This window comes from Medicago truncatula, chromosome 4 (assembly GCF_003473485.1).
Source record: "Medicago truncatula cultivar Jemalong A17 chromosome 4, MtrunA17r5.0-ANR, whole genome shotgun sequence".
In the NCBI taxonomy this organism is placed as follows: domain Eukaryota; kingdom Viridiplantae; phylum Streptophyta; class Magnoliopsida; order Fabales; family Fabaceae; genus Medicago; species Medicago truncatula.
This window is the reverse complement of record NC_053045.1, coordinates 52,468,245-52,605,141: the sequence shown is the minus strand read 5'-3', so window position 1 is coordinate 52,605,141 and position 136,897 is coordinate 52,468,245. Positions and strand designations below refer to the sequence as shown.

Sequence of the window (136,897 nt, the reverse complement as noted above, 5' to 3'; positions counted from 1 at the left end):
CTGAGTCGTCGGTGCACCTGTTCCTTTCGTGTCCCTCTATCCTTCCAGTGTGGTATCAGGTGTCTAGGTGATTTGGTTGGTAGTTTGTGATTCCTTTAGGTCTAGTCCAATAGTTTTTGTCTTACGGGCTTAGGTGGGGGGAAGCGAGTTAGATTAGGTTTGCTCCTGGTTTTGCCTGTTGTTATTTGGATCATCTGGACGTGCTGGAATGACCTTATTTTTTTTTCTGGAAGCGCCCTTCGTGAGGAGCCTATGGCGGATAGAGAGAAGCTCTTAGCTTGTAAGTGGCTCATGGCTAAGGGCCTTGCTAATTCTTGCACTTACGATGAGTGGGAGGTGCAACCCGTCCTGTGTGGGAAGCGGTAGCGGGTTGTGGTGGTTGTTTCCCTGGCGTTGTTGGGGGGTTGGGTGGGGGTTCACAACCTCTGTAACGCCCTCTTTGAATTATTTGTTTTATTTAATTATTTAATTGAGTCTAGAATTTATTAAGAAGAGTTTAAAATATATTTATTTGATTATGTGACTTATTAAGTGGTTTATTATATTATTTAATAGAATAAGATTAGAAAATAGAAATAAGATTGAGTTGAGAGTTTGTTATGAGATTTTAGAGAGTTTTGGGGGAGAAAGAGAAATAAGATAAAATAGAAAAAGGGTTATAAATAGGAGAAACCTAATTTAGAAAAAACATAACGTACGATCAATTTTGGAGAAAAGGGAGAAAAAGCCGAGAGGGGGAAGACCTAGGAGTGCTGCGATTTTCATCTATAAGGTAAGGGTGAGACTAACATTCAATAATCTTGGGTCTATGATTCTGAAAATTGTATTTAACATGTTGTAGGTTTTAGTTTTTGAGAATTTGGGAATTAGGGTTAAAAGTGATTAATTGATGATTTTCTAAAATAATGTTTTTGGTCAAGTTTTATATGGTTTCGAGTCTCTTTTGATGTATATAAATGTTTAGACAAATTTTGGAATCAAATTTAGGCATTGGGAAGTCAAAATTAGGATTTTTGGGTGAAAAATGGGTTCTTCCCGAGAGCTGCACAGTGACAGCATCTTCTGTTTCATGTTCTTGCGTCTTTTTCACATGTTTCCGTTTTGAACTGGGTTTTAGTGTAAAAATGAAAGTTGTAGATAATTTTGTTAGCTTTCCAATGGCTTTGGTTTGGCGTAAAAATGATTTTTGGTTTAGGAGTTATGATGAAAATACTCCAAGGAGGTCTTAGTGAATTTTTATGAATTTCAGCACAACTTTGTCCGAATTTGAAATGAAAACTGGTATTGATTAGTACATAATTGGTCTTAAGTGTAAACACGAAATTTGTAGGTATAAATGTTAGCTTTCTAATGCCGTTGGTTTGACTTCAAAAGGATTTATAGAACTAGAGTTATAGTCAAATTACTGCACGTAGGTCACAGTGAATAATTGAATATGATTGATGAATTAGTATATGAATGTATATGTTGTGAATACGATATTGTCCATGATTGATGAAGTGTTATATGTATATATGATGTTTTAAGATGTTGATTATTATTTGATGTTGTTATACTGTGATATAATTGTATATGCATTACTTGAATTATATGTGAATAATTGAGACGTTGTTGACTTGCATTTGATATTATTATGTCATGCTGTATTTGTATACTGTTGTGTTGCTGTTGTTATTTAACTAAGCTGCATGAGTCGGTCTAAGTTGATTAAGATGATGAAGTTCCAAATTATTGGATTATATAAGAGGTTGTTGATTTAAGATGTTAAGAGGTCGAGTCCATGCATTAGCATTTCATTGTTGGGGGCTTGATGCCCTGGAGCCTTTGCTCAATTAAGTTGAGGGCTTGATGCCCTGGGAGCCTTTTTACGCTCAAATAAAGTTGAGGGCTTGATGCCCTGGAGCCTATTTACGCTCAAAGATTGGTACCACATGCATGATTAGAAGATTAAGTTGCATAGGTCAAGAGGTTAAGTTGTCAAGTTGTCAAGTTATCAAGTTGTCGAGTTGTTAAGTTGTTAAATCATGAAATTGTTTAAAGCTGTGATTCTTTATATGAACTATTAAAGAAGTGAATTATGATATATTATTATCTATGATGAATATTATGATGATTACATGATGTTGTCTATGAGTTGTTAAATATGATTGATGATGCTTATGTTGTTAAATGTAATTGATGAATTATATGCTTAATATTATTGTTTGTGAAATCTCACCCCTTCTGTTTGCCCACCATGGGTAACTAACAGGTAACCAAGAATAAGTTGATGTCGTGTGAGCTTTCCTTCTCGTGTGTCTTAGGTGCTCTGATACGTAACGGGATGGGAACTTTGTTATTGCTTTTCTATTCCTTACGTATTGTTTTTGAAGATTTATGACTATGTTTTTAGATTGGACTTTTATGAGACATTTATGAAGAGGCCTTCGTGCCAAAGACTGTTTTAGTTATTGAAATAAATTCCGCTGCGAAGTATTAAAGATCTTGTATTTGAATTTTAAAGGATAAATATTTATTTATTCAGTTTATGATTTTAAGAAAAGAATGTGACATTCCGTTTATGTTGAAAAACTCGGATTATTTATGCGAAATTTTTATGTTGGGAAAACGGGGTGTTACAATCTCTACCTTTCCGGCATGGCTTCCTGGGTTACTCTTTGTGCTCTGTGTCCTTGTAGGTTTTGGTGTGTGCGGCATTTCCCCTAGGGGGAGCTTCTTCGGTGGTTCTTCTTCTTTGGTGGTTGTTGTTTTTTCTTATTTGTGTTTTTGATGTTTATGGTGATCCCTTGGGGTGTTTCTCTTTCCCCGGGTGTGGGACAAGGTTTATTCCTCAGGTGTTGGTGACTGACGTCTTATGGCGTCCTTTTGGTGTATTTTGTACTATTTCCTTTTTTATCTATATATTTATTTTTCCATTAAAAAAAATGAGATTTAGGGATTTAGGTTTTGTGTTTGTCCCTAATTTTGATTTATGTACTTCCACTTTGTTCCTTATGGCACGTCATACCTCCTTGTCAGCCAAAACAATTGTCACCTCAACTATGTACGACCTCATTTATAACGTTAAGAACTAAAGTGGTTAATACACATTTATGGACTATTTTGTATTTTAACTTGAGTCAGCGACGAACCGACGAGATACAAAATCAAAGACCAAAATGACTTTTTTTTTTGGGGGTCAAAAGTTAAAAAAATCTCTTAAAATCATGATGCAGAAACACATCCACCCACCCCTTATCCACTTCTATAATCAACAGAAACCTACAGCATAAAAAAATTAAAGACCAAATTATTATTTATCTCTTCAATTTATAAAATATGGTAGTACATTGATTAAATTAATAAGCATCCAAGTGATAAATAAATGATAATATTGTGAAAGGTAACTACATCAACAATTCAATATTAGTCCATGCATATCTCGTGGTATATATATAAAGGGCATTATTAGCTACAATACAATCAATGGCTCTTCTAGTTCTAGCATCCATGGTTTGGTGAAGATTTATATTTGTAGGAATTGGCCCAAAAGAGATAATGAACAAAGTTGAATCCACTAAGCACACACATCAACCAATAAAACCTCTCAAGATGATAATCATTCAAGTTTTCACCCAACAGCCATGGTGTTTCTCCAAATGCTCCAGTCACCTTATTGATAACAGACACAAGAACAGTGCTAAGAAAATATCCCATAGCCAATGAAGCCCATGAAAGTGATGTAGCTAAAGACCTCATACTCCAAGGTGCCTCAGTGAAGAAAAACTCCATCATACCAGCCAATGTAAAAAGATCAGCTGAACCTAAAAACAAGTATTGTAAAGCCACCCATAAGAATGTTATAGGAAGAGGTTTTGTTGAATCCAACAAACCATATTTAGTAGCTGTTTTCTTTCTTTTGGTTTCTACTAATGCTGCAACAGCCATAGCTACAATGGATAGAAATAGCCCTGTGCCTATTCTTTGTAGATGTGTTATTCCCATTTCAGTTTTGGTTATTTTTCTAGCAAATGGAACAATGACATGGTTGTAGAGCGGTGCAAGGATCATGATGAAGAAGACTGGGAACACTGGTAGAGATGCTGGAGGGACTCTGAAGGAACCAATCATGGTGTTCATTGTGGATGATTGTTGAACTGAAAATGTTGATAATTGAGCTAAACAACAGTTTAGCATTATGGTTGACATGAATATGGGAAGAATTTTCAATACAATTTTTGCTTCTTCTACTTCTTTTATTGTGCATTTTAATTTTTGGTGAACTGGTTCAATTACTGCTTTGTTGAGGCATTTTAGGCTTTGTGTTAATGGTGTTTGGTGATCTATCATCATCTCTTTTCTAGCATTGGTTTGTTCTCCTTCTCCTATTTCAGCTGTATAGGATGGAGTTGTTGGCATGCTAGTGATAGCATTGGCCGATGAATTCCTTGATTTGTAGTTATTGCAAATTGCTGCCACAAGAACCTGTCATTATCAAATTCAATGCAGCTTGTTTAGCCTCTTTGACTAGTCATCTTATCATATATTCATTGTAATCGGTCAAAATAGTCTCTAATTTTTGCAAATAAACAAATAGATCCCTAAATTTATAAAACATTAGCCAAAATAGTCACTCTAATAAACTTTTTATCGATAGAAATACGACGTGACACATTAATTGAGTATGCGGACTGTACATGTTGATCTCACGTTAATGATATCATACCAAAGACTAATTTACCCATAAAATTTAGACCTGTTGGGTACTAAATTGCCTGTAACTAATCTATTTGTAATTAAAATTAGCGATAAATTTGAACCTAAGATGGCATAAATTTTATAGGCAAATTAGTCTCTAATGTTCTGACATTAATGTGTCACGTTATAACATTTAATGATAGAAGTTCACGAGGGACATTTTTAAATGATATTCTACAATTTTAGAGATGTCCTAGATTTTCCAATTGACAAAACTGAATGACTATTTTGACTAATATTAACAATTGATGACCAAATTTTCTATTTACTCTATATTTTTGGCAGCTGCTAGTTGCTCAAAGCATGGTATGGATTTCATCCATTCAGCCAATCTTGCAGTAGCTCATATGGATTGGATGGTTCACGTTTTAACTTTGTATTTTGGATCCGATTTATAAAAGTCAGAACGTGGGCCATCCAACTTTGATCTTATAGTTTAGATCCTATGACCGCGTCAAATGCTGACTTGATTTCCCTGTTGGATGAAAATCGGATGATTTTGATTTAAGACATAACTTAAAATATAATCCGAACAATCTTCATCCAACGACTGAAATTTTTCATGTATAGAATCCATTCCTTCAAATACCTGCTTCTCTGACAGGAGGGAATCAGGATCCTCTAAAGTGTACCTTGAACATAGGTGTGATGGGGCTTCCAGCTGGAACTTTGGTTCTATACTTGTGTGAACCAAGAAGAAAAACTGGAATGGAGAGCAATATTGAAGCAGTTGATACACCTAAACCCCACTGCCATCCTTTGTTGTCTTCAATCCACACCACAAAAGTAACTGCAAACAATGCACCACATGACAGGCTGAAGACAAAGTAGTTAAAAAATTCAGACCTTTTCTTTCTTCCTTCTGGTGTAGTCTCATCAAATTGTTCAGCTCCATGAGGAGGAAGTGAACCTTTTATTCCCCCTACTCCAAGTGCCACAAGATAGAGGCCTGCAAATAGCATAGCTGCTTTTCCACCTTGAACTGTCTTGCATAAATTGTTGGTGCTCCCCATAACACAGTTTGGTGGTATGTGAGCTTGTATAGTAAGCACTAGTAGACCCTGTTGATCTCACTCTCAACTTAATTATTATCTTGATAACATCATGGAAATGTTATATTTTTTCAGTTGTTCCTTAACATGCTTCAATTATTTGACAATTTCATTAAGCTAATCTCAATTTCAATGCTTTCTTTCTTTGGTTAACTTATTAGTTTTATATGATATGATTGAAGGGTTGTTTTGGATTGACTTGTTCGAGCTTATTTATTAACATATGCATTTGTGAGACTATTTGAATTGAGAGAGTGTATGAAAATGATTATTTGGGAGATTGTATGAAAATAACTTATGACATTTATATAAGTTGACTTTATCTTATCTTATCTTTTGTTATTGAAATAGTTCATATATAAACATTTATATGATAAACAATTATGTTATAAACACTTAAGTTAGTTGGAAAATAGGCTCAATTTCATGAGGTCCATTTTTTCCAAATCCTTTTTTTTTTTTGGGTGATGTTGAAAATTGAAAAAGAGTCCCATCTAGTGGGGATTGTACTATTGACAATACTTTGTGGTTGTCAATCAAAATCTTGATCGTGTGGTTGTCTCACGCATCTTTATTGCTTCATTCTTCTAGAATTTACCCTCTTCAACATATTCCATTGGTATATTTCCTCCTTACTATAGGGTAATTTGTAACTACCTACCTAAAAGCACAACCTACAGGAGTAATATTATTATGTACACCTTCTTTCCACATTCAAGCCTTCCATTGAAAATTATGGTGGTAACAATAATTTTAGCTTATTATTATTATTATTCATTTTTTTTCTTAATTTTTACGTGTCTGATATACAAGCCACTATTTTGTATTCCGATGAATTTGAAAGTCTTGAAGCATTTTCCTGCAAAGCTAATATATTAACTTCAAACACAGGAAAAATATAGAAGCTTAAATAGGATAAAAACTTACCATGAATTCTATTGCAGCACTTATTAAGTAGATGGAATAAGTAGTGAAAAAAGCATCTGCAAGAAATCCACCAAGAATAGCAAGTAGGAAAGCTGTTCCCATGAAGTTGGTGACAATGTTGGCAGAGGTAGAAGGTGAAAAGTGCATAAACTTGGAAAGGTATAAAACAAGGTTGCTTGCATTTGCAAGATATGCTAGGTTCTCCAATACCTCCACAGCTGCAGAAAAATTATAATATGTTATGTGTGTGTGTATATCCTTACAAAACATCCATTATAGAAAGATTTTTTATTTTTTTTAAGTATAGTTTGGACTTGAGGTACATAGTACTATAACATTGTAGGTTAATTAACATTTTGGAAATCAATGAAACATAAAAGAAATTAATGTGATTGTACTAACCCAAAACATAGGAGGCAGCAAGCATTCCACCGTGATGTCCTTTGATGGCTGGTCTGTTCCTCCAATCTACATAGCCTTCCCAAACTTGCACCCTTCCTTCTTCCTAGCAAAAATAAATTAAATTTGGTGTTAAAATTAAATTAATACAATACTAGAAACAAATAGACTAAGAGTGGAATAAATATAGGAAAGGTTCTACCATATCTATTTATTTTTATCTTTAATTTGGGATAGTGGTGGCAGAATAGTTAATTTGATGAAGAGCACTTTCTATTATGTTGGAAGTGATAAAAATAAACTGAATTTATAGATGGGGAAATGGAATTTCTGATAGATGAGGAAAGGTCTAGACTTTTTGAAAGCAACCATTCATTCTCATGAATCTTTTTACCTTTCTTTAATTTAATGGTGATGTTGAATGTTTCTACTGTTACCTCACTCTTAATTTCTTGTTTTTCTTTCATTCCTTCATCATATCATGGAGGTGTGGTGTTGCTGATTGATATTCCCTTGGTAATATGCAGCATATCTCTATAGTAAATTATATAATTAAGAACTCAATTAATTTAATTACCTCTAAAACAAAACTCAATTAATTTAGAAAACATTTTCTGTTTTTACTTTTAGGTACAAAATTAATTTTCTTTTTTGGATTTTCTCATGAGATAATCATGTTCGAGATACAGTTAGATATTAAACGTGAATATTTATTTCAGATGAGTATATTGATTCGTAAAATTGAGGTAAACCGACATTACAAAGAGTTGTATTGTGACTTGGGAGTTACTCTATCAATTTATCTATCTATTAACAAACTCTAAAATGAAAATAGATTAAATAACTAGAATTTCTCGATTCTTCTAAAAAAAAAAATACTTTGGGATAAAATCTTGCTTTTTTATATTGCCATCAACGGCGAAGCTTAGTTTCCAGATCAATTGTTATTCAAGTCCAACACGAAATGAGTACTAACCTCTTGAAAGATTATTCTTGCCGAAATGAAATTTCTGTTGTGAATTCTACATGAAACATAATAATTTTGTAATTAAAATAAGAAGAAGAAAATTCCTCCCAAGTGTTGTTGACTTGTTTTGATGTGTCAAGTGTGAATTAAAGTTTTAAATTATATAGAAGAGTAGATGTTGAGTAACATATAAGAGAACCTATAAATTCAATTTCTTAAAATTTTAGATGAAGACATGGTGTTCAGTCTCACTTGCAAGTTGTATGGTTGCTTTGGATTCAATATGATGAGTCAATACAATGAAACTCCCTTTCATGGTTGTATAAAGGTATCAACTTTGGTCCGACTTGATGGGGGAGTGGGTGAGATTCATGGTTTTGGATCAAGGACAAGGAAAATCTCACAAATAGAAGAGTAGATGTAAAGAAACATATAATTAGAGAACTCATAATGGTATCAACCTTATGAGTGGGGGAGTGGGTGAGATTCATGGTTTTAGGTGAAGATGTGGTGTTCAATCTCACGTGTGTGGATTCTTTCTTTGATGTAATAAACCAACCTTGTGAGTCTCTTTGTCATGACTCAATAATGGTATCAACCTTGGTTTAATTTGTTGGGGAAGCGGGAGAGATTCATGGTGTTGAATCAAGGACGCATGAGTCTCACGCTTGATGGAGAGATTGTTGTGATGTGTTAAGTGTGAGTTAAAGTCTCACATTGAATAAAAAAGTATATGTTCAACAATATACAAGAGGAGTGATAAACCCAATGTTTTAAGGTTTTCTAGAAAGATGTGGTGTATAATCTAACTTTTTTTTATATGTGAGAGAGAGAGAGTGACAACATCTAATTTAATAGCATAAAACGAAAAATATCTACAAATAATGTGACAAAGTGATTGGAAGTTTGGAACACTCATGCCTTCATATTTGAAACGTTGACGACTTACCACCATTAGTTGAGTCGGTGAGTTGATATCTCAATCTAATCCATTTCACCAAGACGAGAAATCAAACGAACGTCGCAGTGAAACAACAAGATAAAAAAAAACATACTAAAAAAAAACTTGATCAATGTGAAAACTACTTATCTAGAATAAAAAAGATAAATAAAATAAAAAGATGTGACTCATTTTCAATGAAAGAATAATAAGAAGAAATTTAGAGAGAAGGTAAAAGTTAGGCTAATCTATCTAAAAAATTTAGAATTGGTTTGTGTGATTGCATTTAAGTTTAATGTAATAATACAACTCGGTGAGACCTTCCCTCATATACTAACAAATGTTCTCATATGTTCTACATATTTCCTGTTTATTTAGTTGCTTATTGTTGACAGGATAATGTTATAACAAATATGGAAATGCTATAGTGATTGTAATTAATCCAATATATAATCTGGAGAAAAAAACAATAGTTGTTGACATCGATTTATAAACTACATATTGGGAAATTAAAGGTGGCGTTAGGTAATTGCATGAAGAAACCATGCAGTCTGTATAGCAAGTTATATGGCATTGCAAGCTGAGACAAATCTTAAAAAGCAAGTGGCCAAATATTATTGACAAAAAGTCATAATTGTATGACGGTGGGAGTGAAGGAATAAATAAAAAGAAGCTTTTCTCAAGTATGGCCTACACCACATCCCACAAAAGCACACATCGGTCTACATAGTGCTTACAAAGTCCACTGTGTCCTTAATTATGCTATATTCTCCACATTTAAATTTTAAACAGTTCACCAACTTTAATATTTTTTTATTTTGTAATAAAATTGTGTCGTACAACTCAGGTTTTGTCAAAATAATAAAACATTTTAGATAATAAAAGATTTTTGTAACATTTTATATCATGGAATGTGGGCTCGGATTCATAATTTTTCTCTTCTTAGCATGTACTGTGTGTGAATTTTATCACTAGATTCTTTGAAAAATAAAAAAAATTATATACAAATATATGTCTTTCATAAAAAAATAATACATTATTTATTTTTATAAAAAATATCTCTAATTAATTTTCTACCTTTTGTTGTCATCAAACAACTAAAATATTGATTAAAGGTACAATTTTATCAGCTGATTTAAGTTAATTAGGATTAAAAGACTTAAATGATTGGTGTTCAAATTTTAATGAAGGAGAAAAGGTACTACCATAATTATTATACTAATATTTTCCTGATAAAAATCGTTGTATTTGAGCCTTCTTGAGGACGAATAGTACAAAATGGGGACCATTTTAAACATACAAACATCAAGTTTTAAATCTAAACTACTGTTTAATATTGGGTACATAAAATTGATGGTGACTAATATTGTAGCTATATTTTGTTTGTCCCATTTAAATTTCCTAAGAGAACTTTCAAGTTGAAAGGGATTGAAGTTCTCATGTATTCTTCTATTGGGTCATTAAACAGTAATGTAGTACCCAGTCATTATATCAATTATGTAATGTATGGTATTCCCTTCTGGTTAGAGTATATGTTTATGGACCACATGTGATGTGAGTCCCTTGATCATAAAAATATGTGGCGTTGGGATTGGAAGAGTAATGTGGATGGATGAATGTTCGATTTATGGGATCTCAAAGTTGGGTGGCTACTATGCCTATAGGATCCAGCATTCCAACTGGCTTATACTACCACTTACCCAACTCCATTTATTGGTGTACTATCTAATAGTAGTTCCTCTATGTTGAGTTTTAAAAAGTTCCATTTAATAAATAAAAAAGGTTACAAATTAGAATGTTCGAAATCGTTGAGGAAATTTTGTTTAAAGGAAAATATATGTTTTACAATAATAATATATTTTATATATAAAAAAAATGATAAATGTTATCCTTATATGAGAGGGGAACGAGACCTTATATCTTTAAATAGATATGTCAACGTGAATCCATGAATACGAATAATGCTCATTCGTTTTTGTTTATAAACAAAATTATATTATTTGTTACGTTTGATTTTTTTTTTACAAGATTTGTTACGTTTGATATAAAAATGTTATTTTTGCTCTATTTATATTTGTGCATATATGCGCAATATGAGCATTTTATTATGCATGAGTATTAACAAATATCAACATAAATCATAAATATTTATGAAAAGATTATTTTTTTTATAAATATTATAGAATTTTTTCCTTTTTTAACAAAAAATTACAATCCATGAAACATATAATTTATTTCTGCTTATCTAAAATAGATAATAGAACATCATCCTCCTTTCACCAGAAAATAAAAAATTAGTACAACATAAACATATGGATCATCGCAAATCACCTATTTCAACTGTTTCGAACTAGGTTAATGCTCATTCCTCTAAAAGACCGGTTAATTCCAGGCCAATATGGACCATTTATGCTGGATCCAAGATTGGCTTTCTCCAATCTGCTCACACAACTGTCCGGTCGAACTAGGGCTAGAACGGTCGAAACCCTAGTTCAGTACTATAAAAGCTAACTCATAGCGTTGGATTGCTCTTGACAACATACCGCTAGATCTAATAGTTTAAGTCCACGTTGGTGTCTTTGTCTGCAATTTTCCGTTTCTATGTGTAGAGATAACAAAGAGAATATTGCGATTTGGGATTCAACATATATTTGCCTATTTGCCTGTAAGAATCGAAGGAAAATGGACCCCTCCGGGTAAATTTCTACATAACAGGATGAAGTGTGATCTCATACAAAAATGGATGGGTCTATTTCTTTCCATCTTAAATAGTGCGAGATTTAAATAGAAGTAAAGGACAAATGTAAAATACTTTTTTTAGGAACAAATGTAAAATGATGCTAATACGTTTTTTATTTCTTTCAACGCGTTATTTTCTATTGTTTAAAATGTATGAGTTTTACCAATGGGTTTTGGAATCCCAGTTCAAATCTCAATTATGACAGATGTTTATATTTAATGTTCGAAAATATCTCAAATATAATCAACTTAGAACCTATGAGAAAAATAAAATTATGAGTCCGATTATATATATGCATGACTCTGTTTAGAAAATGTTGTTAGAGGTTTTACATATAACAATAATTTGGGAAAAGGATACTTCTCCTAATCGGATCCTCATTGAACATTCTAGCAAATGAGTGATAAATTTCACCTTTATCCTCTACGATAAATTTCCCCTTTATCCTCTATGTTGCTTAATATGAAGCACGAAAACCTGACATTTGCACAACATGTCGATACTCGATACTAATTATTTAAAAAATATAGAAGACCGATACGACGACACCGATACATATAATTAAATAATATACGAACATCATCTATAAAATATCTAATTGAAGAACTAAGTACTATATAAATTGAGCAATTAGGTACATTACAAAAAAGTTCTTAGACAAAATGTGACAATTTTTCACCATATACTACACTAAAATCGTTTAAAAATGATTTTGTAGAATTTATTGTTTTCAACCCCTTCATTAACCATCACTACTTCAACACATTTTAAGTTTCATAGAAGTGTCCTCTCAGAAACAAAACAAAAAACTCCATAGAAGTGTAATTACGGTGACTTACCATGCATGATTCTGTCAAACACACACTGTGATAAATGAAAGACAATTCAATTTGTTATTTGTTCTTGAAAACTTCTTTATGAAGCCTTTATATATGCTGTTCTCCATTTCCGTTATTGCAACGACCACATTCGTTTGTTAAAATTATTATGTTTTGTACAAAACTGGTAACGAACTTGACTTTTTGATTGAGGCCCACAATTAAGTACTATATTTTGTCTAGTGCTATAGTTTTTTCATGATTCATCTAGAACCTGGGAAATTGCGACGTACGTGAACTACCCACATGACATAACAAAACAACACTCTCCTTAAAATGAATTTGAATTTATGTACTTTTGATTTATTAATTTTAAGATATATCGAAATATTAGCTTATTAAAATTCATTCATAATAATATTACATGTTTTTGTTTTTGAGTTTCATTACATGTGTCAAAATTAAATATTTACAAGTATTTGTCTTATTGTCTAAATTGTACAGTGTAGAATTAAGATTCAAAAGTTTGTGATATTCGCAAAATATTCGCCACTGGTCACTGAAATAACATCCAAAACGCCAGTGGCGACAAAGCTCATGTGCAGGTATATCAAGAATATGCAATTCAATAATGGCTACCTTTGGCTATATGCATGTGCAACAAAGGGAAGAAGCTATTTCTACATTCTGGATATATCTTTTGTGGTCCAGTCACATTACTTTTACAAGAAATAGATGCTTGGTTTTAGGGGTTATTTTTTTTTTTTAAAATGTTTTAATAACGGATTGATTATTTTGACTCAGATGCTATAATGTATTGATGTATAATTTCGAATACTAATCTACTTATTCACTTTAATGGGGAAATTTTTTGAAAAACTAAAGAAAACCAAATATGCTACATCTAAGCAGCCAAACTTGCACTTCCACACTATAACAAGACCATTAGAAGAGCCTCCCCTAAACAAAGTTATATGCTCTAATAGCAGTAGTATGAGTGAGTACTGAGTAGCCTTTATTGATTATGATGAGCTAAATATATTAGATATATAAAGGTGATGATTCCTATTTTTAATGCCTTGAGATCTTATGTGTAAATATGGTGTTATTGTCTCTTAGTAGTTTCAATCATTTATTTGAGAAGAGTATAGCTATTTGAATTGTAAAAAAAAAAAAAAAAAATTAAAATCACACTTGAAAATCTTTTAAACTAAAGAATGGCTATTCAAAGGCATCATACACTCTTTTTTTTTTTTTTTGTCAGAGTGTTCTTAGGTGTGTATGACTGTTTGACACATAACTATTGTACAATTTTAGTTCGTAGGAATTATAGAAAATTATTAATAGTTATTATAATTTGAGGTATTGATCTCACATTGAGCATTCTACCACCAAATTAGCTAATCCATCAAGGAAAGTTATAGTAGTACATCATATTCCCTCCCCAGTATACGGATATCCTCCAAACATTTGACTTCTCAAAATATCTTTGATTCTAACAAATTTTTTTAAAAAATAATAATAAATTGGTAGTCAAGATTATTTTGAGAAGTTCAGTTTTTTGCGAGAATAGAGGTATAATTGAGAGTGGGTGGGTATGAGTTATATATAATTTTCTCCATTAAATATTGGATGTCAAGGTCGTGAAAGTATATCTCAACTACTATAGGTGACTACGAAGTTCAATTATTAGATTATCCACTTCTCTACATTTAACATGTGTTAGCCATTAGATTATCCACTTCTCTACATTTAACATGTGTTAGTCATCAATTAATTGACGTGTGTGTGTGTGTTGGATGTCAAGTTTTTTTTTCTTTTGGGTCAAGTAGCCTAGTGGGTAGAGCTCACACAATTAAATTGTGGAGTGGCTGGGGTTCGAACCCCGGCCCCTGCATATAAAATGCAATATCCCTACCAACTGAGCTAAGCTCACGGGGATGATGTCAAGTTAATCAATATGAACAATATCTGAATATTTTTTTAAAGGCTATTATTTCGCTCACTTTATGATTTTCTCGTGCATCCTATGGTTATTCTAGAAATGTCCTTATCGTTCGAATTATATAATCTGAACTAAGAAATATGGTTCAGATTATATAATCTAAAATATGCTTATAAATAAGCAACAATCAGAATCTATCACTTTTTAATAGTTGTAAATTTTGCTTTTGAAACAATCAAAAAACAAAGTAAAAAATAACAGAACCTTTCAAATAAAAAATATAAAAATACAACAGGAACAACTAACAATGACCTACAACAAAAGTATGAGGTTAGGAGAGTTATTATGGTTCTTAAACTAATTATCCATGTTACAAACGGTCTCAGTCTTTGTCCTGATACAATTCGGATAATATAATCCAAACATGTTTTTCTTTGTATTGTTGCATTAATAGGGATGTATATGGATTTCGAATTTTATAATCTGAAAACAACAAGGAACGCGCCATCCAAAAATAGGGGGATACTCTTTTCAGATTCTATAATCTAAAATGTCCAGGGACATTTTTAAAAGAAAAAAAAAAGAGCGCGTGCGAAACTTGTAGGGTGGGAAAAGTAATAACATATTTTAAATAAGATGGACCAGCACTAAACAAAGAAATTCCAGAAAAGCCCAAGTTATTCTAACCTCAAGTATGTAACTTGTAGTCAAAATATTTTTTAATGGGGATTGCTACGTACAGCCGCATTAATTGATTCTTACGCCTCCTTCTCAGCTTTCTTACTTTTTAATTTGAAATATATCCCTTTTCTAAAATTATATTTTAGAGGCATCAATGGCGTACAAATTCAGAATGTATTTTAAAAATTGATTTTGGAACTGGTTTTTTAAAAAATTGTGCGCATTCCTGATCTTTCTTACTTATTTTTATAAATAAGTTTTAAAAATACTATAAGGAAATGCAAATAAATACCCTTAGAGCACCTTTAATGTTGATCTTTATTTGTTGGTTCTTTATGGGTATCATTGATCCACATAAGGATCCAACAACCCATTAAAATTTTACTACAATGGTGAAATATGTAAAAAAAAACTCAAAATGGCTCCCACCAAAAATAGAAAATGCATAAACTACTAATGGTGATCCCTACTAAAGTTGAGTTTGGTGGTTTGCTTCATCATCCTTATGAGATTTGGATATTAGGTTTGTCGTGACTCCTCTTCAGCTCCTCTTTTAGCTAAGCAGTTGAATTATCAGAATACGATGTGATCTACTTAAAAGACTCTCTTCTTAACGTTCTTAGTGATCACAAACCTAAAACGTTATGACATTTTTATTTCATAATGCTACATGCTTAAGAAGATCATATTTTGGAAGGTTACTAACCTCTATAGAATATACCTTTTTCACCAAAGCGGAAAAAATAATTCAACTATAGTTCAAATAGATATATTACCCGTTGAGGTGCATTGATTTTGTGTTGGAGTATCAAGTTTTTTTGGGTTACATTGGAGTATCAAGTTTCAATTAAAAGTTTCAAATCAAATTAAAATGTGAATATTGACCTACATAATAAAAAAAAAAATGATGAGATATAAATATCCAAATCATTGAAGTTATATCTACATTTCGTCTGTACTCCCTAACATGCTAACATTATCCACACCCCGGTCTTCACAGGAGTAAAAAAATAGGTATTTATTTTTGGAAGTTGAGATATTCTCTATTTCTTAAAAGAAATATGGTGTTCTATTTACAAGAGGAATTGACACAGAAGATATATCCTCATAAACATAATTCATCATAACTTGTTTATGGAATTATGGGTCTCGCTAACGAACGTTATTATAACGAACGTTAACTTGGAAGTAGCTCTCTATAGCTTCTTAGTTTTCACGTCAATTTCGCCTCGAGACGCAATAAGGAAGGTCCAACTGCGGATCCAAACAAGTGCTTAGACCATCCAACACAACCTTAGATTTTTATGGTTGGTTGACCTAGTCCTGCAAGAAAATAAGAACATGAAGAAAAAAAATCTCATTTTATGATTGTTGTAGTATGACTCAAAAATTGATGGATGGAGAATATTGTTGCTAAAAATATAAAAGATTTGTTTCAAATATATATTGTGCTGAAAATATATTTATGGACAATAAATATATTTTTGTATCGTATGAAGAACGATTTGATGCAAATATATTTTAAAAGGGAATATTATATTTTTGATGCAAATATTCTTTCACTGAAGGAGGAAAAAAAAAACGAATCTTCAGTGTGGTATTTGTTTCAAATTTATGAGTTATACTTTTACTATAAATATAGACCTTGTATTAAAGCAAACTTTGAGATAGAGGGGGCTGAAACAAGGGTTTAGAAAAGCAACAACAAAACTAGGGTTTGTATAGAGTTTGTCTCTTCGGAACAAACACTAGGGTTTGTGGGTTGATTCACCTTGGGAAACACTATTAGGATTGGAGTCTCTTGGTTACGGGAAGAGATTGGGACTTTGGGTAGAATTAGGCGGGAGACTTATTCTTGTAACTCATTGATTTCTCTTTGTAACGAAACTCATCATATAGTGGATTGGAGGGCTGCTCTCTCCCCCAGACTAGGTCAGATTGGACCGAACTGGGTCAACAAATATCTTTGTGTTCTTCTTCTTCTTTTGTTCTTCTCGCCGTTGTTTTCTACTTTTGCCTTGTATTTAATTATTCCATACGCTTTGTTTTGGTTGCTTAATTATCCTTGCTCCACACATCAAGTTGTTATTGGTGTGATTTTTCATCGAATTCGCAACAACGATCTAATATCTGATGGACAACGAGTGTAAGTAATTTATTCTATTCATAGAAATTAATTTCTATGCATTCATAGATGTAATTATTTTTATTTTTTTTGGTACAAATTATTTTTTTAAATAGATCAAATAAAATCATGTCAACTAGTTATTTTTAAAGATATTTTAGAAATTAACCTAAAGAAGTGGTATCATTGTGACATGTACATAATTTGGATAATTTTAATGGGTTGAATTGCCTTTTAACTCAAAGAATCATACATTTCAAAATTCTATATATTAATTCATTTCAAGTCAGCTCATTAGTAAATCAGAATTTTTGCAAATTACAAAATGAAAATCGACTTGACTCAATTGGACTTACATGAACAAACTAAACTCGGGTAAACTTGCAAGAAATTTTAACAAATTGAGTTTTTGATCTCTTTTTCATCTACTATGTGTTCGTGTGATTTCAACTCAGATTTTGATATGGTTCACAAACTTTTCTTTATGATTGAGCTGAAGTGAATTAAGGTATTTGTGATATTATATGAGTCATTGTATGTCGTTTATGTGACAAAAAAAATGTATGTTGTGACTTTTTTTTTAAAGAAAAAAAATAAAAAAATAAAAAAAAATTAAAAAAATAAAAATAAAAATAAAAATATGTATGTTGTGACTTGTGTGTGTATATATTTTTTTTGAAAGAGTGTCTATATTATTTTAAAAATCTTATGAATCTACAAGTGGGATGTACAAATCAATTTCACAAGCAAAGCAAAGCAACTTTGTTTAAAACTTTCTTTTCTTTTATTTTTTTGTCAAGAAACTCTATTTTTTGTTCAAACGTAAATCATGGTTTTTTGTTTTTGTACAATAAATCTTGAATTTAACAGCCTAGAGTTTATGATAGTTTCATAATTTTATACTTAATGATTATATTAGTACATCATCAGATTTACTCAGATCTTGTTACCAAAGAAAAAATTATTTACTCATAGCTACATACAAGTTTGAATTTAAAAATTTAACCTAGTCAAAATTTAGATTGAGTTAGGAAGAAACATAATTTGTCCCCAACAAATTCCTTAAGCATTCCTAAGTCTAACCATCACCAATAATTTGCAAGTTTAATACTCAATTAAGAAACACCGTATAAAATCAATCGATAAATCAACTACTCTATTCGGTCTTCCCCAATATAAGCAAAAAATACTCATTTTGATGGCCTCAAATAAAAATAAATTTCATTTACTTTTACTCTATTTAATAATTTCATATCTTTTTTTGTTAAATAGTATAGTGACTAGAATTCATCTTTTAAGATAAATAAGATGGAGTATGGAGTTCAAACTCTGTCCCTCTGCATATAACAATGCATTGCCCCTATCAACTGAACCATATTCACAAAGACTAATAACTTCATTTGCAAAATAGTCTTTTGTTTAGATGAAACAAGTTTCCATGAAGGGAACTTTTGAAAATATACTTAGTTTTTTATGAGGCCAAAATGATTAGTCTTCCTTTATTAATTTTTTTTTTTTGGTAAATATGTAGTAAATTATTTTAACTTATAATACAAAAAGAGACTCGTAAAATTTATTGGGTTCATTAGGACAAAGTGTGTTTGCATAAAGAAAATGGAGGTTTAGGTCTGAGGAATTAAACAAAAAAATTAGCTCTTTTAGAGAAGTAATGTTGGAGGTTAAGGGTGGAGAATGAATGGATTGGGTGTCAACTTTTTACACATAAATATGGTCTTGTATATGGAAAAGAAGCATAGATTCAATTTGGTAGAATGATATTTTTAGTATTTAGAGAGGTGGTCAGTAAGACATTGTCTAAGAAAATAGGGAGTGACACAAAGACATTGTTTTAGCACGAGTCTTGGTCAGGTGGGGAAGTGGTTAAGAAGCATTCTAGTAGATTGTCTAATTTAGCGCCAGAGAAAAACATATTCGGTGAAGAATATGATGTTAGGTATTGGTGTTGAGTGAGATTGTTGGAGGGGGAGAAGAAATTTGTTTGTGAGGAAGGTTGAGTTGGCGGAAGGGTGTATGATTTTATTTTCTAACCTTTCTTTGTAGGATAATATGGAACATACTTGGATTTGGAACCTTAATTTCGATGGCATGTAATTTGTTAAAGAAGTTGATGAGTCCATACCTAGTTTTGAAGATATAGTCAATTTTTTATTTGGTTCCTTTCAAGATTTTACTATTTACTTGGAGATTACTTGATAACCATCTTCCTACGTGGCTGGTTATAATTTGAATGAAGCAATTAATCATTTGTTAGAAATGGGTGGATGTCTTATCTTTAGTTAGGAATGAGATGTGCAATAACAAATAATTGCTTTTGTCATATGATTTAATTCATAGCTCTGGTTTCTCATGAAAAAAAAAGCGAATGAATGCTTTCATTTCGATTTGGTTGACATGTACTTGGTCAATTTGAAATCAACATAATTATGTTGTGTTTGCTAATAAGAATCGATGAACCTGTACGCTTTTGGACAAAGTAAAACTCTTGATATGGTCATGGATTAAATTAAAAGCTAAACTTTTTCATATAATTTATATCAATGGAACACTCAATCACTCTTATGTCTACAAATGATTTCTCTATATATAAATAAATAAATAAAAAATCAATGTTTTTTCATTTGTTTGAATACACTATTATTTTTCGTGTTATGGTCACTACGATGGTTAATTTTTGACAAAAACAAAACAATATTCATTAATTCAAATTGATAGAGTACATCAAATACAAACATCACAAAAAATATAAAGGCGAATCTGCGAACAAACTCACAGCACCCAAGTTAATAGCATACAACGGTAAAATAGCTACAAATAATATGATAAAATGTAAATCATCGAAATACCTATGTTTTCGAATCAGCAACGTTGACGTCAATCATTGATTGAATTTGTAATGACTGATGTAGATTTTTTAATAGGAACTAAACGAACGCTGCCACAAGACGCAAATCAAACGCCGCACAAGACGACGAACAATACAACGTCACACTTAGACGAGGAAATCACAAAATACACAAAACAAAAAACTTGTTATATGTGAAAATCGGTTATTTAAATTGAAAGAAAAGGGGAAAAAAGATGTAGAGGGTGTGTAACCTTCCTCCCTCAAAAAAATAAAAATAAAAATGTGTAACCTTCCGATCCTAACAAACAACTCATTGTGTTTTGATTGTGTATTTTTTAGATAATAATCTTTTTGGCTTTTTGAAAAGTGGAGAAAGCTGTAATTTCCTTAAAATTTTCGTCATTCACAATAAGAACAAATTTTGAAATCAAAACAATAAACAAATATTATAAATTAAAAAGATGTTATATCATCTGGTCGAAAGCAACGTAACACACATTGCATCTAGACAAGAAAGATGAACAAGATGTAAAATAAAATAACAAATAAATCTCAAACTTTGCTAAATAAGAGGACTCTGCCGACTAGATTAGATTCTCTATAGATTAAAAGGAAAAAGATGTGTGTGACGTCTTCATACACTAATACGACAATTCATGTATGTGGTAAAGAAAGGATATTCACCAACAAAACCATCTTACCTGGTCTACACAACAAAACACTTGAAGTCAACTATCACCGTATGAAATTACTAATCCATCTCTAAATATAAGGTCAATTGTTAAAAAGGGTTAATTAAGTTTTTAGTCACTATAAATATTTACAGTTTTGTTTTTAGTCCCTATGAAATAAAATCACACTTTTTAGTTCCTGTGACATTTTCTTTAAGCATTTTAGGGAGCAAAAATATTGATGGAAATTTTTGATAGGGACTAAAAATGCCGGCGGAAAAATTTTATAGGGACTAAAAGCACTAACGAAAAATTTTGTACGGACTAAAAAGTGTGATTTATTTTTATAGGGACTAAAACCAAAACTGTAGATATGTTTAGTTACCAAAAACTTAATTAACCCTTGTTAAAACTATGAAAATAAAAAATTTAATAGTAATATTAAATTTTATCCTTATTAATATTATTTTTCTAGATTCCTTCAAAATATATATTTATTTTTCAAGATTTGAATAATAAAATAAAGTTAGAGTAAGAGACATTTTGATCTTAAAATAAAGCACATACATTTTAACGAACTAAATTTATTGCTATTCATTAATTTTGTGGAGGGTATTCATGAGAAATTATAAAAATGACTAATTGACTAAATCAATTGATAATCATTAATTTTGTTTTAATTTATTATTTCATAAATGTTTTTTTTTGACAAAATTTCATAAATGTTATAGATCAAACTATTCTACCTCTACAATTTTAAAAGGATAAAGTTTGGTGGACACTAACATACTATGACACCATGAAAGAGAACTAAATAGAGAAAGAGGAAAATGTTTGGCAAACACTCAAACATCTCAATGTTGGATCTATTTATACAAAGTTTTGTTATGACTTCAATTAACCCCCTACAATTGAACGATGTGATTGATCATCGAATTAATCGATCTATTGACCATATATCGAGTTTTCAAAAAACTAAAAAATGGGGGTAATAATACAATATATTAATGGTGTGATAGAAAGACGAATAGAAACAAAATAAAATGTATAAAATTTAGAGATATCCAAATATAAAAATTGATTAAAAATTAAAATAATGATAGAATATGTATCATCTCCTTCCATTTCCCAAATGTTTATCTACCTCTTAAAATCACTATAGTCAACAACTTACATATTTAAAAACCTTTACATAATCACGTGGTCTCATAATCTCATTCTCATCTACCATAGGGGAAGAAAAAAAAATCAGAAACTAAGGTTGGTGAGGAAACCAAGCAAACCATCAAAATTACATAACATAGTAATAATTAACAAAAAGGCATCAAAGCAAGTAAACAATCTTCTAATATAAACCCAACATAGTCCATTTTTCTCATAGAAAAAAAATCAAGAGAGAAAGAAACATAGCCACTAGTTCTGTCTCTGTATCTGTGTCTCTGTCTCTCTTGTTTGATTCTCTTTCTCTTTCTCTCCCCCTTTGAAACTTTGTATTGAGTCTCATCTTGTTGCCTTCTTTTGATCGGAGTAATGGGCATACCCTGCCGTTGTTCCCACACCTCCCAATCCCACATCACTGAAATCATCATCACCAGTTTCTTCCGCCATAAGTCTTAGATCTTTAATCATTCATTCCTAGCTAGCTTGTAGCTATATACCTATTATGGCACGTTAAGATATAAGAAAGAAAAAAGAAGTTTAACTTTAGTTGAATTTAGCTTTGTGATCATAAATTTATATATATATATGGCGGGTGGGAGAGTTTTTTCAAATGGTCCTGCAAATATTTCAAATATAAATATGAATATTTTGCTTCAGAATCAACAACAAACTCCTCGTGGAAACTCTTCTCAACAACCTCTTGATTCTCTTTTCCTTTCTTCTTCTGCTTCTTTCTTTGGTTAGTTATCTTTTTCAATTCAACTTGTTCGCGATCCTTGATATTTTAAAAATTAATATAGTATCTTATAGGCCGGTGTGGTCCTAAAAACATCAAAACTTTGATGTTGCGATACAGATTACAGTCGCGGATCTTTTTTTTTAAATTTTGACTAGTTTCAAGCTTTTAAATAAATGGTGGCATCACGATATTTGATATTACAAAAAATACCTTTACATATGTTGCAGAGATATCAAAAACTTTTATAACATAATTCAGATCGCGGTTGCAGACTTTTATTTAAAAAGTTGACTATTTTATTTATGTAATTTTAATAAAATAGTGGATGATATTTTCTTTTTTTGTTTTGTTTTTGAATAGGTTCAAGATCTATGGTGAGTTTTGAAGATGTTCAAGGAAGGAAAAGGCGCAACAGGTCTTTCTTTGGAGGATTTGATCTTGACGAAAACGGAGAGGATGAGATGGATGAGTACTTTCATCAATCCGAGAAGAAACGGCGTCTCTCAGTGGATCAAGTTCAGTTTCTTGAGAAAAGCTTTGAGGAGGACAACAAACTTGAACCAGAGAGGAAAACCAAGCTAGCTAAAGACCTTGGTTTGCAGCCACGGCAAGTTGCTATTTGGTTTCAAAACCGTCGTGCAAGGTGGAAGACTAAACAGCTTGAGAAGGATTATGATTCTCTTAATGATGGTTATGAGTCTCTTAAGACAGAGTATGACAACCTTCTCAAAGAGAAAGATAGGTTACAATCTGAGGTAAATTAAATAAGTATTTCATATATTAATAAGGTTTTAAATAATGGTTACGATCAAAGACGGACCAGAAGTCTCAATTTTTTAATTTGATATCAAGCGATACATATTATACAATAATAATAAGATCAAATTAAAATGATCTTAAATGCACATTTTTTTTATATTTTGATGAACATATATTAGACATGAAAAAAGTTAAATTAATTTTTTAATTTTGATTTCTCTAACACTTAGTAATGAAATTAGAAACAAATATATATTTTTCTATCTCCAACACTTATAGATGATACAATTTTAATCACGAACGCATTGCAGTCACATAAAACTCTTGGACAACTTTGATAACATGTGATTTTCTTATTTTGTGATGTTTCAATACAGGTGGCAAGCCTAACTGAAAAGGTACTTGAAAGAGAGAAACAAGAGGGAAAATTCAAACAAGGTGAAAGTGAAACAAAGGAATTCTTGAAGGAACCAACAATTAATAAGCCTTTGGTTGATTCAGTTTCTGAGGGTGAAGGATCCAAATTGTCAATTGTTGAGGCTTCTAATAATAATAATAATAATAACAAACTTGAAGATATTAGTTCAGCAAGGAGTGACATATTGGATTGTGAAAGTCCACGCTACACTGATGGAGTGTTAGAGACATGTGATTCTTCCTATGTATTTGAACCTGAATATCAATCGGACCTATCACAAGATGAAGAAGATCACAATTTATTGCCTCCTTACATCTTTACAAAACTTGAAGATGTGAATTACTCCGACCCGCCACATAATTCAACAAGTTATGGATTTCAAGAGGAAGATCATCATCAAGCTCTTTGGCCTTGGTCTTATTAGATATGATATGATATGATGCATTTATCTTTCTTTCTTTGTAATATGCATGTATCTTTTCATTGTGTTTATTAGTATTTACCCTTTTTGTGCAAAGTGAGTGAGTACTGTACTAAGTTGTGTGCGTAATAAAGTTAGAGCAATGGCAAGTTGAAAACATTTCATTTCATACCCGAAATGGGTGTGGCTCTTGTAGGATAGAAATGGCGGCTTTTATACCCCATTTTGTTGCATTGTAAATTAATGAAACTTTTGGATCTAATCCAACATTTAAAAGAATTAATGCTTTCTGGTTGAGAATGTTGCTTTTGATTTAATTTCACAAAAAAGTTCAAAAATAAAATTAAATGGCATTGTTTCTTTACTAAATAAGGGTTAATTAAATAGAGAGAGCGTTGTCTTATCATCCCATGTCTTGTGGATAGTTAATATCAATGTTAATTAAACTCAAGAGAAGAGAAGAGCTTTGTATCAGCAAAAAAAAAAGAGAAGAGCTTTGTTGTTCATCTTTTTCTCTTACCATGTAATAACTTTTTTTTAAGATTACCATGTAATAACCTAAAAGGTCGACTCTCAACATGCCATATGTCGATTTTTCTACATTACTTCATCATTATTATTACAACAAGTTACTATTTTCATCTCAAAAACATTAAACTTCTTCATTAAAAATACAGTCTTCTTCTCTTTCATTTTATAATTGAATCATAGTTTTCGTTAGAAATAAATTACATTCAATTCATCAATGAACAACAGAGGCTTCGTTGATAGGAATTTTTTTTCTCATAATTAATTATCATTTTCATCACAAAAAATTCATCTCCTTCATTCAACCCATAATTTCTTTCTTTATCGTTCCAAAATCAAATTATACTTATCATTAGAGATAAATTAGCTTCAGAGTAACATAAACCTCACCCATATATGTCTTGTCCCCTCGTAACACAAAGGGTTTACACTTTCATTTTACACCATTCCCCGCATATCGTACCAACAGGGTCAAGGGATTCATTCACCATATTGTATTCACGTGAACGCATGAGATTAACCACACGCGTCATCTTGTAACATTTTTTTCTCTATATATCTGTTTTTAGTCAAACAAAAAAGACACTATCATGAGGGCAAGCAACCAAGAAGAATTGAGGGCAACCTTACCAAATGGCCAATCAAAATCTCCACAGTGGAATCTGCACATCATGCATGGGACCCAATCGATGTTGACCTCTCACAACGTGGCTTTTAATGGGGATCATCACATGTGTGTTGTATTCTACACTACACATCAAAATTGAAAGTGATTGTCTATTTGTCTTTGTGTTCATTTACACATCACCATAAAATATATTTTGACTATTTTCATACCCTAGATTTGTTTAAGTAAACTTAACTATCCAGGTGTCTTATTTCTTTGATTCATACAATACTTTACTTGTAACAAATAAATAATAGGTTATACTCACCTACTACTCCGGAGGGAGTACATGATAATGATAATGACGAATTATAATGCAAAATAATTTTGTAATTAATCTTGTATGTACTAAAATTGTTTTATTTTATTATTAATTTGAATTGCAAAATACGCAGTCATTTGTTTTGTTACTAAGCATTTATCTTGTTTAATAAGGATATGTTATATTAGTATGGATATATTTAAGACTCCTTCTACTTTGGAAATATCAGAAAAAAAGTTGTACATCACTTCCATTCATGTGGAAGTGGATTCTTAAGTGGTGGTTCAGCTTGACCACGTAAATGGGTGCACACTAATAGTGTCTAAGTGACTAAGTCTATAATTATTTGTCCTCATTGATACTGTTTACTGTGAAGCTAAATAGAAATGGAAAAGTAGCACCTATTGTCTTGTTCCTTAGTCACTTTTCCATTTCCATTATACACATTGAATTATTCTCCCGGGAGCGAAAAATATAGCAAAGAAAAAGGCATAAGAAGGAAGAGTTTTGCTTGCAGATTCACAACATATACCTAAACAAACCAATAAAATTTTGTAGAGGATGGCTATGGAGGGCTTAGTCTATATTTTGAAATATAATTGATATTTTTAAAAATTAAAATTACAACGTAAATTCGTTTTAGAAAACATTTTAGAGTGTTCGTAAATTAGAAAAGGAAAATATGATCTTACCGTCCTTCCTCTCATAAATCCTTCACTATAACATACTCCAGGACTTTGTTTGTGAGTTTGGAATGTAATGGAGGAGAGGACATTGAGAAAAGGAATGAGCAAATAAACTTGCATTGCTAATTCGTCATTATCATGTACTCCTTCCGAAGTAATGAGAGGGTATTGGGTTCATTTTTCTTCATAATACAAAATCATTATAATTTGGAGAAATTCAAAAATTGTATTCGAGAAGGATTTTGAAATGATTTGTAGAGTTTATATGAATTATTCAAATTTAATCTATTAGTATCATTCTAAAAAAAATACACTTCCAAAAAATATGAAAAGGTTTCTTTTTTTCAATGTATTTCTCATCTCCAAAACCCTCTCCTCCCTCAAAACTCCGAAACAGTACATAAGTTAATGAATGATGCTCAATATTCCATTTTAGCAACGTAACATCACAATTGGCCCCAATATTGTACACGAACCAACCATTTTTGTTCAACAACACCCCATTTACTTTCGTCAATTAATAAGTCAATATTTGCAATTTGTGGCTGATGTAGGTAACCCAATAAATAAAGCCTATTTATGCGTCATGTGTTTCAACTTTTAGGAGACTATACCCCAAATCTTTAGTTGGACTTTGGATATTAATTAGTGGCCTCCCGTGATTCCTTTAGCTTTATCATAATTGAATTACTGTTTGGATTTGCTTTGATTTGTTGGGTTATCACATAAAGATTGGATGAATTAATTTGCCATTGGTTAATCCAAGCATCAAAGGTACTCCATACAAAAATAAAGAAGAGTGTTACCTATTAGATATAGTTAGTGAGGTTATTTGTGTTACAAGTAACAGTGTAGTTAGTTGAGAATGTGTTATAAACATAAATATCATGCCTATACTTTTTTTTTAAGGATGCCTATAGAAAGAAAAAAAAATCATCCCTAATTACTGCTATTGTTACTATTCTTGTTTTCCTTCATAAGTCTAATATTACTATTATATTCATCTGATATTTTTTATTTATATAATTTTTGTTCTTTTAACAATAATAACTAATTTCTAGCATTTATTACTAAAAATAATTATGATTTAAATATGTCTTTAGTCCTTGTACTTCCATCAGATTTTAGCATTGATCCCTACACTTTTTTTTGTTTGGAATTGGTCCTGCACTTTGTAAAAATATTGGTATTGGTCCTTCTATTAACTTTCTGTTAAAAAAAAAACACAAAACTATTGATATTGGTCCCTGCACTTTGTAAAAATATTGATATTGGTGCCACGTGGCGTGAAATGATTGGGTCATGTGGCACTCCGTTAGTTTTGTGTTTTTTTTTTTAAAAGAAAGTTAACAGAGGGACCAATACCAATATTTTTACAAAGTGCAGGGACCAATGCCAAACAAAAAAAGTGCAAGGAACAATGTCAAAATCTGATGAAAGTGCAGGAACCAATGACACATTTAAATCAATAGTTATTTATTCTAAAGATAAAACCCAGGTGCATTTCATTGCATATTTTTCGTATGATTTTTTTACATGAGATTCACTTTTTCTTATAAGAGTCATCTTCTGTGGTTATAAAAAACTTCGAGAAAAGTGTAGATTTAAGAAGCTGTAGGTAGTTACCGGTGTTTATGTGAATAACCACAAAAAAATTATTTAATTAAGGCAATGGACATAAGGTTTATCCTTCTAGGCTTACACTTAGGTGTTTTTTTTATGATTACTAACAAAACTATCCATGATTTTATAAATCTATAATTTTTTCAAAGTTTGTTATTGACACAAAAAGTGTATAAATAACAAAGAATCAAACAGAAAACACATAAAAAAATTCACGTAAATTTTGTTCTTAACTCTAACTATTCATTTGTTTCTCAGTTTTCTCCTTTATTAAATTTCATTTTAAATTATATTTAATTAGGCATAATTGTTGTCAAATTTAATAGATAAATCATCATTTTATAAATAATAGCTAGAATTTTAGATAATTATTTTATTAAATTATTTATTTTAATCAACTTTATATATTTATAAAGAATTTTTTTATTAGGAAATAAATTGGTGTGCCTACATGTGCTCATTATTTTCTTTCGAAACACACACTTTAGATAATTTTTTGAACTTAGATAGGTAGGATTTATTTATATGATATTTTATGTAGATATTACCTCTAAGAAAATGTGGATATTAATAGTTCATTTAATAAATTACATTTTATATCACCACACAAAAAAAAAAATTATGGAAGCTAGTTTATAAGCTTGTTTTAAAAAATAAAATGTGTTTGGTAACAAACTTCTCTCACTAGCTTATAGCTTTTTTGAGATGCTATTTTTACTAGCTTTTGAATTTATAATTTATAGTTTTTCACATTTTCTTCCATTTATAACTTTTAATGTTAATTTTTACTCAAAAGTACTACCCACTCATAAAAAAACAAAACTTCCCACGTTTTTTTGACAAAAAAAGAACTACCCACTTTCTTTCTATTAGATTCACATGAAGATATTTATCATTATTTTTTTCTTTGAACGTATTTACCAATTTAAATAAAAATAAATAATTTTCATTAAAAAAACAAAAAAAAAATGATAATGAAGTCAAACGAAATTTATTAACGATAATCTCAATTAAAATCATATATCACATTTATCATTTTAAAGATGAAAAATACTATGAAATACATTCAAATTATTAAGATAAATATATTGGTTAAAAATGTTTATAAATATAATTTATAATATATTAAACATATGTGTACTTTTATGTCATTTTATATTTATCAATCACTTCAAAATCTAATTTTATCAAACACTTTAATTTAAGACAGCTAGCTTTTCAGCTATCAGTCATCAGATATAAGTTAACTTTTTAACTATCAGATAACTTATAACTTATAGCTTAATTTTACCGAACATACCCTTACTAAGATTTTAAGTTAATAATTATTCATTAAAAAAACTGATTTCTCATCACTCTAATCCTCTCCATTAAATATATTAGACTAGAGGAGTACATAAAAAAAGGTATTCATATATTTCTGACTAATGTTAAGGTTTAATAGTATGTTTGGTTGTACATTTTTCCACCACCATCCCACGTTTGTGAAAACACATAAGCTACTATATCTAGCTTCTGTGATAGAACAAACATCTTGTAAGTTGAAGAAAGTGTTTAACTTTTTTGGTGGTCATGATACTTTCCTCCCATCCTCCTAACCCAAACCCGACATTCTTTAAAAGATATCATGACAACACAAATAAATCTACACGATAATATGTTTACAAAACAAAAGTGTTACACTACAATATGTTTCGGAAAAAAAGTATCAAAACATAAATAAATTGATGCTACAACAAGTTTCTTCCAACACAAAGTGCTTCATTTTCAGGCTGGCGACTTATTCTCGATGAAACAACAAAAAAAGCAAAACCGAAAGTGGAGCTTCACTTGATAATTATTAAAAACAAAACCAATTCCTGATATTATATTTCAAAAGTTCATGTGTTATTGTTCAACTTAATATAAGTCGATTGGAAAAAAGCTTTTGATAGAGAGAAAAGCTGATCGAAACCTATCTCCTAATTGGTTTTGTGTGATCGAAAGTTACGTTGCAATAAATCAAAACTGAAGGGAATGTAGAGCTATTTTCTAAAAAAAAATTCCATCTCTTGTCTTGATTGGGCAGAAACTAAGGCTCCGTTTAGGAATATGTAGAAAAATGAATGAGATGGCTTTGGGAGGAAATAGAGAAAAATATATAACTTTCAACAACGTTTTTGTAAAAAATGAGAAAAAGAATATTGCTTATTAATATATTTTTAATTAAGAGTATTATAAAAAATAAATGGTATGAATTTGAAGAAGATTTCTAACCCCTCCAAAACCTTTTGTATTCCCTCTATTATGGAAAAAAGAAAACTTTCATTCGAGTTGGAGGACTATCATTTCATCCCTTTCAATTTTTTCGTTCATTTTTTCAAAGCTCGCCCTCTCGTCCTAAACTGTAAAATAGAGCCTAAGTGGACTGAAGCAGGAAAATTCCTAACTGTTTTCGTAGAGATCTGAGTGGTGCCTTCGCTAGTCCTCAACTCCTCATAGGCTAGTAAACACATACCACAAACAAGGCATTGTTTCTCAGTTACTACTCATTTGTCAAAAAGTCTATAGTTCTAGAAGTGCTCACAACTTCAAACAAATTGTTCAGAACTATGCATCCAGATCACACAAATTTTGTGTTTTTTGTCTGAGATGTACACAAATTTAGTCATTATATTGCTCCACTTTCTTTCTGCTATTTTGATTCTTTGCTATATGTATAACGTTTTCTCCCATGTTACCGGATGAGGAGGAACCATTGATAAGCAGCGACATCTAGAAGTACTACACGCAAATAATTTCCAGATAAGATACTACATACACACAATGAGTTCATTCCAATACAATGTTGCAATTTGCAAGCAGCAAATGTGAACCGCCAACATAATTCCCACTAGAGCCTCGCTTCTGGAAGAAAACTCTGGGACAATATTTTATATTTGGTTGGGGGATGCTCACTACTTACAGTTGTGACTTTTGAGCTAAGAATGTTCTCCAGGGATCTTCAGTATACCAAATTGGAATTTGGAAGATATGGCAGAAGGATGGTCCCAGAGTCAATCACAGTTGAGAAAAGCAGAGTCAGAATTTGAAATTTTGCTTCATGTATAGAACCACCTCTTGCTGAACAAAAAAAGACAGGTCTACCAATTAGTTAACTTGCAATGAGGAGATCATTTTAGGAGGGAGAGACATGGATGCTATAGATTAAGTAAACTAGTAGCAATGAACCGGGTACTAAAAATTGTTTTCGGAGGAAAACAAAATTATAAGATGACATGTTCATTGTTTTAAAAACCGGACAGTTCCAACGATTGAACCATAAACAAGAACCGTCTACAGTTCAGTTAAACCGGACAGTTTGATGGCTGGTTCAGTTTTTAAAACATTGGACGTGTTTACTGGATCGTTCCTTTATTGATAGTACAAATAGATTAATAGAGATAGATTGCTTACAATCAAGCAAAGTAGAATGCATCCTGCAACCCCGGGATACAAAACATACCAGAAACTCAACTGTTGAAACTTAATAGCATCAATGAAAAGCAATGGCATGCTTACGGCTGTACAATATAGCAAATTTTGTTGGTTTAATATTTGACGGAGCTAGATACTTGTTTCAAATCACAGATAAGTAGTAACATTGAAGCAAAAATACCTGGGGGGTGAACAGAGTCAGTGTAAATCATGTAAGCAATACAAGCAGCAACACTAGCACTCTTGGCTAGCAATCCAGGTCCAAATATTGCAAATGCCAAAACACCAATGGCTGCACAACCTATTTGGGCCATAAACATACTGTACTTCTGCATAATCACACTTAGGTAATTTTAGTACTAAACGAAGAATATAGAGAGAGCTGTGAAACAAAAGCATTTAAGTAGTAGGTGTTTAAGAAACTCAATTTAGACACTGAAGCATTGGTATTTCTAATCGAATGTGTGTCTAGTGTCTGACACTGATACATACGATTAGATTCAATTACTTAATTTTATCAAATCATTGCCAGTGTCGAAGTCAATGCTTAATACCATTGTATTAATGATATTTATCTCATTAAGGAATAAGGCCTAAAAAGAAATAGTAGTACCCGGGCTGAAGGGGCTGAGGGTGAGGCAAACAAGAGAGCAGACACTGCTCCTAATGGTGCAACTGTGATTGAGAGTCCTTTTGGTGTCAATAACTGATCCAGCTTTCCCAATATGGCCATTGCTGCAAATGCCCCTGATGATTTTTATAAACACACATCAAAAACAAAAGGAAGAAACATATAAAGTCATCAGATTTTCATACCAAAAATTATTTACAAGTGCTATTCAACACAAATTAAGAAAATAAAAACATTTTAGACAACAAATGAAAATATTATTTTGTTTAGAAAAAGTGATTTTTTTTTTATAAAATAAGATCTTGTGGAGTCAATTGTCATGTTGTTATAATACTATTTCTTTTAATAGTTGCGAAGTATTTAAATAACTTAGATTAGATATATTACTAAAAAGTTTAATTAGTATATCCATATTCTGGATATAATTTAAAAATTAATTAATATAACAAAGTTACATGATAGTGAGATAAAATTGGAAGTACAGCTCATTTACAGTCGCAATAAAAAAAGTTATTTTATACCATTGTTGCATATGCATAGTATAGTAATTAAATTCATCTTAAAAATAAATAAAAAAAAGGAACCTGCAGAAGGCCAGAGAATGTCACTTAAGGAATGAGTGGAAGATGATTTGGGAGGTTTCAAGTTCTCCCAGATGGAGGGTGAAGCTACGTCGCTTGATGCCTTAATTAACAAATTCCTTCTTCCTTTCAAACCCAAATAATCTAAAACCAATCTCTTATTCTTCTTCTTCGGTGTAAAGCTCTTAAAAGATGGTTGTAATGATAATGATAATGGTACCATAGATTTGGTACTACCACCGCAAAAAATTGCAGAAGACATTTGCAGAATTTGATTATTGATCTCAAAATGAAATCACAAATAGTATACTACACGTGACAATCATAGGACATTAGAAAAACTAGAAAAGACACGACCATTGAGAGAATGTTGAGACAGAAATTAGCCTTTCAAATCGCCCAAAGGTCACCCAGTCGATCACCCACCCACTTTTTCTACTATTTCCTTAACTTAATCGATAATATTTCTTTTATTGAAAGTTTTTTTAAGGACTAAATTGACCGGTAAAAACACACTCCAATACAGAATTATAGTCACTATTTTTTACACAGACCAAAAAAATAAATTATAAGAAAACAAAATAATGGTTTACCTTATACGCACGACTAATACTTTTAGGAGTACCTTCACCTCTTCTCTCTTTGTGGACTAGATCCAATCTCTCTCTCTACTCTCATAATCATCACTTGGGGAACAACTTTTTTTCACCTCATATTTCTAAAACCACACTTTTTTAAAAATAATTTTCCAAACGGTTTATTTTAATGAAAAAAAAAAAAAAAACTTTTTAAAAGCATTGCAAATAAATTTTTGGATGAAAGTATAAATTCAAAAATATATTGGGAGTAGGAAAAGTTCCTCCTCTTGACTTCAAGTCTTTGTTCCATAAAGTTTTTTTTCAAACCCAACATATTCTTTAAAGAATACTATCACAAGAAGAATCTCTTGAAAAACAAAATCAACCTCAAATCCAAGAAGAAAAGAAGACCCTACTTGAACATAGCATCTAATCATCTTCATGATTACATTTCCATAGCAAGAAGCCAAGAATATGGAGAGACCATTCCAAATACAAAAAACCATTGCCATCTCCACGTTGTCCTTTTTTTGGTTTTGTTTTGGACAAGGAGAAAATCTATTTACAAATGGTTGTTACACATTTGGTACAAAACTTTTCTACAAAACCAAGCCACGAAACAGGGGGAAGGAACACATTAGCCATTATCAGTGATCTGAATGGGACTCGTAAAATTCACTTGGACAAGGCGACATGACCTCTTGCTCCAGCAACTGCAATACTTGATTCATCGAAGGTCGATCATCTGCATTTGAATCGGTACATCTTGCCGCTAGCTCTAAAATTACTTCAAGAGTTTCAGCATTTACGTCACTGCACTTTCTGTCTACGACGTCTTCCAATCTGTTTTCTTTCAACAATGTGTTCATCTGCAAAAAATAATAGCCATAACTTAAGTACATTATTTATGAAAATTTTCCCAATGTTACTAAGGATGTGTGTTGAATAAGTTAAAAGCTTACCCAACCAACAACATTTAAACCTCTCTTTACAAAGGAAGGATCTGTAGGCCTTTTCCCGGTTACAAGTTCGAGTAATAGAACTCCAAAGCTATATACATCTGACTTCTCAGTGGCTCTCCCACTTTGTAGATACTCTGGTTGATATATTAATAATAAAGCATTCAGTTGTTTACATGGATATTCAAAATCTACTTCATTGAAGCATGAGTTAAGCATCTATCAGCCAAAAAAACAATGATCTTAATGAATTAATGAATACATACCTGGTGCCAAATAGCCAAATGTACCAGCAACCACAGTGGTAACATGTGCATCTTCATCAACCAAGAGCTTTGCAAGACCAAAATCAGAGATGTGAGGCTCCATATTTTCATTAAGAAGGATGTTGCTAGATTTTATGTCACGATGCACGATTTTTGGGCAGCACTCATGGTGTAAGTATGCCAAACCCCGGGCAGAACCGAGGGTTATCTTTAGCCGATCGTTCCAATTCAAGGGTTGTCGCTCAGTATTTTCTGAGAAAAATATGATTAATTTAAGGGTTAGTCAATCATCTAAGCTGCCTAAGGGCACATAGTTTAGTGCATAAAATGAATCATTATCATACCATGCAAGAGATCATCTAAGCTTCCTAAGGCCACATAATCATAGATAAGGAGCCTTGAAGTAGGAAGCCTGCAGTAACCGCGTAAGTTTACTAAATTTATGTGCTTGATGCTCCCCAAAATCTCAAGTTCCCTTTCAAACACTTGATCAGATCCTTCGCGGCTTCGGTCAATTCGCTTAACAGCAAATGTACCACAATCATTCATCACCATTCGGTAAACAGTACCAAATCCACCTGACCCAACTATATCCTCTTCGTCAAGAGACTCCAGCTTTTCAATGATTTCAGATGACGTGTATGGCATATCGCCATGGAAGGTAATAAGTTTAGCACCTGTTAAAAGATTAGGTTAGCGTTTATCAAGACGAGATTCTTTTTTTTCTTCTGCTTTTAATGGGAGTTTGTTGTAATTGAGACATCGCTCTTACTTGCTGATGGATCAACTTGCTTCTTGACTTCTGTGTATTTCCTAACAGCTCTTTCCTTCTTTGACGACAAACGAACCCAGAGTAATGAAAGGGTTATGATAAGTGCAAGGCCCAAAGTTGCCACTGCCCCAATTAGCACAGCCTTCAAGTAATGTGATTGTGAAGATTTTTTTGGAGGGACTGCATATATTTAAATATCTATAGTTGTCAAGAAAATGTAAACTAAACATGGAGATCAGTTATAAATATAGTAAGTCGTGTAAGATAGTATTTGGAAATCAATCCATGGATTTGACTTGCCTGCAGCTTCATCACTTTCGGCGTGTGGTATCACCACAGGGAAACCGAGTGATGTTCGACATGGCTTTTCAATTTGCCTTCCACAAAGATCTAAATTGCCAATAAACCTATTCATATGCAATGAATTTATGCTTAGCAGGACAAACAGGCAATGGAACCAACTTGTTCCTCAAAATGTGTAGAACAACAAACACAAGATAACAGGAAAAACAACAAGTCCAATGAGTATTCATCTTTTAATCAGAGCAATTACTAGCGGTCTGCGATACAACAACTAACTCTTAACAGCCGAGAAACTTAAGAAAACCACAACTCATGTTACTTTTAAGATCCTTACTTATGAGAATTACAAAACTAGCACTATTATTTGACTCTAGTGGTTTTAAAAAATCGTCTACTATAACTCAATACAAGTTTCTGATACATTTTCTCATCACCCTACTATATAGCACATAAAAGAATAGACTTGTCCATTATTATCAAAAAAAATCTCTGAAAATTTCAATTCCTGTTTGGTCTAATGTCTACAATGCATACAAACCACAATACTTTTTAAGGCAAGAGTGCATACGAGTTCTTTTGGAAGGTGCTCAGGACTCCAATATCAGGTATTTCACCAGAAAAGAAATTGGTTGACAGGTTCCTAAGACAAGTAATGACGACCATAATGTTAATATTTCTTTATTCTTTATAGCATCAACAATGAAGATCAGCATAACTAAAAATTGACTTACAGAACTTGCAAATGTGAGAGACGGCCAATAGAGGAAGGTATAGCTCCTTTTAATGAATTGCTTGATACATCCCTGTATTTAAAGTTTGCATCAAAATCATTAACAAAAATTAAAAACGCCAAAACTTATTCAGCTGAACTGAAACCTAGACAACTATATATAGGTCCATAGATGTTAAGAAAAACTCGAAAACAGTTCATTTCATAACAAAGGAACCGAAATAAAACGAGAAACAGACTTACAGTATATTTAAAAATGAAAGATTTCCAATGCCTGATGGTATGCCTCCTTGAAAATAATTAGCCCTCAAGTACCTTTTCAATAGAGTCAAAGGAATCATTCATTGAGATATTAGGAAAATATAATGGACATTGAAAATTTCTAGCAAGGAAATGAAGAATTTTACTTACAGGGCTCTAAGCTCAGTACAATTGGTAATTTCAGTAGGAATGATTCCATGCAAGCCATTCTGATGAAATGCCCTGAATCATTAAGCCACTGAAAAGAATAAGAATTACAAAAATCCAAAGAAGTAAATGCATCAATGATTTGTGAAACATTTTCTACTTACAATCTCTGAAGTCTACTTAGTTTACCAATGCTGGGAGATATTATCCCTCCAAGCTGCATATATGGTAGATTACTGAACAACACAAGACAAATAAAGTGTCAAATTCAGCTCAAAAGTTGAGAAAATCAAGTAACAGAATGAAGAACGTAACATAGTTGTGGTAACATACATTGAGCGAACTCTTTGTTCATCACCAGGATGACATGAGATTCCAGTCCATGCACAATGAGAAGCATCAAACTCTTGCCAGTTGCTAAGAACATTTTTGGTATCATTCAAAGTACTTTTGATCTCCAACAATGTTTGACCTAACAAAATTCATAAAAATCACCTAAAGTTTAAAACTTTATACAAAATCCTAAAATGGGTTGCAAAGTACTAAATTAAACTATAAATTTATGGCAAAATAAATAAATAATTGGAAAAAAGTTCAACATAGTATGAAAGAGGGTTTGAATAAGAAAAAAGAAAAAGGGGGTTCATAGTACTTACCATCTTGAGTTAGAGCAAGAGAAGAAGAGTTGAAAAGTGTTGTGAAAACCAGTAAGAAAGTACAAGCAACAATGGTGATTTTCATTTTGCAAAGTTTTGAAGTTGAATGGTGGGAATGAAAGTATTTTCACTTGAAGCACTCAGAGAGAGAGAGAGTGTGTGTTGAAGCTTGAAGTGATGATTTTGTTGTACTACTGGTGGGGTAGTTTTGATGAGAGTGTAGACCAAAAAGATGTTGTATGATTTTAAGTTAGAGGTTTGAAGTAAAAATAATAATTAAAATTTGAAGCATGAATATAAAAAGTAAAGTGAATGCTTTGGTTATACTCCAATATTTTATAGTATTTTTGTATGAAAAAAGACAATTTTTTGAAAGTTGATATGAAAAGTGGAGTACAGTGTGAAGAAGCCGTTGTTCAGTAGGGAGAGATTCAAAATAGGAATCATTTTAACACTTGCATGTGAAAGTGTAGAAGATATACGCGCCGGTGTTTATTAGATTGAATGTGTAAAGACCAATAGGAAGAGGTGTTGAAGACACGTTGGATAGTGGGGTTTTACGTGTATAGGTTGGTGAAGCAGAGCGCGTTGTATGGAACATTGCATGTCTCAGAAACGACAGACATTAAAGGAACCATATTTTTGTTTTTATTTTATTTATGCAAAGGAACCGTATATGAAATGAAATGCAAGAAACAAAGAAAAATATTACTCCTAGATCCTATACCTAGTACATATATTTTGATTAAATTCTAAAAATTATGCTAATCATTTTTCATTAAAATCTAAAATGGAATATAAGTTGTTCATGCCATGCACAAGAATTGGTCGAATAGAAATAACAAAGTGTTGTAACGATAATTAGGCGACAACATTTAAACATCGAAAAGGGAAAGTTCATCGAAAATGAAGGTCAAAAATTTGAACATAGTGATACGCTTTTAACTATCAGAAAGATAAAAACTTTACTTTGTCAAGAAATTGTGGTATGAACGATTCTTCAACATTAACCAAATACAAGATAATCAAATTAATCCAATACATATGTTTAGGGTTCATTGAATAGATGTCTAACCAGCGACGAACAAGAGAGCATATATAACAAAAGCAATCACAATCCAATAAAAAAAAAGTGTCCAACACTTTTGTACACATCATAACTACTTATGCACAAATAAAATTTGTGTGAAGAACCCCACGTCTTAACAAATTGTCCTTTGTTGGGAGCCGATTAATTACATAACAGATGTCGAGCAAAAAGAGATACTTTTAGAGGTACGACCTTGTTCCAGATAATGTTGTGCACCTCTAAGTTATTAGACTGCTTCCCACTTGTAAGCATCTTGTATACACCATTCCCAAAGTTACCTTTGCCGAATCAATAAAATGATATATAACAGCTCACAACACTCCTTCACCAGCTCTTCCTCCCACACAAACAACCGCCTTCGCCACTTTCAAGCATCACACCCAACACCCCATCCAAACATACTCATCTCAGCAACACATTCCTAAATTCAGATAAATCAAACTAACGTCAAAAACTATCACATAAAAGACCTTCTTCCAACCACAAATTAGTCCAAAAATAAGTTTTAGCTCCCACAACCCGCACCAAATTTTCGGCAAACCTAAAGGAAACTTCTACGGTTCACTTGTAAGGGTATTGATATTCTTGCTTTCCAAATTAAATCAAATATATTAAAGATCATTTTATGAAGAAAAAAAAAGGTTATTCGACTTTTATATTAATGAGTCAAAACATGTATTCTTTGCCTGATTGAAAATACATTTGTAGATAACCTTAATTATAAATGAATCTTTTGAAAAAAAAAAAATGCAAGAAGGTATACATTTAAAAAATTATAAAAGTTAAAAAATAATTACTATTATTTTCCTCCGTTACCTTTATTATGACAAAAATGAGTATAAGAGAGTGATATGTTTTCTCCCCTCAAAAAAAAAAAAAATAAGGGTGATATGTTATCCCTAAAGAAAGAGTGATATATTAGATCGTAACATTAGGGATAAAAGTTAAACAAAATACAAAATGTCAAAGCTTCCATTACTCATGTAATGTCGATTCACTCTCTTTATGCCAACAAATTTGAAAGCACGTGAAATCCATCTTCATCCCACACTCTCTTTGCATGATTCTAATGCACATACCAACGTAAATCAAATGTCCACTATTAATCCTCCTTAGGTTAGAAATGCTACCTAGCTACAATAATTCTAACCACTTTGAAAAAATCAACCACACGTACATGACATATTGTCAACAAAAACAAACCACGTACATGACACATTAGTGGAAAAAATGAAAATTAAATTGAAGAAGAAAAAAAAAATTGTATGCATGTGTACAATATAGATCAAAATGCAATTTATTTAATAATATTTAGAAAAAAAAGTAAAGCAGAATTAAGAAACAATAATGGAGGAGAATGTTGTGAACACAAATTCTTCTCCTTCTACACTCGACCTAGAACATGAGGCGATACCATCTAATGAAGCTTCATCCAGAGAAGCAGGAGGATGGAGATCTGTTAAATATATCATCGGTATATATGTTTTCTACATTAATTAATTATAATCATTAATGTTGTTACAAACACACAAGATTTCTTAACATTGTTTGGTTTTTATTAAATTTTGTTTTTATCAAGGTAATGAGTCATTTGAGAAATTGGCATCGATGAGTTTGATATCAAATCTAACAGTGTATCTTCTGACAAATTACAACATGAGTGGGATATTTGTGGTTAATGTGGTGCAAATTTGGAATGGATCGTCAAACATTGCATCATTAGTTGGTGCTTTCATTTCTGATACTTATCTTGGGAGGTTCCGGACCCTCCTATATGGTTGTATTGCATCACTTCTGGTAATTTAAGAAATTATTTTATATCTAACTCTTTATTTTCATTTTCTTCTTCACAATTTACCATGCACATACATATTTATTCATCTTCATTTTTTCATTCTAGAATTCCCACATGTACCTATCATTATGTCTTGAAACAGAAATAAAGGAAAGTGCTATATTTTATTAAGTGGTTCATACATATTTCCTACAAAAATGATTAAGTGTGCTAATTTATATGATGGTTAAAGGAGTAAAGTGAGTTGAGACACAATAAATAAGAGTATATTGATTCACTTGATTTTCTATTTAACATGTAAGAATGCACATATATAATATAAACATAACCAAGCTTGGTTTTTACATGACAGGGTATAATGACCATAACACTAACAGCTGGTTTACATCAATTAAGACCCATTACCTGTGATGATAATGATAGGCCTAATTGTCAACATCCAAAAGATTGGCAACTAGGAGTTCTATTTACAGGTCTTGGACTATTATCCATTGGTGCTGGTGGAATTAGGCCTTGTAACATTGCATTTGGTGCTGACCAATTTGACACCAACACAGCAAAGGGAAGGGGACAATTAGAGAGCTTCTTTAATTGGTGGTATTTCACTTTCACCATTGCACTTGTTATAGTGCTCACTGGTGTTGTCTATATTCAAACTAATGTAAGCTGGACTTTAGGATTTGCAATTCCGACGGTTTGTCTTGCTTTCTCAATAATCATCTTTCTATTTGGTCGCGGCACTTACATTTACAAAAAACCTCAAGGGAGCGTTTTTACAGACATGGCAAAGGTGATCGTTGCAGCATGTCGAAAACGCAAACTTCAGCTTTCAAATAGAACTTTATATGATCATGTTTCTACATTGTCAGAATCAGAAAACATTAGGCTTGTTCAAACAGACAGGTTCAAGTTTCTTGATAAGGCGGCTATAATAGCTGAACCAAGTGAATTGAACAACCAAGGAATTGCTAAGAATGGTTGGAGACTTTGTAGTTTGCAACAAGTGGAACACTTGAAATGCTTGTTTGGAATTCTACCAGTATGGGTGACAGGAATTTGTTGTTTCATTGTAATGGATCAGCAGAGCACATTTGGTGTGCTTCAAGTTATACAGACTGATAGGTCTATTGGATCTCACTTCAAGGTTCCACCAGGATGGATGAACTTGATATCAATGACATCACTTTCATTTTGGATATGCATTTATGAGTGTATCTACCTTCCTATAATGAGGATAATCAATAAAAGGGCTACAAGAAGAATGAGCATGGGATGCAGAATCAGAATTGGGATATTATTATCTATCCTATGCATGTTGGTAGCTGCAGTTGTTGAGAAAAAGCGTCGTGACTCGGCTTTGAAACACAATTCGTTTATTTCGCCTGTGAGCTTTGGTTTGCTCTTGCCGCAGTTTGCGCTGTCCGGTTTAAATGAAGCCTTTGCTGCTGTTGCTATAATGGAATTCTTTACCCTTCAAGTGCCGGAGTCTATGAGGACTGTTTCTGGTGCCATCTTCTTTTTGAGCCTGTCCATTGCAAACTACACTGGTTCCTTAATTGTCAACATTGTTCATAAAGCAACATCACATAAAGGGAAAACACCTTGGTTAGGTGGTCAAGATTTAAATCATACTAGGCTTGATTACTATTATTATTTAATTGCTTCCATTGGAGTTTTGAATTTTATCTATTTCAACTTCTTTGCTTGCCATTATTTGATAAGTGGCAAGGAAATTGAGAAAGCTGAGGTGCAACCAATTGCTAGTGTGAAGGGAGAATCAGATGAACAAGATGATGAGGAAAAGGTTTTGGATAGAGTAGGCACTAGATGAAAGGCAACTTGATCATACTCTCATGCTGCTAAAGTTTAAATTTCATAAACTCTAGTTCTCTTTTAGTTATTGTTAGATCTTTTTCCTTAGAGAAGCACCATGTAGTTTAGTTTTGGTCTAGTTGTATATGATTTGCATCTGAATCCTTTCTATCTGGATTAGCTTAGAGATTAGATTTAAATTTGGTTACATTTGGCCTTCATTATTATAATTTGGTCGATCTGTTAAATTCATTTTCTTTCAAGAATACAAACTCAAATTTTAGTTTTTCCTATACATTAGCCCCCACTTTTCACAATACATGTACATTGTGTCAATGATCCAATTTTCTGCATGTACATTGTGTTGTCAACAACTTTCTCTGTTTCATCTTTCACCAATTTGATATTGGTTTCCATTGATGTCTCTGTAACATTACACTTCATCATATTGAACATTTTTAGCACCTCATAACATAATTTCTTTCATGTGCAATGGTTTCCCTTTCGGTTTTCACAAGTTTCCTTCCAAGAAAGTGTGACAATTCTTCTATATTAGTATTTCAAACTCAGACTTCATCAATCTCTTAAAATATTCAATCTCATTTTTTACGCTGCCAGTTATTATTAAGTCATCCATACATATGCACACTATAATTAAGGATGTTTATGATTTCTTTAAATTCCACGTACATTAAACTTAAGTGCACCAGGCCATAAAGAGCATTAGAAAGGAATATATCCTACAACTTTGTTTTTCTCTGAAAAGGCACATGATTGTAACAAAGTGCACCAAAAGTATTCAAATGATTCATTGATAGCTTTCTCCCAGATCATGTCTCTTTCGGAACCACTCCTATAATCTCTGTGTAGAACATTTGTTGAGAATGTACATTGGTGCACACACAATTTCTCCCCTAAATGAATGTAGCAACACTTTCTTTTTCACATGCTTGCTGATCTATGAGGTTCTCTCCATTATGAGCCATGGAGTTTATGGTACCTCGCAACTTTACAAAGAAATCACCCCTTTATCTGAAGCAATTCATATTATTTCCTCAAACCTTGTAGCCTTACTTTCTTCACCTTATCACTGTACGACTATGACAATTCTCCAAGATATCTCAATCTTGTTTTAAAATTGCAGCAATTGAAATTTTATCAAAGGTTGCATCATATACACACTTTGATGCATAAAAAACAGACCTAATTTCGAATCTTTCTTCTTGTTGTTTTTTTTACTTGAATCACTTATTTTCACTTTTAATAACTAATCAATTAACATAACAGAAAATTTGAATCACACTTTTAACATTTTTTTTTGGAGGATTTTAACAATTATTATAGAGTTAAATTTATATCTAAATAAAAAATATTTTCAATTTCTATTAACATGATATTTCCGGCCCAATAATGAAAGGAGTAAAGTAGTGAAACTTGGCAACTTGAAATTTGATTATTGAACCAATTGGATTTAAGTTTAATGGAAGAAGTCGGACTCTCCAATATGATTAATGTTTGAATTTCAATTGGGATAAATACATATATTTAATAGGGTTTAATATTTTGTTTTGTCCATGTAAATATTTCAACTTTGTTTTAGTTTCACAATTCTTTTTTAGATTTTTAGTTTCAAATTTTTTTCTGTCACCGCTTTTGGTTCTTGTCATAAGTCAACTCATTAGTATTATTCAAAATTTTAAATATTTTTGATAGTCATGTTTAATACATTAAAGAATTCTCTTTTGTAAAAAAAAAATAAAAAATTTAAACAAGAGAAGAATCAAATATGATTTTTTTTTTTTTATGTTTTTTACCGTTTAAAAATTTATATTTAATTTATTTTTGTTAAAAAAAATTAAAGATTATTATATTGTATTAAATATTAATGCAAAAATTCATTCCAAAATATGAAAGATACATGTGAGTTGATTTAAAAACATATATCTAAAGTAGTGAAGATAGAGTATTAAAATTGAAGAATTTTATTAAAGAGATTAAAATGAAAAGTTAAAATATTTATTAAGATGAAATATATTCACCCTATAATATTTTATGGACTTGAATAAGATTATCTAAATTTTTTTTTTTATTTGAAACTATCAAAAAGAAATTTGTGGAAACCAAAAAAGAATCAATGTGGATAGTAAAAGAATATTTTTTTAGTGGTGGTCGGGGTTTGAACTCTGAACCTTGCATATACTATTATGCATTGTTTCTACTAACTGAGTTAAGTTCACGAGACAATAATAAAAGAATCTATGGAATAATTGTACGCCAATAGGCTATATATATATATTTTATTTAAAATATATATATATATATATATATATATATATATATATATATATATATATATAGCCCCACATTTTGATGTGATATTCTCTTGAGCTTCCTAGTTCAACTTTCTCTTTTCCACTTGGAATAGTCGTCAAACAAACTTACATTTTCTTATTGGTGTGTATCATAAGATTTCATGTCTTCATCCATCTTAAATTATAAGCTGTTTTAAAATAAAATTGTCTTAAATTATAAATTGTTTTACAATACCAACAAAACACTAACGATAATTTTTCTATTATATCATTACCTATTTATTACTGTTTATTCTTTCTATTCTTTAATTTATTTTTCTATAACATTAATGAAAGGATAATTTTGTAAAGTAACACATAATTTCTTTTTTCCACAGAAAATTAATTGTACTCCCTCCGTTTTAAAATGAGTGTCGTTTTAGCTAAAAAAAATTGTTTTAAAATGAATGTCGCTTTCAGTTTCCAATGCAATAAAAACTTTTTCTTTTCAATTGTACCCTTCAATTAATAATATGTTACACTACTTCCAAAGTATTATTTTTTCTTTAATGAAAAATAAACCAATAGTTGATTAAGATAATTTGGTAAAATTACTATGACATTTGACTATTTTATTTCATTCATTAATATGTTTGCAATTGGTTAAAGAGACACTCATTTTAAAAAAGAGGGAGTATTTCTTAATTTGTGTTCAAAACAACGTATAATTTAGAATAGAGGGGGTATGGTTTATCTAATATATACAATTTATACATCTTTTTTATTTTACAAAATATACATCTTAAAATAACTAAAATATCAACTTTTTATTAAAAACAATAATTACTTATTAAAAATTTATATATTTAATATAAAATGTATAAGTTCAAATACAAATCTACTACTTTAAATAGCTTAACATTGCATATGATAAAAAAAAGAATTCATTCATTAGATATGCGTTCACGTGTAGTATATTTTAGAGAAATGATATTTATACAATTAATTTGTAATAATTTTTTGATAATTTTCTCTCTCATATTCAAATTACTATGTTCTTATTCTCTCTACATTTTTCTTTCTCTATTATTTTGACCAACTAAAATAGAGAAAAACAAAGTTGTTAAAGAAGTTGTTCATAAAAAATTGTACAAATATCACTACTCTATATTTTAATTGAAAATAATAAACAATATTTGTTTGCACCCTAAAAAAACTAAACAATAACTATGAATTTGTTTTTTGTTTCAAACTAATGCACCGAAAATAGTTCAATATTTTAAATTGATTATGGAGTTGACGACAAAATTGCGGATTCAAAGTAGGAACAAACAGTCACAAATTTGTTAGATGACAAAATTGTGGTATCACAGCTAGCGCCGTTTGGGACACTCGTTGGATTTGTCAAATTTAATCGTATCTTGGTTGATTTTATTATATAACATATACTCCCTCCCTCCGTCCCAAATTGTAACACGTTTTGATCATTTCACACGTATTAAGAAATGTAATTAATATTGTGTGGGGAAAAGATAAATGAAATAATTGAAAGAAGAGATAGTAATTAATAGTTAAGGATATAATAGGAAAAGTAACATTAATATTTCATTGGTATTGTAAAGCGACATATAATTTGGGACAATTTTTTTTCCAAAACGGCATACAATTTGGGACAGAGAGAGTATCATATTACACTTTCTTTATTTTTATCTCTCTCATTATGAATGAGGTGTACGAGGTTCCACAAATCTTTTTTCTTTATTGGAGACAGATTAATGGGTTTGAAGCAATAACTGGAGAGTCTTTATGAGCAATTTAGGTAAGTTTTAGAAAATCAAAAGTTTGGGGTTGTTTCTCTTTTAAGGGTTAGATATCGTAGAGTTTGGAAATAATTGGGAAACACATTAGAAGAGTGAAAATCATTGAGTGTCTTGTTCATGTTCATGGGAAGAGATTGAAAAATGGTAGAAATTATGTTTGTTGTTGGAGAGCTTGTTGAAACTAATTTCTTGTAACATTTTTGTATCTCTTTGTAAAGAACTCATTGATAGAGATGTGGAGATATCTCTCTCTCTATCTTAGAGTAGGGCATTATTGGATCAAACTGGGTAAACAATTTTTTGTTGTTGTTCTCCCTTCTTTACTCTTTTTATCTTATTTATTCTTTGGTTTGATTGTAGTTTTACTTTACCCTTAGATGTTAGATTATATCTAAATATTTTGTTCTTGCTTGTGGTTATTTTGATGATGATTTTGTTAACGAGTGCATCCGGGACACTTTTAAGTATTCTAATTTTTTAAAAATGTTAAATTTTTTAATTTTCAATGCATTGATTACACAAACTTTCATAAAAAGGTTAATATGTATCATTTAAAATCCTTAACTAATGTCTCAAGTCTCAAGTGGTTACTATTTCTTTTTTTACTATTGGTTGCTATTGATACTTGGTCACTATTATAAGCAAAAGTTAACTTTTTAAGTTCATTTATCGAATGAATCTAAAAAATTAATTTTTATTTATAAGAGTGATAGAAGTGAGTATTTAACAAATCTAAATTTTATTGATGTGAGATTTAAAATTACCTAATTCGTGGTATAATTGATGATGCTTATGAAGTAAATGCATGCGGTGCAAGCTCTTTTATGTGGACAACAGTAGTTTCCAACCAAAACACGAGATACGACTAAATCTCATGTGGATGAAGACTTTTTTGTACGTTTAGTATGCAAAAGTGACTGAACGCAAACATCAAACATGTCAAAACAAGGCATGATGTTGATGCCATGTGATGTTGCTGCCCCATTTATTTTAGAGTTAGACATGCTTCTGATTTTTTATAAATATATCAATTTTTTATTTAATTTTTTAATTTTTTTTTAACTTTTAGTCTTTATAAAAGACAATTTATGTGTAGCATTTCTATTTTTCTAATGATATTATGCAAAAAATGTGTAGAATATTATAAGAATCTCTAAAAAGAGTAAATTTTTTTTAACAAAACATGAATTAAATATGAATTAAAATTCATTTGTAATTCATGTTTTGTTAAAAAATTCTAATCTTTTGGAGATATTCTTATAATATTATAAACTTTTCTGCAAAATTTTATTTAAAAATATGAATTTTACGTATGAGTTTACTTAAAAAGATGAACTAAAAGTGAAAATAGAAAACTTTCGAGAAGACTAAAAATTGAAGAAAAAAAATAGAGGAACTAAAATTAAAAGTTAATATATTTATAAGAACCAAAAACATATTTAACCCTTTAAATTTTGCTTTACAAAATCAATGGAAATCTTCAATGTTTTTTTTTTCTTTCTAATCCACAATGTCTTTTTAGTTAGATAAATATGTGAAATACTCCCTCCGTTTCATAATACTTGTCCATTTTAGAGAATAATTTTGTTTCACAATACTTGTCCCTTTCATGTTTCAATGCAACATTAATTATTGTCTTGTCAATAATACCCTTGCATATTTATTGTAGAGAGAGAAAAAAATAAAATGAAATAATAAATGATTAAGGGTATTATAGAAAACACACACATATTTTCATAAAAAATAACAAAATTTATTTGGTTTTTTGGTTAGTGCAATTTCTTCAAAATGGACATGTATTTTGAAACGGAAGGAGTATGAATTACTTTACTCTCTTTTAATATATTTTTATCATTGATTAAATTTTCGAAGAATAGTAACGAATGCTCTTAAGACATTGATTAAAGTACTAAAAAAATAAGTTTTTATTAATAAGTGATGTAATTATTACATTGATCAAAATAACAATTTAAATTTCCAAGACAAAATATCATTTAATAGATTTCTTAACCCACATCTTAGGAAAACTCTAAATTTGATTGAGTTTTGCATGTATCGATTCTATAAACGTTTATGTATGAATAAAGATAAATATAATTTGTTTTAAAATATCTCTTAAGATCTTCTCTATTTTAAACAAAAGCAAAATATCTTCTCAATAAAATTTTAATATAAAAACAAACAATGATGTATTAAAGGTCACTGTCATTTATAGAAGTTAAATGAACTACTTCTATACTTCTCCACTTGAGTTAAATGAACTAACTTAAAGATATCTAACGTACTCAACATACATGGAATAAAACAAACTTAAGTGGAGAGCATTTATACAAAATTAAAAATAAATTATCTATTTAAAAAGAAAAAAAATTCCGTGAGTTTAACTCTAGAGATATTGCATATTATATGCAGGGGTCGGGGTTCGAACTCGAGACACCTCACTTCTCCATATTTAATTGTGTGAGCTCAAGCCACTAGACTACTTAACCCAAAAAAAAAAAAAAATACACAAACGATTAATCTAATACAATAAGTAATTTTAAAAGACTCTGAAAACCAACTTTGCCTAAAAATATCAAAAAATCCTAGGTTGTTATTTAATTAATTATCGAAAATAAAAATGTGATGTTCTTATTTCTTGTAGTTATTCTGACCGTGGAGTGTACTCGCGGTTTTTGACAAATTAAAGGTTGGTCTTTCCTCGTGTCTCTGACTATAAATCCATGGAGACACAACAAATCTGATGGAGGAGAAATATGATTGGATTGGAAAACTATGGGTGGTGGCTGTTGCACAAATTTAAAACGAGTCTTTTGGATAAAGTTACAATGAATCCAATCATATAACTCCAAAAATGGAGTTAGAATATTCTCCATTTATGATTTTTCAATTTTTTATTTAGTGAGATAGACACCAAAAAAGTAAAAAAAATAATTGATGATTATAGGATCCATTTAGTTGTGAGACTCACAATCTATTTATTGTGTGTCTATCTTTTTAAATAACATCTTCAATTTATTTTTATAAATGAAGATTATCCTTGGTTATGAGAAGTGTGTGAGATTATTTGTCCCAACACATAAAAATCTCAATCATTCATAGGCGAAAAGGGTGCCACTATGCTATGTTCCATAAAAAAAATAATGAATAATGGATTAGTTTATAGCGGACAATTGATATAAGTTAATTTATAATTTTTTTTTTGGTTACATGAATGCTAACAGAAACAAAAAAAGAACAGGTAAAGAAAGAAAAAAGAAACAGAAACAAAGATAAACAGATGGCTAGCTTCTAACAAAGAAAGTGTCTATCGCACAGCTCTAAGAAGAGGAAGGAGGACAGCCGGAGACGATTGGTGGACGATAAGATGAGCATATGAATTAGCACCTAATTTAGTAAAGTAATCTCCACATTCATTCCCCTCTCTTAAGGTGTGATGAAGAGAGATGTTCCGATCAACTAGCAAGTCTTTAATATTCTGAATGAGAACGATATAGATGTGGAATCTCGGGGTATAGCTGATGCATATAAATTATGATTTGTAGTGTTTGATAAAATTAATTATTAAATTAGTTTGTAAATATGAAATGACATAAAAATGATGTATTTAATGAATATTTAATTTTTTTCAGTTAAGATTATAAGGATAAAATTGAGATAATGATGATAAATTATAAGCTTTATGTTATAATAAATTATTTGGATTAGTTTATCAAAATACGCTATAAACTAGGAAAAACAAGTTATAAGTTCTTTGCAATGTGATGGTTGCCTAACGCGACTCTTGTAGTTAAATGAGCTAATAAGATATCGGTTCTTACCAAGCAAACTCATATTCCCGTCCTAAGTTATGTCACTTGCGAAATTTTTTATTGGTAATTAATGATAAAATGATGATAAATAATTAACTGAAAAATAAAATTAAAAGAACACATGTTAGAGCAAAATATAATATTTTTTATATCATTTTTATTGTTGATGATTGTTCCTCATATTATCGTGAATTGTTTCTATTTTAATGAGATTTAACTAATTTTTAATAGACAATTTAGATAATATTATAAAAATGATAAAATAGTTTAAATAAATGATAAAAAGATAGATAAAAATCAGCATACAAATATATATTCCCTTAATATATTTCTATAAATAAATTAAAAAGTACAGTTAATTTTGCATGGGAAGTACAAATTATGAATTACTTCCTCCATTTTATGATAACCGTTTTTACGGATACTTCCTTCATTTTATGACATTTGTTGAGCATTTTCCACTATTAAGAAAAATATAGTTCTTGTCGAAAAAAAAATATATATATATAGTAAATAAAATAATAATTTTACCCAATTATCCTCGTTAGTTTTTTTTGGACAAAATCCACGTTAGCTATTAATGCATTTATATCATTATTATTATTTTTGGTGAACATGTATCTATTATTATTATTATTAATAACCTGACAAAAATTGTATCTATTATTATTATTATCCTTAAAAAAAATGTATCTATTATTATAAATACAAAATAGAGAATAATAAGACCAACTTAAATTTTTTTGACTGTTGTGATTTCTCTATAAAAAAAATATAATTTGTGATTTTTTTTGGTACAAAATAGTTTGTGATTTATTATTAATTTTAAAAGTTTAATACCGACATATGCATATAAATATTAATCTCAGCCTAATTTATTTGATATAGAAAGTTTAAAAATACTACGTCACTTGGCTCAAATGTAACTTCAAGCGGGACAATATAAGAGCACACCGCCTTTAATATCATCCCATGAATCATGAATCAATAATTCCAAAACCTTATGAAGAAGTTTTATTCTTAACTAAACTAGTTATTTAATAATTTGGATAATTATGAACAAAATAGAGACATCTATGGAGAAAAGTGAGAAAGAAAGTGTAGAAAACAATGAAGTTCCAAATAACTATAGAGGATGGAAGGTGATGCCCTTCATCATTGGTAAGCAAGATGATTAATTATTCCATTCCATGCATGTTACTTTTATTGTTCAATATAAATTTTGAGTAAACTCATTAATTAATTTGCATATGATGCAGGAAATGAAACATTTGAGAAGCTAGGAGCCATTGGTACCTTAGCAAACCTCTTGGTCTATCTTACATCAGTCTTCAACCTTAGCAGTATTACAGCCACAAATATTGTCAATATCTTCAATGGAAGTGCTAATCTAGTTACCTTGCTAGGAGCTTTTCTATGTGATACTTATTTTGGACGCTACAAAACTCTTGGATTCTGCACATTTGCTTCCTATCTGGTATAAATTATAACAATCTTAGCACTAGTTGTATAAAAATTAACACTACAATTCATCACCACAAAAAAGTACTACAATAATGATCGCAATATTTTGTAATATCAAAAGTTGTTAGAATTATTTGAATATTGTTTAAGGTACGTGATTAGAAACTAACTAATTTCCAACAAATCATAATTAAGTTGTAACTACCTTAAATAATATTCAACTAATTCTAATAAATATTTTATTTGTGTGATGTAACTCTTTGAATTTGAAACAGGGATTGCTTGTTATACAACTAACAGCATGGATTAAAAGCATGCATCCACCAGAATGTGGAAATGAGAAAAGCACATGCATAGAACCAAGTACAGGACAAATGTCATTTCTACTACTTGGATTTGGACTTATGATAGTAGGAGCTGCAGGGATTAGGCCTTGTAACTTGGCATTTGGAGCTGATCAATTCAACCCAAACACTGATTCAGGAAAGAAAGGAATCAATAGTTTCTTCAATTGGTATTTTTTTACCTTCACTTTTGCTCAGATGGTTTCTTTGTCAGTAATTGTTTATATACAAGTAAATGTGAGTTGGGCACTTGGTCTTGGAATTCCTGCTGGTTTGATGCTGTTTTCATGTATTGTTTATTTCACTGGAAGTAAATATTATGTGAAGGTTAAAGCAACAGGTAGTCCTGTAACAAATATTGTTCAAGTTATATATGTGGCTATAAAGAAAAGAAAACACAATCTACCAGAGGATGAGTATTCATTGGTTTCTCTTTTTAGCTATATATCTCCTCACTCTATCAACTCCAAGCTTCTTCATACACCTCAATTCAGGTAACCACTGATTAATTGCAACTATTTTTACTGCCATATCACAAAGATTTTTTTACTATTTAATTGGAGACCACTGCAAGCAACAACAGGATAAATACCATATACTTTGACACCCATCTTTATCTTAAATTATACTCTTCGTCCATTAATTTAATTTCAAATAGCGGTTTCGTCATTTACCTTTTTTTCACGTCGTTTTTGTGTTTTTGTTCCATTTGTATATGGATTTTTAAGTATCCAATCTAAAAATCATATAAAAATATGATTGAAGGATTATAGATTTAAACATTAAGAGCTCATATCGGAAAAAAAAAAAAAAATCATAAATTTGAATCTTGAAAATTCATATACAAATTGATCAAAAAGATAAAAATGAAGTAAAAAAAAAAAGAAGAAGAAATTTGATACTTGAAATTAAGTTAAAGAGCGACCAAAGTAAATTTTACCAAAATCTTAAAACATTGAACATATTTGTTATTTCACTTATTTATTCTTCATTTAGTTCATTCTTAGTTGATGTAGAACTAACGGAAGATGTAAAAGAGATCTTGAGTCATTGAGTATATATATTAGCTCTCTTATATAGCATTCATTTTACTCATTCGTATACCTATACATATTTGTGCAAGTGTTTGATAGAGCATATATAAAAATAGCTCATGAAGTTTTGAATCTAACTTAACGGATAAATTCGGTTTGTATGGTAAGGATTGTCCACCAATTATACACACATTTTCATATCATATCGCATCGAATGTACGGCTCCTTAACTTTACTTTTTCAAATGCAATCTTACCCTTTGCTGATTTATTCATAGAATGGGTTAGTTCTAAAATATTCGTATGAATTAACAGGTTCCTTGACAAAGCTGCTATTATAACCCAACAAGACAAAATAAACCCTGATGGTTCTGCATCTGATCCATGGAATCTATGCAGTATACAACAAGTGGAAGAAGTGAAATGCTTAGTAAGAGTTCTACCAATTTGGGTTTCAGGCATACTCTACTACGTTGCAATAATCCAACAAAACACAGTGTTAGTCTTCCAAGCAATTCAATCCGACCGAACCTTTTTCAACACAAATTTCAAAATCCCTGCAGCTTCTTACACGATCTTCACGATGTTAAGCCTAACGATATGGTTACCAATCTACGACAGAAAAATCGTACCAACAATGAGAAAACTCACCGGAAAAGAAGGCGGAATCACACTTCTACAAAGAATGGGAGTTGGAATGTTTATTGCTATACTATGCATGTTAGTATCTGGCGTGGTAGAATGGAAAAGAAGGACCATGGCTATTAATAATCCTATAGGATTTGAACCGAGAAATGGTGCGATTTCTTCCATGTCGGGAATGTGGTTAATTCCTCAGTTAGCACTAGCAGGATTTTCTGATGCATTTACTTTGGTTGGACAAGTTGAATTTTACTACAAACAGTTTCCTGAGAATATGAGAAGTCTTGCAGGGTCACTGTTTTTTTGTGGCTTGGCACTATCAAGTTATTTTAGTAGTTTGTTGATTACAATTATTCATAGGTTGACGGTTAAATCTGCAACAGGGAATTGGTTACCACAGGATTTGAATGAAGGGAGATTGGATTACTTTTATTACATGATTACTGGTTTGGAAGTTGTTAATTTGGGTTACTTTGTATTGTGTTCTAGGTGGTATAGGTACAAAGGGAATGAGGATGATACTGATCAAGGTAGTGGTGTTGAACTTGATAAAGTGTCTAAACAATCCGAAACAAAGATTAGTGGTGTTTAGTGATTAAGTTCTAATTAGTTGATGGTATCAGAACTTTGAAATAAAGCTTCTGGTCCACCATAGTATTTATTAGAATTAGAAAGAAAAATAAGGTATTTTTTCTTGGAAAAATAAATAATTATATACGAATTTTCTTTTGTTATGATTGTATATGGGATGAAAGGAGTGTTAGCAACATTTTCTTGTTTCTAGCACTCTTTGTATATGGATATAATTTTATACTCATCTCTTTCCTTCTTTTAAAAGAAATTTGTATTGTGTTTTTTTTTATAAGTTGCATCACAAGGAATAATCTTATTAAATTTCGAGCATTAGTTTGTCATGTTATACGAGAGTCACCCCATTTACTATATAAAATCTTCATCGATTATTGCATTTTATTTTACTATTATGATAAATTAAAGAGGAGATTTTATATAAGTCATGTTAGCAAGTATCTTTAGAGTACTTGTAAAAATATTTGTTAAAACAAGAAAGTGTCATGCTTAAGGAGAAGACAACATGATGAATAATTGTTTCACACATAATGAGGTTCAAATGTCTAAGTCTAACATGTTGTGAGATTCAAACTTTACTTAATTGAATTCCTCTTTGTTGAGACTTGGGTTCTATAAAGGTTGTGTTCATTCTCCATAGTGCATACCATTTAATGTAATGATACTAGAATCGCAAAGGAAAATTGGAATGGTTTTGACATTCTTTTGGATAATTCAACCTTTGATACAACATAGAAGCATTACAACTGAATTGTATAAAAGATAAGAAAGGACATAGAAGAAGAATCTCAGAAAGAAGAGAATTGATCCCACGTATTTCACACACCATTTCTATTTCCCTTCTCATTCTTATAACCCCTTACAGATAAGCCTTCATGTGTGGCGTGGCAGTCTATTATTCAGGTCATTACATTTATACTTGTCGATGGCCATTAAAAAAAATAATTTAACTTGTGGATGTGAGTCTACAACTTTATCATAATTACATTTAAGACCCGATCAAGTATTATTATTATTTTGAACGACAAGGGAAGAAAAAAACTACAAATGTAGCAAGATTATAAAGGATAGACAAAGTATAAGTAGTACTAGAATCGTCAACAAATAAAAAGTACAACGGGTACTCTATCTGTCCAACTAAGAGAAGTACAAGTGGAACTAATCACCAACAACAAAAAGCCGGAATTTTTTTATTTTATTTGGCCAATTAAAGGGTAAATTAAAACAAAAATATTTTACAGGGGGTGAATCAAAATAAAAATTTTACTGGGGGAAATGACCTATTAACCCTAATAATAATAAGAAAATTGTTGTTGACACATTTCATAAGGCTGAGAAACACGAGTAAAATACGATTTTGCCCTCTCGGTTGTTAACTGCCGAGTAAATAAAAAACCGGCTGCAGTTAACTACCGAGGAAAATCTCGGTAGTTAACTGCCGAGGATCGTCTGCTACAAATCTGGCAGAAGCTCTCTCATCCATTATTCATCTCATCTTCCAAAAAAAATTACCAAATCTCTCTCACAAATCTCTCTAAAAAACCCAACCAAATTTATTCAACAAAATCACAAGTAAGTAATTATAATGCTATTAACTTACATTTTAGTTGTTATAAATGTTTTTATTTGTTAGTTTTTGAGTATATTTATTATTTTTTAGTTTTTGAGTAGATTTATATGTTATAATTAATTTTTAGAGTAGATGTTAGTTAATTAATGTTGTTAAAATATTTGCATGATGTTTATGTTATAATTTAGAATTTTAGGGTTATTTATTATTTTGGTGTTTTATATTTATTTTTTATTTTATTTTTTAATTAGATTTACATGTTATAAATCATTTTTAGATTAGATGTTAATTGATTAATTTAGTTAAAATGTTTGCATGATGATTATGTTATAGTTTAAAATTTTAGGGTTATATTTTAATTTGGTGTTTTATATTTATTTTTTTATTTTAGTAAGAGTATATGATTTATTTTAAGAGTTAATATAAGTTGAATAATTTTGTTATATTTTACGTTATAACAAAAAAAAATTATGTTAAATATAAGTTGAATGATTTATGTTATAGTATATGATTAATTTTTTTTATTTTAGTAAGAGTATATGATTTATAATTTTAGGGTTATTTTTATGATTTTTATAGTCTATGTATAATTTGCATATCAAGTGTTTGATGAAATGTTTGAATGAGTTTTTCATTGATTGTTTTTAATTTCTTATTGTGCAGATTTGAAACAATGGTCGGGTGGATCGACGTTCATGCACAATTCAACGGCGGAGAACCTCAGAGGTTGAAGGTTCGGTACCTTGGTGTAATGTTAAGAGGTCTCAAGGATGAACTGAATGAATTCAACCAAGGAGTCAACCCCAGAGACACAAGGAGGGTGGAACACGTTCAGTATAAACGTCCAACGCTCGACGAGGGGAGAATATCATTCACTTGGATGGAATTAACGAACGACGAAAACGTGACAAGCATGTTTTGGGAGCAAAGCATGTTCCAGTGTATTGATATGCGGGTGACGTTGCTGAGATCAACTGAAGATATCATCAAAAGTTTGATTTCACCATAAGATCGTCATTAGGTACGGAATGAATGCACCTTCCAGCTACAACAATTGTCTTCCTTTGAATGGGGTAATTCAAACTTGCCAAACGGCAGGTCTCCAATATTCGACCGACATTCCCATTGTTCTTGTCAAAAGATTAAATTCTTGTTAGGCTGGTTTAAATGAAGGTATTGAAGTGTCAAGGAATGGAACATTGGAAATGTCGATCGTATATTGGAGTCCTGCTGCTTGGCAAGTTAGTTGAGAGATATAAACGTCCAACTGCAACAATTGTCTTCCTTTGAATGGGGTAATTCAAACTTGTTAAACAACAGGAATCCAGCATGCGATGAGCATCTTGAATAATGGTATATCATTATTCAAAATGCTCATCGCATGCTGGAGTCATGCTGTTTAACAAGTTTGAATTTGCCTCATTCAAGGGTAAGATAATTGTTGCAGTTGAAAGGTACATTCTAAAATGTAATGTAATGCAATGTAATGTGATAACATATATAGTTGAATATGCATAATACATTTTGTTTTGAATGGAACAATAATTATCTTATTTATTCACTTTTCGAATTTATTTATTCATTACGCAATTTTAATTAGTTGAATTCACGTTACATTTAATTAGTTTTTATTCGAATACACAATTATTCAAAACGTGACTTTAATCGAAATTATTCCAAATGCGATTTTATTCTAAGTACCATAATGTCAAACAAAATGTGCGCAACACAAAAATAAAACATAAAAAAATCCAAAACAATTAGGCATTAAAAGTCATTACATTCATTCTGCCTCGTCACACAAGTCAAACGGGTTGCCCGCTACAGTCTCTGGGGCACCTTGATTTGGTTGAGGACCAAAATAGCATGTCCTCCCGCTCCTCCTCAACCTCGACTGATTGTACACCGGCACCTTCAAACCCTTCTTTTTTCAGAACCATCACAAACAATTTCATGTCATGTCATAGGCGATTTTTCTTTGTTCTTCTTATCACCCTGAACGTTACCCTGATTCTGATTCTGAGACATTTCCACATTAAAAAAAAATGGCGATCAAAACCTAAACTAAACAACAATGCCATAAAATCGTAAAATCAAAAACTAAACCTAAACCTAAACTATCATCAAAACCTACACCTAAGCCTAAACAATTCTAACAATTCTACAACGATTCATCAAAACCTAAACCTAACAATTCAATAAAAGTTCTCTAACAATTCTAACCATTCTAACCTAAACTATCCTAACATATCATAAAATCAATAAAACCTATATAATCAAAATTTAACAAACAAAAAAAAAAACAAACAATTCGACCACAAAATAACAATGCAATAGGATTCAAAAAACTTACTTGTTTTTGTGATTGAAATTGGCTTGGAATGACTTCGAATTGCTAAAAATTGCACCTAGGAGAATCAAAAACGTAATAATGGAGTTTTGGAAACTCCTATGTCTGTTCTGTACTTATAACAAATTTTCGGCAGTTTACTACCGAGGTTTTCCTCGGGCAAAAGTGTATTTTACTTGTGTGCCTCAGCCTTATGTAATGTGTCAACAACAATTTTCTAATAATAATCCATGTGAGTGAACCATCAACTTCGTCCTTGAATTTTCACGGGTCGGCCAAATTCATCCCTCAATTATGCGAAATATCAACTTAGTCCCTGAATTTGTCAGACGTCCATCAAAAAGGTCCTTCCGTCCAAGTGCTATGTTAGCCATGCTGATCTGTCACCATGCATGCTCTGTTGTCTTGTACGCGTGGCAAGAAGGAAGCCACGTGTTCAAGGACTCATTTGATTGAATTTGAAAAAGTTCAGTTTTCACTTTTCGGTTTTTTTTTCTTTCTGCTTTTCCCATTTTTCCCCTGCATTACCCATACCTCCTTCTTTACATTTCAGTCAGAAAAATCAAAAACGTCCTTGACCCTTCTCCTTCCCACTAAAACTCTATCCATTCTCACCCCTCCAAAATCATCATCATCTTCGATGATTCTGACGTTTTTGAAGTTTCTGTGTTCGGTTGTTTCAAAAAGGTAACGTCTTTTCTGTTGTTTATCAAGTTTATGTGTTCGTTTTCACCTTGTTTTTGTCTGTTTTTTTGTATTTTCGTTTTAAGTTTTGATCATTTTGTTTACCACATTTATGTGATTGTTGATGCTTTCCTTGTTCTTTGTTTGTGTTTGTTGCGTTTTTGAAACAATTGTTTTGATTATTCCTTTTAGGGTTTGGGGTTAAGACTTAAACATGTTGTGCCTGGAAATGCAGAAAATGTTGTTGCAAATGCTGGACAGGTATAACACTTACATTTTAAGGATCGATTTGACAATTATTTAATTAATTGAAGGATTTATATGATTGATTATGTCATAGTCTAGGGACTAATTTGATTGAATTTGCAATTTCAAGGTGTTGCACCAAGGAGGTATGGCCTTAGAAGACCGATTTTTTCAACTGATAGGCCTAAGCAAACACCAATGAGGGGTCATGCACTAGGTCATCCAACTCCTCCTGGCATAATTAGAGTTCCATATCCAACCTATGGTCCACCCGGTTCGAATCAACCTCAATTCATGGAGTTTATACAACCCCCGGATTTCCAAAGAAGTGAAGCTTCATGAAGTTTAAAATATGATTTTGGATTTGTAATATTTAGGCTTATTTGAATTATGCCCCATAGTTGGATTTCCTTTTACTTATTTTTATTTAAGACTCATGACTTGTTAATGTCTCATAGTTGGGTTTCTTTTGCATATGTAATGTCTCAGACTTATGACCTATGACTTTTGTCTAAGTAATATTTCATTTTCAATCTGCGTGTTTTGGCTTTTTTACTTCATTTTGTACATATATGCTTCAAAGATCAATTTGATATCTAATTAAACAATTCAGGGACTTATTTGATGGGTTTTTAATATAATGTATGAATCTATTTGATAGATAGAAAAATAATTCAGGGACTAATTTGATGGAAATATTATTAAGGTTACATTTATGAATCATCTTCAACCTCTTTTCATCACCATTAAACTTGGAGCTAGAAGATGAAGCTCGACTTTCATAACAGTTTTTTCCCATATTCCCACCCCTCATCATTTTGGATTTTATTTCAATAGTTTTGCTTCAAGAAATTTTGAGGATTTTGGTTTTAAGATTCAATACGAAAAAATTAGGGTTTGAAGTTTTTTGAATTGGGGAAGAACTGGACCACTTATTATTGGAGGAAATTTAGGTGATTTTAGAGTGTAGATTGCAGATTGTGTAATTAGAATTCCAATTTTATACAATTGGGAAAAAAAGAGTTGTTGGGGAAGAAGAGAGCAGTTTGGGAAGAAACCAAAAAAATTTCTGCAAATTAATCAATTTAGTCTTCAAAATGTTTGTTATTATCGGCCAAATTAGTCCCCGCCTACGTGGCGTCTGACATGTGAGAGGTTAACAGCAACGTCAGCCCCGTTTAAACAGAAGGACTAACTTGATTGACATTTAACAAATTCATGGACTAAATTGATATTTCACATAATTGAGGGACTAATTTGACCGACCCGTAAAAATTCAGGGACAAAGTTGATAATTCCCTCTAAAGGATGTACATTGCTACTATTGTGGTGGTAAGTATTATACAAGGCAAAAGAGGGAGTCACTTACTGAAGTCATTGGAAGGCTATGTTCATGTTCTTCCTTCCGCTTTCAGCAACATCAACACACTCTTATTTCAGGTACGATTTCCTACCATTAATCTCCATTACCTTATATTGTTTTTCTCCTTATTTTTATTTTTTTATCTAGATGCATCATTTTAAGTTTTAACAACTATATAGTTGACTTCCATTTTTAATTCAATTTTGATTTTTTTTCTTTCTTTCTTTCTGAGTTCGATCAACTTTACAATCATAATCCACGCTTCTACAAAATTTCTTATATGAGTTAGCATTTAGGTTGAATTAAGTGGACAGTTATAATTTGCAATAGCACTTTTCAGAAATTTCTGATGCGATCTTGTTTAGGTTTTGTTTTTTAGTTTACAATAGAATGTTTTGTTCATTCAGCACTAACTCAAATATTCAATTACAACTAAAATGAATCGGGGCAAAAATTATTGTACAGAAGTTTAGACCCTTTAGAAACAATGTACATTTTGAGTTTGAAAAATGCAAAAATAAGGTTGACCCATTTAGGACCAATATACATGTATGTTGAATGAATTTTGCTATGATAAACCAAACAATGTTATAAAAATGAGCCAATCAAGATCATTGATGATGCAGTAAAGTTGTGAAAGAGAATAGGGAAGAAAGAATTGATTTTCTATTTCTTTGATTAAAATTGTTTTAGGGTCTGTTTGGTAAGACATAATTTTGAGCTTATAGCTTATGTCTTTTAAGCTCATTTGACTAAATAAGACCCGTTTGGTAACCGTCGTTTATAGCTTCTTTTTACTAGCTTTTAGCGTTTTTTGATAAGCTAATCCAAGTAGCTTATAGCTTATCATCATTTATCTCAATTTTACTCTTTTAATCTTAATTGAAAAAAATTCGATAATCATTAAATATATCACTTTTATGTCATTTCATATTTATAAGGTAGTTTAACCGCTAATTTTACCAAACACTACAGATTCATTCAATCAGCTATCGGCTGTAATCTAACTTATGAGCTATTTGATATTAGCTCATCCATCATAAGCTAGCTTATCATATATTCACTATTTTTTTACCAAACAGAGCCTTAGAGTAATAAGAATTTTCGGGCTACCGACTCTTTCTCTAATGCTCACTTGGTCCCCCCCCCCCCCTCTATGATGTTGAAAACACTCATAAAAATTGGTTATGCTATGAACTAGCGTCAAGCTATGACTTATATAGCTAACCAACTCAATCCTATCGGTTAGCTATAAACGGTTGTAATTAACCCATAGGCTCTAACTGTCAAGATAGTAAAATAAAATTAGATAGCTATCACAATAGCTTTTTACATATTTTTGCTTCACCAATTTAGCCAACTAAATTAGTTGATGATACACAAGCTCTATACACATAGCATATATCTGCAAGTCAACAACAAAGAGTAAATTTGTGGCCTGTGGGTAGGTAATAATTATTATGGTGATGATACATAGTGTGGATTTTTTGTTTGAAGTCCATATCTCATGATCCTCTCAATTGCCTTTTTGTACCTTCTCCTTCCCCAAGGTAGCACCTGAAGCATATGATCATGAACCAAATGACAAATGGTGAGACTGTGGAGAATGAAGAGGAAAGTTTGCTGAAGAACGAAAATAGCGGAGATGATGGCCCTAAGATTAACTACAGGGGATGGAAGGTCATGCCCTTCATTATAGGTGAGCAAGACTTCAACGGCAGAATATTTTGTTTTTACTTGCTTCATTCTCTTCTGTTAATTTTCTTAATTCTTGTGTGATTCATTTTCGTGAATGACAGGAAATGAGATTTTTGAGAAGCTTGGAGCCATCGGCACTTTATCTAATCTATTGGTCTATCTTACTACGGTATTCAACTTGGAAAACATCGCAGCTACAAATATTATCAACATCTTTAACGGAAGTACCAACTTTGCAACATTGATAGGAGCTTTTTCCTCTGATGCCTTTTTTGGTCGCTACAAGACACTGTCATTCTGCACCGTGGCTTCCTTTTTGGTAAATTGCTATTTCCTGATGCATTTATCATTCAAATCCATTCCATTTTTTTTGTTGATAAACACAATGAAGTTAGGGATATCTAAATTTGGATAATACCGATGATATTGACAAGTATAAAACAAGATTTGTGATCGTCGTCAATAGAAGTAATTCCATTTTAAAATGCTTAACATAAAACTATCAATTTTTGTATTTTGACAAGCTTAGCTCATTTTAGTTGTGCCTCTGATTCCTAGATTTCCCTGCTTCCTTCAGGGTTTGCTTGTAATACAACTAACAGCAGCAGTCGAGAAGCTGCATCCGCATCCATGTGAAGAATTAGAAAACACCGCATGCCAAGGGCCTACAGAGTGGCAAATGACAGTTCTAAAGACTGGTTTAGGATTATTGATGGTAGGAGCTGCAGGGATCCGACCATGTAACTTAGCATTTGGAGCCGATCAGTTTAATCCCAACACAGAATCTGGGAAAAAGGGGATCAGCAGCTTCTTCACTTGGTACTATTTCACTTTCACTCTTGCTCAGATGATATCCTTAACAATTATTGTCTACATACAGTCAAATGTGAGTTGGGCTGTCGGTTTGGGAATTCCTGCAGCTTTGATGCTTTTGTCTTCTGTAATCTTCTTCATGGGGGCCAAATTGTATGTGAAAGTTAAACCAAGTGGTAGTCCCATAACTAGCATAGTGCAAGTTATTGTTGTTGCAACAAAGAAAAGGAAGCTGAAACTCGCGGAATATCTATACCCTTCACTATTCAACTATGTACCTGCCAAGACAATGAATTCTAAACTTCCTTACACTTATCAATTCAGGTAAACAACACTAAGAAATTAGCATTTGGTGGTAGATATAATTATTTTCAATAGTGGTTTAAATGATGCCTTGTATTGACAGGTTTCTTGACAAAGCAGCAATCATGACCCCACAAGATCAAATAAATCCCAACGGATCTGCTTCTGATCCATGGAATCTATGCAGTTTGCAGCAAGTGGAAGAGGTCAAATGCTTGTTGAGAGTGTTACCCATATGGGTTTCAGCCGTATTTTACTATGTTGTTATTGTCCAACAGCACACTATTTTAGTGTTCCAAGCGCTTTTATCTGACAGGCGTATTGGGCAAAGCAAGTTCATGATCCCAGGAGCATCCTACTATGTCTTTCTGATGATCAGTGTGGCAATTTGGTTGCCCATTTACGACCGAAAAGTTGTTCCTTTACTCCAAAGGATCACTCGAAAAGAGGGTGGCATCACACTCCTTCAGAGGATGGGCATTGGCATTTTTTTGGGTATACTCAGCATGCTAGTATCTGCCATAGTTGAAGATCGTCGCAGAACTCTGGCTCTTACTAAACCCTTAGAAGTGGAATCAAGAAAAGGTGCAATTTCATCAATGTCAGGTCTGTGGCTGATTCCTCAGCTGGCATTGGCCGGACTTGCTGAAGCATTCATGTCTGTTGCACAGATTGAATTTTACTATAAACAATTTCCTGAGAACATGAGAAGCATTGCAGGATCTCTCTACTATGCGGCCCATGCAGGGGCAAGTTATTTGAGTAGTATGCTTATTTCATCTATCCACCATATCACTGTCAAATCTAAAACTGGGAGTTGGTTGCCGGAGGATCTGAACAAGGGTAGATTGGATAACTTCTATCTCATCATTGCTGCTTTAGAAATTGTAAATTTAGGCTGCTTTGTGTTATGTGCACAGTGGTATAGGTACAAAGAAACGGAAAACAGTTCAATCGAACTCGATAAAGTGATAAAACAATCTGGAAAAGATGGTAATGGTGTGAAATGATTTGACACTAAACTTTAGGCTGCAACAATTTTTCATTCATCGATGGTCCAAAGTTGAAAATCCGATTTTCATCAATTGGAGCCACAAGCAGCATAAAGTTCACTATCAAATAGAATATAGCAACAAAAACACAGTTTGTGCTTTTTCAATCTGATATAGATTTTTTCAGTATAGGTAGAAGAGGTGCAATATTTGTAGGGAAGGGTAGCTTCATCTAAGGTATTTGTCTTAAAAACACTTGATGGACGAAAAAAGAAATATAACAACATTGACATGGTGGTTCGATTTTTTTCTTATATGCTTTGCTTCAGACATCTTAGATGGCTCATTTAGCCTTTCAACGTATATATTTCTATATTTAATGCCCCTTGTAAATGTTGTACATTAAATTGTATACATGGGGTGATTTTGTTTCCTACCTTGATACATAGAAATTAATCTCTTAACATAAACAAATAACAAAAATATGTTAACCTGCTGTATTTGTCAAGAAAAAAGTGACTTGGATATGTAACTTGAGATTGTCTGAGATTTCTTTAGTTAATGAGTTGAACAACCAATTACCCTGATATTTCCTTCAATAAAAGGTGGGACTCACTAATATAGACGTAAAGAACAGCATTATAGAGATAACCATTATCAAACAAATCCTAATACCACTCAACAACATCATCGTTTTATTTTTTATATGATTCCTTTTCTTTTGCGTCTTTCATATTTTTATCCTAATCAAACGAATCATAGTAAACTTTATATGTGACGTGAGCCTTTTTTTTTTTTTTTTTTTATTGTAAACAACCCTTATAAGTAGTGATAACAAATCAATAATACAAAGACGTCATAAATATGTGGAACACCTTAAACCTCCACAAAGACCAACAAGAAAAAACTATGACAATCCTTGTTTTACTCATCTCCTATAACCTGCAAAGACACAAAGTGTTTCACAAATGAAGATGCGATGTGAGCATGTTATTCGGGCATGTATACATGTGAAGATAAAGATATCAATCATGGAAGAACAGTAGATGCCAATTACCAAACCAACGGTCTCAGATGAAAAAGTGCTACAGATATAAAATTTATGGTGCAAATTAAGTCGGATAGATATTTTGTGAAAGACTTTTGTCAATGGTCACCATTTATCCAGCAAGAAACACTCTAATGTGTTCAGTTCACACTTCACATCGTTCAATTCTGACAAAAATTGATCCAAAAGAAAATTGTGCAACCAACAGTGAGCATGATTAACATTGAAAGGAGAAAAAAAAAAGTGTATCACTATAAGTCGGATAAGTGTGGTCCAAGTTATGACTTGAAGAAGGAGAAAAGTTCATGATGCATCAAAATGAAATTAAGACCCCAAGGATAGCAAAACATGTTAAAAACTACTTCCCTCCGTTTCTAATTATAAGCAAAATTGACTTTTTAAGTTTATTCAATTAATGATGTATATGATTTATATTATGGACCATATACATCATTAATTCAATGAATATAAAAGACAAAATTACACTTTTAGTCCCTTAACTTAATTTCAGGTAACAGTTTGGTCCTTTATCTTTTTTTCATTTCAATTTAGTCCTTTTTGTCCATTTTCATATGAATTTTTAAGTTTAAAATTCATGATTTTATTTTCTTATGGTCTTTCAATCCTCAAATTTATGATCCTCGTCTATGTTTGTATAAGAATATTAGATTTGAAGCTTGAAAATGTATATAAAAATGGACAAAAAGGACCAAATTGAAATGAAAAAAAAATAAAAATAAAGGACCAAACTGTTACATGAAATTAAGTTAAGGGACTAAAAGTGTAATTTTGCCAATATAAAAAGTCAATTCTGCTTATAATTAAAAATGGATGGAGTAATTATTAGGTATAAAACAAGTTTAAAACGCTAAATGAAACACTACAAAAGTGTATTAAATTGCATTGATCAAATTCCTCACACTTGTACTACGAGCAAAACTCATGGTCAAGAGACAAATAAGTTTTCAAAAGAAATAAACAAAGCAACGATTCATTTCCTATGATCCTTAGTGATGCAATGTGGTTAGCGAAATGCTAATCCCAGCTTCAAGAAATGTGACAATCAAGGATAGCATCTTATTACATTGAAAGTAAACAAGAGAAATTACCAACTAAAGAATTATACATAAGTGATAATCTTCACAGGATATAAAGTTTTCTCAATTGTTCAAGTGTTTAAGCTAAAGTTCACACTCTAAGCATACCATAAAAGCTAACACGACAATATAGGCTCGACAAGCCTCTATTATCCACCGGAAGCTATTAAGGAGGCCATTTCGAACGGAATGCACTATGTCCTGTTTAAAACTGATTTCAAAATCTTATCTGATGTGTTCGCCACCACCATCAGTCTTTCAAACAAGTTTGGTGAACTTGTATTTCAATTTAGAAGTCTCTTACTTTCTAGAAATGATTTTATAGTGTTGTAGGTTAGAAGACAAGCAAATATGGTTGCTCATAGTATTGTCAGAAGATCCTTATTAGACTTTGAAGTAATATATATGGACCGTATTCCAGATACATCAGTTATTTAATGAATTTAAAAAGGTAAAAGTTGTTTAAAAATGTGATTGAAGGGGAGTACATAACAACAACAAAATTCACACCCTTTTAATAAAATAGTTAGTGTCATTTAATTCTCTCAAAATTATAAAATATACAATAGTAATTTTCAAATTACCCCGCATAAGAACTTGTTCCGTGATAAAATACTTACAGAAAAATAAAATCGACACTAATTGAAGGAGTAATTTAAGAACAGTAGCATTAAATAAGATAGAAGTTGTTGATATTCAAATATACTACCTCCGTTCCTTTTAATTATCACTGTTTGATATTTTATATAAATCAAAACGATCAATAATTATTACTACTTTTGATACAATAAGTTATACTTTTATTATAATGACCTTATTCATTTAACATCTCATTTCATATATTTCTCTCTTCGCAATAAATAACTAAGAATAATATTGATAAAACAGCATTTAATGTTGCATTAAACTTTGAAAGCGACAGTTAAATAATAACAAAAAATTTCTCCAAAAAAGATACTTAAAAAGGAATGGAGAAAATGTATAAGATCATTAAGAAAACTTTTTATTATTTATATTCAAGATCCAACGGAGTAAAATTAAAGAGAATGATAGAGATCATCTTAAGTTGCGTGCCCATGATGAAATGAATTTGGAAACCCTCTTTATATTTGGAGACCCTCGTTGTGATATGTACCCAAAATAAATTTAATGGATTTAAACATTAATAAATGAGATGAGTCAAAAAGGAAACATTAATAAATGAGATCATAATGTAAGAAATTACTGCATATATTTCTGGTCACTATTATAAGTAAAAATCAACATTTTAGATTCATTAATTAAATGATGTGTGTAGAATATAATTGAATGAACTTAAATAAGAGAACTCATTTGTTAAATTATGAAAATTAAGAAAATTGATGTTAAATTTGTTAAGAATTGAAATTGTTTTCACAAGTTTATCCTTCAAAAAAGATAGTTAGATAATGTTTATATTGCAGTGTTTATTATAAAATGGATGTAAATTAATAAATGATAATATTAGTAAAAAAAATAATTAATGCAGTTGAAAATTTCAATAGGATGTCTTATAAAAAGAAACGATAAAAAAATTGAAGAGAGTATTATATTTAAAGACATATGTAAGACTTCTTCTGTCCTAAAATAAGTGACTGTTACATTTATTTATTGCATACATATTAAAGAAATACTATAAATAAAAAGAAAATGATAACAAGTGTTGATACTCTCGGGGCACTTGTCAAGACATCGAGTATAATGATAACATGTGTTCGTGTTCTAATGTCTTTGAGCGACCATCACATTTATTCATTTTGGATTGATGCACATACTAGTTCTCTTTCATTTTATTTTTTGAATTCCTACTAGATCGCTTTCTAACAATTGACACATTTGATTATTTCACACACGTTAAAGAAAAACAATAAACGCGCGAAAGAGAATAATATTGTCCCACAATGAATGATAATACACCAATAGCTTTGGGTCCAATTCCCACATGCCCTTCAAAACCATGTTATGATACTATATTAAATGTGCTTGGATCCCAGTTCAAGAACATGGACATTCTGAAACTCAAGTACAGCTTCAATAGAAGTGAGTGTAAAACAACTAAAAATAATAATTTAAAATAAAATTTATAAATGTGTGTGTTTACCGCTAAAAATAAATATCATGTTAGATGATCGACAAATAGATGATTTAACATTAGGCGAGGAAACCTCTCACCCAATGAAAGGTTAGGTGGTTGCTAGGGCAGGCAAGCGAGAGAAGCTGATTCTTTCTCAAGACAATAAACTCACTAAGGCCCCGTTTGAATTGGCCTTATTTGGAGCTTATGTGGGCTTATCTACTAACATAAGCCTTTTTAAAGGTGTTTGGATAAATCAATAAAAACATCTTATCACAATTTTATAAGTTGTTTATGCCCTATTTTATTAAGCCCAAATTTTAAGCTTAACATATAGCTTATTATGCAGCTTATAAACAAATAAGGGAACGTGCTTCGATTCTCGTTGCACTTTTTCCAAAGCCTGTATTTTATTTATTGTATAATTATCTTTTGTTGTGATTAGTCATATAGTTATCTTTGTTTTTATCTTTATGTAAGTAAAGTAACACATGTAACTATCAACAAGAAAATAACGACTTCTTGTCAAAAAAAAAGAAAGAAAATAATGACTATTTCAACAATGATATGGACTATAAAACTTTTACCATGTTTAATTATTTCTTACTTTTATATTTGCATTGTTATATATTTTTTAAAAGGGTATTTACATTATTACATTTATTAAGAATGGTGATGTTTACACTATTTATCTACATCTATAAATTAAAATTTGTGAAGTTATGCTTAAACTTTTAAATTTTTAAAAGTTTTTTGACAGATTTGTTAAGAATATTATAAAAAAAAAAACTTTTTTTCCAAAGATTATAACTTTTTATCATCTAAAGAATTAAATATAATTTTTTAAACATCAAAAATTTCAAGATAAAAGTATTAAATTTTTGGTTTAAAAATCAATTTTTGAGCACATTTTTTTTGGAGGAACTTATTATTATGTTCTAAATAAGTATGTAAAAAAACATTCAAAAGTTTCAGAGTTTAATCATAATTAAACAAATTTTAATTTAACAGAGACTAAAATTATTTGCTGAATTTTTTTATTGGGACCAAAACATTTCATTTTTTTTATGAGGACTAAAAAATAAAATTGACTATATTTATAGGGACAAATTAAAAAGCTTATTTAGCTCTTTTTTATATGTGGTTTGATTATCTAATTTAAACCAAAAATATTTTATCATTTCATAATTGCTTATATAATGATACATCAAAACACTTCAATTTACATAAGTACTTTTTAGTGTACATATCCAAACATAAAGAGCTTATTGAGCATAAGAGCTTATGATGTAAGCTCTACTGCTATAAGTTCTAATGCATAAGCATCAATATAAGTTGTTTATCCAAACAGGGCTTAAGTGGGTTACAAATGGCTCAGATCGAGTAAAAATGTTTATCTTTACTTTATACATCTCTTATTGTAGCTTAAAAAACTCAAAAACAATTATATCTAACGCTCTCCTGAAGAAGTTAGGAACCCACAAATAATAGGCCCACCTTTGAACTGGATCTATATTAGAGCCCTTTAATTTTACAATCATTCATTTTATTTTTTAAATAAAAGTTAAATTTTAATCTTTAGAGATTTAATTATTGTTTATGAGTTGAATTATTTTTAAACATGCATCCAATCACATTTTCTTGTGGTTATCTTGCGGTTGACATGTGGTGTATATTTGGTTTTATTTTTGGAGAAGTTAAAATTGAATATAGAATTTGAGAAAAAGATGTACCAAAAAAAAAATTTGAATATAGAATGTAGAATTAATTTTGACATATTTAAATGTTCTTAATTTTATTTTTTTTTGAACAAATCAAAATGGAATATATTGCTCAAAGGAAAAGTGATTCACCCCGCACAAGGTGTGCTAAAAGCGACGAATCACTCAAAGTCTGTTACAAAAACTAGGTGAGTGACACAGAAACATGTCACACCAATTAAAAAGAAAAAAGAAAAAATTTTAACACTTAGCCAGCACCTATACAAAGAAGTGGGTGCCTCCACCAATCATGAAGAGCAAACGCCAATGGTACACCGTTTGACGAAAGCCATAAAAAAGAATTCAGCTTCACCTTTTCGACAATATTGTACGGATCAATAACCACATTTTTGAAGATACAATTATTTCTCTCTTTTCATATTGCCCATACACAAGCAAGCCAAATAACCTTAAAATAAGAATAGGAAATTCGTGGCAAACCCGCCAGATGAATAAATTAATAGTAGTGATCTGCTATCGATTCTGGAAGAACATAAGAAAACCCAATCCAATGACAGAATAAATACCAAACTTTCCCAAACAATTCACAACCTAAAACAAGATGTTCTGATGTCTCAATGGAACCACACCCTCCAACACACAAAGTATCGTTTACTTGGAGCACATGTCAACGCGCCAAATTCGACCTTGTCGGAATTCGATCTTTCAATAGACGCCACGTGAATAGAGAGACTTTTGAAGGAACACGACAATATTGTTTGGATCTTGGATTAATTCTAATTTGAATATAGAATTTAAAACTTTTATCTACAGAATTGTTTTTTAGCCTCAATTTTTTTGTTGAACTAGTTTTTAACCAAAATTAAATTTACATACATGTGATGTGATGTTGGTGATGGGTCACTTAGTTTGTGTAAATTAACAAGAGTTGTTGGAGTTGAATTGGGCAATGCACATAACATTTGTGTGATCGAGGTATGTCATTGTTGATGTGGGGGGATCCATTGCCTTGCTGTAAGGTTTGTTTTATGACGAAGGTTGGACGGTGTAGTTGGAATGGGGACAGTGCTTAATGTGTGAAAGGGAAAGTGGGAAGAACTGATGTCAAATGTGAATTATGAATGCTTGCTTGAACAGTTTAAGATGTAGCGAACATATTATGGTGTAGAAGAGAGTTAGTCTTTAATTTGTAGCATCATTCAGGTCCTAGATCCAAACTTCATTGCTTCCATTACACACCAAAAAATATTAAAATATACACTTCTAAAATTAAAACACATATGTTCATAGTAACAAGGTAACAACTGTGAACTCTAGCCATTAGATTATTTCAAAAAAAATCATTATAAACAAACTTATAACTTATTTAGGTTGGTTTAGTGATGTTGATTTGAAACTTTTGAATGTACTTTTTTTCAAGATTTCAGGTTTGATTTTTTCTGATATCATTTGAATGAACTAATTTAACTTCTTCAAAAGAATTATGAGCAACTTTTTTTTTAATCATGAGTAACTTTTTCTTTTTACATTATTAGTGACCGTGCACATACAAGGAGACATATAGTGAGTCCCTTTCTTAAATTAAAAAAGAAAACCTAAAATGAAATATATTATTACCAACAAAGAAGCATAACTAATACAAAAAGTTCAAGGAGATGATTCAAAGAGTAACAACAAATATAGTACAAAAACTGAAGTAATGACAAAAAAGAAAGATAAAAACACAAACACGCAAAAGGGCTAAACCACCGAGAATGTAAATCAAAGCTAAATTTCCAAGTATACACTTCTTAAGCTGAAAAATGCGTGATTTTTTTTCTTTCAAAGAACTTAAATGTAAATCATCCAAATTAATTGAATAGAAGATCAAAACCTTTCTCTACAAAAAAAAAAAAAAAAAAAGATCAAAACCTTTTAGAGAATCCTTCTAATTTTTTTCGGTAGTGAGAGAATCCTTCTAATTTGTCAAATTGAATAAGATGTTGAAAATTATAACGAAACAAATTTAATACTTGAAAAAATGGTAATATATTTGAGATTTTGAATAGTAAGTAGATAAGGATATTTCGTTAAATATTTGTAGTTATCTTTATTTTTTAGAAAAGGGAAATACATTTAATAAGCTATTCCTGATTATTCTTAAAAAAATATCCTGATTATAATGGTCATTTCCTACTGTCGCCAGATTCTTGCATTTTAATTTCAAAAACAATAATGGTCATTTCATAAAAATATTTTAAAATCATCATAAATATATTTAGTTAATTAGACATGAACAAATCTTTTGGTGAATAATTAAATAAATAGACATTTTTTTTAAGGGGTAGTCAACATTTGTTTGTATTGTAGTCAACTCAACACATCCGTACGTTTTTTTTGTATATAATATAATACAATTCAGAACAAGTACACTTAATAACCTTCCCAATGACCTTTGTTTTCTAGTTCAACCTCCCCCAACTATATACATATTTCTTCCTCCTGGCCAGGGTGTTATATAGATTGCATATATAACTGTGCATAAATGGGAGATAGAGAGACAGAAGAAGGAACAACAATGAAGACAACTGAGAAAGAAAACAACATGGAAAATAGTGAGAAACATGAAACAAATGATGATCCTAAGATCATCCATAGAGGCTGGAAGGTCATGCCTTTCATCATAGGTAATTAATGTACACACTCTTTCTATCAATTTTTCTCTATATTTTTTAGTCTAATTATTTATACTTGAAAATTTTTATGAACAGGAAATGAAACTTTTGAAAAATTAGGAGCCATTGGAACATTAGCAAACTTGTTGGTCTATCTTACAACTGTATTCAACCTGAAAAACATTACAGCTGCAAACATCATCAATATCTTCAGTGGCAGTACCAACTTTGCTACCTTGCTTGGTGCTTTCTTCTCTGATACATATTTTGGTCGCTACAATACATTAGCATTCTGCACAATCACTTCTTTTCTGGTATTAATCTAATGCTCATTCAAACCATTTGACTAAATATTTATTAAGAAAAATAGTCAGTCCAATGTTGAAAAAAGTTAACACAATCTAAACACTTTTCAATTAATTGTGGTCAATTTCTCCCAGAAAGTTTCAATGAAAAATTAATTTTAACGATCCACGGAAATTCAACCCTTGTCACTTTGATCCATAAGAATTTTAAAAAATATATAATCACATGTACCAGTGTCTATCGTGTTGGACACCAGACACGCCTATAATTGTGTCTGGTGTTTATATGTATGAACTACATATTAAAGTTATACTAATGTGCCCTTTTAATTCTTTTTCCTTGCATCCCAACAGGGCTTACTTGGAATACAACTTACAGCAGTATTCAAGAATCTTCATCCACCACACTGTGCAAAGGAAAGCATCAAATGCAAAGAACCAACAACAGGACAAATGGCATTTCTAATATCAGGATTTGGATTACTGTTAATAGGTGCAGCAGGAGTTAGACCATGTAACTTAGCATTTGGTGTTGATCAATTCAATCCAAAAACAGATTCAGGAAAAAAAGGAATCAATAGTTTCTTCAATTGGTATTTCTTTACCTTCACTTTTGCACAAATGGTATCTTTAACACTAATTGTTTATATACAATCAAATGTGAGCTGGGCAATTGGTCTTGGAATTCCTGCTGCTTTGATGCTCATAGCATGTGTGTTATTTTTCATGGGAGGTAAATTGTATGTGAAAGTTAAACCAAGTGGTAGTCCTATCACTAGTATTTTTCAAGTCTTAGTGGTAGCAATCAAGAGAAGAAGACTTAGTCTACCTTCTCAGCATCCAATGCTTTCACTCTTTGATTATGTGCCACCCATGTCTATTAATTCAAAGCTTCCTTACACATATCAATTCAGGTAACTACATCCATCAAAATTTTAATTCATTTATTCCATAAAATTGTACTCCATCCATTTTAAGGTCCCGTTACTTTTGCTTTTTCAATGTGGCATTAATTGTTTTTCCTTCAATTCTACCTCTAAATTAAATGTGTCTACACTACTTTTTGAGTAATTACTAGTGTTTCAGTATACATTTATCACTAGTAACAGTTGATAGTGATAATTTTGTAAATTTGTAACATTTTGTATATTTTTTAATCTTTGTGAAAATATCAGGATGACAATTATTTTAAAACGAAATAAGTAGTGATCAGATGATTTAATTTAATATCTAAACTTAATGGAATTTCAAAAAAATATTTGAAAATATAAAAATTCAATCACAATAGTCCATGTGAGACAACTTTCGTGACTAAACTATCGACACAAAAAACTAATGTGTTTGAGGATTTTCAATTTCCATATCTTGTTCATTTAAGATACCAAATTATTCAACTCAAAATTTTCATAAACTAGATTGGTGATTAACCACTTTTGTATTCATGTAGTTTCCTAGTATATTTTCTTATTTCTTTGTTCTAAGTGAAATCAATACTAATACTATTACATAAAAATAGGGTATTGGACAAAGCTGCAATGATAACATCACAAGACAAAATAAATCCAGATGGTTCAGCAGCTGATCCATGGAGTCTTTGCAGCATACAACAAGTGGAAGAGTTGAAATGTTTGGTGAGAGTTTTACCTATATGGTTTTCAGCAATTTTGTACCATCTAGTTATTGTTCAGCAACACACACTTCTTGTTTTTCAAGCACTGCAATCAAATAGACGAATGGGAAACACCGACTTCAAGATACCCGGTGCATCCTACACTGTCTTCTTAATGTTAAGCATGACATTATGGTTACCAATCTATGATAGAATAGTTGTTCCTTGTCTCCGAAGATTCACCGAAAAAGAAGCTGGCATCACAGTCCTTCAAAGAATTGGTGTTGGAATATTTCTAGGTATACTAAGCATTCTTGTATCAGCATTTGTTGAAACACAAAGAAGACACTTAGCTTTAACTAAGCCTATTGGAATGCAACCAAGAAAAGGCGCGATTTCGTCGATGTCTGGTTTTTGGTTGGTTCCTCAGTTGATACTGGCTGGATTTGCTGAAACTTTTACTGCTGTTGGACAAATTGAATTTTACTATAAACAGTTTCCTGAGAATATGAAAAGCATTGGAGGGTCACTTTTCTATTGTGGCATGGCAGGTTCTAGTTATTTAAGTGCTTTTCTTGTTTCTGTTGTTCATAGAACAACTTCCAAATCTGCTACAGGAAATTGGTTACCAGAGGATCTTAATAAAGGGAGATTGGAATATTTTTATTACATGATTGCTGGGATAGAAGTCTTGAATTTTGTGTACTTTTTGATGTTTTCCAAATGGTACAAGTATAGAGAAACTATTAGTAGTAGTAGCAGCAGCATTGGTAGTCCATGAAAGTATAATAATATGCAGAATCTTAAGGAATAAATGTTATTATATGGATTGATTAGTATATATATATCCTTTAACTGTAACATTGTTAATTAGAAATTTGAAAGGATCGGAATGGGTAGTATTTCATGTTTCATTGTGGAGTTCTGCCTTCCTAGAAGTACTTTTTTCACAAACAGATAACTAAGTAAATTGCACTCGTTGCAATGGATGGATTATATTGCACTTTTGCTCTCATTTTTATAATCAACTTGCAATTTTTTCAGTATTTAAAATCCTCTCTCCATTCTCTTACATTTTTTTTCCATTGAGGGTGGTTTTATTCAATGTTTAATTCAAAATCACCTCCATTCATCTTTTTCTCCCTATTTTAGACCGTAATTCTCTTCATAATTATTGAAGATTTGATTGCGCAATCAATATTAGGTTGAGCCCCAAAAACTATGTTTAAAACTATATTGTCATGAAAGTGGTAAAATAATATGTTTAAAACCATTACAGATTGAACAATCAATATTAGGTTGAGCCCCAAAAATTATGGTTAATAGTCACTCAAGACCTAGATTTGTCTATAAATATTTGTAAACGCATAAAAAGCATTAAGAACAAATATTAACTAAATAAAACTAATCAATTCAATTGTATTCAAAGATAATTAACATATTACATGATTCAAACCGATATAGAGAAGATCTTCTACATGACATAATAAAATCATGGGTTAAATATGTTTTTTTTTCCTATAAATATATCAACTTTTAATTTTAGTCTCTCAAAAATTTTAAAGAAAATACCCTTAGAATACTTGTTAGAAAAACTAAAATAATAACATTTTTTTAAAATTGGTGAAAAAGTATATATTAAAACTTTTAAATATTAAAAAAAAAGGTTGTTTTTAATGTAAAGGGCATTTGCTAGCAAGATTTTTTTTTTAAAGGAAGAAAGTCATCAAGATGTTTAGGGATTCGGATCTCCTCCAACCAATCTTCTCCTGCAGTTTGTCCAACGGTAGTTACAACCGTTGAATTTATAGACGGATACGGATGACAGAGAAAAAGTAAAATAAAGTAATTGAATCGTCTCAACCGTTGCATCACCGCATAAGAGATGAGATTATCCTTGTCTGATTCTTAGGTAACAAATTAGTCTCGTGGTCACTCTTTAAAAAAAATTATTGGAAAATATTAACTTTTCCCCTTAAGGAACAAGTTTAGAAGCCAAACGTAAAAATTTATTTTTAGAAATTGTGCATTCGATGTCTTGAAATGTTAAAAACTTATCTTTTTCAATATAAAACTTATATTTTAATTCTATTTTTAGATCATTAAATTGTATCCTTAGAGCATCCATAATAGAGACAACCATTTTAGTATACGTAAATGGATTCTTACATGCACACATCACTCATTTATAAATTTTTAATAGCAGTATCTAATAAACATTTGATCCCTCCAACTCAATAATTTTATATTGTTACATTTGGGTGTCACTTATTATTAAAAAGGTGTGTGAAAGAATGATTAAATTAAGAGTTGTGTTATTTGAACATTCATATATGTGACAACTTTTGTGACAACCAAAATTTTACAAAGGAAATGAGGTAGTGTCACAAAAACCAAAGCAATAGAGAGAAAATAAAAAGATAATATAAGTATGAGAGAGAAAGTTATCACAAAAATTATAAAAAATGGTTGTTCAAATATCATTTCTCTTAATTTAATATGGACTTCACTTAAGAATGAGATGTTTGTTTGAGACTCGAGTCTTATACGACTCCCCAAAAAAATCTCCTTGATGGGATACTTAATAGAGGATGGATTCCTTCGGTGAAAATCTCTACACTTTTCTGCAATGTCAATATCAATACCATTAACATTTTATCTCTTATGATTTCTACTTTAATGTTCCATGCTTTCATTTTTTTTTAATGGATATGATTTCACCGAACTCTTTCTGTAAGAATCCAATCTCACTTAATAAAAAGTAATGATATTTGAACAACTTTTTTCCTACAATTTTATTGTGCTCTCTTTTTATTGGTCAAAAACAATGGAGAGAGAAAAAGGAAAAGAGAGAATAAAAAGATAATGTGAGTATGAGAGATAAAGTTGTATAAAAATTATACAAATATAGTTGTACAAATATCGTTTCTCACTTAATAAATATCAAATCTTAAATATTTAAAACCTTTCAATTATGAATGTTCTTAGAACACAAATCAACATAACCTAAAAAACTTATCTCATGATCACAAAATTCAGTTTGAATTCATTGAGAAATGTACCAACATCTTTTTTGCTTAAGGGAAATGCACCAACATTGATTTTCTACTCGGCGACCAGTGACATTAATGCTGTACTGACGAAGTGGATTACTACAATTAAAAATACCTACATCATGTTAAGGTCAAAAGTTTTCTAGAAGTAAAGAGACCCAAGTTTACTTGTTGACTCAATTTTTTTTTCTACTCTTTCTCGAAATCTTGCTAACAAGATCTCTAAAAGGTCATTATTTAAGGAATTTATGAAAATAAATTCTATCTTTCAAATATAAATCAAACATATTTAAAAATTATAACTATATAATTTTCAGTATAAAATTACTAGTACTTTTATATACTTAAACAATGTGTCAAAAGCACTTGTTAACATTTTCTATAAATAAGTAAAATATTTAAAAATTGATATATGTGAACTAAATTTCAACTATGTTTTTTGTTTATATTTTATTTTGAAGTATGATTAAAAGATCATCGCACCACGTAGCCAAAAACCGATCAAAAGTTGAGGTTTTCTATTTAAAAGATAAAGTTTTAAATTTTTAAAGAACCGACTATGCACGTTTCAATACACATTACTCCTTTGCTCTTTTTTATAAAAACAAAAGTATAAAGTTTTAAATTTTTTATAAAAAATATTTACCAACTTTTAAATGTATAATTTCATTTATACCTTTATTTATCATGAAATAGAATATTAAAAGTAAATAAATTGGTGGAATTAAGAGGAACTGATATAAAGTCTCAGTCCACAAAAGCAAGTTTTTATTGAGTCTAAATGAATGCACTGCACCATATAATTCGAAATAAGAAAGCATTTTTTTTTTTAAGATGCTAATTGCCTCATCCGAATTAACACCGGAAAAAAGAAAGCGGCTTACCGACGTTAGGAGGAAAGAGTTGTGGAAGAAGAAAGTTGTACATTTTTTTTTTTGAAAGAAGAAGAAAGTTGTACATGAAGGTACGATATTCACAATTGGTGTTATAAAAGTGGCGGTCTTGAATAAGCAAGTTGTGTGAGTCTATTCCTTAGAGTAGGAGTTGTTGGGAAGTAAATTAAAATAACCATTTTTAACATGTTTTCGTAAATTAAGTTGTACCGGTACATTTGTTTTTTAGATATATAAATTAACGATAATTTTTATGAAAGAAAAAAATATTATTTTAGAAAATATCATTTCATTGTTTATAAGAATCATATTAAAAAATTTATATTTTAACGTAAAAAATAATCAATATTTCACTATTATGAGTAATAAAAATTAAAAAAAGATAGATTTTTCTTCGCCGACACTTTTGCTAAATAAAATTTAGTTGAATTAATTTTAAATGATAAAAACTAATTTTAAAAAAAAACTCAAATCATTTAACTATTTCAAACAACGGCATACCAATACCCTCCAATTTTCGAATGTACCATAAAAATTTCCGTGTGTTCTGTTTCTTATAAAAATAAAAATAAAAACTTGAAGGAAATAGTATTTACTATAAATATAGCTTATTTTATCACCAACATGCAACCAGAAAATAATTTGATCTACCCTTAACCATGGATCAATAGGAAAAAGATAATTAGTAATGGCTACATTCCACGCCTTTAGTATATTAATTGTTGTAATTATTTGTTGTATTTGTTTTGCTATATTTGTTCAAAGTGGGATTTCATCTCCAACATCAAATGATTTCCCTGTTAAAAGTAATTATACAGAGAGATATCTTTATCTTAAATTATATATCACTTTAACAATTTCACATAAATTAAAAAATAAAGTTAATATTGTATGGCACAATAATTTCTTTAATAACTGGTGCAGTTATTTTGTGATAATTTTTAGGACATGTATTTTCTTTCCTTTTCTTTTGATTAAATATGTGATGTCACATACAATATTTATATTTTGATGCAAAGATAACACAATTGTTTTCATGGTTGGCATAATTTGCACCTTGGATGTATGTGTTGGCTGGTTTTTATTGCATCTCTCATAACTCTGAACGCTAACGCCTAGTCTCATCAAAATAATGATCAAGTGATTCAGGTTTAGGGACATGAGGGTCCATTGCTTATTGCTTATAACATGTATCAATCTGAGATTCCACCCAGCCCGATGTGTTAGAGAGAGTATATCAACTAAGCAGAAAAATATGTAGTCTTAATTTGAAATTAAGTATCTAAGGAAATTTGAATCACTTATGTACTCTTCAACCTAGATATCACTGACTGGGGTGACTTCAAGCTCAATTATCCTAATGAATAATATACAGGAATTTTAGAGTTTCAGACTCAAGCACTTGGAGTGTATGAGAGTGGCAATAAGATTTAGAGTTATGATACATAAACACTTTTAGGTGGCAATACACCCTTGACATCCACACAAAAATCTGACATGTGGTCATATAGACCCCACATAAGTACACTTTCTCTTTCTTCTTCTCTTCTCTCTTCCTAATACATAGGGTGTACAAGAATGTATGCAATTAAAATGTGTCTATGTAACATTTTCCTAAGATTTAACATTGAAGTATATCCTCTCTTGTCATGTCAATGTAAGATTTAACTTTAAAGTATTGTCCTCTCTTGTCAAACAAACTAATACCTAATTGATTGACAAATCATCAACATTTTAGTAAACTGCATGAAAAACTCAATTATGCCATCAAATTTTTACTAATTTATTTGACTAGATTAAAATTGTAAAAGTAGAATATAGACTAAAACTTATTTATGATATTATTATATTTCATCAGTCTCACAATTATTTTCTCTTTTAACATTTTTTTTTTTTTAAAATAATTGTCACTTTACAATACTAATGCAGCATTTATTTTATTCTTTTCCACTATTATACCCTTATTTTTGAATTTCATCTAACTTAGCTACTCCACTAACTACAATTAATAAGGGTGTTTTAATAAATCCTGCTAATTTTACCATTAAAATCAACACAATTAATCATTTCCTTAATAATCGTGCATAAACTTTAAACAATTAATATTGTGAGAGGGAAGGAGTATTGAATATCGGATTAAATTTAAAGGAATTCGCTAGCTTATATCCCATCCACTCAATATTTAGGTGTAAAATACACCCACTAAAAACCAGTTGGTGCCTAAAAAGACAGAAGGTATAAATTAGATAACCACTGTATTAAATTCAAAAGATATTTAATTAAAATTTAATGTAATAAATAAAAGATTATCTTAATATTGATTTATAAAATAAATACATCTCAATAAACAAAGTGATTGGATACTTAAAAAAATCAAACAAAGTGATTGATCTAGAGTGATTAATGAACTTTATTATGACAATTGTTAGAAAGAAACTAAGTTTGATTTACAATTGAAATAAATTTTTCCGATCGAACTCTAAATAATTAGGGTCCCCTTTTCCCTAGAAAGTGAAGGGTTCAAAAAAAAAAATCATTTCACTATAACCAATTGAAAATAAAAGTGTAAACGAAGACCCATCTATTTTAACTGATGTGGATAATACTATTCACAGTGATTATGATTGTTTGGTAGATGTCAGGGTTGGAAAATGTCAGTAGGATTGATTAAAAAATTAAGAAACTAAAATTCTTCAATTGGATAACCAACTAAAACATATCCGTTAAATTGGATATTTAATTTCAGAAAATAGTCATGAACTAAAAAAAACACAATTTTGTTCTATAACATAAAGAAGCACTTTTATTTTCAATTGGTTATAGTGAAATGATTTTTTTAATTTCCAAGGTAGCATAAAGAAGCACGCCTCTGAAAAAAAATTACATGAATATAGTGATAGTAACAAGAAATAATATGCATGAGTATGAATGAATAGAGCTCGCAAAAGCACTCCACTTTTTAAGTGCTCAAAACAGAGGGCAGAGTAAAATGTTAACAAAATCTAAAAGGAGTTTAATCATGTCATTACATTATATAGTACTTTCAGCAACATTAGGATATAACCATTTACAGTATTTTAATATGCAAATATATAAGCATCTTCAAACTGTGTATGCTTGCTGAATAGTATCTATGTCTAGCCCCTTCAATCTCACAACTGATTCTACATGACCCTTCAATGTATGAAGCTCTCTCAACCTGCACACAATTATTACCAAATAATCAGATACATGTTATGGAAACCGACTTAATTTAAATATGAAATACATGTTATGTTTCCCTCATGAAAGACACAAACACGTGATATGTTTTATCTTATGAGATAGTAGCAAAAGAAGTTTGCTACCCCAATATTTTTTGGCAGCTTATTTATTTAATCCAACAAGCATGTAATTTGTAAATTCCAAACTATTACAAATATGTATATGGTTAAATATGCTTTCAACCCTTGTAAAATACTCTCCTATCAAGTTTACTCCTATAAAAAAAACATTCAATTTTGGTGAAAATTTTCATCGATGTTCGTTAGTCCTAGAAATTACCAGATTGAGAACTAAACACTAACGAAAATATTTGTAGAAACATAAAAAAAAATTAACCCGAAACCTTTTTTGTAATATAATTATGCATGAAGTAGTAATTGAGCAGGTATAGATACCTAGCAATTTCAGCTCTCCTTTTAGCTTCCTCAGCCATTTGATTAAGTTCAGTGACATGTGTCCCACCGGTGAACATCTTAGTGTCGGGAGGTTGTAATCCATGCAGGGTTCTTTGTGCATGTGCCCATTGAAGTTCCCTTTGTTCCTTCCCAAAGTCCTTTTGCCTTGTGAAAGCAATCTACAATAGACGGAATTTATAAGCAATGATAAAATAAAACCAGTCTTGGATTGCTTAACTCAAGAAAACAAACTCTACTCACCCTTTGCTCAATGACGAGATCCCAAGCTCTCCCACTCAAAGCATAGCGAATGAAAAATTTAATGAAATCCAGCGGAATGTAGAATATTATGTTGTATAACCATATAACACCAGCCCAACCCCAGCCTATCCCTTCAATTGCAGCAAAGCTCCAGCTAGCATAAACTGCGATCAAAGTTGCAATCTGCAAACACAAAATTCATCATCAAATTTGCCGCAGTGAAAAATAACTACAGCGGCATAAAATGGTTATTATAATTATAATGACTTACAAGTTGAGCGATGATAAAGGCAGCAACCAGCAATAAACCGGGACGCTCAACATATGACCAGCTTCGAGATCGAGTTACAAATATAAGGGCCTGACTAATAGTGCTCACTTGAAGATAGATTGCAGAGGCAAGTTTTCGGAAATCATCGTGAGCAGTTTTTTCAAGAGTCTCAACTCCAAACACTTTCTGAAAAGCATATTAGGCAACATAAATCAATGCCCGCCCAAAACAATCAAAAGCCAAAAGCAGAATTCGTGACGCACATAAATTGAAATTAAGGGGCACAAAATGATCAGATCATAACAGTAAAGAATTCTAGTATAGCCGCCATAATGGACAAAGCAACATCCCAACATGCACTGATGTCATTGGAAATCACAAAACTTGAAGTAATCGATTATAATAAAACTACAGCATACTCTGGAATCGAATTCGTGGAAAACATACCGGGAAGAAATCTGTTTTGTATGCCACCCAAAAGAATATAACCGTCATCATTGCCAAGTAACTACCAAGCACAACACCGGTAGTAAATATCTCCGATAGCTTCCAGCTATCTGGAAGAGGTGATGGTTTTACCCTATCTTTGGAAATTGTCATGATAGTACCTATGATGTCCAAGAATTATTAGTCACTCATAAAACTAAGGATCACAATGATCCATAATGCAAGAGTACAAGCAGGAGTGAACAATTTAGAAAGATAAGAAACAAACCATCGTTTAGGATAGCAATAATAAGCACCATAAAAGGTGGAAAATCAAACTTCCATATCAAAGCCAGCAACATGAAACCAAGCTGTAAGCATCAAACACATAGCAAACAACAAAAATATTAGATCCATCTAATAATCATGTCAAACAACAATGCTGTGTCAGGTAAAAATTAGATCCAAGAATTGAAGAATGATTAACTTACCACAATACGAATTGTAATTGAGACTGCATAAATCTGCACGAAAGAAGAAACATATCAGTCGAGATACAATACAATATAAAGTAAAGGTGGTATAGGTGATATATAGAAGAAAAAAATATTGAGAAAAGTAAATCCGTTGCTTACTGTATAATTTTTCATTCTTTGAAAGATAGCTCGGCTGGTCAAAACAGCACTTATAATAACACTGAGGCCAGGTTCTGTCAAAACAATATCGGATGCACTACGAGCTGCATCGGTAGCATCTGCAACGGCTATACCAATGTCTGCCTTCTTGAGAGCCGGTGCATCATTCACTCCATCACCAGTCATCCCACAAATGTGTTTCCTAGCTTGCAACCGTTTCACAATCTCGTACTTGTGCTCTGGCCAAATACATAAAACAATTAATATGAGCAAAGAACCATGTATACTTGATTCACTACAACTAATCAATGCATTAAATTGCAATCACAGCATAGAAGCATACCAGGAAATACACCAGCAAACCCATCAGCTTTCTCAATTAGATCATCAACAGGTAAGGCAGCAATGGATTCATCCTTGTTCTGCCCAAGTAAAGCAGATGAAGGATACATGTTGGTACCCATTCCCAAGCGGCGACCCGTTTCCTTTCCTATAGCTAGCTGATCCCCTGATAAGGAAAAAAGGAAGTTACATAAATGGAAACAAGGAGGATATTGGGTCAATAAGTGCTTTTTGGAAAGAAAAAAAAGTTGTCCCTAATATATAAGCCTCATTTTAAATTACTACATACATTTATTATTTTTCTCAAGTATACCGCATAATTAATACCAAGTTTCTTGAAAGATGAAAAGTCATAGTTGAACATATCCATACACAAAAGGATGGTGTTTTAGGAATATTCACACACAATGTTGACACATTAAATGCCCTACTTACTTTTTTTAATATATGCGAAAATTGTAAAAGGACGGAGTTTATAATAAGGGGCAGAGATAGTAAATTATATTGTTGGCTATGTGAAGAAGAGGAGGTCCTTTACTTGAAATGCGTAAGTTAATTTCTAACAGTATCATGGATTATATGAATTCTTTCAGTAAGTTATAACAATGATACAGACAAGTCAAAGGAACACACTATCATATTCAACGGACCTGTAATCATTTTGACATTAACTCCAAGGTTTAGTGCCCTCCGTATGGTTTCAGCACTATCATGTCTTGGTGGATCAAAGAGAGGCATAAGTCCAATAAATTGCCATGGAGTTCCAGGACTTTCTTTCCTTCCATCAGGAACTTCCTGTATAAAATTGAGAAGCCAACATAAACATTTCTAGTTTCTAGATAAAAAGTAAAAACACGTGTACAAATGCCTCAATTGATAAAGCAATAAATCAATTACTTGGTATGCTACAGCAAGAGATCGTAAGCCTCGCTCTGCAAACTTATCTATTACTGAGTGAACTCTTCGTTCAATGTCTGTCCTATTGTGTGCCAGATTTAGGATCTAACAATCATGTTACAAATCACAATGAGAATGTGAGACACACGAAAAACATTAACAAAAAAAACATGTCACCAGTGTTGCTTATTACCTGTTCTGGTGCACCTTTGCTTACTCTATGCATTTTACCATCTTGATCAATATAAGTCAATGCTGTGCGCTTATCGGTCGGATTGAAAGGAAGAAAATGTACTTCTTGTATACCAGCACGTGCCTATGGTAGCAATAAGTTAAAAACGAAAACAATTAAAAAACTACATAAACTTGAATTCAGAAAAATTTATGAGAATGTGCCAATTATAGGTGCAGGGTTGCAGCTAATAAATATGCCGGTAAAAAACTGCGAATAGTATATCAAAACTTACCTCCTTTGGATCAGCCAGCATCCCAACTATGGCAGTATCTATTGCATCTTGATTCTCAAGCCTTGAAGCTCGAGCCGCCATCAAAACAACGGCATCAGCATCCACTCCTTTTGCAAAAACCTGATTGAATAAAATAGAAATAATTAGAACAAACAAATGCATATGAAATGGACAACGATAACTGGCTAAAAACATCATTCATTATCCAACCTCAACAAGATTTTTGTCAACGGTAAGCTTATTTAATGTTAGAGTTCCAGTCTTATCACTGCACAGCACATCCATGCCTGCCATCTCTTCAATGGCTGTCATCCTCTTCGTGATAGCCCCCTGCAGACATTAAACAACCATTAATTGTTACTTGCACTAGTCAGCCACCAACGGTAGTGCTCACAACGAAGAGTCTAACTGACCTGCTGGGATAGCCTGTGGGATCCTATCGCCATGGTCACTGACAAAACGGTGGGCATGGCAATTGGAATTCCTCCAATAAGAAGCACAAGGAGGTTATCAATTCCAGGACGATAGCGTCGATGTTGAATAGGATACATAACAACAAGCTCGACAAGCATTCCCACAGCAATCGAACATATGCAGAAGTTCCCAATTGCAGTCAAGACCTATATGACAGAAAAATATAGAGATGTAAATATGATATCTGAATTGTGAATATTGATTGGACTGGTTATACTTGCAAGGAGAAAAAAAGATTCCATTCCCACATGTTACCTGTTGGAAGTGACCAACTTGGTTTGTAGTATCTACAAGGTGAGCAGCTTTACCGAAAAAGGTATGAACACCAGTAGCTATGACCACGCCTTCGATCTCTCCTTGTTTGCAGGTAGAACCAGAATACACACCATCACCAGGGCCCTTTGTCACTGGAAGGGACTCACCTGTGAGTGCAGACTGAAAAGACCAAAATCATACTTAAACCATTAAGCATTTGATGGATTAAATAAGCAGAAATTATATGATAAATATAAACAGTAAAAAACAAAGAATCAACCTGATCGATTTTCAATGGATCCCCTTCTAGAAGCCGCGCATCTGCTGGAACAATATCTCCAAGTTTGATACTGATGATGTCACCAGGAACCAGGATCGCGGCATCTTGCTCATTCCACCTACCATCTCGAAGAACCTTGACAAAAAACACTCATGGTAAGAATCTACAAAGTAAATATAGAATAAAAAGATTCCTTTACGAAAGCAAAAATTTAACCGCGGCGATATTAATACGCAATACACGCAAGCACATCCACATAACAAAAAAAACAGAATTTAAACACCTTAGCTTTTGGCGCGAGACGGGCCATGAGAGCTGCAGCTGCATTACCGGCATTGTTCTCTTCAATGAAACTAATGGTTGAATTGATGATAAGCAATGTGATAATGCCAACAAAATCTTGCCAATCCGGAGCTTTCCCCTACACAGATATTTAATGAACAAACAACTCCAAATAATCAAAATCAACCAACAAACACACATATGAAGGAACAAACAACAACTTCAAATAATCAACCAATACACACTGACCCAGACACACTGAAATCTACCAAAAAGCTGATAAGAAAAACACACTCACCCCTCCATTTGCAAGTGCAATAGCCATTATAGCAGCTGCCTCCATAACCCAAGAAAGAGGATTCCACATAAATCCCAGAAATTTCAAAAACTTGCTCTCCTGAAAACCACCCAGAAAATAATTTACCATCAAAATTCAATCTTTTTCATGTGGGCCTTATCATAATCATCACTGCAGAAAAAATAAACAAAAAATTCAAAAAAAAATTACTCTTTTCTCTTCAAGCTTGTTATGTCCAAAAATTGTTAGCCTCTGCTCAGCAGCCTCACTTGTAAGCCCTTCTCTGCTACATCTCAAATTCTCAAAAACCTCTTCAATGGGTATGTTCTCCTACATTCACAAAACAAACAAAAATTCAAAAAAAAAAAAAAACAAGAAACGCTAGAAAACAAACAATGATGATATAACAAAGAACAAGATAAAGCTGTAATGAATCAGATCTAAGTTACCAAATCAACAGTTTCTTTGAGCACAGCTTCTAACGTTTCAGGTTTTTCTTCTTCAGCCATTTTTTTTCTGGTTCTGTTTGGTTCAACACAAGTTCCACCCTCTTTGTCTTTCTAGTGTCAAAAGTTATCAACTTTATCTCACTACAAAAAGCCGTTCAGAAATTAGGAGGAGTAGTAAAGGGTGCGTGGAGTGCACTATCCATAAAAAAGAGGTGGCATAATATGTACTACCTTTAACCAATAATTATACACCGTCAGTTTAAAAAAGTTTTACACATGCATTTAAGAAAGTGTTGTACATTATTTAATAAGTTAAAAATATATGATTTGTCATCTTAAAATAAGTGATTTATCGTACTTTTATTAATTGATATGACATCATATCATTAAACGTATGTGTAAAACTATTTTATATTGATTATGTGTATAGATTAAACTTATAATTATAAATATTTAATATATATATATATATACATGATAGTGTAAAACATTTTTATATATGCATTTTGATTGGATGCACTTGTAAGAAAGTTTCAGATGGTGTGCATGAAAGTTAATTTTTTTATGGTGGTCGGAGTTAGAACACTGAACCTTGCGTATATTATGCATTGTATCTACTAAATGAGCTAAGCTCTCAAATAATAATGATTTGTAAAAAAATAATTTTAAAAACAGTAAATAAAAGATTGTAAGGTTAGGGGTAGGAGTAGACAACCTAACTATGACTCCAAACAAAGGGTAGAGGATTTAAAAGATAACCACTCTTCAAAGCTCAGAAACAAAATATATATAGAAAGGAAAAAAAATACACATGCAGCATTATTATGGAATGAAAAGGTAAGTAGCTATGTTACTTGGAATTGGAGTGTGTCATTGTGTTTTGCAGTGATTATACTTTGTTTGTCTTATAATATTTGCCCAATTTGAACATGTCACACATAGAAAATATGATGATAAATAGTGGTAAAAAATGATGATTTTATCTAAAAATGATACACATGACATTAATTAAAATCTGCAATCGTAAGTAATTAAAATTGGATTGGAAACCAGAAGTGACAATGTAATCATTTTTTTATAAATTTAACAACAATTATTATGGGAAAGATGGAGTACAAAAAATTCCATTCCTTAATTAATAAATTAGCTTACCCTCTATTTTGCCATTTTCTTTTGTTTGTTTCTTAAGTAATTGTAGTTTTCAAATGAAAACAGTAGGAGATAAAGACAAGTTTAGATGGGTCCTTCTCTAGCAATTTTGAAAACCGCATTGCGTTTGGTTTTTGTTTTTTTGCGTTTAGGATTACGTGTCTAAAATTCTATTCCAATAACTTTTTGATTTTTTTTTTTGTCTTTTAATAAGAACGTCAAAAAATTTAAAATTTGATGACAATTATTTTCATTGTTTTTTTAAGATATTTTTGTTGTTTTGAAAAAAAGTTTTGTTTTTTTTACGTTAAAGACCGTTTCATTAACAAAAATCTGACAATAAATCACATGCTAAGACTGCAGAAATATAATGTGGAGTTTCTTCGATCTATATGCAATCTAAATTACGAAGAGTATATTTTGTTAAGTAATGAGAAATTTGGTTGATTTCACATCTAACATGCAAAAAAATAATAATAAACTACAAAAACAAACATTAAAACTAATACATTCTTCAATGATAAAGCATACATAGGTGAAAGATTGTTGATGAGCATTCAATGTCAATACCACATTAGAAGCGTGTAATTCTGTTATAAGATTCATAAAAGACATGTCTTTCGCAAATTTTAAACTCTTCCGCATAACTAGAGCTTTTACAACCTATGAGTCTGGTAAAGAAAATATTTGTCAGCAGCTAGCAGCAACGACAACATCTTCATTATCTCTTCCCACGACAACAATACCTTACTCTCCTCTAAGGCTCTAACGGACATACTACATCAACATTAAGCTTATAGAAACCACTAAAAGGAGATATTCAATGAACATCATACATTGGCAAATTGGACCTCAACTTAGTGTCTCCAAAAACAATGTACTAGCACTTTTAAAATTCACAATAGATCCTTGTGTCTTTTGAACAATGACATTCACATCAACATTAATTCCCTCAAAATATTTCTTATTTATAGCGCACCATATTTCATAACACAACAAAAATATGAACTATAATATCCTCGTCGAAATCGCTAATATTTTTCTTTAGCCACTACGAAAAAAAAGTAATATGTGTACGAAAAATTCTCAAAAAATGGTAAAAGTATTTTTTTTTATCACAAAGGTTATTAATTGTTAGTATTAGTTTTTCTTCTTTATCCTAGTGAAAACTTAAGAACTCAAGACTTCTTATCATTTAACTTAAATTGGTTAAACTATTCAACCTTCAATTAAACTATTTTTTTATTTTTTATTTTACTCAACAATTTTTATTTAATACTTTTTATATGAAGTTCATTTAGTATGAGTCACGATCTGCCTTAATTCTAAAGAATTAATGAGTTATATAAAAAATGTTTGGATGAACACGAATTTATCTTTACCAAATTGTTATAGTTTTACTAGACAAATAAATCATTTAAATTAAATATTTATTTGTCACAAAAATACTTAAATTTTGTTTTTCATCTCCGTAAATAATCGCAATTTTTAGTGTTACAAAATTATTCTACAACCAATTTTAGTGTTTGTTGTAAGTCGACATTGATTTTCTTGAAAACCCATTTGGGTTGGTTTACGGTGTTAACTTAAAATCTTGTGGTGATTATTTTTTTTCTTTCTATTATTATACTTTTAGGTTCATTGAATAAATAGTTTTTTGATTATAAATGTGATCGGAGGGAGTAACATTTATTAAAACATCCTTATTAATTGTAGTTAGTGGAATAGTGAAGTTGGATGAAATTTAATAAATAAATAAGGGCATAATAATGGAAAAAATAGATGATGCATTGGTATTGTAAAATGACAATTATTTTAAATAAAAAAAAATATTAAAGAAACAATAATTGTGAGACGGAGGGTACAATTTATAACGTTTTTCTTTTTACAAATAATATAATTACAATTATTCAAAGGCCTTATTCAAACCGTCTATCCATGAGTAACCAAAAAAATAAAACTATCTATCCAGGATTCCATATATCCTATCTATTACACCTAATTATATTATTTTAATTTAATTATAATCATAATTATTTATTTTTATTTTACTTTTTTGACCGAAATTTATTCATCCTTTAGAAAACATATAGGCTGTGTTTGGTAACTTAAAAAAGCTAGCTTATAGTTTGTTGGATTAGCTTATAAGTTCGTTAAATGAAAACGTGATGTGTTTGGTAACAAGCTTTAGAAAAATATATTTTTCTATTGAGAAAAAAAAGGATCTTTCATTCATAAAAAACTAGCATTCATATTTAAAACATATGTATTTTACTTTATATTATAATAAATGATTAAGAGTAAAAATAGAATTTAGTTAGAATAATAAGGGTAAAATTGGAATTAAAAGTGAGAAGCTATAAGCTCAAACGCTACTTGAAATAGTTTCTGAAAAATAGCTTATAAGCTCGTGAAATAAGCTATAAACTCATAGTGAAATAAGCTATAAACTCATAGTGAAAAAGTGTTACCAACCATAACTTTTTTTGTCAAACAAGCTTATAAACTATAAACTATAAGTTCATTTAATGGGCTTACCAAACAGACCCATAGTCACGCGGAAAATGTATACGATGGAAAAATCTATATATTATTAACTCTATCATAAATCGAGTCAAGAAAAAATCTATAAGAAAAAGTCTGTATATTAAAATATATTTGATCTTTTCAAAAATTATAACATTAATTATATATTTTCCCTAAAGAAAATGATAAATAGCCGTGTCGTGAAGTTAGCTGTGGTACGGATTAAACGCCCTATATATTTGACATCTGTTTCGGTCTAAACATGGAAAGATGTCATTAAAAAAAAAAAAAAAAAGAGGGCTAAAAATGTCATAAAATAAAATAGAATAAGATAAGATTTGTATTTTTCCCATAAGTAGCTTTTTGTGAAAGAAAAATAAAGAATAGGTTAAAGAGAAAGGAGAATGGATGTGTTGTTTGTGGTGCGGCGTAGCAGAGTAGAGAAGAGAAGGTGGAAGCTGGACCATTTGCCTTTAAGGCCTTGCCAGCAGTCGCACATGCGTGCCACTTATGTAGGGATAGTAGATATCATGCTATTGCGGATACGATATCTCAACCGGTTTGAGTTTAAATTTAAATAGATTAGTGATTCTGAATTCATACACGCACAAATGAATGTGTAAATATTAATCTAATGACTAATTTATGTTCTTAAAAAAATTAAATATCATATATTATCAGAGTGAATCGGTTTGCTAGTTCCTAAATTTATTTTTATCGATGAATTTGATTTTCAAATATTTTTTAAATCCTCCATTCGCTTAACATATATCAAATAAGTTTTGTTGACAAGATTAGTTGTTAGATACGTTGATGCTAAATGAAGTTCCAATAAAATTATAGATTAAAACATGACTTTTATTTTGTTTGTTGTTAACCGGCGTAACTTGATTGTTGCTTTTGAGTTGGTTAGAAATTATGACAAGAGATTGTATTGATTTTATCTGTTTTTTTTTAAATAAAAAAAAAACCAAAATAAGATATATTAAAACATCGAAAGTAACCCTCCTTCGGTACAAGATGTGCTAAGGAAAACCAATAAGAGTTAGTACAAAGGCAGCAGAGCTAAAAGCTAAGGCTCGCCAAAAGTAATAAGATAATTGCAATGAAATGCTCATACATATTAGTGAGTGTCGCCACCACTCATGGTAAGTATTGTAGGCAAAGTTTATCGATTTAGCCTTGAGCCAAGTAAAAGAGAGTAATTTGACTTTCTCTAGCAGTTGATGCAGCTCCAAAAATTATTGTTGAATATCTAATTGTTTCTTTCTTTCCATACCGTCCAAGCACATGCAAATCAGATGATTTTCAGGAACGGATGTGCTTGTCTAGAGAAACCACCTAATTGGCCGAATTGGTAGTAATAGTCATGAGCTTCAGCAGTGTCGATCGAAAAGATGTTGAGCCTGTAAAGAATAATGAAGATTCCTCTCTTAATGATGAATCAAATCAAGAGAAATCAAACAAACCATTGGAAAGGAATATGTGTGAATGTAATGCCTTAATACATGGAGTCAAACCATAAGTATATTTCCTTATATGATGTTTATTACTGTTGGCTTATCAAAAGCAAATAATAGCCATGAAGACACTTAATGTATATCTCTTTATATCATGTTTATTACCGTTGGTTATTCGACATATATATGTAAGTGTAACATGTACTTTAGAGACATCAGTGGACATAATATACAAACCTGATTACATTCCAGCCACTGTCCATTGTTCATATCTTATTTTTATTTTCATTAGAGCCAACTACGAATAAGAGTCCATAGATGGCTGAAATGATGACAAATAATGAAAAGATGATCCACCGACTCTTGAAAATCACAACCACCTACGCAAATATTTGCTTCAGCTTGAATGATGCCCCTCGAATGCCTAAATCTTCCGATCACTCAAGTATTTTGTTTGGTTATAAAAAAGTTTAGTTTACTATTAGGAAAAAGTTGATTTTTTTTTTCTCAATATGAGGATTACATAAGCCCCCAGTTATTGTTGTGAACATTATTCATTAGGCCTAGGGGTGTGAATAGGCCAAACCATGTTTCGATAGGTCAGAGTCTAGCATACAAATTTTTTTGCAAGTCTTACCCATGGCTTTTCGTAAGCCTATTTTTTTTGGCCTGGTCTGAAAACCTATTTGGAGGCCTACTTCATATTAAAGTTATTAAATAGTTCATTTTATCTACTTTTAAATAGGTTAAATCGGCCTTAAAATCTATTTCACCATAAGGTCTTAAAGTCTATTATTTGAGTTGTTTCTTGATTTGTATGTTTAATATAAATTATATTTTAATATAAGTAAAAAATAAGTTTTGATAATATGAATAAACATGTTGATCAATCAGGATTCATATATTTTTTCGATAGCCTAAGCCTAACCTATTTATTTAAATAGGTCTTTTCAAAAATTTTAACCTTACTTTTTAATAAACAAATCAGACCAGATCGTAGACCCCTATTAACCGACTTGATACATTCCCTGCCCTAATTAGGCCTTGTCAATATTGAGCATCAATTATGCGGGCATTTGAATAACAACATTTATGCGAAAGACTTGGTCACTTGAAACTTGGTTTAACTCCATTCCTAAGTACTAATCTATAAAATATATCCACAAAACAACACATAAAAACTACTCTATTCTTCATTTATTTAACTTTTCTTTTACCCTTTCTTACCAAAAAAATTTCTCACAATCAAACATACTCTTGATAAACATTTATGAAAAAATGACAAGCATTTCATATAATTGAAACCAGTTATGTATTTTATTTTTTTTAGCAAGAAAGCAGTTATGTATGTCAAATAGAAATTGTGGCGTGCTCTAATAGTAGAAGCCAAATACTATTCTTAGAATTAGATTTTATCTTATCTTCAAATCAATTCTTTATGAAATTATATTTACCCCACGGTCGAATTTTAAATTACGAGGAATTCACTTCTATATGATGCAAAGATGAACACCCGAAATAATTTTATCTCCAAGCATAGATGATAGATATATCTGGGGTAAGAAACCAAGAACAGCTGATGAGGATTGCATGCGCATGCATAAACATGAAATATGAAGAAACAGTGACAAGGATACAAAGGTAGGTCCCAAATACATGTGTGAGAGGCTTGATTGGGTAACATGCATTAAATAGAGGTTTGAGGCCACATTAACAAACAACAAAATTTGCCAGCAAAAACATCCACCAAATTCATAATCACATCACATGATATGTCAGTCCACCCATTTCACAAGGTACACTCCGTACTGTGTCGTACACTCGTATGGCTATGGCCTCCAAAGAAAGACTTCAGTCACTCTCCCAAAAAGAAATTAAATAGCTTTATAGTTTTGATGAGAACTAATACTTTTATAGATAAAATTAATTTATAATTTTAATTTATTTTAAAATAATAAAATTAAATGGTTGGATGTTGGGTACTATGATTCCATGTTCAACAAACTTTTTACTTTTAGAGTGTTGATATGTTCATTTTTGTTTTTGAGATGTGAAGTTCCGGTACTTCAAAATGGATGATGTATTATATCTCCTGCATATTCTGCACCGATATCTGTTTGATATTTTCCGATACGTATCAGGAGAGTATCCGATAATTATCCTTCATTGATATCTGCCCCGATACTTTCCAATTAATGTTAACTAAAATAACTTAACTCTTGAGTACTAATGTGTTCTTTTTTGAATATAATGCTTCTTTTTTGGATCGATATAGTATAACATTAACAATGTTCCTTTTGGATATAGTATAGCACTAATGGTGCTTTTTTTGAGATATTTTGTGTATGTAATTGACTAATCATCACTCTCTTAATCGTCAATGTTATTTATATTTATGTAGATGTGTTACGAGCGTATAACTGATTTCTTTTGTTTGTTAATATATTTACATATTAAAAAAATAGTTATATTATATATTGTGCATTTAATTATATAACTTTTTTATTAACGTATCCCAGCCGTATCGTATCTTGATTTTTGAAATTTTTCCGTATAGACGTATCGGTGCAGTATCGTATTTTGTATCCGGACTTGATAGCTTCTCACTATTATTATATATCTGAACATTTTTTTCATAAGTTCACTTCATCAAAGTAAATCTAATTGAAAATCGGTAGATATTATATATGGACATTTCTCCAACTAAAATTCAAATTTTGGTTGTTGAAGTCTAATCTCATTGACTTTCATTCGAAAATTAATTTACTTATGTTGTACTAGTACATATGCATTAAGAACCTGAAAGTACCATTATCAAAATTTTGTGCATTATTTGTTTGACATGAAAGCACAAGCAATCAAAATTTCCCTACGTTCCTGACACTGAGTCGATTTCCACTTGGTGTTGCATTCCTCACTTAGGCATTGACATGGCTTTCCCTCATGTTGGCGCTACTTCGATCTATTTCAGTTGGTGTTTAATGCAATTGCTTCCATGGAAAGATACTACTTTTTCCATAAAATAATGGGATACTACTTTTTCTTCTTTTTTTTGTTGATTCTATGGGATACTGTCCTATGGATAATTAAAAGGGATCTTTAATACAGCAAAATCATATCACATTATCACTTGGAGGGATGAGATCCTCAAAAAGGAATTGCTTTACGTAAATGGAATCGTGGGGTGCCTTTTCTGATCAATGTCTCTATCATACACACTCTTCTCTTTTTGTTGCATGGACCGTGATATGATCAATATCCCTATACCTTAACTCCAACTACAATAAAAGTAAAAGGAGGAAACTGGAAAGTATCATGATTCATCAACTTCTCATTGCACTGCCTTCATGCTAATAATAATGCTTACATTGATCTTCAATATTTCATGGTCAATACATATATTCTTTTTGTATCTAACCGATTTTTTTTTGGTTACATCTAACAGAATCATGTTATGAAAAGGAAATCAACATTTCTTCGGAAAAGGCAAACGATGTGCCGCATTTCTAAATGAAAAAAAAAATTATGTTTGGTTATATGACGATAATATTTAATTTTAAAAGAATTGATTTTTGTTTTATATTTATTTAAAAGTGAGTTTAACTGTAAATTTATATGTAAAAATTAAATGTAGAATTAAAAGTTACAAATTCTAACTTCATGGTGGAATCAATTCTAAAAATTAAATTAAATTTAACTCGAAAACAATCAAACATATTAAAATCAAATATACCTTTAAAAATCAATTTCGACCCTCAAGCAGAAACAAAACATATAATACATCTAAGGAATTTAAAGTACGGAACTCATCCAACATTTTATAATTTTTTCACTGTTAACCTACTAATGGTTAACACATAGTAGTACTAAATAAACACGCACACACACAAATATAAATTTGAAGATCCAAGATCAAATTTAAAGTCGTTTGGCTCTAATAACGAGTTTATGATCATTAAATCATAGACCCACGAATCCACCACTTGTCGAACAAATTTGTGGTTTATTTTATTTTTGTTAATATAGTTAAAGATTTTAATGTGTTGTTCTAAAAATGTATCATAATTTAAGTGTTAGTTTTTTTTAATAAATTGGTGTATTTACCCGGCGTTGCCTGGAATAGATATATTCAAGAAGATAAAAAAATTATATGTATGATATCCGCAAATAAAATTTATCACGGATTGGTATAGGATGAATATCTTAATAAATACACACAAATATAATAAAATATACCATATTATAAATACTCGTAAATTTATAGATGCACATACAGATAAAATTAATTGGATTTAGTAAAAATATTAACACATATAGAATAAAATCAATTTTTATGAATTTGTGTTATTTCTGCTACATAAAATATTAGGAATTCAATGAAAAAGTTAAGTAATATTTGGTTAATAGGTCTTTACCCTCTGATATAGGTCATTTCTGATTTTCTCCCCTGTAAAATTTTTATTTTGATTCAACCCCTTATAAAATATTTTTGTTTTGATTTACCCCCTAATAGGCCAAACAAAAATATTTGGTTTGGCCTATTAGAGGGGTAAATTTTCGTTTTTGTTTGGCCTATTATGGGGTAAATCAAAACAAAAATATTTTATAAGGGGTTGAATCAAAATAAAAATTTTACAAGGGGAAAAACCGGAAATGACCTCTATTACAGGAGGTAAAGACCTATTAACCCTAAAATATTTAATATATAAAATCAAAAGTTTGTTGAGATATTTATGCCAATTCAAATATTAGTTTTAAAAAATAGAAAAATAATAAAAATATTGCGAATAAACGTGAAAGTGACACGTGGCATAAAAAAACCTTACTTTATATATATATACTTTGATTGATTGATTGATGATCTATAGTTGAAGGGTATCGTATGTAATTTGTTGAGATATTTCTGTTATATAAAATATTAGGAATTCAATAAAAAAAATCAAGTAAAATATTGAATAGATAAGATCAAAAGTTTGTTAAGATATTTATGCCAATTAAAATATTAATTTTAAAAAATAAAAAAAAAAAAAAAAACTGCGAATATACGTGAAAGTGACACGTGACATAAAAAAACCTTAGTTTATATATATATACTATTGATTAGAATGTCTTTTAATTATAGATTTTTTAGATTTTTTTTTAGAAATTATGTCTTATGGATCAATGACATATATTTGTGAAAAATTATAATCTATCATATCCAATATAATTAATCTTATAGATTAATCCAAGCACAATAAATTGGGTTGAATCAAATTAGAATTTTCAAATGACTTGTCTAAACCTAGGCATGTGGTTTTAACATTTAAATTGAATAATTTTTGCCTCATAATTAATTCAAACAGTACCACGAACTTCCTAGTTGCAACTACCAAGGTTCAAAATTAAGAATTTCACAAATTGCTTTACTTGTTATATACAAGGTGTTAAACTTTACATAATTACATGTTTAATAAAATATTACAGTTGAATCAATTAGTAAGAAGTTGGCATTTGCATAATTATGAATTCAATTCACGCTATCAAAATAAGAACATCTTTAACGTGTAATCTAGAAGCACTACTGCAAATATTCTTTAAGTTTTGAGATCCGTCATAATTCACTCACCTAAATATTTTTACTATATATAAGAAAAAGACTAAAATACATCATTTGTCCTTAATCTTTTTTTTTTTTTTCCATTTCAATCGTTTATCTTTTTAAATATTGACACTCTTATACTTTTCACTAAAAATTGTCAACAAAAAAAAAACTAGACATCTATATCATCTGCACCATCTTCATAAAAAATCCAGATCTTCAATAAAAACTCAACTTTAAAAACATGTCAAATCTTCGTCACCAACAACATCAAATCCAATAATTAAAAAACTCATATTTAGTATAATCTCCATTCCAAATCCTTAATTTCACTTTGAGGATTTGCATCCATGACTTTCTTATAAAGATATTGTGCATTTTGGTTTTTTATTTTTATGGATGTGAGTTTCTTATTTGAAGATTTGATGATGTTGTTGTGAGAAATGATAAGTTGAATTTTTATTTTATCGATTTGATTTCTTTTTAAGATTTGGATTTTCGATGAGATAATGATAAACATGATATGAGTTTACGAGTTTCTAGACATTCCATATATATATATATAAAAAAAAAATAACAGTGTCAACATTTAAAAGAATAGATTATTGAAATTTAAAAAAGATAAACATACACAAATGTTGACTGAAATTTAATTAAAAGATGAATTGTGTAATTTTAAAAAGGGACAAGGCTAATATATTCACTCTTATACTCCAGGATAAAGAGTAGTCAAAGAATGAGAAATTAATGCTAAAACATGTTCCGGCCATCTAAACCTTGACTGCTGTCTGAATTAGAAAGGTGGGGACCATTATCCGTCGGTGTCAGCCAACACATCCTACCTTCTTAATATATATTATAAGATCCCCAAAATATCATTAACAAACAAACATTGTCATATCATATATAAGATACCAAGTACCATTCAAATGACAATATTATATCTGCAAGTGAATTATTCGTTCAGAATACAATGGATGAAAAAATCGTATGTGTAGGAAATATTCCAACGGCTATTTTTTTTTATTACAAAATTCTAATGTCTATTAGAGATTGTGGCATTGTGGTAGATATGTGACATGTGGAAAAAATAAAATTAATGGGTGTGATTAAAAAGGTTAGGAAAAGGCAGTTATTTAATGAAAAAAAAAGCCCACGCGCGCTGATACACTCTCCTTCATTGCTTTCCATCTCCCTCCCCATTATCATCGACACCACCTATCCCTCCCACCAGTGCCGCCACCACCGCACATCTCCCTCCATTCACCGACGTATCTCTAAAAGCACGGGAATCCAAACATGTATGCATTAATCCTTCAAATTCATTGGCAGGTAGGTAAATCAACAGTGAAAGTTTGCCCAATCTATACTTCTGTTAATATCATCTTAACTGAATGCTTTTATTGGCATGCCTATATAATGTATAAAAGGGATCCATATCTATGTGTAAAACGGGATACAACAGACATATTTATTTATAATGATTTTTTCAAGGAATCCTCTGTGCAGAAGAGGAAGAGTGCACCGGTGGATGGAGGAAGAGGTGCGGCGGTGCCTGTGGGAGGGAGAGGTGGCGTCGATGATGATGGGGAAGGAAGATGGAAAACTATCTAAGAAAGAAGAAGGAGAGTATTAGCGCGTAGACTTTGTTTTCATTAATTAATTGTCTTTTTCAAATTTTTTAATCACAACTATTGATTTTATTTTTTTCCACATGTCACACATCTATCACTTAAAATGAGGTAAATTAAGGAAACCTAAATGGATCAAAGATAGACTCGATATGTATGTGATGTCTTTCTCCCTCATAATTGTTTTAGTTAGTGGAGTTTTTCGTTGTCATTGTCACGGAGTGGGTATTTTAATTCTTGGACTCGTGTGTATAGTAAGCAAAAGTGACATATGTGATATTAAAATAAATAAAAGGAGGGATCGATGTCTTAAGGTGATGTAAGGCTAGCTGTTAATATAATGAGATTCTTAGAGCATCTTTTTCAATGGAAGTTTCTTTACTTAACAAGGACTTCTCTTTGTTATAATGGAGGAAGGAAGAATGGATGCATAATATGTAACAAATAATTATATAAGAAATCTCTTTCTAATTAGCTTTTAACACGTCTTACGTTCAAACGAAGTAATAAAATATATATAAATTTATCCCATTTTTAAAAGAAGTAATATTTACGAGGTAGTTTATAATTTAATAAATAAATTACTTTTGTATAATAATGTAAAGTAACTGAAACTTGTTTAAGTACTTTTCATTTGAGTCCATATTAGTGTCATTGGAATTATTGAGTTCTTAATATATATTTTTATTAAAAAATTATAAATAAATGATGTGTACATGTGAAATCTATTTAAGAAGTCTCTATTAATGTACTACAATTGTGGATGCTTTTAGACCATCCAAAATGATGAATGCTTCACCTATTTAGCACCACATTAAATAAACACCCCTGTTGTGGAATATAATACATGGGTGGCTATGAAAGCACCCTTTCTCTCTTCATTTTTCATGGGTCCCATTTAATAAATATTAATAAAATAAATAAATTTTGTTGAAATGTAATGATATAAAATTATTAGTGGGATCTATTTAATAATTTCTTTTAAGGTGCTGGGTTGGAGAAAATCAGTGATTATTAAGTATTACCGTAAAATGAATGATGTAGACATATGAATCAATTTAAACACCCAATTTATGGTGCTCTGTTGTGGATGGTCTTACTCTCTCGGTCACATACACACACAAACACACTCACGTGCGCGAGCCCACACATAGATACACACACACACACACACATATATATATATATATTAAGTAGAATAATTGATGCATTTAAATTATATTATAAATTAAATATATTGATTAGTTGATGAACTTGAAAATGAATACTTGTTTATAATAGTGATCGAGTGAAATACTTTTATAGTGATATTAGAGAACAAAACTTAATCAAAATGGTGTTTTAGTGTTGATACCATGATTATCTTTAGAGGGAAACAGATCTAAAATAAATTCTCGAAGTCGTTTATTCTTTGAGAGTTGCACATTAAAAGAGATAAGATTTGAATATAAGGACAATCTTCACCTTATGAAGTTGAATTATGGCCAACTTAAATTCTAAAAAGATACAAGAGTTGAAGAGTGTTATAGATACTATCTTTCAAATACTTATCTACTTATTGAGTGAAACTTAGGCGGGTTCCATATTTTGAAAATGGATATCATAAGAGTGGTGAGATACACATATGTTCATCCAATAAAAAGTGTGTTTTTAAAAAAGTATCAGTAATAAATTGTTCTTAACATTTCTCAAAATAGTTGATCAAACCGGAGTGGTTGATATGAAGACCGGGTTAAAGCCTAGTGCTATAAGTATAAGAAAATTGCTCGTCTCAGTTTTAAAATTGTTTTTTTTTTCATCAATCCAGCGGCAATTAACTATTGTCAGACACTTTTTAAATATGTTCAACCGACGTTGAAATTGTCCGGCGACAATTAGCTACCGCTGGATTGGTGAAAAGAGCAATTCTAAATGTGAGATGAGCAATTATCTAAGTATAAAATGAAGAGTTTTTGTATCTGGGCTTTAAATTATACTTAGCCTAAAACTTGGTCCATTCTGCAAATGGTTCTAGATTTGGATCAAATGAGTAAGGTTTGACAAAATGACCAAGAGAGTGTTGAATGAAACAATATTTTTTGAGTGGTTTTTTCTTCTTCTCTATTTTTTTGGGTTTTATATTTTGAAAATAAGGTGCGCGAGAAGATTATAGAGTAGGAAAAGAAACACTTTATTTTTTATATTAGTCAACAAACAGTAAGCATCAAGTAATCTTGTTTGTTTTTTCATAAAAGAAGGAAATCACTAAAAATGAACAAGAGAGGGTGTACTACATACATCCTAAAACATAAAAATGTCAGTACAACTGTTGGCTTTCCTGTAGGCTGTAAATGTGATAGAGAGACATGTTAGTCTAGTGCACAAAGGAGATAAAGAACTTCCGCAAGGGGTCAAAGAGAAGCTGAATCACAAAACACATTATTGACAAACCTAACCACTGTTTTTGAGTCAACCTCAACAAGAAGAGAAGGAATAAGATGTTTGCAAGCAAACTTCAGGCCATAATACAAACTCGGAGTTTCAGCATGAACAATAGTGGAGGTTCTAATATTGCAATGGAAACCTTGTTCAATCCACAAGTTTGCTTCTTATGAAATTATGATCTCCACAATTAAGCAAACTTCAAGCAACAAATTATTCATTATACGATTTGTTTTCTTGAAAATAATTATAGATCATTATTTCTGACCAACTTTAGTTCCCACAAAAGTTTCACAAGTATACACTTAAAAAATCATTAAGTGTCTAAGCTATTCATGAATGATTTTCGTTTAATTCTTTTTATTTCCTACATTGTTGTGTACATGTGTATACTTTTTTTTTTTCACTACCAAAAAAAAGAGAGTAACAGCAATGCTCATATTCTAACTCCTAAAGATGTTTCTAAATTCTGATACATCTTGAGCTTGATATCTTCACAATTGCAATTGATCTCAAATGACAAATGGTTACAAAAATGAAACACAAAATATGGTTACTAATGTTTATCTAACTATTCAATCTTCATTTGCCTTGGACAATGACTAAAATGGAAGAACCTGTGAATACAAGTGATAACTTAGAAGGAAAAAACCCAATAAATCTGCATTTTATACAAACAAAGTGAATCTTTTGGTTGAACCAAAGTATTCCTTGGCACAAAGCCAGGACAAATCCCTAGGACAGAGTGAAACTGCTTAACTTGCAGATAATGAAACTTTCTTAGAAGCTCACACCACAGATCGGACAAACCCTGACTGGTTTCTGCCTATAACAGTTAGAAAAACCACATTTATCAATGAAATTATAAAACATAAGTAACATGACATAAGTATACAATGAATATACATGACATTTTGAGGCCTGCAGCATGTTCCTCCAGCCCTTCACAATTCTTTTACTCAAAAGTTATAAAACAATCTTTAGTATGCAATCCTCCAACTTTTTACTGACAAGTTATAAAACAATCTTTAGTATACAATCCTCCAACGCATTCTTCAACCATCGAACACCAAGCCAGCCGAGAAACCTAAGCTACCCAACTCCAACTCAAGTAATCAGTACACTCCAAAAACTTGATTGCTTTTATGGCAAGATTACACAAACCATGGTTTGAAGAATGGAAAGGGGTGGATGAAAAGGGGAATCTTAGTGAGCACCAATGTTAAAGAAAGAAGTAACTTTATACTCAAACCACAACAGCTTGACCACTTATCTCGTCATGAAGCTGAAGTGAGCCGTCCTTCATCAAGTTTATGCTCAGGCTCTTGAATCTTTCCCTAGAATATTGCCGGGATGCTTTTCTCCAATCAGTTCCCGTTTTCATCATGGCCACAAACTCCTCATAACTGATGCGACCATCCTGTGAAAACAGAAAATTGAAAAAATGTTCTAAGTACACGGGAAGCAGCAAATAATTGTAATATAAAATGAACAGATCAATATTTTTAATAGGAACAGTATATCTTCCTTGGTTTATGTTGCAATGGCAGTCACACTTAAAAAGAAAGCAAAATAAAACAATGAGTCGTGAGAATGAAAGCCAAACCTTGTCAGTGTCAACTTCTCGCATGATCTCATTCAGTACATTAGTATCAGTTTCTCCCAAGTCATCCACTAATGCTGCTTCTAGTTCACTTAACTCAATATACCCACTCTCGTCTTTGTCAAAAAACTTGAATGCTTTACGGAAATGCTCGTCATTCTCCATTCTTTGCAAGTGAATTGTCACAGCTACAAACTCTCCATAGTCAAGAACTCCATTCCCATCAACATCGGCCTAAGCAATTGACAGCAAAGAAAAAAAATCCTCAAATCATAGAACTTATTATTGCACCCACTCATACACTTGACACAGGGCATGAATGGCAAATTAATTTCCCAATTTAAGACTTCAGAAACAAAATCAATTTTCATATCCATATTGACAATTTCAAACATCATCCATAAGTATATCTCAGGGAACATTTACGCCATACATAAAGCACACTTAAAATTTGGCATTTAACATCATATGATGTACTGCAACGCAAAGGCCAAAACCAATTCAGACACATTTATATTACATGTATTAAGTAGGCACACAACAATGTAAATAGGAAAGAGAAAATCTCCATTGCTGGAGAGCAAAACATATTCATTATAGAAGTGTACAACTGCTCACTCTTATAAGAAACTGTGCAACAGAAGACCAAAAAACGGTTTGATCGAGCTTCATCAGATTGTCAAATAATCATAGTGACAATCAAAGAAATAATATTATATTGATCAATATGAATTATAAAAATTTACAAAAGCCTACCACATCCATCAGCAACTTTATCTCTGGCTCAGCCAGCTGTGAGCCAACCTTCCGCAAACCAGCCTTCAGTTCCTCATATGTTATTCTGCCATCTTTGTCGGTATCCATCAATGTAAACATGTCTTTGATTATTTCTACTTCTTCAAGAGATAAATGTTCCGCAATTACCTGTAGTATTAATTTAAAGAAATTAAAATCACCAACATTTCAACTTCTTTAGTACTTATAAATAGAGCTTGACACATAAACAAGAATAGATGCTAACCCGAAGAGCTCTCTTTTTGAATCTATTCATCAAAGAGAACTGCTTAAGCCTTGTTCTCACAATATCTCCTAATGGAACGTTCGAAGCTTTCTTTGCATTTTGTAGCCAAGGATGTTCTGCAACCATAATTAAGGACAGTAAATATATATACCTGATGTAAAGTTCAACGAGCCAAGTTATAAACATTCATAGTTGAAAAATGCTTATATGCATCAATTTTTTTTTAACGGGGAGATTGGAGTCGGCAATGTGGCAAAGGGTCCATGTGAGAAACATAATACTCCTCATACAAAAATGATGAAACAGAAATAGGCATGGCAACTTTGAGGTTTGAGCTGCTTAAACATTATTGAGGATAGTTAAACTCAATGTTTCAGTTTGTTTGAGAGTCAGCAAAGAGAGTTAAATTAATATTCAAGTTAGATATTGAGGGGCAACAAGTAGAAACCTCCCCAATGTGACCATGAATTAATGGTCCTGAATATATGTCAATAAAAAAGTATCCTTCTCGTTCTACGCAAACTCATCTCAAAGCAATGAATAAGATTCCTCAAGCATTTTAAATATTTCGCCCTTCCAGAAAAATAATGTGTATGGCAGGGACATTGGCTGAAGTAGGATTAGTGGTTACACTGTCATATCCCCCCTTCTTCTAATCTAAGAGCTCCTTGCTTATGAGTTTCTCCACCGCATTTTAAAATCCTAATACATGTAAGATTTTGCCATGAAAGATGAAACCACTGTTTGTTACTGAAATTACTGGCAGAAAGTAGATGGATATCAGCAAGATTCATCTTTCATAATCCTACTTACACTATCCTAAATATCAATTTGCTACAAAACTCAGCTACAAAGTGAGTCACTAGTAATCAGCAGAGCACACACAATCCTACTTACAATAGAAACCACGAAGAACAGGCTTACTTACCAAGCACCTGTTCAGCAGTCAAGCGTTTTTTAGGATCGGGTTCCAACATTTGACGCACAAGGCTCTTAGCACTGTCAGAAATCTGAGGCCAAGGCTCCCTCTTGAAGTCAATTACCCCCCTCAAAATCGCCAAAGCAACCCCTTGCTCAGTCTCTGCAATCAACAAGCCAAACCAAAAATTTCAGCACACACAATTAATCAGTAACCACTCACACCCAACCAAAAATACATAAACAAGTAGCAAAAGAAAAAAACAGTACCAGCCCAAAATGGAGGCACCCCACATAACAAAATATATAGAATCACCCCTGCACTCCATATATCAACCTCTGGACCATAATTCCTCTTCAAAACCTCTGGTGCCATATAGTAAGGACTCCCCACAATCTCTGAAAATCTCTCCCCTATTCATCAACAAAAAAAAGCAACAGCACAATTCAATAAACACCCCAGAAAAGATAAATACAGCCGTATCAACAAATTTTATTTGTTCTTAACCCTCTAGTTCATGAGGAAAAGAGACCATGGTAGCAATCCAAAGTGGATTGTCGTAATCAAGAAATGAACACAGGTACTATCCAAACAATTCATCCTTAACCGAAGCCTCACTAGACGCGTTAACAAGTACGTTACAAAGACACTTCAGATTGAAGGCGTGTCCAGTGTCCCGACACAACATCAACACATTTGGTTACATTTAAGTGTCTGTTTGATTCTGCGGTGACAATTTGATTTCGAATGTAAAGTAATGTATGTTTGGATACATATAAGTGAGTTAAACAACAAATTTTTTAGGCTAAAAATCGACTGTAGAGGCAAAAACTTCAAACTAGAGTAATTTCTCAGAGGCAAAATCTATTCTACTCAGAACATCCAAACATGTCAAACTACACATCTAAAATCAATTTTGCATCCTCTAAAAGTGAAACCAAAGTTCTATTTTCTTAAACTATTACCGGTGTAGACATGTTTTAGTACTCGATAATAACTACCAGCAACAAAAAGGATAGAATCGAATACAATACCGGGCTTGAAGAAGACAGATAAACCAAAATCAATAGCTTTAAGAACAGAATTCTCCTTCTTATTAGCAAATAGAAAATTCTCCGGCTTAAGATCCCGATGCATAACACCATTAACATGACACATCCTAACAACCTCAGCAATAGTCCTAGCAACATGAGCAGCAGCTCTTTCACTATAATGCCCTCTAGCAACAATCCTATCAAACAACTCCCCTCCTTCACACAACTCCATCACAAGATGAACATTCTCATCATCCTCATAAGTAGCCTTCAACTTCACCACATTTGGATGCTCCGGCAACGTCGACATGATCGCTACTTCCCTCCGAACATCTTCAACGTCAACCGCAGTTCTTAATTTCCGCTTCGAAATTGATTTACAAGCCAGCTCTTGTTTTGTTTCCTTGTCTGTGCAAAGATATGTTATACCGAATTCTCCACGGCCAAGTTCACGACCGAGTATGTACTTGTCGTTGATTCGGTTTCTTGGATTTGATTCTTTCAGAACACGGATTGTTGCTCCTGGAGTTAACGATTGTTCTGTGTATGGATTTGATTTTGGTTTTGGTTTTGTTTTTCTTCGCCGGCCATGGTTTGAGTTTGACTCTGTTGTTGATGATGTTTTTGCTTTCCCGGTTGATTCGATTGCGTCTTTGTTTATACAAGTATTGCAATTTCCCATGATCGGAGAAGTGGACTAAGTCGCCGGCGGTGATTTTCTCCGGTGAAGAAGGAAAGATTGGTTGGTTGGTGTGTGAAGATGTGTAAGAGAAAAAAAGTCTTAAGTTATGAACTTATTGCTTTTCTTTTCTTGTGAAAAAGATTTATTTGACTATGACAAATTTTATTTGACTATAACAACCACCTTTGTGTGGTGAGTCAAGGAAAAATGCACAACCACTATTGATTTAACAAAATAAAGCAGATTGTATGGATTTTTTATTATTCAAATAATAATGAAAAAGAATGATAATTATGTAAAAAGAAAAGGAATAATATAATTATAAAAAGGGAAAATACATGTATATGGTCGGTAATTATAGCTCAATTGATACTCGCTACATTTTTTTTGCAAATAGTTACTTGACAAAAAAAAAACTTAGCTAAAGACTCTAGATTCAAATTTAATTTTAAAAATCCTATAGTGTAATATCTTTTAAGAATTTTGTCATTTATTATAATTATATCCGACTCGATAAAAATAGTGTAAAGATACCCTCTTATTTATTTATATATTAGGTTTGGTAAGAATTGGACCGTTTAAGGAACAAATTGAGCTGGCCGGATGTGTGAAACGTTGGTGAGTTGTATATAGGAGCAGTACTTGTGAATTGCATGTTTGGATGGATCATTGCATGGGGTCATGACACTTGGAAACTTCATTTCTCATTTTGATTTATTGAATGGGTGGGGGGATCGATAAGTAGTAATATAAGATAAGAAATACCTTTTGGTTTTGAATAGGAATACCAATTGTTCTTTCTCAACCATCCTATTTTTAGGAAAGAAGTCTGATAATTACGAGTTTGAGATACAAGCCAAACTTAACTAAGTAATAAAATGTTGATGTTCATACAAGTATATCTTACAAAAATTATGAATTTTCCAAAATAACATGTTGGATTTTTAACTCACACTTTACTCATTTTAAAAAAGATTTGCATGGCTAAAGTATAAATCTAATGGATTTTGTTTCTATATCTTGAGTATACTTTTAATTAATATCCTTTTAAAGTTATGATTTAATTGGAGAATATCCTATTTTAATTTGAGCTTTATTGACTCTTGATTTAATTGGAGAATATCCTATTTTAATTTGAGATTTATTGACTCTTGATTTTCAATGAAGCACAAACACCTCTAAGATTAGGCGTATCGCAGTGTCAGTGTCTGACACTCCTATGACACTCGTACGACACGTGTAAGACAACTGTCCAAAATATAATTGTTTTTCCTACTTCAACACTCCTTGCACCGATGTCTGACACATATATAACACTCATACGAGACGTGTCGGACAACTTAGACATTTTTCTCTCTCTTGCTTCCACACACCATAGACACATGAGTTAAATATATGTTGAGAAATGTTAGATCAATGAGGGATTATAGACATTAAAGTCAATTACAACATTTTTATCTTTTTTTATAGAAGATGGATAAATAAAGGTCAAATGTCATCATATTTTGTTTTAGAATTTTTTTAATGAAATAAATTTCTCAAATTAGATGAACATGTATATGCAGTGGTGTCAGTGTCTTATGTTTTTTACATTAACAATGTCTAAATGTGTGTCCGAGTTGGAGTTCATGCTTCATGGATGATAACTCTATGGTTTTTCCTCATGAAGCAATAGATTGTAATCTTCATAACTATCGGTTCCCATTGCTTGTAGGTTTTGAAATCAAAACTCATTTAGTTCTCGTTCTATTTGGCATTAAATTGAGGTTTCTCCTTAACAACTCCTGCTATGTTCTAAACGATTTCTCAATTCCCTATTCCGTACGTATCACTATGTTACTCGTGATCAAAATACTTTGTCATGTGTAGTTTCATCGAATGTAATGGTTTGTTGCTTTGTTACAATATATGTCTCATCTCTCTATGGATTGGTTGAAAAGCTACACATGGATAACAGTGGAGTATCTCCCCATACTTTAGCTTGCATGTTTGTTGCTAAAATTGCATATTGTTCTCTTATTTCGGCCCTCAATTGAGACTCTCCCTCCCTCCCACGTTCATAGGGTTTGACATGTAATATTAACCGAACCAAACCATTTTAGGATAATTCAAGTTCAGTCCAAACTAAAATAAAAACCTAAACCAAATATTTTGAGTCGGGTTGGGTCATCGAATTAATCAGGTTGACTCGTACCATAAGCAACCTCAAAAATTCATGATGTTTAATGTTTGACACATCCATACAGGATTTTTCCATGCACAAATTAATTTTGTTTGTAAGGGTGTAATAGCCAAAACAATAAAATTAGCGGACAAAAATTAGTAGACAAGCGTTGATGATTGGTTTTGCAGTGTAGTTTATGTGTTTAAAAGTAAGAGCAATGACAATTGTTATGAAAGAAAGTTGCAAGAAATTGGATAAATAAATCGAATATGTTGATTAATTGTAATAATAATACCAACTATCTCATATTTTGACCAAATACCAATTTTGTATTTTTTGCTCTAGAAAAAAGACGTTAGTGCATTTGCACCAAAAAAAGATGTTGGTGCATTTAGTAATTTGGACTTTCATAAAACATATCGCTATTCTTCAAATGATAATATGATATATAACTCACGAGAGCATTACGACCTACAAAAAATATCCATAAGTGAGGTCTGTTTTAGTCTATCTACTCATTTTTCCCGTCAAATAAGATATTTATTGACTACAAATCATTCGGGACAACTTCGTGATTCATGTCTTGGCTATATAAAACCTTTAGGGGTGTTTGTTTCAAGGTTAAGAATGACATTTTCGGGAATACATGGCTAGGGAATGATTATACCCATGTTTGTTATGAGGTTGAGAAAAAAATATTCTTGGGTATAAAGGTTCTTGGGAATGGAGTAACTTCCCATAACTTCCATTATTCCCATAAATATATTCTCATGTAAAGAGATGGGAATGTGCATTCCCATGATATTATGCATAGATTTAAAAAAAAAATTGTAATTTCCAATTTTTTCAGGAATGTTAAGTTATTTGCCAAACACTTTTTTTAACAAATACCCAAGAATCAAATTTTCATATTTTCATTCCCAGATATGTTATTCCTGGAAATAATTTGTGTTTTCCAAAAACAAACGCCCCATTATATTCATTCGTAAGCAAGTTTTGTATGAGCATAAGGGTATCTCAAATAAGACACTTGTTGAGGGCCTCAATTATTTTTGTATATACTCCTGTTGTATGTGCCCTCCTGCGATTTTTAAATTATATAAGATTTGGTCTAAATTGTGAAAGTTATATGAAATAGAATATTATTTGATAATATTTTATTATTATGTCTTATGACTTGGTAAATCAAACCAATCTCCTCATAAGTCATAACTCAGTTGGGTTGGGTGATTCGAGTTTGAAGATAAAATTATGGTTTTTTTGGTCAAACTCAATAGAAAGTATAATCGGATCACTAACGGATTTGGTTAAAACTGCGTCTGAACACTTGCATGCTTGGAACATTTTTCCTGGTCAATGGACGAGCAAGATAAAGATAAGGAAAGTGTTGGAATTTAGAAAGAAAAAAATGCAAATTAGTAGTTTATTTTCTTCTGATAGTGGGAAGTGTTTGGTGCAAGAGATTACTCTTATTTGCTTTGTTGACGGGGTCAAATTATTTCTAGAAGTTTTTTTTTTTAAAGTATCTCTAGGAGTTTGTGTGTATATAACAATAGCCTATAAAATTATGTGTCAAATTATATCATACCTTTACTCCGTCAATAAAAAGTTGATTCAATCGTAAGTTCATGAATTCAATTTCATTTTTAACATGAGGATTTTCTTGATGAGTGATATGTAATTATTTTTGTGAATGCTTTGAGTCTTGAAATTTGTCATAATTTTGATGAACTCTCGCAGTCTAACTCATTTAAATTTATCCTCATAAAAAAAATAAAAAAATAAACTAATTAACTACACATATATGAGGCACTTAACATTTTCTCAAATCTGGCGAACTATTAAAGAAAAAAAGGTGAAAATGGTATACATCTTATATGATTGGCGACGCTATGTGAGTATTTGAAAGGTGAAGAATAACATCCTATTAAAGGAGTAATGTATCATCTTAACGGTGTAGCAATCATGTTTTACGCTTACAAAGTTTATAATTGCTTAACTATTTTTGTAATGAGTTTGAGTATCCCTTATACTCTTAATAAACCTTTTGCTTATAAAAAATAAATGACCCACACAAAATCAGTGGCGGAGCCAGATAAAAAAGTTTGGAATGGCTGCCATCCCGCCATCAAAATAAATTAAAATATATAAATCATATTACATACAACACATTTAAGTCGTAATAAATCAAAAATCAATCATTTAAAATTTAAACTACATAATATATAAAGTCGATGATTACATACCTAAAGATGTTCTTTACGTTTTCCGAGTGATCTGAAATCATCAATAATTGATTCGGAACTAATACATGCTTTAATTTTCCTTTCAATATAAACTGACTTGTTATATGCTAGAAAAAGATCTTTCAGTTGTGGTTGTAGAAATTGAAAGAGTCGTAATAAGACGCAACAACCTATCGAGCAACAATATTTTTTAGGTTGTCCATTGGCAATCAAACAAGAGCATAATTTTTTAATAGTTAATAAATTTTTTAAAGTTGATGATTGTCGATTGACACCCAGGTCCAACCAATACCAGAAGTATAGAAAATTTGAACCAATCTAAGATTACCTTACTGTATAGAAAATTCTGACATTGTAATTCCTAATTCCTAACATTGTAACAAAGATACCTTACTGTCTGTTAACCATTGTCACATATCTAATATATAAAATTTCGGGTATATCAATTTTTTATTTTTTTTAGGATGGGGTGGCGGTGGCTCCCCCTTGCCAACCCCTAGTTCCGCCCCTGCATAAGGATATTGGTTAACTATCAATGGAATAAAAAGCCCTTGCATTTTCCAAATCATAATTTCTTTTAATATCACTTTGAGATTAATAGCATTAAATAAGGGTTTTTTTTTTTTTTGGTAACCAAAAAAATAAAGGGTTTTGTTAACGTCGAGTGCCACCAGAGCACTCTTTAAGGGTTTCAAAAGAAGAAATTATGTCATAAAATAGTCAAATATTATAATTTTCAATACATTGATTATACAAATTTTCTAAAAAAAGTTACTATTTTGAAGGTCTTAAAGAGTGTTTGGGAGTAGTTGTTAACATTTCCTTTAAAAAAAATGTGAAATCAGCTGGATTTTGCTTATATTGAGGATTATCATATATAACTGTTTTTTACTTTTTTTCGAGACCGAAGTAGTATGTAATTATTATTTTTAAAACACTTATACAAAAATTAGTATGAGAAAATCTGATTTTTGTGTAAAACATTCACAATGTAAGTATTATAAACAAAAAGCTAGGCCATAACTATATCTAGTGAAAAAATATATTGGCTTATTTGATTCAATAGTCCCTCAAATAATTTCAAGTTTTTATTTTGGTCTCACAATTAATAAACGTACATTTTGGTCCCTCACTTTTTCCTCTGTTTGCCAAATAAATCCCGACCGTTAACTTTTAACCCTAAATGTCTATGGTGAACCAACATTGTAGATGGTCCACCGTAGACCTTAATAATTTGCTTAATTTAAACCATTTGATTTTTTAAAGAGAATACTACCATTAGATTATGCAAGTCTATTTTATACTAAGGTGAACCAACAACACATAATTTTATTTTATTTTCCTCATCTTCTTCTTTCATCTTCTTCATAATTCAACATCATCTTCATCATCACATTCTTTTAACAGCCCATAAAAAATTTCAAAAACAAAAAAAATAAGATTAACCTAAATTCTTATTCTTTCATTCACTCATTCATCACAAAAAAAAAAAAAAAAAAAAAAATTTTCCTTTCTTTCATTTCACACCTATCACTCCTTTATTTTTTTTCCTTTCTTTCATTTCCTTCTCTCTCACGTGAAAACAATATTCTTCTTCTCTCCCTTTTTGAACCACCACTACCACCGGTAACTTCTCAGCGTCGTTCCGGGCACCTCAAGCACAGATCGTAAAAACAAAAATCACCATTGAACTCCTCTCTTTCTTCACTTCCGAAAACATCCATATTATTTCTAGATCCGTGAGATTTCAAAAAGTTCAATCACTACCTTCTCTCTCACTTTCTAGCCACCATGGACCATATTTTGAGAAACTAAATTGATATTCTTATTCCCCATAATTTCTTCAACAAAACCCCTAAGTTTATTTCATGATTGGGAAATTTTTACCGACGACCATAGCGCCGGAGTTCACCTCCACCGCGCCGGATTTCATGATTGAGGTCAATATTGATTCTGGAATTTGAAAGAGAGGGGTCTGAGAATTGTTAAGGGTGTGTTTGGCTGTGAAGAGAAATAGGTGAGAGAGAGTATGAAAAGAGAGAAATATGTGAGAAATAGAGTAGATTTGATAGATTGTTTGGAATAAGAGAAAGATAAGAGAAATAGAGAAGAGATTTACAATGATTTAACAAATTGACAAAAAAGCCCTTACCTTATAAAGTCATCTTTATAAAAAAATTTGTCAAAATGTTAATTAATTATTTCATTTCCTAGTGTTGCTATTATCAAATTAGTTGACTAAATAGGATAAAAAAAAAAAAAAACATCCTTAAAAAAAAATTAACAAAATAGGGTAGTTTTTTTGTTTCATTCGGAAAAGCAAATGTAAAGAAAAAGTTAAAAAATAATGAAAATTAATTATAGAAAAAGAGAAACTTGCGACTTGAGAGTAGTACCAAGCCTTAGTTGTTTTCCATTTAAGCCAAAATCCATTTGAAACAGAAGAAAAAAAAAATTAAAGTTTTGTACACGGTGAGATGGTGGAACACATCTAAGAGACAGCATATAACCATGGCAGCACTGAAGATATGAAGAAACAATAGTCAATTGTGATAATAATTAATTAATAATAATAAAGGTAGAACAGGAAACAAAAAAAATGAAGCTGGTTTCTCCCCCCTTTCTTCGCATGTTAGCACAGAAACAAAAAGGCGGTGGGCCCCATATTAAAGCAGTCTCTCTCCCAAATTTCTTTCCAAACCAAACAGAAGAAGTTTGACATCTCTCTCCAACTTCTTTCTCTCCAACTCCTCTCTCCCCTTTTTCACCTCAAACAAACACAGTGTAAATGTTGTGGTTCTTCTTCTTCTTGTATTGTTCCAATTCCATCTCTGAATATGGTGAGTGATTACCAATTTAATTAGAATTTGAATTTGAAAGAATAAGGATAAAAATGTATGAAAAAATAAGTGAATGTTTTTTTTCTTTATGATGAACGAATGAAAGAAAGGAAATAAAAATTCTTATTTCTTCTTTGTGATGAATGAATGAATGAAAGAATAATAAATTTAGAGATGCATCCATGGCAGCGTGTTTGTTGAGATGAATGAATGTTGTTTGTTGTGTTTGTTGAGATGAAAGAATAATAAATTCTTTTTTCTTTCTGGGTTTTTCTTCATGAAGATGAAGAACACAAGGGAAGAAGCATATTTTATGGTCTTTTTATGCCATGTGTGATGTCACTAACGGAACTTTAATTATTTTGACGGATGAGATTTATTTGGCAAACAGAGAAAAAAGTGAGGGACTTAAACGTACGTTTTATTAATTATGGGACCAGAATGAAAACTTGAAATTATTTGAGGGACCAATGGTTCAAATAAGCCAAATATATTTTAACATACCAAAAAAAAAAAACTAGTTGCATTAGTCGATTCAAGCGATTGAACCAAGACAGGTCAGTTCGCATGTTGATTTCATTCTAATTCATTGGAATGAACAAGAGACTAACCGACCGATTGAATTACAGTTGGTTTAACTATATCTTGTTTTTTTGTTTTTACTTTATTTATTTGTTATCGTGGTGGAACCAATTGAATCGTGTTTTAGATGTCTTTGTTCGTTTCACTTTGAACGGTTTGATTTTTAAATTGGTATAAATTATTATTCCTTCTACGACCAGGTCAACAAAGTATTATTATTAATTATTATTTTTTCTATTATTTTTTTAAGTTCAAATAACTTTGCTCGCTTCTAAAAAAAAGTTCAAATAACTTTGTTATGTTACGAAAGGTCGCAACCTGTTGGATGTCAGTTTTGTCTTCTCCCCGAAGTCAAAAACCCACCGCTCCTTTTAACCAAAGATCAAATTTCATTAAAACTGGATTTTTGACCCGTGCTCCGCTCGGGTTTATTGTAAAGGGATTGACATACGAATAATAAAATGCAATATATAATTTATAACGGTAAAAAAAAAAAATTGTAAGGTCACATCTTTCCATTTGCAAAGCTCTAAATATCAAAATATATTATTTTTGTGTTGTGTGTGAAATTTTTACACGGTTTAGGTTTTATTTTTTTAGAGAAACATGTTTAGGGCTTGGTTATATGGAAATTAGGGTAGCGATTAGATGGAATTTGTTACGTTAAATAATTGCAAACCTAATAAAGCAAATGAGCGGAAAAAATTAGGTTAAATTGCTGCAGACCTAACAAAATTAATAAACAAGAATATTTTGTTCTAACTATATCTTGTTCGCATGTTGATTTCATTCTAATTCATTGGAATGAACAAGAGACTAACCGACCGATTGAATTACAGTTGGTTTAACTATATCTTGTTTTTTTGTTTTTACTTTATTTATTTGTTATCGTGGTGGAACCAATTGAATCGTGTTTTAGATGTCTTTGTTCGTTTCACTTTGAACGGTTTGATTTTTAAATTGGTATAAATTATTATTCCTTCTACGACCAGGTCAACAAAGTATTATTATTAATTATTATTTTTTCTATTATTTTTTTAAGTTCAAATAACTTTGCTCGCTTCTAAAAAAAAGTTCAAATAACTTTGTTATGTTACGAAAGGTCGCAACCTGTTGGATATCAGTTTTGTCTTCTCCCCGAAGTCAAAAACCCACCGCTCCTTTTAACCAAAGATCAAATTTCATTAAAACTGAATTTTTGACCCGTGCTCCGCTCGGGTTTATTGTAAAGGGATTGACATACGAATAATAAAATGCAATATATAATTTATAACGGTAAAAAAAAAAAAATTGTAAGGTCACATCTTTCCATTTGCAAAGCTCTAAATATCAAAATATATTATTTTTGTGTTGTGTGTGAAATTTTTACACGGTTTAGGTTTTATTTTTTTAGAGAAACATGTTTAGGGCTTGGTTATATGGAAATTAGGGTAGCGATTAGATGGAATTTGTTACGTTAAATAATTGCAAACCTAATAAAGCAAATGAGCGGGAAAAAATTAGGTTAAATTGCTGCAGACCTAACAAAATTAATAAACAAGGATATTTTGTACTTAAATGGATCTTACGTGTACATGTCACTCATTTATAATATTTTAATAATAGTATTTAATAAGCACTTAATCCCTGAAACTCAGCCTCTCACACAATTTTTTCAAATTAGATTCACTAATCAACTATCAATAGTTTTATAACATTACATTTCAATTTTTTAATATTAAAATAGTGCAGATTCCGCTTGAGATTGAGAGTCTTAAGTGAGATCCGGGGTCTTATAAGACCCCAAAAAAGTTTCTCCCTAGTAGAGTTACATAATAGGTATCAGATCTTAATGTTTAAGACTTTTCCATTGAAGATGATTAGGAGTATCAATTTCAATATTTGAATCCAATTGACTCGAAAATAATATTTGCATGAAATCACCATATTTTTTATAGTTTAATTGTTTAAGACTATTATTAAATTAATGAAATTATTAGATTCGAATAGTTAATGAAATTCGGTTAAAGACAAATTGTTTAAGAGACAGTTTTATTGTGACTAAACTCTTAGTTATTAGGCCTCTTTCCATGAAAATTATAGGGTTGAGATAAAAAAAAAAAAAAAAAAGCCTAAATTAATGAAATTGTCCCTCAATTAATTTCGAGTTTTCGTTTTGGTCCCATAACTCTTAAAATCATCATTTTGGTCCCTTAACTTTTGCTCCGTTAGTCAAATTGATCCACTCCGTTAGTTTGTTAATGTCTATATTTTTTGATTTGATTTTAACCGTTTGATTGCATGTCCATTGTATCTATAGTGAACCGTCAGCACCTAATTTTTTTATTTTTCATCATCTTCTCTCTTCTTCTTCCTCAATCTATATCAACATTTTTCCAGAATTTTTTTCTTCCAAAATAAGTCCAAAGAAACACAATAAAAAAACATGATTGTAATAAACTAAAAAATCGTCTTCTTGAATCTTGTTCTTCACAACCCATTTCACCACATGAGATCCACTTCTATTTTATTAGAACCGATGTTTTAGATCTCCTTCATTTTCCAAACAACACAGAACCCCAACAACAACAACCTTAAAAAAAACCTCCAAACAAAGCATAAAAAAAACCTTTTGTCTTCTCATCCTCCTTCATTTTTACAACAACAAGACCGAACCGGAACGAACCTCACGAACGGAGCAGGACTACAAAGCAACGCCATAAAACCTTCAATGCAAGAAGAGAAACCACGCTGAACAAACAAAGAGAAGAAACTGATAAAACCTGCGCAGTGAAAAGCTAGAAAGGTAAGCTTCAAGATCTGGAGAATCGAACGAAATTGGAGAACAATCGGAGGAGAGAGGTGCGAATCTGAGCAGTTACGGAGGAGAACAGAGCAAAACCAACGCCGAAAGGAGAAGAAAGGTCATCTGTGCGAATCTGTCCATCAATTTTCTCTTCAAAACTAATCTCCCTTCCACGAAAGGGTCGTTCTCCGTTGCGCCACGCCGCCGTCATGCAACCACCACCATTCCTATAGTCTTCGCCCATCCCTTCAGCGCCGCCCTGCACCTCTGTTCTTGTCTTGGTTTGTTCATAATTTGGATTTGATACTCTGTTGTTTCTAGTTACTATTGTATTGAATGTTTGAAGAAAGAAGAAGAATAAGCTCAGATTGAAGAAGAAGAATATTGATGTATTGAATGTTTTAAGAAGAGTTTTAGCCTTGTGGTATAATGAAAAGAAAGTTAAATGGGTATCGACATTGACGAGAATGAAAATCAATTCAATGGGTTATGATTTTCTAAATTATTTTCTCTATCTCTAAAATTCATTCATGTTCTAAATCAGAATCATGTTGACAGAGAAAATTGAGATGAATTTACTTAGGTTTTTTTTTTCTTTCTTCCTGGATTGTTGTGATGAATAATGAATATATGATGATAAAGATGAAGAAAAGGTGGAGGAAAGAGATGAAAAAAAGGAAGAAAATTTAGGTGTTGGTGATACATCCTAAGATAAAATAGACATGCGTAATCTAATGGTCATCTTTTAAGAAAAAAAATCAAACGGTTTTAATTAAAATAATTAATAGGATCTATGGTGGACCACTCTTAAGGTTGATCCACCATAGACATTTAAAGTTAAAGTTAACCGTCAATGACTTTTTTTGAATAACAGAGCAAAAGTTGAGGGACCAAAATGATGATTTTAAGAGTTATGGGACCAAAACGAAAACTCGAAATTAATTGAGGGACCATTTCATTAATTTAGCCAAAAAAAAAAAGATACTATTATTATTAGGGTCTTGTTATCTTGTGCTCTTAGAGCACAAGTTAAGGAATCCAAAACTAAAAGTTTTTCATTGAAAATAACAAAATTTTAACTTTAAAAAGTTGAATAAAGTTGAATGCACAACTTTTAAGACAATTATTTTTATTTTAAATTCCTTAACATATGCTCTTGGGACACATGTTAACATTTGCCTTATTATTAATTTAACTAAATGGGAAATTTGGAAACATGTTCATTTTTTTAAGGGTAAAAAGAAATAGAGAAATACGAGAAAAACGATAGATTTTATATTTTTTTATTAACTTGTTAAAAAACAAAAAGCAAATCGAAAAAAATGTACTTCTCTCTCCTTTTGCTTGACTGAATAAAAAAAAAAAAAGATAAGTGATACTCCATAGCACTTTTTAAAATGCTACTTTTTAATTTTATGCAACTTTTCTTTAAGCATGTATGAAAAAACAATTAAAAAATATATGTTGACCAAGCACTATGGACTAAAATTATTTGCATGAAAATTTTACAAGGACTAAAAAGTGTGGTATCTTTATGGTAATGAAATAATAAAATTTTATATTTTTATAGGAATGAAAAAAATATATTTAACCCATAAAATAATTATGGGTAATTTGGTAATCACACAATTGAAACCTTGAATATATCAAGTCATTTAAAAATGGCCAGTAAAATTTCTCAAAAATCCAATACTTTGTTTTTGAACAAGCTAACATGATATATATTAAAAAAAAAAAAATCCAATACTTAGAGTTAGAGGAAGTACAATTTAGCAATAAATATGACTTTTCATTGCATCTTATATTTTAAAATATATGAAAGTATCGAATCAATAGTATTTTATAGAATTAATATGGTATAATAGTCTTTGTATTAGGTGTTCCATCCCTTAAAAAAGATCACATAAATCTTTTCCTAATTTTTTTCTTCATATAAATCAGTATACAGGTGGAGGAAACTGATGATCCAACTATCTTGAATTCTTGATTAAGGTCTACTCCAAAATTGACATCCACTTTATTAAGTAGTCAGAGAGAATTGAGGGTATACTAAGAACATATAATTCTTTTTTTAAGAGGAAGAACATATAAATTATATTTTGAAAAAATAACATCTATACTAATATCTTTGTTTTATATCTCAAAATATATCATTCTTCCAGAGGCATACAGATCGAATAATGATGGGAATTAAAAAGCCTCCTTAATCCTTTGAACGTAACGATATCTTATGGACATTGCATGGCATGACTTTCCAGTGAGACCAATAGTTTTGTCAAGTGAAAAGGGTAGAAAACAAGGCAAAAAGACCATGTTACATGATGATTGTGTTGAATGATAGTGCTTGCATAAAAGAAAGTAGGGTGCATTTACACAGCTCACACCCCAATAATATTGATTGTCTCTCTCAACTTTTTGTGTGAATCGAATATTCTTTGCGCATAACTGTAGATATTAATCACTCGAAATATATAAGATTACAATAATGACAAAATTCTCCTTCAAGAGATTTAACATTGACAAATTTCAATGGTTGAATTCTAATCTAATATGAACCACATACGTCATTAATTGAATGAACCTAAAAAATAAAATTTGCTTATATTTAAAAATGGAGGGAGTATGGTTTAAACTGCAAGAGATCGTCTCTTTCTCGACCTTATAAGACAAAATTACTTTTTTTTAGGTTGGTATGATAACAGTTACACATTACTCAAAATACTTATGATATGGATAGGAAGCGCATTTGACTATAACTTGAAGTATTTTATTTTTATTTTTAGGGGACCATAATCTATAAGTAGAGTTTAATTAATCACTTTTAAAGTTTTTGATTTGTTTGTAAAAGTTTGTATTTGATATATGGGTGTCTGTTTGAGTGTTCCGCGTATACGACACACTTTTTCTTTGTATGTTGCTATTTAAGTCTCCTAGTTTAACATTTCTTGTGCTATTCTTTGCATTTTGAATTAATTTCATCTTAGCTTCTTAAAAAAAATTAATCACTTTTAAGTGTATATATGTTTGCCATTACAAAAAAAAAGCTTGTTGATGAAACTAAGATGGAAGCATAGAAGTGGCAACAACTCTCTTTGGCGTGATGTATTGAGAGGCAAGTATGAGAAAAGATAGATGCATGACGAGTCTATTTATTTTAGTCAAGATGGATGATTCCTTTCTTTGAAAATGCATAGCTAAAGTTTGGCCTAATTTTCATGAGATGGAATTTTGGTCTATAGGAAATGGTCTTAGTATTAATGTGTGGTCTGAGTGTTAGGTAGCTCCGGGTGTGAGATTAATGGATAGCATACAACGTGTTCACTATATAGTACGAGTTATCTGAAAGTAGCAGATTTAATAAGAGAAATGATAGTTGTACAATTATTTTTTGATAATTTTTAGATAATTTTCTCTCTCATATTCATATTATATTCTTACTTTCTCTTTCTTTCCTTCTCTCCATCGTTTTTGACCAATAAGAAGAGAAAAAAAGGAGATTGTCATAGAAGTTGTTAGCAAATGGTTGTTCAAATATCATTGCTCATTTAATAAATAGGGAATGAGCAGTGGAATTTATTTCAATTAAATAGTCACTTGTTAATTAGATGATGTACTCATTCCGTTTCTAAATATAAGCAAAATTGATTTTTTAGGTTCATTCAATTAATGATATATGCAGTATCACATGATTGAATGAACCTAAAAAGTCAAATTTGCTTATATTTAAAAACGGAGGGAGTAGTAGTTGACAAAAGGAACCTAGTGTCAAATTAGGGAGCTGATTTGTGGTAACGAAATTTAATCAATTTTACATGCTCTCCACGAGTGTCCGCTAACTAGGACGATATGAATGCATCTGGTTTCAGGAAAGGATCGTGAAGTTTTCTTTGAAAGTGATTTTAAGCAAAATGAATGAGATTGATGGTATGGTGTATGGGTTATATTTTATCACTCTGGCAATGGAAGAATAAGGAGGCTCACGTTGAAGGTGTTTTGCTCAGCAGTATGTCAACTAATATCAAATAAAAGGAATATGGAATGAGCAGTGCTATATGTCGCAACCAAAGGTTCTCGAATTGTTAAATCTTTATATTTCTTCACACTAACAGTATCAATCAGCGGTGCTACTCTGTCTCAACTAACATGGTGTGATTCTTTCCTCATACAACTTAACCAATTTTTTATTTTCTCCTTCATGATTTTATCTAAAACACTTATATTTTGGGGCGTCACTCTTGGAACACGGATGGATGGTACTAGCAAAGCGGGTGTGAGGTCAGGTTGTGGTGGGCCTAATTAGAGGAGATCAATGAGAATGCATGTTGTTTCTCCAAATATTTGGGAAGACGTAGTTCTTATGTAGCTGAATTGTGGGGGGTCTTGGAAGGTTAAATATGGCGTGCGGTATGGCTTTCAAGGGAAAAGACGAGCTATGTTAAGACGAGAGGTTATGGTAGTGTTGCAGGGAAAAGATTGCTTCAACAAATCAATAGTTTGCTTGAGATGGATTGGGAGGTCAAGATTTATCATTTTTTATAGGAAAGTGAAATTTTATGCAGGTGTTAGCCAATATAGGGTGTGAGACCAAGGTTCTACTATGGTTCGTACGACCAAATCTCTGCTCTAACTTAGTCTTTTATTGTTACTTGTTAGTTGATAAAGTTGGTGCGTCAGCTCAACATTCTTTCTAGTTTTTTATATTATGGGCTTTCAAGCCAAGAGGTATGGTAAGATGAAATTTGAAGGACGTGCTTGCACTGCGTTGACTTCTCCATATTTAATAAATAAGAAGCATCCAAAATATAAAATAAGTCTTTAACCAAATAAGAAGCATCTAAAATATAAAAAACAAATGCATATTACAATAAATATCAAAGAATTAAGATTAATTAACTAACTAACTTTAATATTAAATAATATTATTGGTATATTCTATATAATGTGCGGGCATGGGGCGTGGTGGGCATTAGAGTGTCCATGCCCGTTCAAATTTACAAGTAATTACATGAGTCTGGACCCATACCCATCAATACGTTTAAATACTTGTCCATCGTGGGTATTTTTGTGGGTGTCCATTGGACTTAGGTTCAATTATCATCTCTAGTAGCTTATGAGTATTTACACGGATTATCTGATCGAAGCAAACTCGTATGCGAATAATCCTAAGGTCGAAGAAGCAAGAGAATGGTTAATGACAAGTGCATAAAAGCTTTCCCGTCCACTATTCAGTGATACTAAACAAATGTGTAAAAAAATGCATGGAAATAATAAATGTGTAAAAAAATGCATTATAAAGCAAAGGTGTGCTATGATATCTATCTACTTTAACTAAAATTAAAAAAGGGGTGCTCGGGGATATATGTGTAAATAAAGCATTAAAGTAATAATTAAGGAAAAAGATAGATGGTGTGAAGGAGACTCGACGAAAACCAACGAATGTTTAATGGCCGTTAGATTGTATTGTAATGTCAGCAGATTGTATTGTGAGGTCAGCCATGTTCTACTTTTGTTTGTTTGAAAATTATAAATACACTGCAACCTTTTTACCGTGTGCATGTCGTGCGTTAAAGTTGTCGCACCATATACCACGTCTCAATAATTAAATGTAAAAAAAAAAAACTTATGGTAGATAACTCTCGGATGGTACGGGACGTAACTACTTGAAGCTTAATTACGAAGATACTAATGAAAAACCAATTAAAATTATTTAGACTTTGAATGTGATAGGAAGAAGTACGATTTATCTGCTAATTGTTCTTAATTAAGTAAAAATTGACACTATTTGCTAGAATAATTGTGATGGAAAAATCCAAAATTGTCAAAAAATCCCAAGTTTTAGAAGAAAATTCAAGTGAAGTGCAAAAGAGAATATCACTCTAATCCTTCGTTGGATAACTATTGAACGTTATTTTAGGGATGAATTCGGTATTTTAGAAGGTCTTTAGAGATTTTGGGGAGTTAAAAAGAAATGTTCCACAAATAGAGGTATATTCATAGATCTTATTCTAGACATGTCATGGAATCTAGACTAAAACCAAAATGAAACTTTTTATATTGTCAGACTTGGTTTCATACTCCCCTCTCGATTTTCTGTGTATGTATTCTTTTTGATTTTTTGAAAACCAAAAAGAAATTATTTATAAGCTTAATTACATAAATGGTCCCTTAAATAATTATGAGATTTTAATTTGGTCCCTTTATTAATTTTCGCCTCATTTTGGTCCTTTAAGTTACCTCCGTCCGCCACTTAAATCCATTCCGTCAGATTTTAATCAAAAAAAGCTAATGTTCATCATCCCCTTCATTATCTTCATCCTCAAACCCATAAATTCATCATCTTCATCACAAAATCCATAAAAGTTTATCATCTTCATCACATTCATCATCAAATCCAAAAAAGAAAAAAAAAAACTCAAAATTAAATCCAAAATAATATCTACATACAATAATCACCGTCAAATCTAGAAGAGAAAAAAAAACCAGTAAGAAAAAATTAAATAGTACCCAAAAGGCCATAATCATTAAAATCGACCATTCTTTCAAGGAAATTAAAACAACAAACCAAAAATTCAAACTCAATCATTTTAACTAAAATGTTCAGCAACAACAAACACAAAATCAAACCAAAATTCATCAATTCTCATAAAAAACACAACAAATTGTACATACTCTCACCCTATTCATCTCTTTTGTTTTTAATTTATGGCTTTTTTAGCTATATTGAATTTGAAATCCAAATCTCAACCCCTATTTGTGCCACAGAGGATGACAACAGTAAGAAAGAGACATAGGAAGGTGAGGTTGTGGCCGCATCAGATGGAGACGAAAAGATCAGGAAATATGGAAATTAGAAACAGTGGAATTGTGGCTATACGTTGCTTGATGTGACAAAATAATCAATAGACAATGGCAAACTGAGTTTAACAACAATCAAATTACAAACATCAAAGACCCAAACAATAAACTCAAAAACTGATATCACACAAAGAACAATCACCATCTTTAACAACACTAAGCTCACAAAGTCACTTTTTTTTTTTGTTTGAATTGAACTTTTAAACATCAAAGATCTAAAAGGGAGAATAAGAGAATGAATCAGCAGAAGAAGATTGAATCGAAGCAGATAACAGGATCTGTTCTCGGCAAACATGTGATTTAGTGGAAAGTAAAAGATTAAAGGAGTGAAGAAGAGAACGTGACTATAATTATTTGTGAAGCCGATAATGGGTCTGTTTAGTTTCAATTCTATAATTATTTATTGTTTTAATATGGATCAAAGTGAGAATGGGGTTGAATTTGTATGATGAATGCATGAAGATGATAATTTTGAGTTTTTTAAAATCTCTTTTGCTGGTTTTATTTTTTTTCCTGGCTTCTGTTTGAGTTTTTTGATGAATATGATGATGGAGTTGTTGACTGTTGTGGAGCTGCTGTTTAATGTTTTTTTTTTTTTTTTTTTTTTTTAGTTTTGTGATGAATTTTATTAATTTTTATGAGTTTGATTATGAAGATGATGAATTTTCTGGGTTTGAAAATGAAGTTGATGAAGGAGGAAGATGAATCTTAACGTTTTTTTTATTAAAATCTGACGGAATAGATTTAAGTGGCGGACAGAGGTAACTTAAAGGACCAAAATGAGGCGAAAATTAATAATGGGACCAAATTGAAATCTCATAATTATTTAAGGGACCATTTATGTAATTAAGCCTTATTTATATCATCGAGCTTGGTTTCAAACCCCATTAATAATAATAATAATAATGCTGGTTTTCTATTTTAAAAAATTTAAAAACAAAACCAATTTTTTGTTATGAGTTTCAGATATGAGTTGATTTTCAGTTTTTCTTTTTTGTTTGAATTAGTCACTTTACCCCACCTCACTATGAAGCCATCTAATATAAAAAATATAAACATAAAAATAATAAAATATTGACATGAAATAACAATTGAGTCAAAGTAACTCATTTAAGTTGGTTTGATGATATTGACTTGAGATTTAGGATGGTGCTCCTCCATGAGGTTTCAGGTTTGATTTTTCCAAAGGCTAATTTGGGTGGGCTGGTTTAGCTTCTAAACAAAAAAAATTGAGTCAACAACTTTGTTAAAAAAACAATTGAGTAAAAAACACATCAATTTTAACGAAGATGGTAGTTGGTAGAAAAGGTGATTGAAGTGATGCTTGTCGGCGGTTGCTAGGGGTTAGAGCGGTTGTGTGGTGGTCAAAGCGGTGATTGATGACAGTCGTAGCAGTGACCAATGGTGATTAGAGGTGCAAGGCATGGTGGATGGTCACAATAGTGATCAATGATTTTTTTTTTTTTTTAAGAAGTGATCAACGATTGTTGAAGTGGTGATCTATAATGATATGAATTTGCGTTTTCTAGGAAAAAAACTCAAATTCCTTTAAAAAATAGGAAAAACGTCAAATATTATTTATTAGATTTTTGAAAAAATTGCAAAGATGGATTCATTAAATCCTCCCTGTCTGGCTGCACCCTTAATTTATTTTTGTGAGATACTCTAGTAAGTAGACTCATTCATTTAAGTGTGGAGTAATCTCAAATTCAAACCCGAACTTTTACATATCAGCACACCTGCAAATGTCCTTATAGACATCATTCATTATTGTTTTTTTACAATGACAACAACAAAAGATTCATGTTGTTTTTTTTTTTTCCTTCGGAATTTAAATGCACACATTAAAAAAAATCATGGATTAGACAAACTAAATTTCTCAAATTTTTCACTACAAAAATCTCAATTTGTTTGCCTACATAAACCAAAATAATAAACATAAACATGTGATTCACTTATTTTTGAACTTATGAAAAATAATTTATAGAAATAAATAAGTTTTTATTTTAATTTTTCTCAATTTTTTTATGTTAAATGTCCTTTAAGTTTTTCATTTTTCCCAAAGTCGTCCTTTAAGTTTCAAAAGTCCCAAACAAGTCCTTTTAGTTTTTGAATCGTTTCAAACAAGTCCTATTGTAGATATCATAGTTGGTAATTGCTTCATTGAACTCATCTTTGGTACCAAATCTGACTCCTAACACCCACTTAAAGTTAGTCATCTTTTTAGGCATGACAAATGGTGGATAATACTATTTGTTGCTATCATCTAAATCATCACCATTATCCTCTAAAAGGATTTGTTTGAAACGATTCAAAAACTAAAAGGACTTGTTTGAGACTTTTGAAACTTAAAGGACTTGTTTGAGACTTTTGAAACTTAAAGGACGACTTTGAGAAAAACGAAAAACTTAAAGAACCTTTAGATGCATTTGACCTTGTTTTTTCAACAACTATCTTAATAAACTTATGAATAATACATCTAAACTTACTATTTTATATAATCTCAAAAATTAATTGTTCTAAATAAGTCATAAACCATACCAAAATTAAGAAATGTGTTCGTCCCTTTGTCTAATGAATAAAAAAACATGAAGAAGAAAAGTTGCAAAATAATTGGGGTTAATCAATTTTTAGATTTGATTAATTGATATTTGATACACTTAACATTTCACTTAAATAAATTAATTTCATTCGATTGATCTCTCTTTCTCTTTCATATGAAACTGAAACCTCACCCATCTGCAGTGCCTGTGGGTAGGTGCTCCCTTCTTCACTCTCTCTATTTCTCTCTCTAGGTTTCTCCTTTCTTTCTCCGATCCTTCACCGTAACCGTCTCCGGCAACAATCATTTTCTCTCTCTAGGTTAGTTTTTTCTCTCTCTAACCTTTTTCATTGATGCACGTGAATCGGATTTGCATGACCTCAATTCAATTTCATGGGACACAAAAAGCGAAACTCTGTTCCTCCTCGTTCCAAACTATCTCCGGCGGCTTCTCCGGTGAATCAATCTCCCATCGGCGGAGCCGCCACCGCCACCACCACCAACGGCTCTACTTCACCCGATGCCGATAATTCAATCATTCTATTCGATCCTAACCCTAACAAGATCGAATTTGCCAATAACGGTTCTCCTCAATCCGAGGCTTCTCATTTCTCTGCAATTAAGGTAGAATGCGAGCGTGCCTTAACCACGTTTCGTCGTGGGAATCATAATCGAGCAATGAAGCTCATGAAGGAGTTGTGTTTGAAAGAAGAAGGTTCGTTTTATTCGCCTTTTGTTCATCGAATTTACGGTTTTATTTGTTTTAAAGTGGCTTCTGTTATCACTGATTGTAACGCGAAGCAACGGCATTTGAAGCATGCTGTTGATTTGGCTAGAAGAGCTGTTGAGCTTTCGCCGAATTCGGTTGAGTATGCACATTTTCATGCTAGTGTGATGTTGGAAGCTGCTACCGAGGCGAAGGATTATGAGGATGTGGTTCATGAGTGTGAGAGAGGGCTTGCGATTGAATATCCTACTGATCCGGCTAAGGAGACGTTGCAGGATGAGAGTGAGCAGAAAGTGTCTACTATGGAGGATAGGATATTACATGTGCAGGGTGAGTTGAGGCAGTTGATTCAGAAGTCGAATATAGCTTCGTTGTCGTCTTGGATGAAGAATTTGAGTAATGGGGAGGAGAGGTTTCGGTTGATTCCGATAAGGAGGGCTACAGAGGATCCTATGGAGGTTAGGTTGGTTCAGACTAGAAGGCCGAATGAGATTAAGAAGGTGACTAAGACGCCCGAGGAAAGAAGAAAAGAGATTGAGGTAAGGGTAGCTGCTGCGAGGCTTTTGCAGCAGAAGTCGGAGTCTCCTCAGTCTCCGAACGAAGGAGATAGGGAAGACAGAGCATTGGATTTGAATTCAGGGTCTAGTCAGAGGACAGGCGAGAGGCGAAGACATTTGAGAAAGAATGGCTCTACAGCTGAAAGGAGAAAGTGGGTGTTAAGTTATTGGGATTCGGTGGGTATGGATGTGAAAAAGGACTTGCTTAAGATTAAAATAAGTGATATTGTGTCCCACTTCAACTCTACAAAGGATACTTTGCTAAAAGATGTTTTATCAGAAGCTTTGTCTTATGCTGAAGCCAATAAAACATGGAGATTTTGGAGTTGCTGCATTTGTTCTGAGAGATTTTCCAATCAGGAATTTCATAGGCAGCATGTTATGCAGGTTCACCTTCAGACTCTCCCGCCAAAAATGCAGAGAATTTTGCCTCAACATGTTGACAATGAATGGATTGAGATGATTCTTAATTGTTCCTGGAAGCCTTTGGATGTCTCAGCTGCAGTTAAAATGCTTGATTATAAAGCAAAATTCAGAGGTTCATCACGTCCGGAGGATTATCTTACTCAGGACTACGATGATTGTTTTAAAGATTCAAACAGTTCTTACCATGAACAGGAAAGTTTAGGGTACAGTGCTGTTAATTGTACGTCCGAAAGCAGTAAGTATTATAAAATTGATGAAAGTGATGTCAGAGAAGGCATTGAAGACCAACAATTTATGGCAAATCCTGTTTCTGATTGTTGGCCTGTATCTGATGACGAGGAGCGTGCACAACTTCTGGAGAAAATCCATGGGGCATTTGAGATACTTATTAGATACAAATGTCTTGCTGCTGGTCATCTTCACAAGGTCATACAATTTAGTATAAGTGAGATCCAGGGTCTTGCTGCTGGTTCTGAACTTCTAAAACATGATATAGACCAAACGCCAATGTGTATATGCTTTCTGGGAGCTTCACAGCTCAAGAAAATTCTTCAATTTCTGCAGGAATTGTCTCATGCTTGTGGGTTGGGTAGATATGCTGATAAAAGTAGTAGTCCCAAGAATGATTTGCATGATATCAGTCAAGGTGCTGAAGCCAAAGAAAAAATTGTTCTCAGTGGAGATGCATCATGCCTCCTCCTGGATGAGTGTCTACTGCGAACACAAGTCACTCCTGGTATAACGCAGGAGGCTGTCTTCGAGGACCTGGTCACTCCAAGTTCTCCTGATGGAATTTCAGACAGTAGTGGTGCTTTGCTGTCCTGGCTATATGCAAGTCGACCTATTGGGGATCATTTTGCGTCATGGAGTCGGACCAAAGAAGATAAAATGTGTCAAGGACAAGAAATGGTCCGGGCACTTGACAAGGAGTTTTACCAATTACATAGCCTGTGTCAGAAAAAGTGTGAACGTTTGAGTATTGAGGAAGCACTACAGACAATAGAGGATCTTTGTCTTGAAGAAGGTAAGAAGAGGGAAAACGTGAGTGAATTTGTGCAGCGAAGCTATGAGTCAGTCTTAAAAAGGCGGAGAGATGAGCTTGCAGAGAGGGAGAATGAAATGATGTATCCCGGCAATAGGGTTGAGTTTGATTGTATAACAAATGTTTTGCAAGAAGCAGAAACAACGAGTCTTAATAATCAATATTGCTACGATGAAGCTTATACTGGCGTGGCTTCTCAGTTATGTGACTTGGAATCCGGTGAAGATGATGAATGGAGAATGAAGGACTGCTTGCATCAGATGGATGGCTGTATAGAAATTGCTATTCAGAAACTGAAAGAGCACTCATCTATAGAGGTCAGTCTGTTGGTTCTTGTCCTGTGTCTACCAAGTTAATTGCAAGGATGGACTTATGCCTTGATGTTCTAACCTAATGTGTTTACTTTGCAGATTAGCAAAGTTGACGCTGAAATAATTAAATGTGTTTCAGAGGTGCAGCTATTGGAACTCAAGCTTGGGCATGTTTCTACCTATGATTATCGAGCAATACTAGTGCCTCTGGTGAAGCTGTACCTAAAGGTTTGTACACAAACTGCCCAAACATGTACCGTTATTTCTTCTTGCACTTACTATATGTTTGTTTGTTTTGATCTTTCAGACACTTTTGGAAGATTTGGCTGAGAAAGATGCAAGGGAGAAATCTGATGCTGCAGGTGAAGCATTTTTGGCTGAACTTGCTCTTGATTCCAAGAAGATTGGCAAAGGGGGAAATGAGAACACGAGACATGTGGAGAAGACAAAGGATAAGAAGAAGAATAAAGATCACAGAAAAACAAGAGATTTGAAGGTGTTCATCATGCATGTTGAATTTGTTCATATATTTGACCAATGTCTGTGATAACTGATTAAAATGTATCTCTCTTGCAGGCCACAAGTGGTTCTATGCACCCCTTGTTTCAGTCTACAAATCTTGAGTCAGTATATGTTCACTTTGTTTTTCTCGGTTTTCATGTTCTATGTAATCTTCTAGAAACGATGTAACTTTTCTTAAAAATGATTTTACTGCAGTTCCGATCTAGTATCACCTGACAGTGAATTTCAAGATCATGAAGTCGTTTCTATGAATGATGATGATTTGGAACACCATGAAGAGGAATTTAGACGTAAAATTGAGCTTGAAGAGGAGGAAAAAAAGCTTGAAGAAACCTTGGAACTTCAACGAAGGATTGAAAATGAGGCCAAACAGAAGCACCTCGCTGAACAACAGAAGAAATTATCTGGTACATGTTTAGAGGAAATGACTGACAAACTTCAAGATTGTCAATTGAAGACTGTTCCTGATGGCTTGGACGTGCAAGAACATATAAGACTACCTATGCAGGTATGAATACAGACATAATTTCTGGTTACTAATCTTCAAGTTACTATCGTACAGTTAATGGACGTATGGTCAAACATACAAATTATTAGAAAATACTTGAAGCCAAGAATCAGGTCTTGCTGTTAATACACACGCTGAACTTGCACATGTTTTTTTCCAGGAACAGTTGGCAAAGGAGAATGGGTGCCCAAGCAATCTGGAGGTTGTGCTTAGTACCACAGTGAATGGTTCCATGATGCCGACTAAATCTTCAGCCGATTCCGCTTCCCAAAAAATTAATAATTTGCACCAGTCAAAAATTAAACAAGGTCGGTGGTGTCTCAAAATGCAGTTTTTAATTTTTAGCCTGCGGTTCCTTACTTTTTTTTTTTAATAAACATTTCCCACAGACATGCCCAATGGAATCGTTCCAGAGAATGGTCTGCCTTTGCCTGATCGGCGTGCAGGAAAAAAACATAAACGGAATAGGAATTTGTCTAAAATGGTTGATGGAAAGTTGGAACACAATGAGAATATTGAGGACTCAAATACTGTCAATCAAGATGCCAAACATTGTAAGTTTTAATCTTGCTGAAAAATTATTTCAATGTAATGCTGGGACATATATTTATTCTCAACCAATTAGGTTTTTACCAGATGTATTTGATTAATATTTCATTACAAAGACAAAGATAATGTTTGACTCAATTGAATTTAATTGGTATGCTCCACCAGATGTACATGTGTATGAATGTATATCTATAATTAATGTTGAACTAGGCTCTTCTATGCAATACAGTTTCTTCCATTTATGCTCTATCTTTTTTGGCATCTTGGCCATTTTGTACCCTAGTTATCTTCTCATGGGTTCACTTATACCTAGGTTTGGATTATGATTGTGTGATGTTTTGTATGGTAGATTAACCGATAAATGTTGCTACAAATTTCGATTTTTTATTGCCCTAGTATTCCATCTTTTTGGTTAAGTATTATGGGCTTGTTTGATATTATATATAATAGTATCTTGATTTTAGTTATACTTTCTCTGGCAACACTTGTTTAGATTGTGGTTTTTCTTCTGTGGGATCCTTCTCTTAATAAAGAAGTTTTTGATCAATCTCTACTTTTGTTCTGTTCAATTAGATTCAAAATCTGCTTTGTACTCTTTGAAGTTTCATTGCATCATTTTGTGCTTCTTTCCTGCAAGAATCATGTCAATATTTAAGTTTAAACTTGTTGATGCAGAAATCCTATTTCAATTTTTGAGCCTTGATGAAGTCATTGTAATATTTAACTTTAAAATACTATATACAAATGCCATTTTGTGAAGGTATTTTCCAAAATATGAAAGTTAATGCACTGTTGCTTTAATGTACCATCAGTGTTGGAAAACAATGGAACAAAGGTGATGAAAGAATTGCAAGTGGAAGATGAGGAGGAGGAAAGATTCCAAGCTGATCTTAAAATGGCTGTACGTCAAAGCCTAGGTATAAATCTTTCAGTACTTACGTACATATGTAGATTAGTTGTTGTCATCTTATACTACTAAGATGTGTTTTTTTTATGCTTAATAACATATATCTTTTCCTTAAGACAAAATCCACCTACTGTAAATGACTCAAGAAAGGAAATGAAACCGTTTGAATGCCAATTTCTCTGAAAGTTTTCGTTTTTTCTTTATCATATTCTGTTCCCTTGGTCGGTTGCTTTCCTGGCTAAATTTAAAGCTATGAAATTAATGAACATCGTAGATTATATATCAGTAAATAATATAAATATCACCCCTAGCTTAATGTAATAAGTATGACCCCTATTTTATAGGGAGAGGTATAAGTTTGAAACGTTTAATAGTATACTTTGCCAATAACATGATAGCTTAAAGAGTTACAATTCAGGGCTTCGTTGACTGCAAAGTTTTTTTATGATTTGATGGATAATTGGTAGAAGAGTGAGATTATATTTGGAATATCGAGATCAAGCTCCGTACAATTAGAGTTGGCCCTATGTTTAATCGAAAATGCAGAAAAAAGTATGAGCAGAATGTAACAATAAAGATTCTGCTGCGATCAAATGCTCTAACCCGCCCCTTCCTTTACTCTGTAGTGTTTTCCCCCCTTTCCTCTGCCTATTAGTCCTCTTCTATTAGCCTGTTTGTTTGAGATAGATAAAAAATGGATTCAAATGCATTTTTTTCCTTCTCAAAACATCTCGTCCGAAGTTTCGATTAAACACCGGTGGTAGCCCGCCCTTCTCCACTTAACACATGACAACTGTCCATGATGGTACATTTCCCTTCCTCTCTTGTCCCCGCTCCCCCAATGAACATTTCTTTTGGCACTTTTTGTGCAACCTGTGTAGATCTTGTCTTTTTTCTCCAATTATCTCATCTTTCCCTTCATTTACAATATGTGGCCCATCATGTTCAGTTAGCCCCCTCTTCAGAGTCAATTTTTTTATATCATACAGTGTCAATAAAATTTCAGCTTCTTTGTAGGAGATATTAGAGGCTGTAATATGTGATGCAGTAATCAGTAGTTCAATCCCTTGCTTACCCCATCCCCCACTTTTCATCAATTAAATTTTAGCACAAGGCACTTATACTTAAAAGTTCAAAGGTTCTAGTGTGAGGTGTGTCATGACATATAAAATCATTCTTAAGCATCTACTTCTGAGTTTAAGCTGTCGGAGTAGTTGTTTCTTTTCAATGTTTGTGCCATGCAGTAAGCTTTCGTTGTGTTTCAGTTCAATACTTCAATATCATGGCCAAATTCCTTCTTGAATCTTGATTTGATAATTAGATTTTCAAATTATCTGCTTGTTGACAACATTTATGACTAGCTCTCTCATAGATGGTGACTCATAGCCCATGTTTATTGTTGTGCTTAACTTTGCAAGGGTGCATTTTCCATTATCTACAGCAACAATGCTTTATCTGGCATCCAAGTACTTATTATTTTCTTTCTTGTGCATTTACCTGTATGGCTGTATAATTATTTACTATCCATTTGTAGCTACTAATAATCATTGTAGCCATTATCATTTTTTAATTTTTGTAGATACATCCATAGTTTCTACTTTCATTACAATTTACCAGTAAAACTTGACAGACTAAATCTTGATAGACTCGTAAATATTCTGTTTCCGTTAAATTAGCTATAATAAATCATGAATCTTAAGAAAGGAGTTCTGGCTTCATCTTGTGACTGTCTAACCTTGTAACTGATTCTTCTTATCAGACACATATCAAGCACGTGGAAGTTTGCCTTTGGTTTCGAGTTTGAGAATGCCTCAAAGACCTTCCTCACAAGTAGACTGTTCAGGTCTTGCACCTGTGGAAGACTCAGCGCAGGATGTGAATGGAGCTAATTTGCTTGGTACGGGACTGAGGAATGAAGTGGGTGAATATAATTGTTTTCTCAATGTTATTATTCAGGTAGGTATTTCAAAAGTCAATTTTCCAATATTTTATTATAATAATTGCAGTACTTATCTGTCACTGATGTATTATTCTAAAATTGATTTCATGTCTCTGTATGACCTCAGTCATTGTGGCATTTAAGACGCTTTCGGGTGGAATTTCTTGGCAGATCAAGATCAGAGCATGATCATGTGGGTAATCCCTGTGTTGTCTGTGCGTTGTATGACATATTTACTGCTCTAGACCTTGCTTCAAAGGATTCAAGGAGAGAAGCAGTTGCACCTACTTCCCTGCGGATAGCTCTAAGCAATCTATATCCACATAGTAACTTCTTCCAAGAGGTAACTTCATTGAAAGAAAATGAATACAAGGTAGTTCATCTGTTGGTAATGTGATTAATGTATTATTGGCATTTGGCAGGCTCAGATGAATGATGCTTCGGAGGTACTGGCTGTGATATTTGATTGCCTTCATAGATCATTTACTCGTGGTTCAAGTGTTTCTGATTCAGAATCAGTGGAAAGCAAATGCATGGGGTCTTGGGATTGTGCAGCTAGTAGTTGTATAGCACATTCACTTTTTGGAATGAACATTTTTGAACAAATGAACTGCTACCATTGTAATCTTGAGTCCAGACATTTGAAGTATACTTCCTTCTTCCAAAATATAAATGCCAATGCCCTCAGGACAATGAAGGTATCTTTCGGATTTTCTTAACATTTAATAATTTATAATGTTTCTGATTTTATGCTCAGAGGGGCATGAACAAACAATTATGCATGTTACGCACCTTAGCTAGATCCCTTCATCACCTTTCAGGCTATGTTTCCCGAAAGCTCCCTTGACAAGCTTTTGAATCTTGTGGAGAGGAACCATCGGTTGACTTGTGATCAAGAAGTTGGCGGCTGTGGCAAGCTCAACCACATCCATCACTTCCTTTCAACTCCACCCCATGTTTTTATGACAGGTACCTCAGTTGTTGCGTGTGGAGGTCAAATTTTTTTCAGTATGTTTTTTTTTGCTCTTTCTCTTACATGTTTGGTATTCACAGTTCTAGGTTGGCAAAATACATGCGAGAGTGCTAATGACATAGCTGCAACTCTGGCAGCCCTGAGCACCAAGATAGATATCAGTGTCCTTTATCGTGGTTTAAATCCTAAAAGCACCCATAACTTGGTTTCAGTGGTATGTATTTGAATGATATGCCAATAATTTTTCTATTTATTATTGATTGCTTTTTCTTCCTGCTGTTTGAGACGAATTTGATTTCATTACAGAAAAAGACTGCAATGTAAACATTTACTGTGGAATTTGCAGAGGTCCAATGGATTTTGGTAACATAGTAGTGGGCTAGTTTGTGCTAATTTGTGCCATTTAAACTTGTAGGTATGCTACTATGGCCAGCATTATCATTGCTTTGCTTATAGCCATGACCACGGCCAATGGATTATGTATGATGACAAGACTGTAAAGGTGAGTTAAATCTAATAAATAGATGAATATATGTTTTGTCATTCTTGCTGTGTTAATTTTCCCCTTTAAATGACCAGATAATTGGTGGATGGGGCGATGTTCTTACTGTCTGCGAGAGAGGGCATCTACAACCTCAGGTGCTCTTCTTTGAAGCTGTAAACTAGATTTCGGGTGGAACTCACTTTGGCATCAAATTGGTTTCTGGTGTGGTCCTGTTTAGGCTGATGTGTTGCACTACACATG

At 31.6% G+C, this 136,897-nt stretch overlaps 11 protein-coding genes across 16 annotated transcripts in view; 6 read left to right on the top strand and 5 right to left on the bottom strand.

The window, feature by feature from the left end:
- Nucleotides 1-3,354: 3,354 nt before the first annotated feature.
- Nucleotides 3,355-7,377, bottom strand: LOC11440192 (protein NRT1/ PTR FAMILY 4.6). Its single transcript, XM_024781852.2, has 5 exons — nt 7,318-7,377; nt 7,119-7,221; nt 6,717-6,934; nt 5,370-5,798; nt 3,355-4,464 (listed from the first exon to the last, which is right to left on the bottom strand). Exons 1-5 carry the CDS (start codon nt 7,318-7,320, stop codon nt 3,481-3,483), a joined length of 1,737 nt encoding a protein of 578 aa, XP_024637620.2. The 5' UTR covers nt 7,321-7,377; the 3' UTR covers nt 3,355-3,480.
- A 14,722-nt stretch (nt 7,378-22,099) lies between these two features.
- LOC11437653 (homeobox-leucine zipper protein HAT5) lies at nt 22,100-24,649 on the top strand. Of its 2 annotated transcripts, none has more exons than XM_003608938.4 (3): nt 22,100-22,768; nt 23,129-23,523; nt 23,905-24,649. In XM_003608938.4, the coding sequence occupies exons 1-3, from the start codon at nt 22,615-22,617 to the stop codon at nt 24,367-24,369; spliced, it is 1,014 nt and encodes a 337-aa protein (XP_003608986.1). In that variant the 5' UTR covers nt 22,100-22,614; the 3' UTR covers nt 24,370-24,649. The 2 variants fall into 2 exon arrangements, with proteins under 2 accessions (XP_003608986.1, XP_039689236.1); XM_039833302.1 differs by having other exon boundaries at nt 22,102-22,768; nt 23,129-23,519; nt 23,901-24,649.
- Nucleotides 24,650-30,626: 5,977 nt separating this feature from the next.
- LOC11439136 (uncharacterized) lies at nt 30,627-33,227 on the bottom strand. The gene is made up of 5 exons (XM_003608936.4): nt 32,804-33,227; nt 32,202-32,335; nt 31,770-31,917; nt 31,568-31,674; nt 30,627-31,234 (listed from the first exon to the last, which is right to left on the bottom strand). The coding sequence occupies exons 1-5, from the start codon at nt 33,060-33,062 to the stop codon at nt 31,193-31,195; spliced, it is 690 nt and encodes a 229-aa protein (XP_003608984.1). The 5' UTR covers nt 33,063-33,227; the 3' UTR covers nt 30,627-31,192.
- Nucleotides 33,228-33,638: 411 nt separating this feature from the next.
- LOC11439135 (LRR receptor-like serine/threonine-protein kinase FEI 1) lies at nt 33,639-37,725 on the bottom strand. The gene is made up of 13 exons (XM_003608935.4): nt 37,473-37,725; nt 37,150-37,288; nt 36,981-37,052; nt 36,820-36,891; nt 36,652-36,723; nt 36,410-36,481; nt 36,247-36,318; nt 35,676-35,782; nt 35,376-35,555; nt 34,948-35,280; nt 34,604-34,855; nt 34,341-34,474; nt 33,639-34,247 (listed from the first exon to the last, which is right to left on the bottom strand). Exons 1-13 carry the CDS (start codon nt 37,555-37,557, stop codon nt 34,026-34,028), a joined length of 1,812 nt encoding a protein of 603 aa, XP_003608983.2. The 5' UTR covers nt 37,558-37,725; the 3' UTR covers nt 33,639-34,025.
- A 2,184-nt stretch (nt 37,726-39,909) lies between these two features.
- LOC11441128 (protein NRT1/ PTR FAMILY 2.8) lies at nt 39,910-42,367 on the top strand. Its single transcript, XM_003608934.2, has 3 exons — nt 39,910-40,036; nt 40,142-40,359; nt 40,710-42,367. The coding sequence occupies exons 1-3, from the start codon at nt 39,910-39,912 to the stop codon at nt 42,186-42,188; spliced, it is 1,824 nt and encodes a 607-aa protein (XP_003608982.1). The 3' UTR covers nt 42,189-42,367.
- An 8,712-nt stretch (nt 42,368-51,079) lies between these two features.
- LOC11440190 (protein NRT1/ PTR FAMILY 2.9) lies at nt 51,080-54,416 on the top strand. Its single transcript, XM_003608931.4, has 4 exons — nt 51,080-51,253; nt 51,352-51,569; nt 51,832-52,394; nt 53,249-54,416. Exons 1-4 carry the CDS (start codon nt 51,148-51,150, stop codon nt 54,165-54,167), a joined length of 1,806 nt encoding a protein of 601 aa, XP_003608979.2. The 5' UTR covers nt 51,080-51,147; the 3' UTR covers nt 54,168-54,416.
- Nucleotides 54,417-60,342: 5,926 nt separating this feature from the next.
- Nucleotides 60,343-64,496, top strand: LOC25493806 (protein NRT1/ PTR FAMILY 2.9). 5 transcript variants are annotated; one of them, XM_039833552.1, is made up of 6 exons: nt 60,362-60,453; nt 61,761-61,820; nt 61,927-62,075; nt 62,176-62,393; nt 62,652-63,211; nt 63,294-64,496. In XM_039833552.1, the coding sequence occupies exons 3-6, from the start codon at nt 61,943-61,945 to the stop codon at nt 64,198-64,200; spliced, it is 1,818 nt and encodes a 605-aa protein (XP_039689486.1). In that variant the 5' UTR covers nt 60,362-60,453; nt 61,761-61,820; nt 61,927-61,942; the 3' UTR covers nt 64,201-64,496. The 5 variants fall into 5 exon arrangements, with proteins under 5 accessions (XP_013457873.1, XP_024638581.1, XP_039689486.1 ...); XM_013602419.3 differs by lacking the exon at nt 61,761-61,820 and having other exon boundaries at nt 60,343-60,453; XM_024782813.2 differs by lacking the exon at nt 61,761-61,820 and having other exon boundaries at nt 60,350-60,453; nt 61,931-62,075.
- An 8,050-nt stretch (nt 64,497-72,546) lies between these two features.
- LOC25493804 (protein NRT1/ PTR FAMILY 2.9) lies at nt 72,547-75,659 on the top strand. Its single transcript, XM_013602417.3, has 4 exons — nt 72,547-72,806; nt 72,891-73,108; nt 73,454-74,013; nt 74,616-75,659. Exons 1-4 carry the CDS (start codon nt 72,665-72,667, stop codon nt 75,487-75,489), a joined length of 1,794 nt encoding a protein of 597 aa, XP_013457871.1. The 5' UTR covers nt 72,547-72,664; the 3' UTR covers nt 75,490-75,659.
- A 5,916-nt stretch (nt 75,660-81,575) lies between these two features.
- Nucleotides 81,576-87,859, bottom strand: LOC25493803 (ATPase 11, plasma membrane-type). The gene is made up of 21 exons (XM_013602416.3): nt 87,651-87,859; nt 87,412-87,531; nt 87,202-87,300; nt 86,905-87,042; nt 86,622-86,756; nt 86,342-86,521; nt 86,026-86,232; nt 85,823-85,942; nt 85,613-85,732; nt 85,339-85,461; nt 85,146-85,250; nt 84,899-85,043; nt 84,250-84,414; nt 83,907-84,145; nt 83,763-83,795; nt 83,561-83,642; nt 83,293-83,453; nt 82,846-83,031; nt 82,575-82,757; nt 82,314-82,492; nt 81,576-81,853 (listed from the first exon to the last, which is right to left on the bottom strand). Exons 1-21 carry the CDS (start codon nt 87,708-87,710, stop codon nt 81,757-81,759), a joined length of 2,877 nt encoding a protein of 958 aa, XP_013457870.1. The 5' UTR covers nt 87,711-87,859; the 3' UTR covers nt 81,576-81,756.
- Nucleotides 87,860-103,026: 15,167 nt separating this feature from the next.
- Nucleotides 103,027-107,801, bottom strand: LOC25493802 (calcium-dependent protein kinase 30). Its single transcript, XM_013602415.3, has 7 exons — nt 106,996-107,801; nt 106,231-106,374; nt 105,971-106,123; nt 105,043-105,158; nt 104,778-104,945; nt 104,025-104,255; nt 103,027-103,838 (listed from the first exon to the last, which is right to left on the bottom strand). The coding sequence occupies exons 1-7, from the start codon at nt 107,675-107,677 to the stop codon at nt 103,665-103,667; spliced, it is 1,668 nt and encodes a 555-aa protein (XP_013457869.1). The 5' UTR covers nt 107,678-107,801; the 3' UTR covers nt 103,027-103,664.
- A 20,033-nt stretch (nt 107,802-127,834) lies between these two features.
- LOC25493801 (uncharacterized) overlaps nt 127,835-136,897 on the top strand; it is a 9,962-nt gene continuing 899 nt past the window's right edge. Inside the window, exons 1-15 of the mRNA XM_013602414.3 lie at nt 127,835-130,760; nt 130,854-130,982; nt 131,062-131,250; nt 131,331-131,377; nt 131,472-131,784; nt 131,945-132,092; nt 132,174-132,338; nt 133,146-133,250; nt 135,000-135,196; nt 135,307-135,522; nt 135,602-135,877; nt 136,001-136,148; nt 136,233-136,366; nt 136,568-136,654; nt 136,732-136,897. The exon at nt 136,732-136,897 is cut by the window's right edge and continues 899 nt beyond it. Of these exons, the coding sequence (XP_013457868.1) occupies nt 128,085-130,760; nt 130,854-130,982; nt 131,062-131,250; nt 131,331-131,377; nt 131,472-131,784; nt 131,945-132,092; nt 132,174-132,338; nt 133,146-133,250; nt 135,000-135,196; nt 135,307-135,522; nt 135,602-135,877; nt 136,001-136,148; nt 136,233-136,366; nt 136,568-136,654; nt 136,732-136,818 (4,917 nt within the window). The 5' untranslated portion in view covers nt 127,835-128,084 and the 3' untranslated portion in view covers nt 136,819-136,897. The remainder of the gene's footprint in view (nt 130,761-130,853; nt 130,983-131,061; nt 131,251-131,330; nt 131,378-131,471; nt 131,785-131,944; nt 132,093-132,173; nt 132,339-133,145; nt 133,251-134,999; nt 135,197-135,306; nt 135,523-135,601; nt 135,878-136,000; nt 136,149-136,232; nt 136,367-136,567; nt 136,655-136,731) is intronic.

Coding starts and splice junctions, on each gene's coding strand:
- LOC11440192 (XM_024781852.2), bottom strand. Junction 5,799..6,716: donor GTGCTGCAATAGAATTCATG/GTAAGTTTTTAT, acceptor TGAGATCAACAG/GGTCTACTAGTGCTTACTAT. Junction 4,465..5,369: donor CCATCACACCTATGTTCAAG/GTACACTTTAGA, acceptor TGATAATGACAG/GTTCTTGTGGCAGCAATTTG.
- LOC11437653 (XM_003608938.4), top strand. CDS start 22,615: ATGGCGGGTGGGAGAGTTTTTTCAAATGGTCCTGCAAATATTTCAAAT. Junction 22,769..23,128: donor TTCTTCTGCTTCTTTCTTTG/GTTAGTTATCTT, acceptor GTTTTTGAATAG/GTTCAAGATCTATGGTGAGT. Junction 23,524..23,904: donor AAGATAGGTTACAATCTGAG/GTAAATTAAATA, acceptor GTTTCAATACAG/GTGGCAAGCCTAACTGAAAA.
- LOC11439136 (XM_003608936.4), bottom strand. CDS start 33,062: ATGTCTTCTGCAATTTTTTGCGGTGGTAGTACCAAATCTATGGTACCA. Junction 32,336..32,803: donor CATTCTCTGGCCTTCTGCAG/GTTCCTTTTTTT, acceptor AAAAATCATCAG/GGGCATTTGCAGCAATGGCC. Junction 31,918..32,201: donor CCTCAGCCCCTTCAGCCCGG/GTACTACTATTT, acceptor GTGATTATGCAG/AAGTACAGTATGTTTATGGC.
- LOC11439135 (XM_003608935.4), bottom strand. CDS start 37,557: ATGAAAATCACCATTGTTGCTTGTACTTTCTTACTGGTTTTCACAACA. Junction 36,892..36,980: donor CTAAGTAGACTTCAGAGATT/GTAAGTAGAAAA, acceptor TTAATGATTCAG/GGCATTTCATCAGAATGGCT. Junction 36,482..36,651: donor CTTTCATTTTTAAATATACT/GTAAGTCTGTTT, acceptor CTTTAAATACAG/GGATGTATCAAGCAATTCAT.
- LOC11441128 (XM_003608934.2), top strand. CDS start 39,910: ATGGAGGAGAATGTTGTGAACACAAATTCTTCTCCTTCTACACTCGAC. Junction 40,037..40,141: donor ATCTGTTAAATATATCATCG/GTATATATGTTT, acceptor GTTTTTATCAAG/GTAATGAGTCATTTGAGAAA. Junction 40,360..40,709: donor GTTGTATTGCATCACTTCTG/GTAATTTAAGAA, acceptor TTTACATGACAG/GGTATAATGACCATAACACT.
- LOC11440190 (XM_003608931.4), top strand. CDS start 51,148: ATGAACAAAATAGAGACATCTATGGAGAAAAGTGAGAAAGAAAGTGTA. Junction 51,254..51,351: donor GGTGATGCCCTTCATCATTG/GTAAGCAAGATG, acceptor CATATGATGCAG/GAAATGAAACATTTGAGAAG. Junction 51,570..51,831: donor GCACATTTGCTTCCTATCTG/GTATAAATTATA, acceptor AATTTGAAACAG/GGATTGCTTGTTATACAACT.
- LOC25493806 (XM_013602419.3), top strand. CDS start 61,943: ATGATCATGAACCAAATGACAAATGGTGAGACTGTGGAGAATGAAGAG. Junction 62,076..62,175: donor GGTCATGCCCTTCATTATAG/GTGAGCAAGACT, acceptor CGTGAATGACAG/GAAATGAGATTTTTGAGAAG. Junction 63,212..63,293: donor CCTTACACTTATCAATTCAG/GTAAACAACACT, acceptor TTGTATTGACAG/GTTTCTTGACAAAGCAGCAA.
- LOC25493804 (XM_013602417.3), top strand. CDS start 72,665: ATGGGAGATAGAGAGACAGAAGAAGGAACAACAATGAAGACAACTGAG. Junction 73,109..73,453: donor GCACAATCACTTCTTTTCTG/GTATTAATCTAA, acceptor GCATCCCAACAG/GGCTTACTTGGAATACAACT. Junction 74,014..74,615: donor CCTTACACATATCAATTCAG/GTAACTACATCC, acceptor ACATAAAAATAG/GGTATTGGACAAAGCTGCAA.
- LOC25493803 (XM_013602416.3), bottom strand. CDS start 87,710: ATGGCTGAAGAAGAAAAACCTGAAACGTTAGAAGCTGTGCTCAAAGAA. Junction 86,522..86,621: donor ATCCATTGAAAATCGATCAG/GTTGATTCTTTG, acceptor TGGTCTTTTCAG/TCTGCACTCACAGGTGAGTC. Junction 86,233..86,341: donor AAGTTGGTCACTTCCAACAG/GTAACATGTGGG, acceptor TCTGTCATATAG/GTCTTGACTGCAATTGGGAA.
- LOC25493802 (XM_013602415.3), bottom strand. CDS start 107,677: ATGGGAAATTGCAATACTTGTATAAACAAAGACGCAATCGAATCAACC. Junction 105,159..105,970: donor GACTGCTGAACAGGTGCTTG/GTAAGTAAGCCT, acceptor TTATGGTTGCAG/AACATCCTTGGCTACAAAAT. Junction 104,256..104,777: donor TAAAGTTGCTGATGGATGTG/GTAGGCTTTTGT, acceptor TCAATTGCTTAG/GCCGATGTTGATGGGAATGG.